Raw genomic sequence first — 134722 nt, 5'->3', positions numbered from 1 at the left:
ATCTTTTTGAAGATTTTATTTATTAATTTTTAGAGAGAGGGGAAGGGAGGGAGAGAAACATCAATGGATGTGCAAGAGAAACATGAATCACAAGCCCCCAACTGGGGAAATTTCCTGCAACCCAGGCACGTGCCCTGGATGGAAATCGAACCAGCAACCTTGTAGTTGGCAGGCCAGCACTCAAGCCACTGAGCCACATCAGCCAGGGGCAAGATGCTTTTCTATATATTTATACACGGGTTTTGCTCCCACCCCACTTGACAATATATCCTGGGGAATCTCTTCATGTCAATATGCATAGATTTACCTAATTAAATATATATACATTTAATATACTTATCCTATAATTTATTCAACCATTCCACTATTGGAGGACATTTTTCTAGGTTATTGGTACTCTTTAACAAAAAATGGTATGCTGTTCTCTTCATTTTCCCCCAGACCATCACCTCAATCCCAGCATCAATTCTGTCCCTTTCCAACAAGTCTGTATCCTGCCCTTGCCAACAGCTCAATTCTCTTGTCCCAGGATTACCTACCACAGAGACCCTCCTGACCCCCATTTTAAAGCATACCCCTGTCTGTCTGCTCTACTCATACTTCAAAGCTGCTGAGATGAATGGAGAAAATTGCACCACCAAAACACTGGGGCAACAAAAAACGAAGAGCCTGGAAACCTAACCGGACCTTACGTGCTGCTTAACCTTCCTTCTCTGTATCCTGGCAGATCCTTGCAGTATCCACGCATCCCCACGGCAACTGGTCTAAACCCTAACCCTCACTCAAGACCCCTTCACACCTTCCTCTCTTAGGCGACAACTTTGTCGGCTTTTTAAAGGAAAAATTAAGGCTATTGAACATGAAATTCTTCCCCCCCCCCGCCCCGCCCCCACACACACCTACACACTTACATGTCCGCATAGACCCTTTCCTTTCTCCCTTCTGACAAGTGATAAATCTCCCTTCTCTGGGTTAAAGCAAGTCCCTTCTAGATCCTTCATTCATCAGACACTCAGAACCTGGCATGTAAAATAACTGAAAGTGATGCAGACTCGGGCAGTATGCATCTTCTTTGTTAACTTCTGTCTCAGCGATTTCTTCCCTTCTCCTTGTAAGGTCTCCCTTGAAAGCCCCTCCCTTTACTGTGTGTTTCTCTTTAATATACTCCCCATCTGCCCTAGCTGGTGTGGCTCAGTGGATTGAGTGTCGGCCTGTGAATCAAAGGGTCGCCTGTTCCATTACCAGTTTAGGGCACATGCCTGGGTTGCAGGCCAGGTCCTCGGTATGGGGCCCGCGAAAGGCAACCACACATTGATGTTTCTCTCCCTCTCTTTCTCCCTCCCTTCCCCTCTCTGAAATAAATAAAATCTTAAAAAAAAAATACTCCCCATCTTGTTTTCTTAAGCAAATTCCCCCCAAAAGTCCCTAGCTTCCCATCCCTACTTCCTCACCTCCCACTCATTCCTCAGCCCACCTTGATCCGGCTCTTGTTCTGGGAAAACTGCTTTTCCAAAGGTCACTAGTTGCCAAGTACAATAGGCACTTCTCCGTCCTTGTCTTGCTTCACCTCTCTGTGACGTATGTCACTGCTCTTTACTCCTTGAAACTCCACTCTTGGCTTCTGTGCCCCTGCTCTCCTGGCTCCTTTACTTCTTTGGCCACCCTTTCTCAGCCCTCTCCCACCAGCCTTAAGCCCTTGGTTCTTTCCTTGCTCTCTCTGAGAGATGTCATCCACGCGCACAGATTCCACAACAATAATTAAATCTGTACCCCCAGGACAGCGCATTCTGCTGAGCTGTGGTCCCCTAAGTCCAATTGATCTCAGGTACCCCTACCATGTTCCAAACTGAACTCATCTTTTTTGCCAAAACTACTCCTTTTCAGGTCGCCACCACCTCTCTTCACCTTAGCTGGAAGCCTGGGATTCATTTTCAATGTCTCCCTTTCCCACAAACCCCACAAATCACTAAGAATTTTCCAAGTTGACATCAAACTATAACTTTAGATGCCATCTCTCCTTTCCATCCTAACAGCTACTGTTTTAGTTCTTCATCTGGTGCCTAGACTTTTGCAGTACTCCAGACATCCTCCGGAATGATGCAGAGTGGTCCCCCCTAAAAACAAGCACATAAATACATTAAAACCATTTAAGGGTTCTACTTTCTTAAAAAATGCTTTTGAATAGCCCCAGACAGGAGGTTACTCCTAGAAACTGGGCGGCGACGTAGCAGCAAAGAAGCCCCTAACTGAAGAGTGAAACAGGCCAGCCCAGGCCGCATCCCCGTGGCCTCGGTGACGCGGCCGGGCGCCGCCGACCGCGCGGGCTACGCGCGTCCCCCGGGGCCCAGGCGGCCGCGCACCGCCCGCTGCGCCAGGTGAGCCCGGGCACCTCCCCGGCCGCGGAGCCGGCGGCGGCGGCGGGCGGGGCCAAACTCGCCCGGCCCCACCCCTGCCGGCTCCGGCGCCTGCGGGCCGCCTCCGATCACGTGACGGCAGAGCAGGTGAGCGCCGCTTCCGGGGTTGGGAGCCCGGATCCCCGGACTTCCACTCGGTCGGGTACGCGGGAGACCATGGCGTCCTCCTCGGCCCCGCCGGCCACCGTACCGGCGAGTACAGCGGCCCCCGGCCAGGGGTTCGGCTTCGCCTCCAAAACCAAAAAGAAGCATTTTGTGCAGCAGAAGGTGAAGGTGTTCCGGGCGGCGGACCCACTGGTGGGCGTGTTCCTGTGGGGCGTAGCCCACTCGGTGAGACCCGGCCCTGGCGCCCCTCCCCCCCCGGTAGACCGACCCGCACCCCTCCAGCTCCTGAGCCTCCTGATCCCCGTGGCCTGTCTCCGGTGCCCCTCGCGCGGCCGCTTCCCCCCCCCGCCCCCGGGCCGCCCTGTTCCCGGCTCACCAGCCTCCCGGCGTTCTCCCAGTGGATCTTCTCTGTAGACTTTTTTCCTTAACCGTGGACTCGTCTCCCTCTCCGCCCTTTACTCTGCCACTCTAGTTCCGCCTTCCCCACCTGAAATCCAGCTCCCTGCCTCCTTCCTGCCAGGTCCAGCCTCAGCCCCGGGCTGCGGAGACCGGCCTGGACCCGGCTCCCGCTGAGAGGACATTAGGGGGAGTAGCTCTTCTGGGTTGGTGGTGGTGAGGTCTCCGGTGAGAGTGTGTGTGGAAGGGGAGCAGGGCGGGTAGCTGGATAAGGGGGATCGTTCACTTTCCTTTCCACCTTGCTTTCCAGCTGCCGCTCTTGACTTTGGAACCTTGGCTTTGAGGGGAGCTCCGGGCTTCCCAGACCTTCTAATCCTGCTTGTCCCTTCCTTTCCCCTCCAGAGGTACAGCATTTCAGAGAAGCTACCTCATCCTGAGCCTCGTGGTTGCGCTTACTCAGCCTTTGGTCTTAACTGCATCCCCACTGTGGGCTGGAGTGATGGTGTTTGGTGTAAGCGGGGGTCGTGGTGGACTGCAGAGATGTCTGAGAAGCGCCGGTCATGGGCACGCTGTGGTGGCGAACTTTAGAAGCAGAGAACTGCCGTAGAGGCTGTAGCCTGGGAATCAGGAGGGGGACAAAGAGGCCAGTGCATCTCCTTTCCTGAGGATAACTCAGATGAAGGAATTACAGCCATTGCCCCCTTGCATTAGATCTGGAGTGGGAGGGTTGCAATGACCTTGAATGTGACAGGCAGTATTTTACATCAGCTTCCACGAATTGTTATAATTATGGTGGGGTTGTAGAGGTGGAAGGGGGTGAGGAAGCATACGGTTTTTGTCACATTCTTAATTTGTGGTTTAAAATGTTGTTTGCGGTCTGTCAGCCCCCTTTGGCATTTGTAGCTCTGTGGAGTGCTCCCAGCATCATGGGTAGTAATGTCTTATCAGCGAGTGCCCAGTCTAAGGCCCTTGGGATGGGCAAGGCTGATGGAGGTAGGGCTGCCTCTCATGTGTACCTTACAGGTGACTCATCCATCCCTTTGGAAGCTTAACAAGGAGGGTTTTCCTTTAGTGAGAGTTAAGGGAATTGCACATAAGACCTGCCTCAGCTTCCCTAGACCTATGTACTCTAGCTTCAACACTGTACTCTCCAGCCAACACACATTTACTTCAGATATCTGGAATGGAGAAATTCCTTGAGCATATGTCTTAGTGATGATTCAGCCCGCTTTACAGCAGGTGGTGAAGAGGGGGTATGAAGAACTATAGCTGAATTTTAGACTGTAAATCTCAAGTGGCTTTTTTTTTTTTTTTTTCTGGAGGAGTACGTTCTGTCCTCCTTTTCTGCTGAGAATGAGAGGATCTGGGTTTCACTGCAGTGTGTGGGATTTAGGTTAGGCTCACTTCGCAGCCTCTGTCGAATGCTCAAGTAAGGGTAGACAAGACACCGATTTATTCAGTGAATAAACACTGCAGGACTACCATGTGCCAAACACTGTGCTAGCTAGGCAGCTGAGAGACACAGGAGCTGAGAGACGCAGGAGACTAGAGCAGTCCTTGCGGCTGGAAGAGCTCACGCTCTAGGTGGGGAACTTAGATAAACTCGTGATTAGTCAGATGAGGAGCACACTGTTAAAGGTGGGTGAAAGAACTGCGGCAGCACTGGGGAGAAAGCACATCTCCTCAGGATTCCTTAGTGCAGGAACTCCCTTTCCACCCTGAATTAGATGCTGATTCTGAAGGCTGAGAAGAGCATGTGATGTTTGCATCCTTTGGGCTGTGGGTTGTCTTGACTTCAGTGAACAGATGCCTAATGAGCTCACATCCTCTGCCCGCCTGCACTCCCTCTGAAATCCTGCTCTTCTACCTTACACCAGGGAAGGTGGGACCTACTGCAGAGAACTGGGTCAGAGTGGTCTGGAAGGACTGGTCCTGTCTGTAAGGCGATACCTCCCGCAGGACATGTCGTTTTTGTTGCTGTTGACCCCTCATAGTCCCATTAACTGTCTTGTGTACTTTTAAAAATGCGTTTTGCTTTGTTTTTAACGGAGCATGGAACTGTGTGTCTTGAGTCTGCGGAGGGTTTTTCTCTCTAAAATTTTTCACAGCTTTAAAAATAGTCCTGAGTTGCTTTCAGGGTTTGCCTGATATGAAATGACTACTGTGAACATGAAGTTGCTCGGGATGGGAGCGTGAGGGGCTCTGGGTGAGGGTTGCTTATTGTAATCCTTCCAGTCCTTGTTGGGCAGCAGAGGAAGTCAGACGCAATCTCTCGCCTCTGTCCAGTGAATGCATAGCGGTGTTTTTAAAGGAATGAGGTTTGAGTTGCTCTTTTCTGACTCCTGCCCAGTCATTGTGTATGAGTAGTTCTCTGCATTCCTACTCACTCCTTCCCTATTCTTGTTTGATTTGTCAGATCAATGAGCTAAGCCAGGTGCCTCCCCCTGTGATGCTGCTGCCAGATGACTTTAAGGCCAGCTCCAAGATCAAGGTCAACAATCACCTTTTCCACAGGTATGTGGGAATGCCCATCTTTCTATTGTCAACCTTTGTAGAAAAGAGTAAATAATTTTAAGAGTTGAGATTCAACGAGTTGAAAGTTTTAGATTTAGAAGGCAACTTACAAGTTGTATTGTCTAACCTCCTTCCCAATGCAGAAATTCAGTATTGTGCAAAAATAAAGAAATAAAGAAATAAATAACCCATTAAAATAATTTTCAGTGTTCCCTACAGCCTTATGTGTATGTACTAGTTTATCTCTCCTCTTGCCTAGCAGTTCCATACAGTCAGTACAGTTAGATGCCATTACCGTTCGCTTCTGACAGGGACGCCCTGAAAGAGAAAAAAGTAGAAAAAGTCTCTAAGCTCTCCTAGTATCAGAAGATGGCAGTCTAAAGAGTGGCACCTATTGCCGATGTTAGGATGTTTCTGACTTGCTTGAGATTTGGGAAATGCTGTGGTTTGGATGGGGAATAGAACCTGGTTCTACTTAAGCCATTTGCTAGTCATGTGACTTAAGCAGGTCACTCAGCTACCCTGAGCCACATTCTCCCCTTCTATAAAATGGAAATAATGCAACTTTAAAGGACCTCACAAGGGTTTTATGAGAATCAAATAAGGTAATAGATGTGAAGGTGCTTTGTAAACTGTCGAGCCCTATATAAATGTAAGGTAATATTGTTACTTTGTTTTCTTACCTTGAAAACCCCTATTTCAGGGAAAATCTGCCCAGTCATTTCAAGTTCAAGGAGTATTGTCCCCAGGTCTTCAGGAACCTTCGCGATCGATTTGGCATTGATGACCAGGATTACTTGGTGAGAATTTATTATGGACTGAGGGTAGTCGATTGTCCCTAACCACTGGGGAATCCTTGTGACAGCCATGTATGGAGAAATGTGAACCTTGGTAAGTATGGTTCTTTACCTTCTTGTCGTCACAGGCATCTTCAAAGTCTGGTGAAAGCTATACACCCTGTCCTTGGGGGGGAAATGTACATATATTAAAATTTTACACCACTTCCAGTCCATACATAGACACCAGATTAAGAACCCCTGCTCGTCCTGTTATGCCAGGGTTTTATCTACTTTCAGACACATTCAGTTGACTATTATACTATGACTTGCATTTTTCTTATACAGGGGGAGGAAAAGAACCTCTGGTCTATTCCATCTCCCTAACAGGTATCCCTTACCCGAAGTCCCCCGAGTGAAAGTGAAGGCAGTGATGGCCGCTTCCTTATCTCCTATGATCGGACTCTGGTCATCAAAGAAGTATCCAGTGAGGACATCGCTGACATGCATAGCAACCTCTCCAACTACCACCAGGTCAGGCCTCTCTCCAGCCTTCTTCTTTCCCTCCTCCCTCTACTTACAGCTTAGCTGCCAGAGCACACAGGGAGACTTAAATCCCTTTTCCTCCCTACAACCCATTTATTCCCCAAGAAAAACTCAAGATCACGTCTTTCAAAAACAGATTTCCGGAATAGAGTCTCTGCACCTCCTTGTGTTTGTTTAAATAGAATTTAGGCGTGTTCCTTCTCATTTGATACTTACCATGCAAAACCAGCGCGATTGATACATAAAGGGCACAGGTATAACAAAGTATAAACTATAGACTTAGAATTGGGTAAAGTGTTAACACCAAGTATACTCTCAGGAATAAATGCAGTTTGGGGAGAAAAACCAGGATAAGTGCATAATTGGGATGAATTGGAAGGTAGAAGCCGTGATCATATCCAGCCCTAAAATGGATTAGGGAGCTATTCTGTCTGATTAGATTAACCTGGCATGTTTGTTGAATATTTTGGTGATAAAAACAGTCTGAATGTCTTTCTACTGAAGAAAAATATTTCACTAAAATCAATAAGCAAGGAATAAATGAAAGATTCCAAAAGGAATCTTTGGTTTATCCAACAAATATTGAATGTCTTTTATTAACAGGCCCCGTGTTAGGCTGTGGAGAAAGAGGTGAATGAAGTGGCCCTTGAGGATCTCTTACGCTAATGGCAGAGGCCAGTAAGCTGGCATTAGCACCCAGCAAGGGGTGTACAGTAGTAGAGGTTCGTACAGAATGCTCTGGGGGTGCAGAGGAAGAGCATCCTGACTCACTCAAGGAAGGAAATACACTTGGGAGGCCCAAAGAGACTTTTCTAAAGACGGAGTGTCATAGGAATTGATTCTTGAAAGACTGAAAGGGACCAACCATTGGGCAGTGTGGAAGAGAGCATTCTAAGCAAAGGAAAACAGCACTTTATAAAGGCACAGAAGCATGAGAAAGTTTGGTGTTAGGGAATTTCAAGAAATTCAATGTGGCTGGAATATGGTATTGTGGAAAAATAGGCAGAAGTCAGATTGTGAAGGGTTTTGGGGTTTTTTTTTTAAGATTTTATTTATTTTTAGAGAAATGGGAAGGGAGGGAGAAAGAAAAGGAAAGAAACATCAGTGTGTGTGCCTCTTGCACACCCCCAACCAGAGACCTGGACTGCAACCCAGGCATGTGCCCTGACTGGGAATCGAACTGGAGACCTTTTGGTTCACAGGCCAGTGCTCAATCTACTGAGCCACACCAGCCAGCGCAGATTTTGAAGGTTTCACAAGCAACACAAAGAGTTTGGACTTTACCCTGAAGATGGTTTGCAAGGGAGTGGTGTGTATATTATTTAGAAATATCCAAGCAATAGAGAATGGATTAGAGGGAGGAATATTGGGAGTGGAAATACCAGATAGGGGGTAATTATCATTGTTTAGGTGAGAAATAACAAGGGCTTGGAGGAGCAATGGCGATGGAGATAGAAAGGATGACTTAGGGTACAGTTGTCGGATTAAGCAAAAACACCTCCAAATTCCCAGTCACGGGGAACTGGAGGCCCATTCACCAACAGCTGGGAAGCAGAAAAAGAATGGGTTTTTGTAGGAAGACCTGATTTAGACATGTTGAGTTTGGGATTTCTGCAGTTCGTCCAGATATTAGTGTCCATTAAGTGGCTGGGAAATGGAGTTCAAGAAAGAGGAGTACAGTAGAAGTCTAGGTTTGAGAGTCATAGGCAAAGAGGTGGTAATTGGAGACATGAGTTTAGATAAGATTATTGAAGGGAAGTGTGGAGTGAAATTAAAAGAAGGTTGAAGACAAAGCCTTAAGGAGCAACTAGAGAAAATATCCTTCAAAATAGACTAAGAGTCGATGGAAAGTTTTAATTATTTATTTCCTACTCCATTCCATACAGGATTTGAGGACACAGAAGGAGGGAAGTCAGAACTGAGGTCTAATGGGAACTGAGGGTGAAGAGGGTTTTGGGAGGGACTGGTCACTAGGAGCAGGTGCCGTTCAGTTTACATATGACAGCGACTAAATGCTCACTGTGTCTGGCAGCTGAGGGATTTGCGGGAGGAAGGAGTAGAAAGATTTCAGAGGAGGAAATGAGGGTCTAGATTTGATTTCACTGATTTGAGGTGTGAATGCAAGATAGGAAGCGGATCGATCGCTGACTACGGCTCTGAGTAGGTTGGCTATGAAGAGAAGCACGCAGCGATACTGGGGGGGTGGGGCGGGGAAGGGGAGGGAGGAGGAAGAAACATTGAAGGAGGAATAATTTTTTAAGAATCCAAATTATAGACCATCATGCAAACATTTTTACTAGAGGAATCTAGCCCACCAAGAAACAATGGTCTGGATAAAATCAATTTGTTGATAAACAGATGCCTATGACCATTTGCATATAAAGAGCATCTAAAATAAGGACAATAACACCTACATTCTCCATCTGAAAGAATGATAAATATGACACGAGGGAAGATACTTCAAAATTGAGATAGTACGCAAATGAATTAATCAGAGGAGATTAGGATTCAGAAACTTCACAGTTAACCAGGGGCACCTTTAGAAAGCTCCTGCCACTTTGACCTCCTCGTAGCCTCTCTACTTGAAGTTCTCTGCTCACTCTGGAAAGACGGTGTTTGAATGCCGGTCTCCGGGCTGTTTGTGTACCTGCCGCTCAGCCTCTCCCCATCCCTCCCTCCCTCCTGCCGCAGTACATTGTGAAGTGTCACGGGAACACACTGCTGCCCCAGTTCCTAGGGATGTACCGGGTCAGCGTGGACAATGAGGACAGCTACATGCTTGTGATGCGCAACATGTTTAGCCACCGTCTTCCTGTGCACAGGAAGTATGACCTCAAGGTACGGAGAGGACGACTATGGCAGAGGGGAAGGCCACCCATGGCCCAAGGGTGAGGAAGGGCCTTGGAGGGCACTGGGTGATTCATTTTAAAGGGATTAAAGCTTTGGGTTTGAGTAGTCGTCTCAGGAGCTGGATCTTCACTGTTCTTTTAGCCACTTCTACTGACTTGGTCTTTGGGTCTCTCTACAGGGCTCCCTAGTGTCCCGGGAAGCCAGCGATAAGGAAAAGGTGATACTCTTTTTAGGGTGAGGGGTGGGGGAGGGCCGGTGAAAGAGATCTTCTTTGGATAAAGAGGCAGGGATTACCAGCTATTTGTTCCTATCTTAAACCTTGACAGGAAGAGAGATGTAAACTTATTCCACTCCAGGGATTGTGTGGAAGGGGCAGTGGGAACAGCTGCTTTGTCAAGGGCTATTCCATGTGGAAGGTTTGGGGATGGATAAGGGTATCAGACCTGAAGAGCAAAATGCTCAACCTCCATCTCTCACTCTGGGCTCTCCTATTCAGTCAGCTAGTTTGCTTAATAAGAAGAAAGAAAAGTCAGCATGGAGGGCCTTAATGAAAACCATAAGCAGAAAGTAGTGGGATGTGACGTGGGGTACAGCTGCAGTGACTGAATCCGGGAAGACCACTGGAGGTGAGAACAGACTCTGGGGCAGCATCTCAGCGTGGAGTCAAGGGAGAGAGGGGCTGTAAGATCTCTCCCCCTGGAGACCACTGAGTTAGAGACAGAGCCCTAGATAGAGCAAGATTCTCTGGGACCTTCGGGGAAGGGGCAGATTCCTAAGATGTCTCTTTACTTATTCTCAGGTTAAGGAATTGCCCACCCTTAAGGATATGGATTTTCTCAACAAGAACCAAAAAGTTTATATTGGTGAAGAGGAGAAGAAAGTATTTCTAGAGAAGCTAAAGAGAGATGTGGAGGTGATGATTGGGGTGCTCTGGGAAGTGACTTTGTTTCTTTTTTTGTTCCCGTCAGGGTAGTTGTCACTCCACTCACGATATGAGGGAACTCCTCCCCTTCCCTTTATCCTTTGGGTTTTCTGCATGGTAGAGAGTTGGGTAGGAGACATGAAAACCACCTAGAGGTGACCCATGGAGGGGATTGCTGGAATGAGCTCAAAGGATGATCTTAGACACCAGGACATTTAGGTACTGAAGGGCAGTAGTACACTACCAACCCTCGATTTGTATACTTCCTTTCCCCAGGAGGGCCCCAGAAACTCAGGGGTAGAGGGAGGTATAAGGGTGGGACCTGGGAGTGGGAAGGGAGATCTGGGGTATCTGATTTGTCAGTGGGGTCTCAGTTCCTAGTGCAGCTGAAGATCATGGACTACAGCCTTCTGCTGGGCATACACGACATAGTTCGCGGCTCTGAACCAGAGGAGGAGGGGCCTGTGCGGGAGGAGGAGTCAGAGGGGGATGGGGACTGTGGCCTGACTGGACCTCCTACTCTGGTGGGCTCCTATGGCACTTCCCCTGAGGGTATTGGCGGCTACATCCATTCCCATCGGCCCCTGGGCCCTGGAGAGTTTGAATCCTTCATTGATGTCTACGCCATCCGGAGTGCAGAGGGTAAGAGAGATCCTGGAAACTTTATGGGTGGGGAGGGTTGTCCCTGTGGGACAGAGACCAGGGTGTCGGGTGGAGAGTCGGGTTAGCTTTTTGAAACAGATCTGACTGGTTCCTGAGGAGAGGGAATTAGGACTATACTCGCTCTTCATTGGTGGTTACTCTCTCCAGGGGCCCCCCAGAAGGAAGTGTATTTCATGGGCCTCATTGACATCCTGACGCAGTATGATGCCAAGAAGAAAGCAGCTCATGCAGCCAAAACTGTCAAGCATGGGGTGAGGGTTCCACAAGGCCTTTCCCACCCTGCCCTGACTATTCCCTGGAAAGAGAGCCTCTTGTGCCAGAGCAGTAGGGTGGCAAAAGGATGAAGTGTTGGGGACGGTGTTGTGGGGAGTGGAATGGAGGGTGGGGAATGGGGAGGAGTGGGGGTGGGCCTGACGCCGTGTTCCCTACCTCCTCTCACAGGCTGGGGCAGAGATCTCTACTGTCCATCCTGAGCAGTATGCTAAGCGATTCCTGGATTTTATTACCAACATTTTTGCCTAAGGGACGTCGTGGTGACTGCTGCTTTATGTTCAAGGTGGTGGGGTTCCCAGAGGCCTGGGGGAAATACGGATATTCTGGTCACTACATCTTCTCTTCCTCATTGCTAAATCGAGGCTACAGGCTCCTTCTACCCAAGTAACTCCATCTTATTGAGTAGACTCTTCCAAGCCCTCAGAAATACATCACCTTTTCTCCCCCTTGTCCAGTTTTCTTCCCTCTGCCTCCAAGTCAACTTGCTTCATTAGCATGTTACTGTTGATTCTTTCCCAAGTGCCTTGACTTTTTGTAAAATGTTCTGTAGTTTCTGTAACATAGGAGGAGCTGCGGGGGAGGGGGTTGTTTGCCGTCTTCAGGACCTGACTGGACAGATGGACCTGGCTCAAGCAACTACGCTGGATGCACTTTGCTCTGTGGGATGAACTAAGAGTGTCTGAACTTTGCTGATAACTTTATAGAACTCACTGTGGCACACTTCCTTCCCGGTAGGCTCTGGGATGGAAGACCTTCAAGATGCTGCAGATGGTGCGGGCATGCACACATATGATGGGATATGGCTAATCTACACACAGGTGGGGTGGAGAGTGCTCAGCAGGCACTCACCTCGTGGAGGTGGGAATGAAGAGAACTCGTGATTCTGCAGGGAACTGGAGAAATGTCTGTCTCAAAGGTTGACTACTGTCTCCAAGCTATCTTTCTTCACTCCACTTCTACCCCTACCTCGGTACTTCTGGGCACAGGAGCCCAGAGATGGTTGGCCAGAGTGTTCAAGCTTGGGGGAAGGTGTTTGTTGCTGCTCGTCCCCAGGACCTCACACCCCTTCTGGCACTGGAACACTTCACTGGGGTATGGCCAGTTCTGGAGGCTAGGATGGTAAGCCAGGGGTGTAAGATTCATTCCCCATATTAAATTTCCTTTCTTCATGTCTAGCCATCTTTGAGGTTTTATTCCCAGGAGAAGGGAGTAGCTCTACCTGGGTCAACCCTGGTCATTTCAAGAGGATGGAGGATGAGAACCTCCTCTGCCCCCTAGAGGTGTGTGCCTAGCATACATCCTTCCCCCAAACCCTTTTTCCAGTTGGATTTGTTATTCTTTTCTCTTCTGTCCCATCTTATTGCTACTGTGTCTCTCAGGGGACAGATGGCCTTCTTTGTCATCTTCACTCTCCACCCCCAGAGGAGTCAGAGTCATAACTCAGCCACCCGGCCTCCTCCAAAGACAGCTGAGCTGATGCATGACATTCTCAGCACGCAGAGGACCCGGATGAGCCCTGATAGCGCCCTCCGTGCCCTCCAAGAGGAGAGTTGCCTTTGGGGTAAAGGCAGCCATTCTTCCAGCTGTCCTCCATACCCCTTGAGGGTTCCACATTTAAACAAAATATGAAGACGGACACCAGCCACTGGCCTGTAGGGATGCGAAGATTCTTTGCTCTGTATCTGGCTGGACTGATCTTTCTCACAAGAAGTCATGAGGTCATAAACGAGAAGCCCTTTCTCCCCTCCATCTTCTCCAAAGGAAGTCAGTAGAGGGGTCCCAGTTAAGGATCAGAGCCCTTGTGACACCTTCCTGTTCAGAGCCTGATAGATCTCTTTCTTCCGCACCATCCACCTTTCCCCTGTTGAATGCAATAAAACTCTGAAACACCAGCAACTGTTCTTTAGAAATGGGTTTCTGACCAGGTGGCTGCTGATGTATCATGAACAGTATGGTCTTCATTTGTTGCTTCTGATTTTCGCCTTTTTTTTGTTGTTAACTAATATAAAAGATCTTGTGTATTTGCTCCCATTGCTGTCACTATATAGAAATTAAATTATTGAATCCAAATTCCTTCACAGAAATGCCTCTTTCCCCCCCACCCTTTTCTGAAGAAGCCTGTGCTTAGGGGTTCAGGTACCAGATGAAGAATTCTGATCTTTAAGGTGTTGGGCCTCTAATTAAGGATGTTGGTTTCTAGATAGGTGGCACTGAACTTAGACTCTGAGGATTGTGCATGGGAATGGAAACAGTCTCCAACTTTGTGGAAGTTAAGCTATACAGGGCTAGGGAGAACTGAGATGATGTGACCCTCCCTTGTCCTCCAGGGTTCTAGGCTTGGTCACATCATCTCTGTAAAGGGAAGAGTGAGTCTCAGCCCACTAGCTAAAAGAAGAAATTTAGTTTTCTCCTAGGCTTCCTGGGAAAGAAGTCTTCTGCCTGGAGGGCAGGAAGAGTACAGCAGGGTCCTGGGAAAGTGAAGAAGAAAGTGACCAACCCTCCAGCCCAGAAGGGGAGTGAGAAAGGGGTGGGTGGACAGGGGTTGTGGCCAGTCTGGGGGATCCAGTGCTGCTTAGCTGAGGTCTGGCTGGTGGAAAAACCTGGCTTGATGGGGCCCCAGGGAAGCAAGTTGCACGGGGGGTGGAGATGGCTCTGATGTGGAAAGCAAACTGAGCAGACCTTTATTATTTTTTTTCTTTGAGAATTTTTAACTCTATCTGAACCACAGACTTGACACCACCCCCACCCTAATGCATTTTTAAAAAACGTATTCTCCCCATTCTGCTCCAGCCTCAGTATCTCTGGAAAGAAAACAATCAGAGGCACTTACCAACTTACCCCTCTGGGAGCGGGCGGTGAGGGTCACAGAAGGTGATCTAGAAAACGGCAAGAGCTGAGGGAGGAGATTGGAATAGTTTACTCCTGTGGTTGGTTGGTTTCTTAGGTCCAGTGCTTTTCCCTATCCCATGTTATTCCTCGAAGGCCCTGCTAGCATAAGGATCAGCAATTCGCTCGTCTTCCCCATCTACCTAGACCGGCTCTCCTCGCCCGCCCATCCGCCACCAGCTACCAAAAGCTGCCACGCAGCTGGGTGGGAAAGAAAAGGGACAGGGCCCCCGAGTGGGTGGCGAGCAGGGTGGCGTCTCGAAGGGATTTAACCTCCTACCCCCAGTTCCACGACGCCACTCCCTCCAAAGCCTGGGACGGAGCCTCCATTTTTGTTTGGGGGTGCAGGCAGGGGCTCCGGGATAGGAGGGTGAAAGGAAACGGTGATTGGCACCTGCGGGGGGGAGGGGGGGCGGCGGTGCAGTCATCTCTTTCCCTCAGTTTGCACCCCCTTCACAGTCACCCCCGCCCCCGCCACCTTCTCGGGGTCTCCCCCCCTTGTTGCTAAGGCCCAGGCCGTCATCCCAGCAACAGCCTCAGTCATGTGATCGGCAATGGCGGCGCTGACGAGAGGTAGGTGAGCCCGGCGCCCCCCACACCCACCGCGCGCCCCCCGGACCCCGCTCGCACCCCTCACGTGCTCTCCTGCTGCCCCTGCGCCCCCTCCCCGCCTCCTTCCCCCGCGCGCGCGGCCCCGGGGGGGGGGGGGGCCCTTCACCCCGAGGAGCCTCTTTCTGTCATCCCCCAGCCTTGGCCTCCATTTAGAGGTTCTGGGGACAGTGATCGTGCGACATGCACCCTCACCCAGTGGTGGGGCTCTGGGGGCTTTGCGAGAGGGAGAAGTGGGGAGTTGGTTCCGGGTTGTGTCTTGCAGGAGGTCGTGGGGGGAGGGGTGAAGCAGCTTCGTTGGATGCCCCCGAGGACCCTTGTCCTTCCTGGCCGCCCCTGCTGACAGTCCCTGTCCGGAGGGAGGGACTGACCCCGTGTCCAGCCTGGGTTGCCCCAGAGGAATCAGAGACCCAGCATAAGCTGTGGCCCCGCCTCCCTTTTCTGTGCCAGGAGGACTTGGAGCTAAGAACACTTCAGTCCTGGGTTCCTTCCGATGGGGGGGGGGGGGTGTGTTTCACCTGGATAGACCGTGAGAGCTGAGGCTCAAAGGTTCCAGTTTCACTTTCTGAATCTTGAGATGCATCTGTCTTGAGGGGACTGTGATGAAGGCAAAAACAGAGCTGCTCCCCTTAGGATCAGTCAAGGAATTGAGGTCACGCTAATGGCCCCTCTTTCTATTTGAGCTGCCTTTGGAGGTGTTGAAGGGACACCTCTGTAGCTGAGCACGGCAAGACTTAGGGGAACATCAAACTCCTCCAGTAGAGCCCCACCCCCCTAAATACAGACTAGGTTGCTGACAGGCTTGCACTTGGTGTGCTGGCTTTAAAAGGTGACAGTGAGAACATTATTTTAGGGGCTGCTGCCACTTAGTTTGTGTCCCAAACAGACTTCAGCTGGAGCACCCGGCTGACTCTCTAGGAAGGCCCCCCAGCAATAGGGGCTGAATTCCGTGGGAATGTGGAGCAGAGTGAGGAGCTGGGGAACACAGGAACTATTCTCGTCCCTGTGATCTGAGGGAAGTGGCAAGGAAGGCCTCCCTGTGTGTGGGCTTCCCTTTCCTCACTTCTCCTATCTGTTCCCTGGACTTTCTTGAGAGCCTCAGAGCCGAGGGAGAAAAGAGAAAAGTTGGCATGTTGAAATTCCTTCTTTAACAACTTGGGGAGAGGCTAGGGGGGTGGGATTCGGCAGGAGGGGAGAGGAAATGGAAGAGGAGTTTTTCTTTTGTTTATGGGCTGATTGGGAAGGATGGTAACATTTGTCATCGTGACTTTCTACCCTTCCTCTTCCCCCCAGTCCTGGTCAGCTGAGTGTGGAAAGAGGGATTGCTGCTGCCGTCATCGTCCATGGGCTTTCAAGGTACCTGTATCCTGAGGGAACCGCACCTTTCCCCTTTAAATTGGTTTCCTCCATTCTGTGTTCCAAGTAGTCCCATTCCAAGTAGTTTACATCCAGTTCCCATCTCTGTTATGTGGGTTGCTGGGTTGGGGCATGTGGGGATGGAGCAAGGGGTTTCTCACTTTCCCTCCTCTCCCTGTCCACCCACCAGGTCACACCACCTACAAGTAGGGAGCAGGGACAGAAAGAGAGCCTGCATGCCATTTCTAAGCTCTTCAGGATCAAAGTGAGCAAAAAGGAGGGTCCAAAAGTCTCCCTCCCTTTTACAGAACCCAGTTTTCACCCATAGCGGGGAGGGGCAGGTTGTTTCTGTGATCCTGGGGGGCGTGGAAGGAGAACCAAGAATGATGCTTGGTTTAGATGAGAATGTTATAGAAACTTTCTTACTCTTCAGTTGGTGCTGGGGTTTGAAAGAGAAGAGGAGAGAAAAAATGAACTTGGGGAAGGAGTTAGTTGGGTGTAGGACTTTGAGAGAACAGAGGTAATATAAAGTTGGAAAGAAACCTGAAGTAGGAGGCACTGATGTTTATCAAACGGGGACCCCCCAACCCTGAGTGCCTTTCACCCTGGGGGCAGTGTCGTTCGTCCTGTCCAGAATGGCAGCCTGTGGAGGCACCTGCAAGACCAAAGTGACTGTCTCCAAGCCTGTGTGGGACTTCCTGAGCAAGGAGACCCCAGCCCGGCTGGCCCGGCTTCGGGAGGAGCATCGTGTGTCCATCCTCATAGATGGCGAAACTTCTGACATCTATGTTCTCCAGCTTTCCCCACAGGGCCCTCCCCCGGCCCCTCCCAATGGGCTCTACCTGGCCCGGAAGGCTCTTAAGGGGCTGCTAAAAGAGGCAGAGAAAGAGCTGAAGAAAGCTCAGAGGCAGGGGGAGCTTATGGGCTGCCTGGCTTTGGGGGGTGGGGGGGAACACCCTGAGTTACACCGCCCAGGCCCACCCCCTCTCAGAGCAGCCCCACTCCTGCCCCCAGGAGCACGGGGTCTTCCCCCTCCTCCTCCTCCCCTGCCCCCTCCTCTCCCTCCCCGCCTTCGGGAGGAGGCAGAAGAGCAAGAGAGCACCTGCCCCATCTGTCTGGGGGAGATCCAGAACGCCAAGACACTGGAGAAGTGCCGGCACTCGTTCTGTGAAGGCTGCATCACCCGGGCCCTGCAGGTGAAAAAGGCCTGCCCCATGTGTGGCCGCTTCTATGGGCAGCTGGTGGGCAACCAGCCCCAGAATGGGCGGATGCTGGTCTCTAAGGACTCCACACTCCTACTGCCCAGCTATGAGAAGTACGGCACCATCGTCATCCAGTATGTCTTCCCGCCCGGTGTCCAGGGGGTAAGGAGACTACTGCCTGCCCTTACCCTTTGTTTCCCCCCCTCCCCCAGCTCCTCCTCTGACCTATGAAAGCTGGAGGAGGATGAGTGTGTTTGTCAGATGTGATACAGTTTTTCTGTTTCCACTGCATGCCTTTTGCTGTATGCCTTCGCACTCAATGCTCCGAAGCTAGGAGGTCCCCTTAAGGCCTAGCTTTTCCATCCCTACAACCCTAAGGCACTCATGAAAATCAGGTATCAGAGAAATGAATTAAATGCAATTTCCAATTCTGTAGAGATGGTGGCTCAGGCGCAGGCAGGCACAGCAAGAAGGGGTCTAACCCTTCTAACAGAGTGAGGAGTGGAACTCCACCCCAGATTTATGAGAGAGGAGAACCTTGGTGACAGTGTAAGGTTACAGCAGGAGTGGTCAAGGGCCGATGGGTGTCTTCCTGCTTGACAAAGAATAATTTCCAGCTCTGCTTTGCAGAGGGAGGAGGAAGCTCCAAAGAAGAGCAATAGGAAAGTGGAACAGGTTAGGCAGTGGAAGCAGCACTGGGAGTGTTTTCAGGTAGAGAAGAGAGGGTGAAAGATAAATTAGTCTGTCTTCACATATCTGCTGAGGTATCTGGAGAGTAAGGACCAACCACCTTCCATCACTTCGGAGAATCTGTTTGTTGCTGAGTTGAGACTTAGGGATTGCGCCCAGGAGAGGGAACCTCTTAACAATAAGGACTTTGTCCAGAAACAGGCTCCTGCTGCCCAGACCCTTGAGTCTCTGCTGGCCTGAAAGGCTGTCAGCCTGTCGCTGCCCTGTCAGCATTAGCTGGGTGTGCGGACAGAAGGCTGGCCAGGGTGACCCTCCATTGGCATCATGACCTTAAGATGCCCAACCGCTCACTGTCCACTTTGCCTCCCCCTCCTCCCAGGCTGAACATCCAAACCCAGGAGTTCGGTACCCTGGCACCACACGGGTGGCCTACCTCCCAGACTGCCCCGAGGGCAACAAGGTGCTGACCCTGTTCCGAAAGGCGTTTGACCAGCGTCTCACCTTCACTATTGGCACATCCATGACCACAGGGAGACCGAATGTCATCACCTGGAACGACATCCACCACAAGACGAGCTGCACAGGGGGACCCCAGCTGTGGGACACTCCTTCATTTCCCTTTACTTGGCTCCTCCCCTTCTGTCCATTTCCACTGAGGGAATAACATCAGCCCCCTTGCTCTGGGAGCCTCCTAGCTGGAGAGGACCAGCCCAAACTATTCGACCACCTCTTCCATCCCAGTTTCTCCTACATTTAACCTGGTCCTGGTGTACCCAGCTTAACCTACTAAAAATAAGCAGAATTGGGAGTTCAAAGAGGGAGGGGGCAATCCCTTTCTCTGTGTTTGGGTTACACTAGGGGAGGAGGGACAGGGGCCACAAGGGGGGTCCCCAGATGAGTATGTGCGCGGGGGTAAATGAGGAAGGCCCAACAGCTAACCCTGACCCTCATTTCTCATTGCTCCCAGGTTTGGGTACCCGGACCCCACCTACCTGACCCGGGTGCAAGAGGAGCTGAGAGCCAAGGGTATCACAGATGATTGAAGGACATCCCCTTTGCCAAGGCCCCTGCCGTTCTCCTCCACTAGGACCCAACAGAAGCCTCTGTTCTCCTCCTTCTGCCCCCCATACCACACAGTCGGGGACCTGTCTGACTGGGGAAGGAGTTTAAAGAGGGAGGGGGCAATCCCTTTTTCTGTCCCCCACGGGCCAAGTGCGTCAGTGCAGTGTGAGCTGCTCCCTTCTGACAGAGGCTGTTCCTCAGGCTCTGCTTCCCTCCTCCCCTGTACATACTCCCAGTCTTCCTGCCCCCTCCATTGCCCTTGGCTTTTTCTGGTATGTGCTGTGCGCCAGTGACTAAGCTGAGAAAGGACCTAGGTGGTGAGGGGAAGGGGTCTTGAACCCCCGCCCCCTCCCCAGTACATCTGCACTGCTGAACTTCGGTGCAGGGGAGGGGGAATCTAGCTGGTGTGAGCCCGCACGGAGCCCGCGCTGTGTTATTCAGAACCAATTCCCCATCTATGTTACCCTTGCCCTTTCCTGTCTCTGTTTCTGTCTGTCTGTCTGTCTCCTGCTCTTCTCTGCCCCCTATAAGGAGCCTCCTTACCCTGTTCTGGAACCGCCGCCAAACTGTAGCTTTTAACTTAATAAAAATAAAGTAAAATATGCAACTCTATGCCACACCCATTCTGTTCTGTGAACCAGTGGGGGCTGGGTGGGGAGCGGGACCTGCTGAGAAGGGGAAGGGGGTAGTGACTAGAAGTGCCTGTGGGCCTCCCCAGTCTCTAAGCCTGCACAGGACCTGGGGAAACGGCATGTACTTAGTGGGATCCGCAATAACCCTGTGAAGCCCCGGGTCACACTTCACATCGGAATCGGGGTTAAGAGGGGTTTGTTGTTGAACTATGGTTGTAGGGAGGAACAACCCTACCCCTTTTGAAAAGTTTGGCTGGGGTGGGAGTAGGGGCGGAGCCGGGCAGGGGGCGGATTCGTCAGCAGCAACTCCCCGGACGCACGCAGGCCTCCGAGCCCCCCAGCTTCCGTGCCCCTCGGCCCTGAAACTTGGAGCTGAGTAGGGGTCCAGCATGAAGCCCCCGGACCGCCCCGCCCCTGGCCGCACTGACCGGATACTGGGGGTCATGGGGGGCATGCTGCGCGCATGCGCCCTACCCGGGCAGGAGGGGGTAAGAAAGGGAGAGTACGGTGGGGTGCGGCGGTGTTTCGGGGGCTTCAGGAGGGCTGCATTCCACAACTCAGTCACACGGAAAAAGAAATTTTGCGGGGCACTCCCAGGAATCCAGGAGTTCCATTAAGAGGGCCATAGCCACGCTCTGGGAGAACCGTTCCCTCCACTCCAGTCTTGGCGACCCTTTTATAATAATGTGGTTTTGACAGCAGGGGAAAGGGGAAGGTCAAGGCTGGGCGTGAGGGGCGGATTCCTTACAATCATTCTATCCCCGCAGCCCCCCGGGAGAAGCCCCCTAGGGCCGGAGGGGACCGAGCCAGAGACTGCCTGTACGGAGGGGGGTCAGAGAGGGGAGCGCGAACGTGAGGTCCCCGCTCGGGCTCTGCAGCCCGGTAAGAAGCTGGCGGTGGGGTGGGGCACAGTTTGCCATCCTGCGCGAAGTGGCGAATTATTTTTTTTTTAAATGCTCTTATGGGCATAAAGGTTCACATTTAATTTGCATGAGACCCATTTAATCGTTGAGACCTCCATGCTTCTTCTCGCCCTTTAGTCCCCCACTCAGCCGGCCCCCGAGCCCCCGCAGGCGGAGTGTCCCCGCGCCCCACCCCTGGCCCCTCGCCAGCCCAGGCTCCAGGACTTCGCCTTAATTGGTGATTAGCCTCGGCTGGAGTCCCGGGGCCTGGAGGAAAAAAGGGTCCAGTGAGAGGGCGGCACCTGGGCTGTGTTGCCCATCCACGCACCCCGCCTGAGGGGCCTCGTCCACCCCTGCCCCGGTAGGGATAGTCCCAACCCCAGGACATCTTCGCACAGGCCAAAGCCGCGTCCACTGGGCCCTCCTCCACCGCAGAGGCGGAGGGGCGACCCGGGCAGACCCCACCACTGGGCTCACCCCCCACCCCAGCCCTCCGCAGTCAGCGCCCGAGATGCTTTCGGGAGGGCGAAGCCGGGGCTGGGGAGCCCAGGATGCGGAGGAGGGGCGGAGACGTTGGGGACGTGGAGTACGAACGCTGTGGTGCCTGGGGGAGGGGGGACTGGGGCGGGAACCCGGCACTGGCGAAAGGGGGGAACCGGAGGGAGAGGGCGGAGCTGGGCCGCAGAAGCCCCTCCCCGCGGCGGCACCGCGGCCGAGCCTGTTATTCGGCTCGCCGCTCGGCCGGAACCCGCGCAGCGCCTGTGAACTCGGGGAGTCAGCCCCCACCTTCTCCCCTGCCCGGGCCTAGAACCACCCCCAACCCGAGAGGCCGGAGACAGAGCTGGAGCGGCTGCCGCATCCCGGCCCAGTCTCCCCCATCATCCCTCCCCTCCCCGCTGGACATCTGGACCCTGGGCCCCGCACCGACAGGGTTCCGGAAACCCTCCCCGCCCAGATCCGCGGCTGGGCCCCGCGCCGCCCTCTCTGCGGAGCCCCCAGCCCTCTCCAGACTAGACTTCCGCCTACCCCTGGACGCCCCCTCCTGGGTCCCTCCCTCCCCCCCTCCCCCAGCCTGGAGCGGGGGTAGGAGGGAGGGGGGGTGCGCGCCCTGCGCGGTCCCCACCCCGCCCCGCCCCCCGTGATTCCCCCTGCATGGCCGGCTCGGGTGGGGGGTTCGGGGGGGCCCGGGCGCCATGCGGGGGGGGCACAAGGGGGGTCGTTGTGCCTGTCCCCATGTGATCCGAAAAGTGCTGGCAAAATGCGGCTGCTGCATCGCCCGGGGGGGACGTGGTGAGTGTGAGGTCTCCAGGGCTCAGTGTTGAATGGGGGGCGGGCTGAGGGTTCAGGATTTCTGTCTGCCCTGGCCTTAGGGATTTAGAAGCTGGAGACTGTACCTGTGTTTTCCAGGAAATACTTAATAGATGATCTCTAAGATCCCTTCTGCCTGCCAGTTTCTAACTAGTTTAGGAAATTGGGGAAGGGGCAGGGCTTTCTTGTAGTTAACTGGGCATTTGGAAAACCCATCCACAATCCCCTTAGGCCTAGAACCGCGTCTTCCCTCAAACCCTTTTGCTGAGAATCTACTTCAGCTCTGAAGAGGGACAGGGGGATGGAGGAATGAGGAATGAAGGGGTCTACCAGCGGCTTTCTCAAAAATCGCTGCTCCTCTGTCCCTGAGCCCGGGCCAGAGATCACCCTGATGCGCTCCTCATTTGCCCCCTCTGTGGGGTTTGTGCATGTTGGGGAGGTGGGCTGCAGAAGTCTTTTCTTTTTATTATAGTGATTACTGCAATTTGTGGAGGAGGGGTCCGGGGGTTGGCAGATGGGCTCTTAGCTCTTCATACCCCCCTTCTCAGAAAATGGTCTGTACCCACGGGAAGGGGGAGGGTTGTAAGAGAACAGATGGCCAACCCGCACCCCCGCTTCCAGTGTCTGCCCAGATGGCTGCCCCCACCCCCATATCTATGCCTTGCTCAGGATAGGGGGGAACCTCCACGTGTAACTGGGGTCGAAGCCTGGGAAGCCAGATATTTACTCTCCTTCCTTCCAAGGGCGCCCTGGTGAAATTTTCTATCTGGGCCAACTCAAATGAGGATGGCAAGAGAGTAAGCCCTGGGGAAGAGGGGCTGAGCATCATAGAGGGGAGGCTCTGGGAGCTTCCAGGGGTCCTGAGTCTGGAGCTGGAGCAATATCTATCATCCCTTTTGTTCCTCCCCACCCCATTAGAATCCTATTCCATTGCTGGCAGTGAGGGGAGTATCTCAGCTTCAGCTGCCTCAGGCCTGGCTGCCCCCTCTGGCCCTGACTCTGGCCTCAGCTCTGGCCCCTGTTCCCCGGGCCCCCCAGGGCCCATCAGTGGCCTAAGAAGATGGTTGGATCACTCCAAACATTGTCTCAGTGTGGAAACTGAAGCAGACAGTAGCCAGGCTGGACCATATGAGGTAAGCAGGGAGCATCACAGGAAAATGTAGGGCATCCATGAAGGACACTGGGGAGAGAGGGTAGGTTGAGGGTCACTGGTCAATGGAGAGACACAGCTACTGTCCCTGACCTCTGGCACTTGACCTTGGCTCCTAGAACTGGATGCTGGAACCAGCTCTAGCCACAGGAGAGGAGCTGCCAGAATTGACCCTGCTGACCACACTGTTGGAGGGCCCTGGAGATAAGACGAAGGTTTGAAGAAATGGTCTGGAGTGGTTCCCCTCACCCACCAGGCATCCATTTGTTTACTATTGGATGTTCTTTTTTTTCAGCCACCTGAGGAAGAGACTTTGTCCCAAGCCCCTGAGAGTGAGGAGGAACAGAAAAAGAAGGCTCTGGAAAGGAGTATGTAAGTGTTCGTATGACCTCTCTCCCCTCCTGCCACTGTACAACTTCCAGAGGAAATGTCCCTCACATTTTAGATTTGAGAATTGGCATTTCCTCTGAGGTTGGCTGTGGTAATGAAGGGACTTCTAGTCCAGGAGGGAGGACACGGCTAAACCAAGGATGTGCACTCCTGCTTTCTTCCCAGGTATGTCCTCAGTGAACTGGTAGAGACAGAGAAAATGTATGTGGAGGACTTGGGGCAGATTGTGGAGGTAACTTCCTTTTCCCTTCCCAGCCCTGGCCTGACCCTTTTCATCTGCCCAGGGCTAATTTTAAGAGACATCCTTGATGCTCCTCTGTCCCACCTTCCCAGTCCCCTCTCCATCCTGGACTTGCTGGGGAGGGGGTGTTCCCACTAGGGCTGGCCCCACATACCCATGCTCCCACCCCAAACTTCCCACAGGGTTATATGGCCACCATGGCTGCTCAGGGGATCCCGGATAGTCTTCGAGGCCGTGACAGGATTGTGTTTGGAAACATCCAGCAAATATACGAGTGGCATCGAGAGTGAGTGGCGGAGCCCTGAGAGAAAGGGGGAGGGGCGTATGTCTGGTTGTCTTGATGTCCCACACATGGCCCAGGAGCTGTTGTTGCCTGAGGAATGTTTGGAGAGGCTTCATGGGGGTCAGTACGGGGCAGACAGCCCTAAGTTGCACGGGTGGGGATATTTGACCTACCTTTTTCCTGCGAATCTCTCTAGCTATTTCCTGGGGGAACTACAGCAGTGTTTGAAGGATCCTGATTGGCTGGCTCAGCTATTCATCAAACATGTGAGGCTTGACAGGGTGGAGCTGGGGGTGGGGCTTGGGGGAGATGGGACTGTGCAGTTGTGCTCTCCCTCCTCATCCTCCCTGCTCTTTCTCAAACTTTGTACCTGTTAGGAGCGCCGGCTGCATATGTATGTGGTATACTGTCAAAATAAGCCCAAATCAGAGCATGTGGTGTCAGAATTTGGGGACAGCTACTTTGAGGTCAGTGGCTGAGGTGCTTGGGGGAAAGAGGGGCAGAACCATCATGTGCAGGCTTTCCAGACTGCACAACCACCCCATGTCCCCGTCTCCAGGAGCTCCGGCAGCAGCTGGGGCACCGACTGCAGCTCAGTGACCTCCTCATCAAGCCAGTGCAGAGGATCATGAAATACCAGCTGCTGCTCAAGGTCAGAAATACCTGCCTGTTCCTGGGCTCACAGTCGGTTGGGACAGCGCTTTCCTCACTCATCTCCCTGGGGTTCCTAAGTCTTCCTCCAGACTTCCTAGGGGTCTTCACCTGTGTCTTTGGGGGATGCTGTGAAGACGGCCTCTGAAGCCTCTGAAGCCTCTGAAGACGTCCTCATTCCTTCCCTGAACATTTCTTTTTTACCTCTTAGGATTTTCTCAAGTATTATAGTAGAGTTGGGATGGATACTGAAGAGCTGGAGGTGAGGACTTCTAAGTCTTCCAGGGCACATCACACACACCTTATCTTTCTTAGTCTCCTGGATCCCCCAGCTCCTTGGGTGGTATAGTGCTGTTTGATTTTTAGGGGGAAGCTCATTGGGGATTAAAACCTGGTCTGAGGTCAAAATGTGGCTCCATCCCAATAATGACGATGCTTCTCTCTTCTCCTGTGTCCCAGCGAGCTGTGGAAGTCATGTGCATCGTGCCCAAGCGCTGCAACGACATGATGACCCTGGGGAGACTGCGGGGGTTTGAGGTATGGGGATGGAGCAGGAAACCTGAGGCCAGGCACGCTTCCGAGCCAGCCTGAGTAGTCAGGAGGTCCTTATGGGGAACTGTCCTCTCCTGGTGCTGACCCTATGGTTATCTGGCAGGGTCAGGGGAAGGAGCGGGGAGAAAGTTGCCCCTTTTCTCTTCTTGTTTTATGCTGGAAGACCACTACCCTTTGGTTCTAGGGCAAACTGACTGCTCAGGGGAAGCTCTTATGCCAGGACACATTCTGGGTCACGGAGCCCGAGGCTGGGGGGCTTCTCTCTTCCCGGGGTCGTGAGCGGCGTGTCTTCCTCTTTGAGCAAATTGTCATCTTCAGTGAGGCCCTGGGAGGAGGAGTGCGAGGTGGAACACAGCCTGGATATGCATACAAGAGCAGCATCAAGGTAGGGAGGGCTTTTGGCTGGGGTGCAGTGAGGCCTCTGAGAAGGTGTCCGGCTTTTGGATTTGTTGGAGAGGGCAGGAACCACAGATGGCCTGAAGAATGTGGGGGTGCTATCTCCTATTTGCCAATCCAGGTGAGCTGTCTTGGACTGGAGGGGAACCTCCAAGGTGACCCTTGCCGCTTTGCTCTGACCTCCAGAGGGCCAGAAGGTGGGATCCAGCGCTATGTCCTGCAGACTGCAGACCCTGCAGTTAGTCAGGCCTGGGTCAAGCAAGTGGCTCAGATCCTGGAAAGCCAGCGGGACTTTCTCAATGGTAAAGCTCTCACCTTCTCTCCTCCACCTGCTCTCTCAGCCCTTTGACCTCCTGAATCCCTCACTGCCCAATCTCCCAGCCCTGCCCTCTGACCCTGGCTTCTCCTTGTCCCTATTCCCACTTTTCCACTACTAGGTCAAGAATCAGTAACTCAGAATCCCTAAAGGCCAGTATACATGATTGACAGTGCTTTGGAGGGAGGGCAAGTGGGAGGATGGCCTGAGCAGAGCCCTGAGGGAAAGGACCTCTCCCTGTGGTAACCCTCCTTCTGCTTTTCTCTTTGACCCAGCACTGCAGTCTCCCATTGAGTACCAGAGACGAGAGAGCCAGACCAACAGCCTGGGGCGGCCAGGAGGGCCTGGGGTAGGAAGCCCTGGGAAAATTCGGCCTGGAGACCGGTCCCAGGTCAGCACACACACACCCGTCAATGGCTCTCTCCCCTCCCTGCTGCTGTTACCCAAAGGGGAGTTGGCCAGAGCCCCCCTGCCCCTGGAAACACAGGTATGAAGAATGGTGCTCCCTGGTTGTAAGGGTAGAATGGGGAGGGCCTCTCTTGTTCTGGGATCCCCAAATGTTTCTCCCCCATTTCCTTCCTTTTTCACCACCTTCCTTTTGTCTGCCTCTTCCTATTTCCCATCTCTTACCCGCCTCCCTGCACTTTAACTGATGGTCTCAGATCAGCTAAGATGCCTGCAGGAGGTGGCTTCAATAGGGGCTTACACTGAAAAGAGTAATGGGTGAGGGTGGATTCCTAAATTTTTTGATCCTCCAGCTTATGCCTTTCTTCAGGCCCTCAGTGACATCCCCCAGACTCCTCGTGACTCTCCTTCAGTTCCACCAGTTCCACCAATTCCAAACACCCCACTCTGCCAGGCCAGACTTGCCAAGTTGGATGAAGATGAGCTGTAACTGGCGAAGGCCATGGGGGTGGTGCTGAGTCAGCCACTCCCTTCCCCAAGGAACTTCAGGGCAACCTTTCTGGCACTGCCGCAAAACTCCTCCCTCTTGGTGTCGGAAGTGGGCAAGGCTGGCAGTGGTGTCAACTTGGAGAAGGGTACCTAGACTCAGAAGGACTCCCTTCTGTCCCAGTAACACAGGCTCTTTCAGTGCCCACCCCTATGCATGCATCACAGGTCCCCCAAAAGGAGGATATGTGGGTGGGTGGGAGGGCTGGGGCAAGGGCCAGATAGAAATGATTGGCTTTGGTTTTGGTTTTATTTTTTTCCTGTTTTCTGAGAATAAAGGTTTTGTTATATCACTGAGGCTGCTGTCTTGGCGCAGGGAAGAGGGGAAGCTGCAGTGGGGGAAGGGGACGAAGTGGTATGGAAGAGATCAGCCGGCCCTTCCAATCACTTTTAGCAGGGGTCTGGTGAAAGGAGCAGGGCACAGGCTGTCAGAGAAAAGGCACGTCTGTCTTTGTCTCTCGTCTGCAATCGCAGCATCTCTCAGTCCAGACGTGGGGCTTGCAGCCGCTGGAAAACCCTAGATCACAGGTGGCAAACACAAGGTCTGCAGGCCGAATCTGGCCCTCCACCTTGTTTTGTCCAGCCTGGCACCTTCTTTCTACCAGGTGGCAGCACCCAGCTCTCGCTTAACTGTTAAGGAGTAGTTACATTTACACAGTCCTAAAATTACATTTGGCCCTTTGAAGGCAACCACTAGGCTGATGTGGCTCTCGGTGAAAATGAGTTTGACACCCCTGCCCTAGATCCTTGATAAATCCTCCCCTTTACCAAGCCCTTCTTCCCCTCCCAACTGGCCTCTTTTCTAGACCCCACTGGAAAGCCCACAGTAGTCTGACTTCCCACCATTCCCCCAACGCCCAGATTCTAAAGCACCAAATGCCCAAAGTACCTTTCCTTCCAAGACCTCCATGGTCAGCTGAGGGAGAATGAGAAGGTAGAGAGGATGCTGGGTACTATAGCCCCTTCTGGCCCTGGATCTTCTTATTTGTGCTGTCTAGGAAGTCATAAGGCACATCCATACTGAGCAGGAATGAATTCCTCTTCAAGCCATAGACCCAAGAGTGTAGAGTCCAAAGGGGTCTCTACCCCTTCCAACTTCTGGGATAGTCCCTGGGACAGAAGGCCAAATGTGCAGAGATCCATGTCCAGATTCCCTGTCCTGGGTCCTTGGTCATCAGTGTGTCCACTTTGTCCATTTGTCCCCTGGGCCTAGTCACGTGTACTTGGGCTTCCTCAGCAGACAATAGACTGCTGGGGTGGAGGTGGGGGTGAGGAGGAGCTGGAGCCTCCCTGTGGGCCTGAGGTCCCTCTGTCTGACAATGGGGGGAGGCGCCTTTTGGGAGGGGGACAGGACGTACAGCCCAGATAAGCCTTCTGGGGAACAATAGAAGGAATTGAAGAGGGGAGACCCACCCTCACTGTACCCTACCCCCAGGACTTTGGGGTCAGGGACTGGGGACCAGAGGGTGATGGGGAGGGGTACTAAGATTCTTGTGAGTGGAGGAGGGGATGGGGCAAACAGTAGAATTCTGGAGCTGAGAACCTCTGTGTCTCCTTAGGGATCACAGGACTACATGAGGTGGGCGGGTGGGCAACAACTTGTACTTCATTTAACCACAGATGTGTTTTTGAGTGCCGAATTTGTGAATTGCACTGGAATGTAATACATGGTGTTTCAGGTTTTTTGGTTTCTAAGAAATAAAATAAAACTTTCCTATCAGTTCTGTATTTTTCCTGAGGCCCTGAACTGGGGATGCAGGCCCAGCTCTCCCTGCAGAGATGTGGGGTGGTGGGTCTCTGTCTTCCTAACACATGTAGCTGCTTCTCTTCTCAGTTGTTTGTGAAACTGAAGAAGCTAACGGACCTCCTTACACTCTCTTGGGGAACCTGTGCCCCGAGAGGATTTGGGTCTGGAAGACAGAGGGACTGGGTTTGGAATCCTCTGAATTTTTTTGCTTAGGCAGGGAATGCAGTGTCTCTAAAAATGACCTGTAACCGGAGAGGAGCCAGCTTCTCTCTTCACCCAAAGTGTAGATTCAAAGAGAACTCAGGGTGAGGAGGCAGAGAGTGAAAAGGCTTAGGAGTGGAAAATAGTGGGGGTTGGGTGTTGAGAAGGTGCTTGCCTTTTGGGTTCTCTCTCTGGCCCCTAAACCTTTCCATAGCTACCCCCATAGTAGGCTCCAGAGCGTGTGGTCCCGCCTAGGATGTCTGAGGAAACGCCTGAGACGCCCCCTCCTCAAGCAGCACTTTCCTGCTTGCAGAGGGTCCCCAACAGAGGGCGCCTTCCAGGGCCGGATTGGACCCTGCTTCAGGGAGGCGGGACCCGTGGCTAGCGGGTGGAGGAGTATTTAAGCCTGGGCGGAGTTGGAGGTGGTTAAGAGCAAAATGAGTGGGCTACTGGGCGCCAGGACCTGCTCAAGGCCAGGAGAGGCCTCCGACCTTAAGTCCCCTCTGGGTGCCAAGCTCAGGGAACCTCTCACCGAGGCCCGGTTCCAGCAGCTCTTCGGGGGCACAGAGCAGGAGAGGGAGCTACTGGCGGAGCCCCGCTGGTCCAGGCTGTGCAGACTGTGGAAGCGGCGGGCCCGCGCCTGTTCCGGACCGGGGGCGTGGCGCCTGTTGCTGGCGCGGCTGCCCCCGCTGCGTTGGCTGCCCCACTACCGTTGGAGGGCCTGGCTGCTTGGTGATGCAGTGGCTGGAGTGACTGTGGGCATCGTGCACGTGCCGCAGGGTGAGCGGCCCCCACACCAGCCTGTCAGGGCCTCAAGCTCTAGAGGGCTTCGGGGAAGCGTGGGCGGCTGGGACCCCGGGAGCGAGGGAGCGTGGTGGTTTGTGTGGTTGAAGGTTCGGAGGCGGTGACCCGAGGCCAAGTTCTGGGTAAGGACTATGGGGCTCTGTCAGATCCCCACCCCCAGCTCCCCTCATCTGCGCAATCCTGCGAGAAGTCTTGGACACTTTCCGGCTCAGGGGACTGGAGAGAGTCATAATCCCTGCCCCCCAGCACCCGGCCGGACACGGGTCTATGCCCTTGACCGCCCAGCGACCTCCCACCAGGCCCGTGAAGCCCTCGGTTCCCTCCTGAGAAGGTTTAGCGTCTCCTCGCCAGCCTCTGAGAGTGCGGGAAGGGGGCAGCGTCCTGAAGCGGGCACCCTCCATCTTTCCACCGCAACAGAATTTTCCTCCCACTTTTCCTCCAGGCATGGCTTTTGCCCTCTTGACATCCGTGCCTCCAGTGTTTGGCCTCTACACGTCTTTCTTTCCCGTCCTTATCTACACTTTATTGGGCACTGGAAGACACCTGTCCACGGGTGAGTGACCCAGTGACATCTATCCTTTTCTGTTGGGTGAAAATGGACAGGGAGTTGGGGCTTCTGTTCTTGTAATCCCCTAGCCCGTTCCCCTTGCTCTCCACCACTCCCCTGCCTGACCCTCTGACCCAGGCAATGCTTGTTGGGGGTGCAAAGAGGTGGCAATTTACTCGGGATTTTCCTCCGCGTGAAATTTGGTTAAAATTTCTGGAACTTGGAAGAGGGGAGAAGAGATGCTCAGTCACCCAAAAGGGCATGCAGTCCGCGGGGCGTCCTCAGGAAGAGGCAGTGATTCAGTCTGGGGCCTGTTTTTGCCGGTTGCAACCCCCTGCTAACCTCCGTCACCACCGGCTCCCGGCTTCTGCACCGGCTGAGCCCTGAGGTTTTCACCCGAGCAGCTAGCCGCCTTCTCGGGGAGCGAGGTCTGATGCCCACAGACCCGCAGCAAGCGCACAGCCTGGGCTATCGCTGTGCCCCAGACAGCACAACTGATAATTCCTACGTTTGTCCTCGGGTCCTAGGAACGTTCGCAGTACTCAGCCTCATGACGGGCTCGGCCGTGGAGCAGCTAGTGCCCGAACCCCTCGGGGGAAACTTGAGCGTAACCGAGAGGGAACAGCTGGACGCTCAGCGAGTCGAGGCAGCTGCGGCCTTGGCCTTCGGAAGCGGGGCGTTGATGGTGAGGGAGGATCCTGGAGGATCCTGGGGGATCCCCGCTGGACGCCCGGGGGAACTGGGCCAGAGGAAAGGGTGGGATGCGCCTGCCGCTCGCAGATCTTGGCCAGAGAAGAGCGCGAAGAAGCCGGCGCCCTGCTCTGCAACTGGTCTGCTCCTCCCGCGGTGACTGCGCATCTTCTTCCCGGCAGCTGGGGATGTTCGCGCTGCAGCTCGGCGTGCTGTCCACCTTTCTGTCAGAGCCAGTGGTGAAAGCGCTGACCAGCGGGGCCGCGCTGCACGTGCTCGTGTCCCAGCTGCCGAGCCTTTTGGGGTTGCCCCTCCCGCGCCAGATCGGCTGCTTCGCTCTCTTTAAGGTGGGAGTTGGAGAACAGCGGAAAAGAGGCTTCTAGCAGTCCCGGGAAGAAGGAAACCCGAAAAGGAAGGGAAGACAGGTGGATGGATAGTGTGTAACGGGGGGGGGGGGGGGGGGGGGGAAGGGCGGGGGGGGGAGGTGCAGAGGAAAGGAGGTTAGAGCCAGGAGGCTGACTGAGGGTCGCCGTGGAGGTGGGAGAGAAGACCTTGCTTAGATCTGGTAGGTCCGCGCTGGGGACAGTCGCCCCTGGCTCTGAGCCCTTTGCTCACCGCTCCTGCCCGCAGACGCTGGCCGCAGTGCTGACCGCGCTGCCCCGGAGCAATCCGGCCGAACTGACCATCTCTGCACTCAGCCTGGCGCTGCTCGTGCCAGTCAAGGAATTGAACGTGAGGTTCCGAGACAAGCTACCCACCCCGATTCCAGGGGAAATCGTCATGGTGAGGATGGCTCCAGCGAATCCGCTCCGTGCGCGGGGCAGACCTTGCCTATCCCGTAGGAACTGGCCGTTACCGCCCTCTAGTGGAATAAAGAGAGGTCACAGCCGAGAGGTCCTGCTTTTGCATGTACCACATATTTTGCCCTGTATAATGCGCACCCACATTATTATACCCATGGTATGCAATCATTATACCCATGTAGAACGCGCATCCTTATTTTTCCCTAAAAAATTTGGGCAAAAAGTGCGCGTTATAGATGGCAAAATTATTTTCTAGGCCTTTTCCAAGAATACTTTGACCCCTCCGGAATCCCTCACGCACACATTTCCACTTCTCTCCTGGAGTCTCCTCTGCACCTCTTAGAACGCCTTCTTCCTCCTCATAGCGTTCCCGTGCGGTGTCGCTCGGCACAGCACATCCACTTCCTTCTCTCTTTTTGGCTGCTCCTTCACTGTAATTCAGTTTATTTCCCTTTCTACTCCCACCTACATTTCTTTCTCCCCCCAAGTAAATAAATGTTCCACGACTCCACAGACACCCTATATATCTCCACACATAGCCAAGCTTCCCTACTTAGGATGGCTTTGTTTTGCCCCCTGATACCCACATCTTTCCCTCATAGGAGCCCCTCTTTCTCCTCGCATCCATCTCTCTCCATAGCCCCAGGGAGGGTGTCATTCCTCTTTTCATCCCCACTCTACTTCACTCTGAATCAGTTGTCAAGCACCCATCCCAAACACATCCCAGCTCCCCCAGTTGCTAGGCTCCTGCAACCACCTAATCCTGTATTTCGATCCTCTCTCACGTTGAGCCCTTCTAGCCTCTGCCAGGGGACCCACTTCCTCTCATGCTCTTTCCCAGGTGCTTCTGGCCTCCGTGCTCTGCTTCACCTCTTCCCTGGACGCAAGATATAACGTCCAGATAGTGGGGCTGCTGCCTGGAGGGTAAGAGAGGGTGAAAGGACACAAGCTCTCTCTCCTCACACCTCTCCCACCCGACACCTCCTATTGTCCTGCTCCACCCGTTTTTCTCCATCTTTCCTATAATCCTTGCGCATTCTTACCATGGATCCCTGTCTCTCCAGATTTCCCCAGCCTCTCTTCCCCAACCTGGCTGAGCTACCCAGGGTTCTGGATGATTCACTGCCCATCGCACTGGTTACTTTTGCTGTGTCTGCCTCCCTGGCCTCCATCTATGCAGACAAGTATAGCTACACTATTGACGCCAACCAGGTGTGACTCCAGCTGAGGACTCCAACCTCATTCAGGAGACAACCCTCTAATGTTATCCCCCATGGCTTTGTCTCTGTCTTCATCTCACTGTACCCCCAGGAGCTCTTGGCGCACGGTGCCTCCAACCTCATCTCCTCCCTCTTCTCTTGCTTTCCCAACTCGGCCACGTTGGCCACCACCAGCCTACTGGTGGATGCTGGCGGGAACACACAGGTAAGTGTACATGCTTGGGTGCATCCATGGAAGGAAAGGGGGGGGCGTCCAGGTGCCGGTGGTGGTGGTAGTGGTAGAAAAACAGGTGGGAGCTATACAGAGGAGGCCAGACTCTGAGGGGGTTGAGTGAGGGGGTGGGATTATCTAGATAGGAGAGAAAGAAGAGAACCAAGTTCCATTTAAGACCTTTGTAGACTGGAAGCACTGAGACAGTTCACGGTGCCCCATGTGTAATTCAAAGTAAAAACAACACTAAAATGTAAAATAAATTTAAGAGACAAAATTCCAATTTTTTTCATAAGGACCTTTTCTTTTAAAAAGTTATACCACATATCAAAGTCCCCCCTAGTATTTTTATGTTTTTGGTTTCCGTTACTTTGTTGGTGCACTAAGTATGTGGTTAGCCTGTTTTTAGGGTAATCCCACAGTGGCTTTTAAGATGGAGGTTCTTAAGTGGCTTTTAAGTGGCTTTAAAAATAGAGAAGTTGTCTACAGCTAGGGGAGACTAGTGAGTGAGGCATTTAATTGCGGGAAAGGGAAAGGAAGGTGTGAATGGCAGAATATCAAGAAGCCCACTGAAGAGAGAGGAATATTTGTGTGGAAGGGGATTTAGGAGGAGAGAGGTTTTCAAGGAAGATGAGGCCAAATGGAGAGGGAGACCACCTCTCACAAAAGGTGGGTGAGTTTCCCTTCCTTCTTCACTTCCACCCATCCTCCCCGCTAGCTGGCAGGCCTCTTCTCCTGCATAGTGGTCCTGTCAGTGCTGCTGTGGCTGGGACCCTTCTTCTACTATCTGCCCAAGGTAATGGGCAGAGACAGTGTGAGGGGGGCTGGGAAGGGTGGCTATATTCCAGGATATTGGGGTGGCTAGTTTGTGTCCTCTGTCCCAAGGCTGTCCTGGCCTGCATCAACATCTCCAGCATGCGCCAGATGTTCTTCCAGATGCAGGAACTTCCACAACTATGGAGCATCAGCCGCATGGATTTTGTGAGAAATGGCAGCATTACCCCAGATTGCCCCCTCCCATTTTTCCAGCACCCCAGCCTCTGTCCTGGATCAAAGCCTAAGTGTCACGGTCCTAAGTTCTCTAATCCACCCATCTCCAACACGCATGCCTCTTAACCCCTTTCCTCCAAGACAAGGTTGGGGGCAGGTGTCGAACCCTTTCAGACCTGAATGTTTGTAACTCCCCAGGAGATGCAAGGCCTGGGGTCATTACATCTGGTGTGTATCCACTGTTGGGCCAATCCTGTCCCTTCCTTATGTCTTTCTTTCTACTGTCTCCTGAGCCATCCCTCCTCATCACTTGCCTGGGCAGTCACTGCCCCTGGCTCCTTTTTCTTAGCAGTGACGGCCTGACATTTCTTCTGGGCATTTCATCCCCATCTATGTCCTGCAGGCTGTGTGGATGGTCACATGGCTGGCCGTAGTGACCCTGAGTGTGGACCTGGGCCTGGCCATAGGTGTGGTCTTCTCCATGATGACTGTGGTCTGCCGCACCCAGAGGTGGGAGTAGAGATGAGGAGAGCTGAGATGAGGGGAGGGGAGAGAAAGGAGTGCTTGGGGTGACTTTCCAGCTGGACCAGGCTGAGAATCTGACCCCAGCTTCCTGTCAAGGGTGCAGTGTGTGGCACTTGGACTGGCTGAGGGGACGGAGCTTTACCGGCCACTCAAAGAGAGCCACAAGGTAGGTGGGCTACAGCCAAAGAAGGAAGGCAAGGTTAGATATGGATGTTTCTCTGACCCTCTGACCCCTTAGCTCCTCCAGGTGCCGGGTCTCTGCGTCCTGAGCTATCCAACACCTCTCTACTTTGGGACCCGTGGGCGGTTTCGCCGTATCCTAGAGTGGCATCTGGGGCTTGGAAGAGGCAAGGTGAGGGTCAAAGGGGAGGGTGGCTTCTCTGGGAGTGGGAAGCAGGAAGGTTTCTGAGGGGAGTTATTGTGCTCGAGGTGCGCGTGGTCATGCTTGTACCTCACAAGTGGTGACTGCCCTTTCCTACCCACAGGAGACTCCAAAGACAGATGGCCCACCTGACGCAGGTGAGATGGGATGCCAAGGAGGGAGATTTGGGCATGACCCATGGAAGCATCTGGGTACTCTTGCCTTCTCCCGTCCTAGTTGCTGAGCCTGTCCGAGTGGTGGTCCTAGACTGTGGTGGTATCACCTTTGCAGATGCTGCTGGGGCCAGAGAAGTGGTACAGGTGAGCGAGGGGGTAGGTTGAGGAGAAACTCCCTTAATCAGCCCATGCACACTACCTGATGTAGGGTTTAACCCACTGCCCCACCTCCGCAGCTGGCCAGCAGATGCCGAGATGCTGGGATCCACCTTCTCCTGGCTCACTGTAATGGTGAGAGGTGGAATGTGGAGGGACCTGGAGACTGGGAAAATGACTGGACACTTGGGGGAGGGAAGAGGACAGTGTGGACTTAGAACCTGAGAGCCCAACCCCCTTTCCACACAGCCTCAGTGCTGGGGACACTGACCCAGGCAGGACTCCTGGAGAGAGTGACCCCAGAGCAGCTGTTTGTGAGTGTCCAGGATGCAGCTGCTTATGCCCTGGAGAGACTGGTGAGGGGGCAGCAGTGACGAGAATGGAAGCAAGGAGGTGCTGGGATGTAGCAAGTGAGGTGTGAGCCAGTGGCTGAGGATGCCGCAGAGGGATTTGGGAAGGGGCCTGAAGAGTAAGGTGGAGGAAGGGGTGGGGAAGAAATGATGAGTTAATTTATCAAGTCTAAGCCAGAGAGAATGGCGGCAGCTACGTGTGAAGAATGAGGAACTGAAGATTCCAAAGGGGGGTAGTGTGCCTCTCAGAGGACTGCCAAATCCTGGATAAAGAAGTGAGGGGTACTTAATCTATTCCTGAAATGTTCCCTCCCTTTTCCAGGAGCCCGCTGGTCCGAAGACTTGCACGGTATGGGTCTGACCCAGTTGGAGTGTGGAGGGCCCAACAACACGTGTGTGAGCAGGGCCTTGCCCCTGAGCCCCCTTGCTTAATGTAACTAATAAAATGAAGCTGAGAGCCTCCGGGACTCATGAAGTGAGTCTGCATCCAGGCCCCTGGTGCCCCTCCTCTATGCCCACAGCACTGCAGAGACACAACTGAAAGTGGTTTTCACCTGTGTGTTCACTAGCCCTCACCCCAGCTCCAGGCATTAGTTCTCTCCTTGAGGGTGGGGCTGCAGCCGGTGCACAGTCCTGGATCCAGAGATAAGGGAGGGGGCACAGCCCCGGGAATACACTTGGGGGGCTTCCCCCCCAACTCAATCCCCAGGAGATGAGCATTTCCACTTTAGGTTCTTAGAGTCCTTTGGGCTCTTTGGCACTTGGAAAGTGCCCCCCAGCCTCCCTGAGAAGGGCGGGGGAGGACTTGGCACTGGCTGTGGGGTGAGTTATGGCTCCATCGTGCCCCTGGGCACTCACAGAAAGGAGGGGTGTCACCAAGACAAGCTCCTGTTTGGGATCAGCTCCAGAAGGGAATTGGGGACAGTCAGTGGAGTGGTCACTGGGTGGTGGGGTTTGCTAGAAATTCCTGTCAGGGACAAGGAGGCAGGTTTAGCCGGACAGTTGGAAGGCCCTGAGTGGCCATCATTCCGTCGTCATGCACTGCAGCCGGTGTTTGAAGAAAAGCAGGCGGTGTTTGGCCACCTGACTTTCATCCAGTGATCCTGGGTAACGGTACCGGGCGTATGTCTCTGTCCCGGCATCCCTTGCTGTCCAGGGCAGCTTCAACTTGGACGCATGATCCACAATGACATCTGAGCAGGAGCCCACCCGGAGGGAGCCAAGTCCATCCAGGAAGAATTCTGGGGGTGGAGGGAAGGGGAGTACATGATGAAGGGCTTTGAGGGTGCAGGCCAATCCTTAGGGGAAACTGAGATTTGGAATATGGAGGGTGAGCAGGAAAAGACTCCATTTCTAAGTATCAGGGGAAGTAGTTTGGCATGGGGCAGAGGTGACGATGACTGTGGTAGGGAAGTTCAAGGTGGACCAAGCAGCTGTGCTGGGCGTGAAAGTGGGGGGTCGGACACATAGTCACACACACACAAAATCTCATAATGTTTTAAGTAAATCTACGACTTTGTGTTGGGCCACATTCGCAGCCATAGTGGGCTGCATGCGGCTGGCCGGCCATAGGTTGGACAACCCTGGCAGGTGTGCAGGCTGGGAGGTGGGAGGTCCATCTCTTGCCCCGGCGCAGGTCTTGGTAAATCGTAGAACTGCTCTGGGGGCCCCGGGTGGCAGGCGTGGGCTCCGCGGGCACGGGTGGGAAGGAGTAGCTGGTGCCCTTGGCACCTTGCATGGAACCTGGTCTAGCACCCACGGGGACCCTGCTGGAAGGGGGCGCCACTCACCCAGGTGCGCCACGCGGCTGAGGCGAGGGTCGAAGCCGACCTCGCGCACTTTGTCTGTGCGCGCGAGGAAGAAGTTGACCACGCCGTCAGTGACCACGCAGCCCGGGAAGCCTAGGAGCTTGTGGTGGAAGCCGCGCCTTTGCCGGAGGCAGTTCCCGCGGCCTGGCGCGCCGGGCTCCAAGGTTAGGAGCTGCCGGTAGGTGGTGGCGAAGCCGGAGATCTCGCGCACGGCGCCCCCCACCTGCCGGGAGTGGGAGGGTGGCTCCAGAAGGGGCGGAGACTGGAAGGGGGTGTGTCTGTGCTCCCTCTGCCCCGTCCTTTGCCGCTCTACCCCTCAGGACCCAGGTAGTCCCCTAGGCTCCTCTTCTTCTTCCTTCTCTTGTCCCAGGGCTGGTTGCTCTCGACTCCTCTCCTCAAACGTGGTCTTAACGTCCCGGAGGCCCTCCTCCTCCCACACCCCGACCCGCGGCCCTTCCCTTACCAGGTCCAGCGGCGTCCGCTCCAGCACGTCTACAAGCCTCTCCAGCCGCGTCCGCGCAGTGAATATGAAGTCGTCGTCCACCCACAGCACGTACTTGGTGGTTACTTGGGACACAGCCAGGTTCCGGCCTGCGAACCAGCCCTGGTTAAGGATATGTATGGTTGGTGACGCTGTAGGGGTAGGACGTACCCCCACTGCCACCTTTTCTTTTCACTTTTGACCGCTCTCAACAGCCTGTACCTTTCTCCAAACTTCGAATTCTTTTAAACGGGGAGCTAAGTAAAAAATGCAGTTTCCCATTGGCAGAGGTTCTGAATCAGTGTTTTGGGGGAGAGTCTTGGAATGCATTGAATTCCTGCGTGTATTCATTCAACTATTTATCACGCACCCGCTAGGTGCTAAGAACCATTTTAAGAATGCAGCGGGAATAAGCTAGACACGATTCCTGCTTTCACAGAGCTTACATTCCTGCCAGGAAGCCTCTTGGTTAACAGGCACCCCAGGGATTTCGAGGCGGATAATCTTGTTAACACCCCTCGGCAGACAGCAGACTGAGCGCGCGCGCCCCCTCCCGGTGCCCTTCGGGGTGTGGTTCAGCCTTGCTCGAGGCGCACCTTGCCAAAAGGCATGAGATAGTGCTCGATGTGGGGACCGTTAATGATCTCTGGCTTGTCGCTGTCGTCGGCGATGACCACAGTGACCGTCGGGTAGAAGCGGCGGATGCTGGCGATGAGTGCCCGCAGTCGATTGTAACGAAGGAAGGTCTTAGTGGCAATGGTGACCAGAGCGCTAATGTTGTACTGGGCTGGGAGTGAGGGGCAAGGTTGGGCGCAGACAAGGAGAGTGGAGAGTGAGGAGCAAAAAGGCACCTTTCCCATGCAGGCTTCTCCCAACTTGCTCCCCACCGGGGCTCCATCCACGTCCCTGCGTGCACCAGCCTCACCTCCCTGAGGTAGAGACCCAGGTGGGTACAGCCGAGGGTTGGGGGGGTGCCTTATACGGATGGTGAAGGCCGCTTCATGTCCCTCGGTGGAGAACCGTACTGGGAAGAAAGGGCACGAGATGTGGACCTTAAGGCTGGAACAATATTCTTTTTTCAGTGAATAAATATTTAAGTGCTTATTCTGTGTATCCCCTTTCTAGGCCCTGGAGGACAAGAACACAATGTTCTTACCCCCATGGAACTTACATTCTAATGGGTGGTGAAAAGGCAAGAAAACATTTAATTAAAGCTAACCTTTACTGAGCATTTACTATGGGCCGGGCGCCTTGTAAATTACCTTAAAAATATGGACTCATTTACCGTGTGTTTTGGACTATAAGACGCACTAGACCATAAGACACCTAGGTTTTAGAGGAGGAAAATAAGAGAAAAATTTTTGCTCTACCGCTGCTCCCCACCCCCACCCCCCAGAGAGCCAGGTAAGGTACTTTCAGATTATAAGACGCACCCCCATTTTCCTCCCAAATTTGGGGGGTGGGCAGTATGTCTTATAGTCTGAAAAATACGGTAACCCTCCCAATAGCCTTAGTAAGTAGATTCCTGCGACAGAAAAAGCAGGCACAGAGAAATTAAGTAGTTTGCCACATTTAGACAACTATTAAACAACAAAGCTGGACTACAAATCTAGTCAGTCTGGTTCCGGTTAAGTAAATAAAAGAAGTTCATATACTGTTAACTATTGAATAGAAAATAAGACAAGTAATGTGACAGTGAAGAGGAGACATTTTAGCTGAGATCCAAAAGACCAGAAGGAGCCAGCCATATGGAAATCTGGGGGAAGAGCATTCTAGGCAGAGGGAACAGCAAGTGCAAAGCCCCAAAGTGGGAATAGGTTTGGTGTAGCAAGCCTTGGGACAAGCAAGAGGGCTGTGTTAGGCCCCTTTTGTTAGAAGTGTGAGCTTTGGGAGATAAAGCCCTTTGCCCTGTAGTAAGTGGTGGGCTGGGAATAGAGCTTGAGTCTTCTGGCTCCTGGGTCATGTCACTTCCTGGGGCCCCCATGGTTGGCCTGAAGAGGGAACACATCCAAGGCTCAGATTTCCCTCTGGCCTGCTCTGGCCCCAGATGAACAAAGGCCTCTTCTCTCCCTCCCTGGCCCTGCTGGCCTAGCTGAAATGCCCATTGTGTGGCTGGGCAGCTCTGGCCATTGCCCAGTGTCTCCCACACCCTCTGCCATTTGCCTGCTCAAGCCTCTCTGAGTTCTTTCTGTTCACCTAGGCTGCCCCTACCTTCACCCAGCTCCTCGCACCTGTGTCTGCTGTGTTTGCCTGGTAGCTTTGGCTACTGTAAGTAACCAGTTGCAACTGCCGATTGAGTTGGTCCAGCCCTGAGCTGGAGAGGGTGAGATTTTGTTGCCCCTCTCCTGTGAGAGTCACTCCAGTCACTTCCCCTGCCACGTCCCACGTGCCCAAGGAGGCAGTCAGGTTCACCTGGAAGAGGGTATTGGACAATGCGGTGTTAGCCCCGGACCCACCTTTTGACTCCCTGAATCCTCCATCCCTCCTATGGCAGCCATTTTTCCCTCCCAGCATCCTGCCCACTTGGCTTCCCTGCCCTCCTGTTTCTTCTTACCTGGTATATCTCCTGACCAGAAGCAGCCTGCAGGCTCAGCCCTGGGAGGAAGGAGGAGGATGAGAATCACAGACAGTTTTGATGGCTTCTTCTTCCCTCTTCTTTTGCCACACACAACACAGAACCTCTCCCCCATCACTCTTGTTGGGCAGCTGGGCACAATGTGGGAAGTAGCCTAGAGTAACACATTTTTAACTCCTTCCCATTGAAGCAGTAGCTCTTATATGGTCTGCCTTACCGAATCCACGTAACCTCTGGTTAGTCTGCAAAGAATAGATTCTTGTCTCCAAACCTCTCCAGTTACAGTCTTCTGCAATTCCTGACAACCCAAGAGTCCCTTCTGCCCCCATCTCGCACCTCTTGAGCCCCCTTCAGACCTTAAGCCCCCTTTCATCAGATGTCCTGGTTCCCATTCCAAACTTCCCTCGTTCTTCCCCACCCCACCTTGGGCTCTGCCACTCCCACAGTGGCTTAGGTCATCCCCTAGGACCTTTCTTCCCCACCTGGCACCAAGATGCTCCTGAGGGGCTGTACCTCCACACCCTGCACGGGGTATTGTAGGGGGCAGTTGGCAGGAGCAATGAGCAGCTGGTCGGCAGCAGACCGGCTCCTGACAGTGGAGGAGAGGGAGAGCAGAGGCAGAGTCAGTGGGAGTGGGGCTCTCTCCCCTGTCGCACCCACCCCCAGGCCTTGCACTGCGCTGCCACTGCAGGGTCATGCTCTCCTTTCACGCTGGTACCTTGAAAGGAAGGCCTGGAACTCCTGCTCCCTCACGGCAGAGGCAGCCTTCAGCTCCTCAGGGTCAAAGGCCTTGGTGAAGTCAATGGCTTGGACCTGCCTCTGGAAGGGGAGGTGAAGGCTCCCCACACTGGACTCACAACTGCAGTTGTTTCCAGATAGCAGCCTGGAGCAGGGAGGAAGGGTCATCAGAGCCCAACTGCACAGCTCCCTCCATCCCACAAAACATTCACACAGCGCCCCACACCTTGCCCCTTCAGCCCTGCCCACCCAGTACCGTCCCCTTAAGCACTGCTCTTCAAATAGTCCCCAGGAGGAGGGAGCACGTAGAAGATGGCCTATTCCCTAAATCTGGATTTCACAGAGATGCAGAGCAGGGCCAGATCGCTGGGATGGCAGGGCTGTCCACCCACCCACCATTCAGGCCGCACCCGGGCTCTCCTTTCACGTGGACACCACCAAGACAGCAGAAAGTGTTTCAGTGCCGTCCTCCGACTGGACACCCTCTCTCCCCCATCGCCGCGACATTGTTCAGAGAGGGAATATGTCCCCCAACCCAAGACTCAGTAGCCCCTTCCACCTCCCACTGCACCCCCACGACTCGCGGAGAAAACCCAAGCATTAGAGCTCAGCTGTGAAGGAAACTGAAGTTCCCCCCCCACCCCCCAGGGAGTGACGCACTGCCGCCACCACTCCTGGCACTCACCCCACCACTTGCTCCTTGATCCTGACCCGGATGTGGGCATAGCGGGGCTCGGGGGCGAGGTCGGGGAACTCTGGCCTGGGGGGGCCCTGCACGGGCGCCCACAGATTAAGAGGTACCCGGAGGTGCGGCGCGTCCCTGGTCCTTGCGTAGAGGAGCCCCAGCGAGGCGCAGGCGAGCAGCAGAACCAGCACACAGAGGGCCCTGCGGCCCACCCGCATTCTGGGTGGGCGGTAGGGTGTGGCAGGGTGAGAAGCCAGCGGAGGAAAGGCGTGGGCAGACCCTTGATACCCCCGCGCGCGCTTCCCAGGGCGCTCTCCACATTCTGAGCGCTAGGATTGACACAGCCAGCGGTGGCCCCCCGCGCCACCCCGTACACTCCCCTCACTCCCTGGGCCTTGTGTCTCCCAGCCTCCTTTCTTCTCGCCCTCTCCCGCGTCCTGGTTTCCTCTCACACCAGAGGCCCGGCATCTTGATGCGAGGGACCTTTGGCTGCGGGGGTTTCGACGCGGCCGCGCATGAGTAGAAGAGCTTCTCTTTATTTGAGCAGCGGACGTCCCCAAGCCTGTCGCCACCCCCCCCACCCCACCCCGCCAGCTCGTGAGTCAGTTCCCCCTTCCCCCAATTCCTCGGTCGAACATCACCTGGCCCCGGGCGTGCTACAAAGGGTAGCTCCACACCTTGCCTGTCATGAAAAATGCAGAATCACTCCCGTGCTACGAGGTGCCCCCGGCGGAGGTGACCTGGTGAGTGGCCTCGGGCAGTTGCGCTGGGGAGCAATAGTCCGGCGAGCGAGCGCGACTCCTCCCACCTCCCGCTCAGCCCTCACCCGGCCCGGGCGCTGACCTGTCTAAGGCTCCGAGGCCGCCGCAGGGTTTCGATCCGGGCTGCTCACGGCTCTCAGCCCCGGCCTGGCGGTCCTCATGGGGCTGGAGGCGGCCTGATCCGGGAGCCGCGCGTCAGCCTTTGAGCGTGCGGGATCCTCCCGCCTCCCCAGAACGCTAGACCCTGCTCGCCTTCCGAATCTCTGGGCTTTGTAGATAAAGGCGCTGGGGTGGTTATGTGCGTTTTCTGCCAGGGTGGCGAACGGAGTTAAGAAGTCAGCCCCAGGAACAAAGCCAGGGCTCCCTTGCACCCTGTGTCACTTGCCCAGGAGGGCTCACGCCGCCGCCCGGCTCTTCTGATCACCGCGCTCAGCTTCTGCGCTCAGCTTCAGCTACGCGCGGGGAATGCGGGCGCCTTCTGGTGGGAGCTGAGGACATTGCGGGGGGTGGGGGACGCGAAGTGGATGCCTGGAGGTCCTTCTCCCTATACGCCCTCCTTCACCAGCCCCCAGCCCCCAGCTCTTCGCCTCTGAACCCTGGCATCTCAACCCTCTGCCCCCAACCCAATTCTCTGCCCTATGCGTTCTCAGCCTCCTTCTCATCAAGATTGTAGGCGTTGATTGGTGTTAATTTTCATCATGAGCTTTGATATCTGAGTTTGTCTTTTGTAAGAGTTTCGTGTGTGTGTGTGTGTGTCTGGGTTAGGGTTCATTGTAGATGACAGAAACCACTCTAGAGGTTTATTGCTGGGCTTTATGTGGCTTACAGTGTGGTGGGGGGGGGTGTTGGTTTTGCATGGGTGATAGTACCATACCTTCCATATGCTTTTGGAAGTACTTGGGGCATTTTTGATGGTAACAATGACTGGCAAAGCTACTGGCAATTGGTGGGCAGGTGTCAGCTAAGCTAAATGTCCTACAATGAATAGAACAAGGCTATGCAAGAAAGACTTGCCCTTCCGTTAGATACGACTGGGGCCTCAAGGGTCTGGGCCAGCGATTTTCAACCTTTTTCATCTCATGGCACACCTAAACTGGCACACACACAAAATATATTTTTTTGCCAATGTGACAAAAAAATAGGTATAGTTTTGCCCTGGCTGGTGTAGCTTAGTGGATTGAGTGCCAGCCTGTAGACTAAAGGGTCACTGGTTTGATTCCCAGTCAGGGCACGTGCCTGGGAATCACACATGGGAATCCCAGGGCAGGGCACATGAGAGGCAACCACACATTGACGTTTCTCTCCCTCTCTTTCTCCTTCCCTTCCCCTCTCTAAAAATAAATAAATCTTTTAAAAATAGGTATACTTTTAATTCATTCACTCCAGATGGCTATTGTTGTGTTTGCTGTTGTCATTTTTAAAAATTTGATAATCTAAGGGAAAAGAGGTCAGTGCCTTTGACTAAATACTCAGGTGTTGTAGGTTTTAAAAACTCTTGTGGCGCACCAGTGTGCCTCTTGGGGCACATGCTTGTTGAAAATCGTTGGTCTGGGCCATTCTTACTAAATGCCAACCTTGCTAAATGTTAAAATGTAGCACACTATTTCTCAGACCAGCTGTAAACAAGGTAAACATCACCGGGAACTCACCCTGGTAAGTGTAGCCAACTGCAAAGAAGATATCAATGTGTAATTGGCCACATAGTATACATAAGCAATGGCTAAGCCTCCCTTCAGAGAGGCAGAGCTTTGTACGTGCATCTGGTCTCCTTTACCCGCAAATAAACAAAACTACCTTGTGACAACGATGCAGCCCAACCAGCAAAACTCTAATTCTGTAACAAATTTGGTGACTCAGATGTGACTCTCTTTTTCTCCCCACTTTTCAGTTACAGTTGACATACAATATTATAGTAGTTTCAGGTGTACACCCCAGTGATTAAACATTACATAACTTACTAAGTGCTCATCCTGATAAATCTCATACCCATCTGATACCATGTATTAGAATATCACCAGTTATTAGAATATCACCGACAGTATTTCCTGTGCTGTACTTTACATTCCCATGACCATTCCATAACTACCAGAATTTGAACTTCTAAATCCTTCACTTTTTCACCCATGCCCCAAGCCCCCTCCCATCTGGCAACTGTCAAAATATTCCCTGTATTTATCAGTCTGTTTCTGTTCTGCTTGTTCATTTACTTTGATTTTTAGATTCAATTGTTGATAGATACGTATTTATTGCTATTATATTGTTCATATTTTTAAGTTTTTTCCTTCTTCTTAAAAAGACCCTTTAACATTTCATGTAATACTGGTTTGGCGGTGATGAACTCCTTTACTTTTTCCTTGTCTGGCAAGCTCTTTAGCTGTCCTTCAATTTTAAATGATAGCTTTGCTGGCTAGAGTAACCTTGGTTGTAGGTCCTTGCTTTTTATCACTTTGAATATTTCTTGCCACTTCCTTCTAGCCCGCAAAGTTTCTTTTGAGAAATCAACTGGCGGTCTTATGGGAGCTACCTTGTAGGTGACTAACTACTTTTCTCTTGCTGTATTTAAGATTCTCTCTTTGTTTTTAACCTTTTGTATTTTAATTATAGTGTGTCTTGGTAGGGGCCTCTTTGGGTCTATCTTTTTTGGGACTCTCTGCACTCCCTGGACTTTTATGTCTATTTCCTTCAGCAGGCTAGGAAAGTTTTCTGTCATTATTTTTTCAAATAGGTTTTCAATTTCTTGTTCTCTCTCTTCATCTGGCACCCCCATGAGGCAAATGTTGGTACGCTTGAAGTTATCCCAGAGGTCCTTACACTATCTTCTTTTTGGATTCTTTTTTCTATTTGTTGTTACAATTGGGTGTTTTTTGCTTCCTTATGTCCCAAATCACTGATTTGATTTTTGGCATCATCTACTCTACTGTTGATTCCCTATAAATTATTCTTCATTTCAGTTATTGTATTCATCATTTCTTTTCTTGTTCTTTGTTAAATTTTTAAAAATCGATTTGAGAGGGAGAAACATTGACTTGTTGTTCTACTTACCTATGCATTTATTCGTTGATTTTTGTATGTACCCTGACCAGGAATCGAACCCACAATTGGGTTGGCACATCGGGATGATGCTATACCCAACTGAGCAACCTGGCCAGGGCCAATGTATCCTTCATTTCCGACTGGTTATTTTTTATGGTTTCTATGTCCTTTTTCATGCTGTTGAAGTTCTCACTAAGTTCCTGAGCATGTTTTGTTTTTTTTTAAAAGATTTTATTTATTTATTTAGTTTTAGAAAGAGGGGAAGGGAGGGAGAGAAACATTGATGTGTGAGATATACACTGATCAGTTGCCTCTTGCATGCCCCCAGCTGGGGACCCAACCCTCAACCCAGGCATGTGCCCTGACTGTGAATCAAAGCAGCAACCCTTTTGTTCGCTGGCCAGCACTCAGCCTACTGAGCCACACCAGCTAGGGCACTTGAGCATCCTCATAACCATTGTTTTGAACTGTGTATCTGGTAGTTTGCTTGCCTCCATTTCATTTAGTCCTTTTCCTGGAGATTTCTTCTGTTCTTTCATTTTGGACCTGTTTCTTTGTCTCCACATTTTGGCTGCTTCCCTATATTTGTTTCTATGTGTTAGGGAGAGTTGCTACATCTCCCAGATCTGGGAGAGTGGTCTTATGTAGTAGGTGCCCTGCAGGGCCCAGTGGTGCAGCCTCCGCAGTTACCCAAGTTGTGCACTCCAGATGCGCCCCTGTGGGGACTGTGTGCACAGCTGTTGTAGTTGAGCCTCAATTGCTGTTGGCATTACTGGGAGGGATTGACCCCCCAGGTCAATCGTCTGCGAGGACCAACTACAACTACAGCAGAGGAGCAGCTGTGCAGGAGTCGACCCTACAGAGCAGGACTTGCTTCAGTGGGCTTTGGTGCTCACTGAGTCCCCCCCTTGAGTGTGCCGTTTGTGGAGGTGACAGGGTTGTAATCTGGTGTGGTCTGAAGCCGTCCATGGGGTGCACTGGCCCTGGGGTCTCCTGAGACGTGCAAAGTCAGCCACCACCTATGCCCTGCCTGGGGCCACCCAGCATGAGACACAGAGTAATTTGCAGATGGCTGCTACTTGTGTTGGGTTTGGAGGTGGCCAGAAGAGGCCAAGCTGTGAACCAGGGCAGGCTGCCACTAGTGCCAGGCCTGGGGCCACTTAACAAAAGGTAGGGGGTACTCAGAGGCCAGATACTGCTTGAGAGATTTTAAGAAAGTCTGAAGCATGAGGCAAGAGAGGCCAGATGTATGGAAAAGCCACTGGAAACAGCTTGGACGGGCTTGCGAGTTGGGTGGGTTGGGGTCTCAGGGAATCACCAGGATGGGGCAAAGAGTGTGAGCCAGGTTAATGGAGTCTCAGATACGGCACCGCCTGTTGTCTGTGTGTGTGTGTTGGGGGGGAGTCTCAGAAAAGCAACAATGGTCTCTGCCAGCACTTTTGTCTGGCAGAAAGCTGCTCCCCTTCTCTCGCCCCAATGCCAGACAATTCAGTGTGTGTCCCTGGTGCCTTTCAAGCTGCTGCCCCAGTGCTGGAGCTCGAAGGGAGTGAATCTGCATAAGTTCATGCCCAGGCCCTTTAGAGGAACACCTGGGTCTCACTCAGCCACAATCGCCCCTGGTTTTCACAGTCAGAAGTTACGGGAACTTGTTTTCTTGGCACTAGAACTCTGGGCTGTAAGATTTCTCTCTCATATTAGTGTTTCTCTCTCTCAAATCAATAAATATATCCTCACATGAGGATTAAAAACATTTAAAAATTATTTGAAATGAAAGAAGTCAATGCAGAGGACTATATATTTTATCATTCCATTTACATGAAATGCCAGGAAAAAAATTGATAAAGAAAGAAAGCAGAGCAGGGTGTACCTGGCTAGGGGCGCAAGTGGGGATCCACTGAAAATGAGCACAGGGAACTTGTGAGTGTAAAGGAAATGATTTAAAGTGGATTATTGTGATGGTTGCACAACTATAAATTAAATAAAGGTCATAAAATTTCACACATATCACGATGAATTTTATGGCATGTAAATTATATCTCAATGTAACTGTTTAAATTTTTTGTCTATTTAAAAGTGAAATAAAAGAAAAATGCTAAGACCGAGTCTCAGGGAAGTCTATAGTGCCCCAGGAGCCACAAACCATAGAGAGATGTAAGTGGTGAGTATAAAAGTCAAGATAATGGTTATTTCTAGGGGAGAACAAGAGTTGACTCTGGAACAGAGAACACGTGTAAACTTTTATGGAATGGCTGGTAAAGTTCTATTTCTTTACTTGAATGATGTTTACAAAGACTTTCACCTTAGAATAACTCATGAAACTATACATCTGTTTTATGCAGTTTTTTAAAAAGATTTTATGTATTTATTTTCAGAGAGAGGGGAAGGGAGGGAGAAATAGATGGAGAGAAACATCAATGTGAGAGAGATACATCAGTTGGCTGCCTCTTGCACACCCCCACCAGGAACCTGGCCTGCAACCCAGGCATGTGCCCTGGCTGGGAATCAAACTAGCGACCCTTTGCTTTACAGGCCCCTGCTCAATCCACTGAGCTACACCAGCCAGAGCATTTTATGGAGTTTTTTTAAAATGTATATTTTATTTCATATCAAATTAAAAGAAACTTTAAAGATGCTGCTAAACACAAAATTGGTATGCAAAAACCAATCAGATTTCTATATACCAGCAAAAGTTATAAACTGAGAAGTCTAAAAAGATGCTATTTACAAAGGCATAAAAATATAAAGAGCCCAGTAAATCTAACAAAACTGTGCAAGACCTCTGGACAGAAAATGATAAAACTTTATTTGCAGTCATTAACAAGACCTACATAAAAGAAAGGAGACAGTATTCTTCCTTCTTTAACTTTTCAGTTATTAAGAGTTATTTATTTATTTAATTTCCAAAGGTATGGTGGTTTATGAGGCTCTTGTTATTATTGATTTATAACAATTGTGTTGGTTAGAGAATTTGGCTTTCTATACTGCTAATCATTTGCCCATGTGCATGGATTGGAAGAGTAAATATGAAAATATATTTGTTCTCCTCAAATTGGTCTGAAGATTAAAATGAAATCCCAGTAAAATCCTACATTATTTTTGGTTGATTCTGAGAAACTGATTCCTGGGAGAACTTACCTACCAGGTATCAAGACTTAAAGCTATAGTGACTAAAACAGTGTAATGTGGCTGCTGGGAAAGGTAAGTGGTTTGACAGACGGTGCAAAGAGCCCGGATACAGGCCCGCACACTGCAAACACTCAGTATAACATGACTGAGGAGCACTGCAGACGGACTGCGCAGCGATCGGCACTGAGACAACGGAAAGTCTGTAGGGAGAAAATATTGGATTCCCTACCTCATTATTCACAAAAACCAAATCCAGGAGTATGATAAGCCTAAAAGTTCAAGGCAAAACTCTGAATCTTTGGGAAGATAGTAAGAGAAAATCTCTTTATAACCTCTAAATCAAAAGCATTACCTATAAAGAACAAGGTTTTTCTATATTAAATTAAGAACTTTGGTTCCTCAAAAACTATAATAAAGACAGTAAAAAGACAAGCCTTACATGTGAGAGAAGACGTTTGCAAGACACACCCTTCAAAGAACAAGTATCCATAATATATAATGACTATTAATCAAGTTGAAAACATAGACAATCCAATAGAAAATTAGACAAAAGATTTTAATATGCATTTCATGACATGAGGGAACACAAATAAACTATGAACTTTGAAAAGATGTTTAACCACAAGAGTAAGGAGGACACTGAAAAGTAAAATCAAAGTGAGATATCCTTACTCCGCACACAGATCAGCACAGTGAGATGGTCTTACCACACAAAGTACTAGCGAGAGCGAGACGTGGCTGGGACTCTGATGCGCTGCTGATGGGAGTATGAATTCGTGCACGGTCTGGCACTACATAATGAAGGTGAAAATGTCTTTACCTATGACCCAGCAATTCCGCTCATGTGTATATACCACAAGAGACTCTTGCAGAGATGTGTCCAATAATAATATTCACAGAAGCAGAGTTTAAAAGAGCCAGCCCTGGCTGGTGTGGCTCAGTGAATTGACTGCAAATCCACCGGTCACTGATTCAAATCCCAGTCAGGGCACATGCCTGGGTTGTGGGCCGGGCCCCAGGAGGGGGTGTGCAAGAGGCAACTATACATTGATGTTTCTCTCCCTCTCTTTCTCCCTCCCCTCCCATCTCTGTAAAAATAAATAAGTAAAATGTTAAAAAAATAAAATAAAAGAGCAAAAAACTTGCAACAACCCAATTCCTACCAGAAATAGAACGTGTGCAGGGGATATGATCAAGAACAATATACATGCCAACTTCTGGTCAAGATGGCGAAGTAGCCACACATGGCTCACCTCTTCACATAACCACATCAAAATTACAACTAAAATATAGAACAACCATCACTCAGGAACATCAGATATCAAGTTGAATGGAAGCCTGACAACTATGGAATTGAAGAAACCACATCCACCCAGACTGGTAGGAGGGGTGTAGACATGGAATGGGCTGGCCCCACACCTATGTGGATAAAAATTTGAGAGGGATATCTTAGGAGCAAGAAGTCCCAGATCCACACCAGGCCCTGCAGCCCAGGATTCTAGTGCTAGGAAGCTAAGTCCCCACAAGTTCTGGATGAGAAAACCAGAGGGGATTGAGTTGGTGGAGGAAGCTACAGGAGCCCTAAGCAGTTCCTCCTGGGGAACCCACACAGGCATTCACCTATTCAGACTCACTCCCTCTGAGCTCCAGCACCAGGGTGGCAGCTTGAAGGTCACCAGTGGTGTACAGGAAGAGACTGAAGTGTCTGGCATCGGGGTGAGCAGGGACCATTATCCCTTTGCTGAGACTTCCCCTCACAGAGCTGGTAGGCTGGTGCCATATCTGAGACTTCATCAACCTAGCTAACACTGTGTGACCTGCCTTGGAGATCCACAGAGACTCTACTCCACCCAACTTATGGGCCCACCCAATCAGCTTTTCCATAAGAATGGCCGGTCTTTCCCTGGCTGGTGTAGCTCAGTGGATTGAGTGCCAGCCTGCGAACCAAAAGGTCACCAGTTCTATTCGATTCCCAGTCAGGGCACATGCCTGGGTTGTGGGCCAGGTCCCCGGTTGGGGATCTGCAAGAGGCAACTGATTGATGATTCTCTCATACACTGATGTTTCTCTCCCTCTCTTTCTCCCTTTCTTCCCCTCTCTCTACAAGTAGATAAATAAAATCTTAAGAAAAAAAAAAAGACCCCTTTCCTTTTCTCACCAAACATCTGCCTCCGGAATTTGCCTATATGGGTGGCAGCTGGCAGCCAAACCCCACTTTCATTTGGTAACAGATTTGGCACCTAACACAGGGCCATGTGGACCTTGGTAAGTCCCAGAGGGTTTGGGCTCAGGTCCCAGCTGCCTGTGGCAGGCTGACCCCAAGAGTGGACTGTGGGGATTTTCCAGTCTCGGGGAATTCCATGCCTGCTCAAGTCAACAGCCACCTGAAAAGCCTGGCTGGTGGAAGGAAAAAGGTCTGAGAAGGAGACAGACTCTAAGAGTGAGTGAGGATCACCTGAGTTTTAGGGGGCCACTGTTTGGTGGCCACTATTTGTGGTACTGGTTGGCAGAAGCTAAAGACGCTAAAACTTGCTTGTGAGCACACATTTGGAATAATGAAGTCATGTATCCAAGTTTGTTTTTAAAGTGTATCATTTGCTTCATTTTTAGAGATGTCTTATTTTTAAAGCATTTTTATATTTATATATGTATATATCTATATTTTATTTATTTATTTTTAGAGAGTGGGAAAGGGAGGGAGAAAGAAGGGGAGAGAAACATCAATGTGTGGTTGCCTCTCGCACACCCCCTACTGGGGACCTAGCCTGCAACCCAGGCATGTGCCCTGACTGGGAATTGAACCAGCGACTCTCTGCTTCACAGGCCTGTGCTCAATCCACTGAGCTACACCAGCCAGGGCATCACATCCATTTTTGCCATTCATCACCTAAACTGGGCAGATGTACAGATTCTGCTTAACATCCTGCTAATGGTGGGCGAAAGGCAGCTAGTTATAAATAAGGCTAATGAAGGGCCTCAACACCTCCACCAATAGAATCCCAATGGGACCCCAACCCCAATTCTCTTCACGGTACCCAAACGGTTGGGACCTAGCCTTCCTAGACCATTACAAAAGGTACATATTGGAAGGGCTTAAGAAAGGGGTGCTTAAGCAAAAGCAACTGAATATGATACAGGACCTTCAAAAAAAACCCACAAAAACAAATGAAGATCCTTCTGCATTTTTAGAAAGGATCCATCAGACTTATCGAAAGCACACTGATGCTGACCCACAGGCACCAGAAAATGTCTGGATGGTAAACATTATTATTATTATTGGTAAACACTATTTTTATTGGGCAAAGTGTCCCAGATAACAGAAGGAGACACCAATGTTTAGATGGGGCATTAGCAATGAATCCCTCCCAATCGGTGGACAGGGCCTTTAAAGTTTACAATGCCTGGGAAGCAAGGAAGTTAAAACAGGCCACAGTGTTTGGTTTTTTTATAAAATACATTTTATTGATTTTGCTATTATGGTTGTCCCATTTCCCCCCCTTTATTCCCCTCCATCCTGCACACCCCCTCCCACTCATATTCCCCTCCTTTAGTTCATGTCCATGAGTCATACATATAAATTCTTTGGCTTCTACATTTCCTATACTATTCTTACCCTCCCCCTGTCTATTTTCTACCTACCATTTATGCTACTTATTCTCTGTACCTTTCCCCCCACTCTCCCCCTCCTACTCCCCTATTGATAACCCTCCACATGATCTCCATTTCTGTGGTTCTGTTCCTGTTCTAGTTGTTTGCTTAGTTTGCTTTTGTTTTTGTTTTAGGTGTGGTTGTTAATAACTGTGAGTTTGATGTCACTTTATTGTTCATATTTTTTATCTTCTTTTTCTTAGATAAATCCCTTTAACATTTCATATAATAAGGGCTTGGTGATGATGAACTATTTTAACTTGACCTTATCTGGGAAACACTTTATCTGCCCTTCACAGATAAATGATAGCTTTGCTGGATAGGATATTCTTGGATGTAGGTCATTTCATGACTTGGAATACTTCTTTCCAGCCCCTTCTTGCCTATAAGGTCTCTTTTGAGAGATCATCTGACAGACTTATGGGAAGTCCTTTGTAGGTAATTGTCTCCTTTTCTCTTGCTGCTTCTAAGATTATCTCCTTATTTTTAATCTTGGGTAATGTAATTATGATGTGCCTTGGTGTGTTCCTCCTTGGGTCCAGCTTCTTTGGGACTCTCTGAGCTTCCTGGACTTCCTGGAAGTCTATTTCCTTTGCCACATTGGGGAAGTTCTCCTTCATTATTTGTTCCAGTAAGTTTTCAATTTATTGCTCTTCCTCTTCTCTTTCTGGTAGCCCTATAATTCTGATGTTGGAACATTCAAAGATGTCCTGGAGGTTCCTAAGCCTCTCCTCATTTTTTTGAATTCTTTTTTCTTCATTCTGTTCTGGTCAAATGTTTCTTTCTTCCTTCTGGTCCATACCTTTTATTTGAGTCCCGGTTTCCTTCCCATCACTATTGGTTCTCTGTACATTTTCCTTTATTTCACTTAGCATAGCCTTCATTTTTTAATCTAATTTGCAACCAAATTCAACCAATTCTGTGAGCTTCCTGATTACCAGTGTTTTGAACTCTGCATCTCATAGGTTGGCTATCTCTTCGTCACTTAGTTGTATTTTTTCTGGAGCTTTGATCTATTCTTTCATTTGGCCCATTTTTTTTTTTTTGGTCTCGGTGGCCTGTTGCATAGTAAGTGGCAGAGCCTTAGGTGTTCAGCAGGGAGAGGCAACCCCCTAGGCTGTGTTATGGTGCTGTATGTGGGGGAGGGGTCCAAAAGGGAACAATGGCCCTTGCTCCACTCTGTGTCGGATTTCAGTCACTTCCCCCACTACCCACAAGCAAAGTGGGCCCTTCTGGTGCTGATTCCCGGGTGGATGGTTTGTGTACATTCTAGGATCCTGTGGATCTCTCCAGTGAACTCTCCTGTGAGGCTGGGAGTTTCTCCCGCTGCCACCTCAACCCCCATGGGTGTTTTCAATCAGTGGTTTGAGGCTTTATTTCCCCTTGCTGGAACCCTGGGTTGCACGGTCTGTCTTGCTCCCCAGTTGTTCCTCCCAGTTTATCTGCACTCAAATGTGGGACCACCTGCTCCACTAGCCACTGCCTCACCAGGTCTGCCAGCCACCGCCTTGCCGCAAGTCCTCTCTGCCCCTCCTACCGGTCTGGATGAATGTTTCTTCTTTAACTCCTTGCTTGTTGGACTTCCATACAGTTTGATTTTCTGTCAGTTCTGGTTGTTTTTGTTTTTAAATTGTTGTTGTCCTTCTTTTGGTTGTGCAAGGAGGCACAGTATGTCAACCTACACCTTCATCTTGGCCAGAAGTCCTTTTTTTTTTTTTTTTTTAACATTTTTTAAATTGATGTTCAAGTACAGTTTTCTGCCTTTTCTTCTCACCCATCTCCACCACCCCAGCCCTCCCCACCTTCTTCCCTCTCCCCTCTGGTCACTGTCAGCCTGTTCTCAATTTCAATGTCTTTGGTTATATTTTGCTTACTTGTTTGTTTTATTAATTAGGTTCCTGTTAAAGGTGAGATCATGTGGTATTTGTCTTTCACCACCTGGCTTATTTCACTGAGCATAATGTTCTTGAGTTCCATCCATGTTGTTGCAAAGGGTAGGAGTTCTTTCTTCCTTTCTGCTGCATAGAATTTAATTGTGTAAATGTACCATGATTTTTTGATCCATTCATTTACTGATGGGCACTTAGGTTGCTTCCAGCGCTTGGCTATTGTAAATTATTCTGCTATGAACATCGGGGTGCATAGGTTCTTTTGGATTGGTGTTTCAGGGTTCTTAGGATATAATCCTAGCAGTGGAATTGCCAGGTCAAAAGGCAGTTCCATTTTTAGTTTTCTGAGGAAATTCCATACTGTTTTTCATAGTGGTTGCACCAGTCTGAAATTCCACCACCAGTGCACTAGGGCTCCCTTTTCTACACATCCTCTCCAACATTTGTTGTTTGTTGCTTTGTTTATAATGACCATTCTCAATGATGTGAAGTGGTATCTCATTGTGGTTTTAATCTGCATCTCTCTGATGACTAGTGATACTGAGTATCTTTCCATATGTCTCTGGACCCTTTGTATGTCCTCTGTGGGGCAGTGTCTGTTCAAGCCCTTTGCCCATTTTTTAATTGGGTTGCTTGTCTTCTTAGAGTGGAGTTGTGTGAGTTCTTTATATATTTTGGAGAGCAATCCCTTGTCTGATGTATCATTGGCAAATCTGTTTTCCCATATGGTTGGTTCTCTTTTCATTTTAATGCTGTTTTCTTTAGCCATGAAGAAGCTTTTTATTTTGATGAGATCCCATTTGTTTATTTTTTTCCTTTATGTCCCTTGCTTTAGGAGACATATCAGTAAAAATATTGTTGCATGGAATATCTGAGATTTTCCTGCCTATATCCTCCTCTAGGACTTTAATGGTGTCATGACTTATATTTAAGTCTTTTATCCACCTTGAATTTATTTTCGTGTATGGTGTCAGTTGATGCTCGAGTTTCATTTTTTTGCATGTAGCTGTCCAGCTCTCCCAACAACATTTGTTGAAGAGGCTATATTTGCTCCATTTTATGTTGCTTCCCCCTTTGTCGAACATTAATTGACCATAGAGACTTGGGTTTATTTCTGGGCTCTCTATTCTGTTCCATTGGTCCATGTGTCTGTTCTTATGTCAGTACCAGGCTGTTTTGATTACAGTGGCCTTGTAATACAGTTTGATATCAGGTATTGTGATCCCTCCTACTTTGTTCTTTTTTCTCAAAATTGCTGCAGCTATTCAGGGTCATTTATGGTTCCATGTAAATTTTTGAAATGTTTGTTCTATATCTGTGAAGTATGCCATTGGTACTTCAATAGGTATTGCATTGAATCTATAAATTGCTTTGGGTAGTATGAACATTTGGATGATGTTAATTCTTCTAATCCATGAACACGGTATATGCTTCCATTTGTTTGTGTCTTCCTTAATTTCTTTCTTCAGTGTTGTGTAGTTTTCTTAGTACAGGTCTTTTACCTCCTTGGTTAGGTTTATCCCTAGGTATTTTATTTTTCTTGTTGCTATATCAAATGGGATTTTTTTCCTGATTTCTGTTTCTGATGTTTCATTGTTGGCATACAAAATGCCTTTGATTTCTGAATATTGACTTTGTATCTGGCTGTTTTGCCAAATTCATTTATTAGGTTGAGCAGTTTTTTGGTGGAGTCTATAGGATTTTCCATGTACACTATCATGTCATCTGCAAACAATAACATTTTTGTTTCCTCCTTTCCAGTTTGGGTGCCTTTTATTTCCTTTTCTTGTCTGATTGCTGTGGCTAGGACTTCCAATATTATGTTGAATAGAAGTGGTGAAAGTGGACAACCTTCTCTTGTTCCTGATCTTAGTGGGAAAGTTTTTTGTTTTTGCCCACTGAGTATGATGTTGGCTGTAGGTCTATCATATATGGCCTTTATTATGTTGAGGAATGCTACCTCTCAGGCCACAGTGTTCTTAGAAACAAGGTGGGGAAACCAGAAGGAGAGATGGAAACTGAAAGGAAAAGGGAAAGGCCCATGAGGCACCAATCAATGTGCCTGTTGCCAGAAAGAGGGCCACTGGAGAGGGTAGTGCCCAAAATTCAAAAGGAGAAATAAAGAGGATAAAAACCCTCACTGGGAAATGCTAAAAAAGGAAGAGGAGTCCGATGACAAATGAGGAGGCCCAGGAGCTCCCTCAGACATCCCTTGACCTATTTCTATTTGCCCACAGGAGCCCCAGGTACAATTGACAGTGGAGAAGAAGCTAATTGACTTCCTTGTAGATATGGGAGCTACAAACTCAGTGCTAAATACAAAATTAACCAAGAAAAGTTCAGACACAGTAATGGTTATTGGAGTGACTGGAGAATTTCAGGTGTTCCTTCAACCTCTGGAATGTCAGCTTGGGGATAAAAAGCTTATGTGCAGTTTTTGTACATGCCAGACTGACCCATTCCTTTGCTAGGCTAAGATTTACTTTGTAAATTGCAAGCACAAATTACTTTTTTTCCTGAAAAGCAGCAGTTATGTATAGAGGTCTCACGTGAACATGCTCTCCAGCTGCAGGCACTCCTGACTTTCCCGGAAGGTCTCCAACGCAAACTCGTCCTACTTGATATCTAGGAGCAGGTCAATCAAGTCATTTGGGCCAACAGAACCCCAGGGAAAGTGGTTAACAGCCAACCCATAAACATTAACCTAAAAGAAGGGACATGGATCCTGTGGGAGAAAAAATTACGCCCACAAAAAGGAAGATTTGGAGGCAATTCAGCCAATGCTACAGAAACTCTTAAAATTGGGACTAATTTGGTCATGCCAGTCTCCCTGGAAAACTCCCATTTTGCCAGTCAAAAAGTCTCACTCTGTCCTGGCTGGTGTAGCTCAGTGGATTGAGTGCTGGCCTGCGAACCAAAGGGTTGCTGGTTCTATTTGCATCTATGGCACATGCCTGGGTTGCAGGCCAGGTCCCCAGTTGGGGGAGTACAAGAGGCAAGCACACATTGATATTTCTCTCCTACTCTTTCTCCTTCCCTTTCCCTCTCCAAAAATAAATAAATAGGCCCTGGCTGGGATTAAGCATGGACCTGTGAACCAAAGGGTCGCCGGTTCGATCCCCAGTCAGGACACATGCCTGGGTTGTGGGCCGGGTCCCCCGGTTGAGGGTGCTTGAGGGGCAATCACACATTGATGTTTCTCTCCCTCTCTTTCTCCTTCCCTTCTCCTCTCTCTAAAGATAAACAAAATCTTTAAAAACAAAATAAAATCTTTTTAAAAGTCTCACTCTGATGAATATCGATATGTACAGGATCTTAGAGCCATAAATGATGTTGTCCACGACATTTATCCTACCATGCCCAACTCTTATACTTTGCCAACCATGGTGCCCAGTATAGCAAAGGGCTTTCAGTCCTAGACTTGAAGGATGCCTTTTTCCGCATCCCAGTAGATGAACAGGCTCAACTATTCACCTTTAAATGACAGGACCCAGGAACTAAAGCCATGCTCTAATACTGTTGGACTGTGTTGCCACAAGGATTTAAGGATTCCCCGACTATATTTGGGAAAGTATTAGCAAAAGACTGAAGAGATCTTCAATTGAAATCATGAGTTCTTTTACAATACATAGATGACTTACTTATAGCCACGAATACCTACAAGGACTGTTTGCTCAACACCATCACAGTCCTGAATCATTTAGCAAAAAGAGGATAAAAAGTATTGCCTCATAAGGCCCAGATTTACAAACAGGAGGTTGCATCCCTGGGGTTCCAACTGAAACAGGGTACTAGGAGCTTGATGGAAGATAGAAAATAAGCCATTAAAACAAAAATTCCAGAGACCCAGAGGCATCTTCGTGGGTTCTTAGGGATTAACAGGATTCTGCCAAATTTGGATTCCAAACTTTGGATATACAGCAAAGGCACTGTATAATTCCTTGAAAAGACTGGACTCTGAACCTTTAGAATGGACAAGAGATTGTCAGGTAGCATTTTAAAAAAGATTTTATTTAAGGATGTCCAGTCAAGATGGAGGTGTCCAGTCAAGACATGTGTTGCCTCCTTGCACAACCACAAGAAGAATCACAGCTAACCTCAAAACAAAAAAACATGCAGAACTGCCAGAAAATCGAACTGCATGGAAGTCCGACAACCAAGGATTTAAAGAAGCCACCTGTTCATCCAGACAGGTAGGAGGGGCAGAGCCAAGGTGGAGAGCATGCGGTGTGGCGGCGGTGAGGCAGCAGTGGTGAGATGGCGATTGCCAACAGAACAGGTGGTCCAACATTCACATGTTGTGGATAAAAATCTGGAGGCATACCTTGGGAGCAAGCTATCCCAACCCCAGTCCATACCGTTTAACCCAGGGTTCTAGAGCTGGGAAATAAAGCCTCATAACTTCTGGCTGTAAAAACCAGTGGGGGTTGGAGCAGCGGAAGAAGCTGTCAGGCTCTCAGGAGAGTCCATGTAAAGGGCCTGCATGGCCCTGGAACATACACAAAACCACTCACTCTGGGAACCACCACCAGTGTAACAGCTGGAAGAGTGTCAGTCATATATGGGAAGTGAGTGAAGTGACTGGAAAAGGGGTGAGTGCCGAGAAGCCTCCAACAGGCAGCAGCATTGTCCCTCTCCAACCCCTCCCCCACCAAACAGAGCCACAAAGTGGTGAAGTGGGTTGCCCTGCCCTGGTGAATACCTAAGGCTCTGCCCCTTACAACGTAACAGGTGCACTGACAGGGAGTCAAAGCAGCTCTACTTAATACACAGAAACAAACACAGGGAGGCTTCCAAATCAAGGAGACAAAGAAATATGGCCCAAATGAAAGAACAGAACAAAATCCCAGAAAAAGAACTAAATGAAGTGAAGATAGCCAACCTATCAGCTGCAGAGTTCAAAACACTGGTGATAAGGAGGTTCAGAGAACTCTTTGAGTATGGCAACAGCATAAGGGAAGAAATGAAGGCTACACTAAGTGAAATAAAGAAAAGTCCACAGGGAACCAACAGCAAAGGGAAGGAACCCAGGGTTCAAATCAACAGTTTTGAACATAAGGAAAAAATAAACACTCAACCAGAAGAGAATGAAGAAACAAGAATTCAAAAACAGTGAGGAGAGTATAAGAAAATTCTGCAACATTTCCAAAAGTGCCAACAGCCGAATCATAGGGATGTCAGAAGGAGAAGAGAACGAAAAAGAAATTGAGAACTTATTTGAAAAAATAATGACAGAAAAGTTCCCTAATTTGGTGAAGGAAATAGACATACAAGTCCATGAAGCACAGAGGGTCCCAAACAAGTTGGACCCAAAGAGGGCCACAACAAGACACATCATAATTAAAATTCCAAAGGTTAAAGATAAAGAGAGAATCTTAAACAACAAGAGAAAATCAGAGAGTTACCTACAAAGGAGTTCCCATAAGACTGTCAGCTGATTTCTCCAAAGAAACTTTTCAGGGAAGAAGAAACTGGCAAGAAGTATTCAAAGTGATGAAAAACAAAGACCTACATCCAAGATTACTCAATCCAGTAAAGCTATCATTTAGAATGGAAGGGCAGATAAAGTGCTTCCCAGGCAAGGTAAACTAAAGAAGTTTATCATCACCAAGCCCTTATTATATGAAATGTTAAAAGAACTTATTTAAGAAAAAGAAGATCAAACCTACGAACAGTAATATGCCAACAAACTCACAACTATCAACATCTGAATCTAAAAAATAAAACAAAAACAAACTAAGCAAACAACTAGAATAGGAACAGAATCATAGATATGGAGATCATTTGGAGGGTTATCAGCTGGGAGGGGGAAGGGAGAGAATGGGGGGAAGGTACAAAGATTAAGAAGCATAACTGGTAGGTACAAAATAGACAGGGGGATATTAAGAATAACACGGGAAAGGGAGAAGCCAAAGAACTTATATGCATGAGCCATGGACATGAACTAAGGGGGGAATTGCTGGAAGAAAGGGGGGGTACCAGGTGGAAGGGGACAAAAGGGGAAAAATTGGGGCAACTGTAATAGCATAATCAATAAAAATACCTAAAAATGACCTCAAAAAATAAATGAAAGATTTTATTTACTATTTAGGTGGGGGAGGGAGTAAGAGAGTGAGAGAAACATTGATGTGTGAGAGAAACATCAATCAGTTACCTCTCACATGCCCCCAGCTGGGGACCTGGCCCACAACCCAGGCCTGTGCCCTGACTGGGAATAGAACCAATGACAACATCAGCCAGAGTGTCAGGTAGCATTTGACTTTTGAAGGAAAATCTAGTTTTGGCTCCTGCACTAGGATTGCCCAATTTACAGAAACTTTTCAGATTATACACTCATGAAAGACAAGGGATTGGACTGAGTGTACTAATCCAGACTCTGGGAAATGTCCCTTGACCCATAGCCTGTCTCTCAGAGAAGCTGGATCACACAACAAAGAGACGCCCAGAATGCTTCCAGGAAATGGCAGCTACCTGTGATATCATACAGGGAGTGGAGAAGCTCACTCAGGGATAGCCTACTACGGTATTTGTACCACACCAGGTCCTGATGCTACTGGGAGAGAAAGGAGGGTATTGGCTCATGGCAGGGTGTGTGGGAAGATACCAGGCCATTCTGTTAGACAACCCAAGTGTTACCTTCCAGACTACCACAACCTGGAGCCTGGCCCCCTTGCTCCCAGACATGGAAGGAGACTTGGCCCTCCAGCATGACCTCTTGGAAATCATTGGAAATCAAGTTCATTCTAGTAGGCTGGATCTGCTGGACCAGCTGCTGGCAGCACCAGACTGGGAACTATATTCAGAGGGGAGCAGCTTCATGGAAATGGCCAACGATGAGCTGAGTATGCAGCAGTCACCACAGACAAGGTAAAAGAAGCCCAACCCCTTGTGGCAGGAGCCTCAGCACCAAAGGCTGAATTGATAGCTATCACTAGAGCCTTCGTACTGTCCCGGGGAAGAAGGTTAACATCTACAGAGACTCTAAATATGCTTTCATGGTAGTCCACACTCATGGGACGATATGGCTTTGCAACTGGACCTCTTCTTTCTTTTTAACATTATTTTTTATTGTTCAAGTATAGTTTTCTGCCTTTTCCCCCTACCCTGGACCTCTTCTCAAATGACTCTCTTGAGGACTCAGAGACTGGTTTATGATTTGTCATGTGAATTCATCTTTATGTTCTTCCTTCTGTTTTCACAGGGTGTATAACCTTCTAACCTTCTTGCTAAATTTGTCACCTCTAGAATACAACAAAATGCCAACTTGTCCAGAAATGCCATCCTTTGGACTTTGCATATGCTGCTTCCCAGGGACAGCCAGCTGACCTGGACTTTGCAAGATACTTCTTCCTCATGTAAAAGCTTCCCTTTATTCCAGATGCCCTCCCCGTTTTTGTTAAGAATCTCTGGCCCCGGCTGCTGTGGCTGAATGGATTGAGCACTGGCCTGCAAACTTAAAGGTCACCAGTTCAATTCCCAGTCAGGGCACATGCCTGGGTCGCAGGCCAGATCCCCAACTGGGGACGTGCGAGGACGTGCAAGAAGCAACCAATCGATGTTTCTCTCTTTCTCTCTCCCTTCCTCTCTCTAAAAATTAATTAAAAACATACCCTTGAGTGAGGATTTAAAAAAATAGAACTATCATATAACCCAACAATTCTATTTCTGGGTATATACAGTTCCCAAAAGAATTGAAATCAAGGTCTCAAAGATGTATTTGTGCACACATATTCATAGCAGCATTATCTACAATAGCTTAAATGTGGAAACAACCCAAGTATCCATTGGATAGTGAATGGATACACAAAATGTGGCACATACATACAGTGGGATATTATTCAGCTTTCAATATAAAAGGAAATCCTGAAATATGCTACAACATGAATAAACTTTGAGGCCATTATGTTAAGTGAAATGCAGTCACAAAAAGACAAATACTATAGTAGAGTGGACAGAATCATAAAGACAAAAATACAGTGATTGTTGCCAGGGGCTGGGGGGAGGGGACCATCGGGAGTTGCTGTTTAGTAGGGGTGGAGTTGCGGCTTTAGAAGAGGGAAAGCGTTTACAGGCTGCATGGTGGGGACGGCGGCACAACAGTGTGGAGTCACGTCACACACGGAGCTGTACACTTAAAATGGTTAGGATGGTAAATTTTATGTATGTGTACATAGAAAAGGGAAAAGTAAACTGTTTGCTTATATACCAGCAATGAACAAGTGGAATTTGAAATTAAAAATACAATAGCATTTACCTTACTACCCACCGAAATGAAATACATAGGTATAAATACAAAATGTGTATAATATTTTTTGAGAAAAACTATAAAACTGATGAAAAAAATCAATGAAAAATTAAATAAACAGAGAGATAGTCTGTGTTCACGGATTAGAAGATTTGATATTGTCAGGATGTTCGTTCTTCCCACGTACACTTAAAACCTATTCACGTATAACCGTATTAGCCACTGTCACACCAATACATTTAATAAAAAGAAAAAAAGAAGGTTAGTTCTTCCCAACTTGATCTATAGATTCAACACAACGCCAATCAAGTTACCATCAAGTTATTTTGTGGATATTGAACAACTTATCCTAAAGTTTCTGTGGAGAGACAAAAGGCAGAAGAGCCACGCAGTGTTAGAGAAGAACAGGCACAGGATTGACACTATTTGACTTTAAGACTTCTATAAAGCTACAGTAATTTTAAAAACTAGTGCTGCTGGTGAGATGACAGACACACAGATTAATGGAAAGAATATGAAGCCCAGACAGACCGACATAAATAGAGCCAACTGATCTTCGACCAAGGCGAAAAGGCAGTATAATGAAGAAAATATAGTCTTTTCAACAAATGGTGGGGAACAATTGGACGTCCACATGCAAAAAAAATCTAGACACAGTCATTATATCCTTCATCAACATTAGAAAGGATTGCAGACTTAAGTGTAAAATGCAAAACTATAAAACTCCTAAATATAGCATGGGAAAATATCTAGATAACTTTGGGTATGACAATAACTTTTTATTTATTTATTTTTTTATCCTCACCAGAGGACTTTTTTTTTTATTGCTTTTAGACAGAGGAAGGGAGAGAGAAAAGGAGAGAGAGAAACATCGATTCAAGAAAGAAGCATCAATCAGTGGCCTCCCATACACGCCTGGTCCCAGCATCACACGCACCCAGACCAGGGATTGTACATTCCTGGACCAGGGTCCCAAACTGCAACCTAGGCCCTGACCAGGAATCGAACCCGCAAAAATTGGTTTACAGGACAACACTCTAGGGTGACAATAACTTTTTAGATACAACACCAAGGACACCATAAAAGAAATAATTAATACTTTGGATTTCATTAAAATTTAGAACTTCTGTTATGTGCAACACACTGTCAAGAGAATGAGAATACAAGCTACAGACTGGAAGAAAAATTTGCAAAAGACATATCTGATAAAAGAATGTCACCCAAAATATACACAGAACTCTTGAATTCAACAATAAGAAGACAAACAACTCAATTAAAAATTTATAAAAAGACCTGAACACACACCTCACCAAAGAAAATATACAGATGGCAAATAAGCAAATGAAAAGATGCTTCACATCATATGTCATCAGGGAATTGCAAATTAAAACAATGAGACACCACTACACACCCATTAGAATGGCAACCATCCAGAACACTGACACCGCCAAATGCCAGTGTGGAGCCACAGGAATTCTTATTCATTGCTGGTGAGGATGCAAAACAGTGCAAACACTTTGGAAGACAGTTTGACAGATTCTTACAAAACTAAACATACTCTTACCATACAATCTAGCAATTGCACTTTTTGGTATTTACTCAAGTGAATTGACAATTTTGTACACAGCCCTGGCCGGGTATCTCAGTTGGTTGGAGCATGGTCCTGATATGCCAAGGCTGCGGGTTTGATCTCTGGTCAAGACACACGTGGGAATCAACCAATGAGTGCATGGATAAGTGGAATAACAAATCAATGTTTCTGTCTCTCTCTCCCTCTCTCTCTCAAAAATCAATCAATAAAAAAATCTGTGCATAGATAAACCTGCACATGAATGTTTATAGGAGCTTAACTCATAATTACCAAAATCTTTGAAGTAAACAAGATGTCCTTCTGTAGGAGCATGGATAAATAAACTGTGGTGCATTCAGACAATGTAATGTTTTTGAGCCATCAAAAGAAATGAACCATCAAGTCATGAAAAGACATGAGGAACTTTAAGTGTATATCACTAAGTGAAAGAAGCCAACCTGAAAAGGCTACATACTGTATGATTCCAACTATATGATATTGTAGAAAAGGCCAAACTATGAAAATGATTTTTAAAAATTAGTGTTTGCCTGGAGTTGGGGAGAGGAAGGGATGATGAGACAGATTACATAGAATATTTAGGGCAGTGAATCTGTTCTGTATGATACTACGAGTAGTAAATACATGTCATTATACATTTATGAGCATCTGCAGAATGTACACCAATGTACACTAGTGTAAACTGCAGGCTTTGGCCGATAGTGATGTGTCAGTGTAGGCTCATTGATTATAATTAATGTACCTCTCTGGTGTGGGGTGGGTAGAGGAGGTTGTGCAGGTGTGAGAACAGGGGTTGTGTGGGAACTCCTTGTACTTTATGCTCAATTTTTCTGTGAACCTAATACTGCTATAAAAAAAAAGTCTATTTGATAGAAAAATGCCATGTAGTTTTTAGAACACCAGCCCCAACGTCACAGCAGTGTATAGAAGAGTGGACTTGGAGCTGAAACACATAGTTGTAATCATGTAGAAACCTTATTTTCTTTAACCTGGCCTTTTATTTTTATTTTTTCCCTTTGATTCAAACTGGCCTCACCTAGCACCCTGACTCACTCCCCTCGCTCTCCCTTGCTTTAATATTAAGCCCTCAGGACAATAAGGTTCTGGTCAGCCCTTAGTAGTCTTAGAAACAAGGTTCTGGGTCTATTGATTATTGAAGCAGAGTGTTCTTTTTCTGTTTTAAAAAAAAATACTTTATTGACAAATTTTAAAGATTTTGTTTATTTTCAGAGAGGGCAGAAGGGAGGGAGAAATAGAAGGAGAGAAACATCGATGGGGTGCCTCTTGCACACCCCAACTGAGGACCTGGCCTACAACCCAGGCCTGTGCCCTGACCAGGAATCTAACAAACCAGTGACCTTTTGGCCTGCAGGCTGACACTCAATCCACTGAGTCACACCAGCCAGGGTGAAACAAAGTTTTCAATCAAGCTAAACATAATATCTTAGCCTCAGTTGTGTGTTAGCTCTAGACCCAGGAAAGTGAAACAATCCCACAGAACAAATCCTTGTGAAATTGTAACTGAAAAAACGGAGGTTTGGCTGCCTGCCACAACATAAGCCAAACTCGTGAGACAGGTGCTGGTGCAAAAAAAAAGAGGTTTTATTCAAGTGCCATGTAACTTGGGAGAATGGTTACATCCCATCTCAAAGACTATCTCTTACTCCTGCTCAAGCCCGCATTCTTATGGGGATAGGGAGGGGAGGGCGTTTTTGTTTTGTTTTTTTTTTGTATCCAATTACCTTGCTAGCTTTTGGTGCGCTCAGGGTCCTATCCTTTCATCTTTCTAGCTTTTGGCGTCCTCAGCATAGAAACCTCCCTCTGCAGCCATCTTGGCCAATGGGAAGAGCTCCCTGCACTCTGACCACCTACGGTAACAAAATCAGACAGAACTCCATGGCTGGCATCAGGACAAAATGCAGTGACCAATTACGCCCTACCCTAGCACCAACCAATCAGTAGAGACCACCACCCTAATTCGATTAGTCACCATGATTAATCATTTTTCCCCATTTCCTGGAAGCCACTGGGGAGCCAGGTCTTTGAGCATGAGCTCCTGTGACTCTGGGCTTGGCGCCGTTTCCTTAATAAATCCTACTTTCTTGGCTGCAGATTCCTGTTTGTGTCTCATGGGACTTTGATGCACGCAGGCATATGGACCCCTTCAGTCTGGTAACATAGTTTGATAATCAGCACAGTCTTCTTGCAAACAATACAAGGAACCTAGAAAAATTTAACTTTATTCATTAGCCTCCCAATGTATATGTTATTGTTTTGGTATGTTTTAATTCTATCTTTTTTTTTTAATCATTTCTGCTTTTCTTTATTTTCAACCAATAATTCTCAATGGGGTTGGGTTATCAATCACCTGGGAATCTTTTTTTAAGAACCCATGTTCACTCTAGTTCTGGAAGCTTGTTTTCTTTTTTCTTTTTTTTAATATATTTTACTGATTATGCTATTACAGTTGTCCCATTTCCCCCCTTCATTCCATTCCATCCTGCACATCCCCTCCCTCCCACATTCTCCCCCTATAGTTCATGTCCATGGGTCATACATAAAAGTTCTTTGTCTTCTACATTCCCTATACTATTCTTAACCCCCCCTGTCTATTTTCTACCTACCATTTATGCTACTTATTCTCTGTACCTTCCCCCCTCTTTCCCCCTTCTACTCCCGTTGATAACCCTCTATGTGATCTCCATTTCTGTGTTTCTGTTCCTGTTCTAGTTGTTTGCTTAGTTTGCTTTTGTTTTTGTTTTAGGTGTGGTTGTTAATAGTTGTGAGTTTGTTGGCATTTTACTGTTCATATTTTTTATCTTCTTTTTCTTAGTTAAGTCCTTTTAACGTTTCATATAATAAGGGCTTGGTTATGATGAACTCCTTTAACTTGACCTTATCTGGGAAGCACTTTATCTGCCCTTCCATTCTAAATGATAGCTTTGCTGGATAGAGTAATCTTGGACATAGGTCCTTGCCTTTCATGACTTTGAATACTTCTTTCCAGCCCCCTTTTGCCTGTAAGGTCTCTTTTGAGAAATCAGCTGACAGTCTTATAAGAACTCCTTTGTATGTTAACTGTCTCCTTTTCTCTTGCTGCTTTTAAGAGTCTCTCCTTATTTTTAATCTTGGGTAATGTAATTATGATGTGCCTTGGTGTGTGCTTCCTTGGGTCCAACTTCTTTGGGATTCTCTGAGCTTCCTGGACTTCCTGGAAGTCTATTTCCTTTGCCACATTGGAGAAGTTCTTCATTATTTGTTCAAATAAGTTTTCAATTTTTTGCTCTTCCTCTTCTCCTTCTGGCACCCCTATGATTCAGATGTTGGAATGTTTAAAATTGTCCCAGAGGTTCCTAAGCCTCTCCTCATTTTTTTGAATTCGTGTTTCTTTATTCTGTTCTGGTTGACTGTTTCTTTTTTCCTTCTGCTCCAAACCATTGATTTGAGTCCTGGTTTTCTTCCCTTCACTGTTGGTTCCCTGTACATTTTCCTTTATTTCACTTAGCATGGCCTTCATTTTTTCCTCTATTTTGTGACCAAATTCAACCAATTCTGTGAGCTTCCTGCTTACCAGTGTTTTAAACTGTGCATCTGATAGGTTGGCTATCTCTTCGTCACTCAGTTGTATTTTTTCTGGAGCTTTGATCTATTCTTTCATTTGGGCCATTTGTTTTTTGTTTTTTGGGTTTTTTTGGGTTTTGTTTTTTTTTTTTGTCTCAGAGCGCCTGTTACATAGTTAGGGGTGGAACCTTAGGTGTTCAGCAGGGAGGGGCAACCCACGAGGCTGTGTTGTGGTGCTATATGTGGAGGAGGGGTCCAAGAGGGAACAATGGCCCTTGCTCTGCTCTCTGCTGGTTTTCAGTCACTCCCTCTAGTACCCACAAACACAGTGGGCCCTTCTGGTGCTGATTCCCAGGTGGGTGGTTTGTGTACATTCTAGGACCCTGTGGGTCTCTCCAGCGAACTCTCCTGTGAGGCTGGGAGTTTCTCCTGCTGCTGCCTCACCCCCCACAGGTGTTTTCAATCAGAGGTTTGAGGCTTTATTTCCCCGAGCTGGAGCCCTGGGTTGTGTGGTCCGTCTTGCTCCCCAGTTGTTCCTCCCAGTTTATCCACACGAGAATGTGGGACAGCCTGCTCCACCAGCCACTGCTTTGCCTGGTCTGCCAGCTGCCTTGCATGAGTCCTCTCCTCCCATCTCCACCCCTCCTATTGGTCTGGATGAATGTTTCTTGTTTAATTCCTTGGTTGTCGGACTTCCATACAGTTCGATTTTCTGTCACTTCTGGTTGTTTTTTGTTTTTAAATTGTTGTTGTCCTTCTTTTGGTTGTACAAGGAGGCATAGCATGTCTCCCTATGCCTCCATCTTGGCTGGAAGTCCAGTTTTTATTTAAAACTTCATATTTTTATTATTAGAACCTCTATTTTAAATATGTTAGGTCATTTGTATAGTTTTCTGTTTTCTGATATGTTTTCAAATTTCTCTTATTTCTTTAAGTATAGTAAGCATAATTATAATGTATCAGATAATTACAGTATCTAAAGACTTTGAGGCTCGGTTTCTGCTGTTGTTTCTTCTGGTTCTCATTTATAGTATCTTTCCTTTTTTGTGTTTAGCCATTTTTATCATGAGCTACTAACTTTATTTGGAAAGTGATTTGTAGTTCTTTGGTGCCCAGGATGAAGGGACATGTTTCCACAGGGGATTTGTGTTTGCTTCTGCCAAGCATCTAGGGCATTATACTCTCCTCCTTGGAACCACTTAAATCTAAATTTACGCCTTGAGTTTTATTTAATCACCCAAATGTAAAATTGGACTGCAAATTTTGTTTAAGGCTTACTTGTGGCCACAAATTTCCCTGTTCCATTTGACGCCAAGGCATGCTTCCCTGCAGTTCCCTGGAGGTGGAGAGCTGGGGGCAGCTTCACTACAGGGAAGATCTTCTCTCAGACTCCCCACCTGAGTGGGCCTTCTGTCCCTTCCTTTAGGGAAAAAAAAAGCTCAATAACAAAGCTTCATTCTGTGATTTTGTAAATGCCCTCCAAGCAAAGGAGACTGCAGTGTTTCAAATCTCTGTAGGTTTCTGAGTTCATTTAGATTCAGGCCTGTTAATTCTTTACTATCTTGTTAGCTTTGCCATGCTCTTTTAAGCTTTTCCAGAACAACTATTACTTTCATTGGAATTTGTCTTTTCCCTTGCTCCTTAGCATTCTAGATATTTATCATTAATATAGCACCAAACTCTCCTTTGGCTGTACAAACCTTTTCTCACTCAATTCAAATGCATTAGGCATTCTATCAGTTTTATTTCTTGAAGAAATGACCCCCAAATCCTCTGAACTGCTCTAATCTTGATGAATTGATCTCTAGTCCTGCTCTATAAGTTGGAATCTCCCTTCACCATTGCCCGTGGGATACCTTTTATTTTTCTTTTGTGCTGGATCTTCTATTTCTTAGGTTCCATACCGTTCTCTTTATTAACTTGTCTTTAGTGATTTGTCCTGCTGTAATAAATCCTTTCCTATCTTTCTGAAAAACAGTGCCTGGAATACCAATATTTTGAGACCTTATATATCTAAAATTGTCTATATTTGGGCTTAAAATTAAACCAGTTTGGCAAAATATAGATTTTAGATTAGCAATAATTTTCTTCTAAATTTTGAAGGCATTTCTTCATCGTCTTCTACCTTACAGTGTTGATGAATTGATAAGCCTAATGCTGTTCTGATTTTTTTGACCCTTGTATGCAATTTGTTCTTTCTCTCTGGAAACTTTTGAAATTATTTCTTTGGCCATGGTTCTGATAGTCTATAAGGACACATCTTGATGTGGCCCTGATTTGTTCTGCCTGATACTATGCCCTTTTAATTTAGAGACTCAGTTCTTCATTTCAGGGGAATATTTTTAAATAATTTATTTGATTATTCTTCCCTCCGATTCTCTGTTCTCTTTCTGAAACTCTCATTATTCAGATATTTGACCTTCTGGACAGGTCCTCCAATTTGTATTAATTTTCTCCTAAAGTAGAGCAAATTTGATCTTCAACTTTATTCTACAATATTTCTACTGAATTTTTATTTCTGATATCATGGTTTTGAGTTCCAAGAGCTCTTTTTGCTTATCTGAATAATAGTTACTTTTTAAATAGCTTCCTGTTGTTATTTTATAGATACACTATATTATCTCTCTGAGGATATTAATGATGGATTTTTGTTTTACTTTTAAAGGTTTTTTTCTCCCTTACAATTTTTGTTCTTCTAGATTTCTTTCTCACTTCTTGCTTGTTTTGCTTTTTGTATACTGAAGGCTTTCCTCAAATGTCTAATGATCCTTGGCTGTCTTCTACTATTGAACAGTGAGGACATTAAAAAGCTTATTGGAAAGACTGTGATGGCTGGGAGTGTAGGCCAAGGGTTTACCGTAATTGTAGGATTCCTTCATCTGTTTCATCAAGAGAACTCTGATGACAGTATCTGTGGGATTTCTCTTTTGGGCTGTCAGATTCCCCAGAAAGGTTTTCCAAAGGTATAATCATGCTCATGTCTACTTTTGTTTGTGAATCAGTTTCTCAGATTTGCTAAACCAGTTACCATCATTTCACTTGTTTGTTGGCTTTTAAAATGTTGCTGCTCTTGTCGCCTTTCCCTCTCTTTGTTTTTATATGGCCTGGAGGATAATTTGTGCATTCGTCCCCCTCTCCCCAGTCTTTAATGGAAGTCCCGTTGTTTATTTATAATTTTATCGCAGGAGGACAACATATTATACACAGAATCGTGTAGAAAGTTTTTGACACAATTACCAGATGACTCTAAAATTGTATGTATATATGAAAAGAGAAATGCTTTTATGTAATTGTTTGGCAATAAGTAGTATTTTTCAGAGGTATTGGGTGCACCCACCAATTGGCGTCAATCTCCTGTTTGGCGGGGACCAGATACAATGCAAGAAACGACTAAAAAAGTCATAAGAAAAGATGTAGGTGCCAGCTGTTCGAGGACAGAATAAACCTGCTTAAAAAGGCCCAGCGCACAGACCGCGCCTCTCTGGAACTAGGAGAGGCTGGGAGATAGCCTGATCTCATTGACGATTGGTTGACGTTTAGGACTAATCACACTTATCGGGTGGTTTTTCTAATCGTCATGACCCACCTCCCGGTGGGCTTGGGAGCCACGTTTACAAATGAGACCAGGGTACGTGGGAGGGACAGAACATCTAACCAATGAAACTTGGGGGTTAACCGACGTGGTGAGGCTGCCGCCAGGTTTAGGGCGGAAGGAGTTCTGGATAAGAAGGGAAGCGAAAGATGGCGGCAGGACCGCTGCTGTCCAGGCTATTGGGGCTGCTGTTTTTGGGGCTCCTGTTACCCGCAGCTCTGACTGGCGGTGTCGGGAGCCTGAATCTGGAGGAGCTGAGTGAGATGCGTTATGGGATCGAGATCCTTCCGTTGCCTGTCATGGGAGGGCAGGTGAGGAGGCTAGTAGAGCGGGCGAGGGTCCTGGGCAAGGGGAAGGGGAAAAGTAGAAGGGCAGCCGTGGAATCTGTGGCAGGAGCCTAAGGAGAATAGGAAAGAATAGGTAGGGGGTTTACGATGTCCCCTGAGGGTCGCAGGCTGAGACCCATTCCCTTGGGGCCGGGGGAATGGGAGGGTGGGGCTTCCCGGGGCTTCCCGCTGTCAGCTTCGGTCCTAGTTCCTGATCGAAACACTCTCAGACTTCGTCCCCTTATAGAAGTGATAGTGCCCTCTCCCCTCGCGCGCCAAACACAGCTGGAGGACTTGTGGCTCATTCTGTCTTGACTGGGCTTTGCCCCAGGATCCAAAGAGGGATCTCATTGTTCTTCCTGACCCAGCCTCTCTTTGCCTCCCTGTCCCCTGACTCTCCCTCCCTTCTTTCCCAGAGCCAAGCTTCCGACGTGGTGATTGTCTCCTCTAAGTACAAGCAGCGCTATGAATGTCGCCTGCCAGCTGGAGCCATTCACTTTCAGCGTGAAAGGGTGGAGGAGACACCTGCTTACCAGGGACCTGGAATCCCTGAGCTGTTGAGCCCAATGAAAGATGCTCCTTGCCTGCTGAAGGTGAAGGGAACTGGGATGGGTGAGATGAGGGCTTGGTAACTAGCTGTCTGTCTGAGAACCAGGGTGTCAGTGAGTAAGGTGGGATGGGGAGGACCTGTCAGAGTTAAGAAGACCATTGGAGGAGGAGACACGTTGTAGAGGCAGGAAAGAAGTAAAGAATCTTGTAACCACTGGTGACACTTTGCTGAATGTAGAGGAGGGTTAGAATAGGTTTCAGAATTGGGTTAAGCCAAGATTGAGGTGACTAAAGAGGGTCAGTGGGGGGGAAGAGGGGGACTCCCCTAGAGAAGTCTTTCTAGTAAAGTTACCTGCTGTCCCTATCACTCCACCCCAGTATCCTGCTTTGTTTTCATCATCTGAAGTCATCTCATTAATGAATCATCAGTTTATTTATTTTTGGTCTGAGTCCCAGCACTAGAGTGTAAGTCCACGAAGTCAGAGAGTTTCTCTTGTTCATAGCTGTGTCCCCAGTGACTAGAATACCATAAGAAATGATGTAGGAGTTCAATTTATATTTTATGTCTCCCTGGTCTGAATGCTTCAAGAATACCATGATTTCTTACCTTTATGGGGAGCAGAAAAGAATTAAAAAATCTTTTAAAAAGGAGGCATAGAAAGCACACTGGTGGAATACAGACTTTAGAGGTATCTCTCTGAGTCCCAGAGGAAAACAGCCCTCTCTTCTCTCTGAGAATCTGGCAGATTGAGGGTGGAAGCAGAGGGAGATGAGAAGTAGAGGAGAGGTTATGTGTCCTGGAGGCCGGAGAGATTCTGTTTCTAACAAGAGACATCTGCATTTCCATCCTCATGATTTTCTTTCAATTGTCAGACCAAGGACTGGTGGACATATGAATTCTGTTACGGACGCCACATCCAGCAGTACCACATGGAAGGTGACTCATGCTTACATTTTTCCTAAGCCTTCAGCAACCTGCCATAGAAGGTGACCTGCCTCCCCTGACCCCTTCCCTCCTAGTCCTCTTAAAAGGAAATAACTTTGATTCACTATGGTTTCTCTTACAGATTCAGAGATCAAAGGTGAAGTCCTCTATCTCGGCTACTACCAATCGGCCTTCGACTGGGATGACGAAACAGCCAAGGTGGCAGGAGTGTGGGGCTGGGAGAAAAAGGGTTGCTGACTGCAGACTAAGAGTCCTGACAAGAAGGGGAGGGTCGGGATTAGCTACATGTTTCTTGGGGCCTGGTGGCCATTCCTCCTCCTTGCTGTCTTTCTCATGCCCCGTCTCTCCTGCCCAATGTCCCCCACCTCAGGCCTCCAAACAGCATCGCCTGAAACGCTACCATAGCCAGACCTATGGCAATGGATCCAAGTGCGACCTCAATGGGAGGCCCCGGGAGGCTGAAGTTCGGGTGAGTCTTGAAAGAGGGAAGTTGTTACTTCCTCAGTGACAATTCGGATTCGAATGGAGGAGGGCAAGGTTGCATTTTACAATCAAGACGGTCTCTCCCAAACCTTAAATGCGGAGTTTAAGACATATTTCCAGCTACCAGCTCTGTGTAATTGCCTGGAGATTCAGAAACACTTCTAATCAACTTTTCCCAAATCCCCTCCAAACGCTGAGTGTCATCTTTGTCGGTTCTTTTTCCCGTCTGTCCTCCTTCATGTAACAACTCTTCAGTGAGGTTGTGCTGGCGTAGCTATTGGGCTCCGGTCTAGGGGTACAGCGGTGGGCAGACATGCAGCCCTTGCCCTCATGGAATGCGTAGTCTAGAGAGGCAGTCAGGTGTTAGCAAAAGAATCACAGAAATGAGCCTCTGATTACAAATGGAGGAATGATATGAAGGAAAGGAGTGGAGTTCTCTCAGAGTAAATTCCGAAGCCCATTCATTCTATTCTAGATTTCTCTCACAACTCCCCTCTTCTTCCCTATGCTTTGTACCTTCATCTCTCACTTACATTACTGCCAACAGCCTCCAAACAAGTGTTCCAGGTCTAGTGGTTCTTAGTGAGTTCAGGCAGGCAGGCAGATGTATGGTGAGAAAAGTCCCCTAGGTGATCCTAATGTGTTTCATTAACACACCTGTAGAGACCCACACAGTACAAGAATTATCTTTCTGTAATACAGATTTGCACGGGCAATTGTGTGCTGGTAAATATTGAACAGCTACATTACCAGGGCATAGGGTAAAGGGGGTGAAGAGGGGAACCCTGATTTACAATGCTTGCCATACCCATTGTATAAATATTCCTACCGTGGCTAAATTCATGGTATCACTGTAATGCCAACTGTCTTGCAACATTCCTGAAAATTTCCCAGTTGGGTCTTGTGAGCTGCTGTGAGCTGGACTGAACACACCACTATAAGCATGTGTCACTTCTCTGCCCAGACTGGAAAACCTTTGATGATTCTTCCTTATTTAAAGGGTAAATTCCAAATATTTCCACCCAGACCAATGTGGTAGCAGTGAAGGTGGTGGAAAGCAATCGGATTCTGAATGTATATCGAAGGTAGAGCCAATAAGATTTGTTGATAGATTGGATGTGGGGTGGATTCAAGTATGACTCCAGGGTTTTTAGCTTCAGCAACTGGAAGAATGGAATTGTTACTGAGCAACGTGGGGAGGAGCAGGTTTGGAGGAGAAAACACTAGGTTGGTGCTGTGCACACAAAGGCCAAGATGCCTGTTGAACATCCCAGTTGTGATATCCAGTTGGTAGCTGGCTCTGATATTCTGGAGTCCAGGGATGAGGCCTGGCCTGGAGATAAAAATACTCATTGTGTTTCTGTCCCACTGGCCTTTTTTCTGTCCTTGAACCAATGGATCTCATTATCCTCTCCACCTAGAGCTATCTCCCCACAGGTATTCAAATACCTGCCTTCATCCTCTCATTCAGATTATATACCCTGTGATACTTCCACAGGGAGGCCTAATGTGGACACACAGACGCCCCTGCACACACATGCTCACCCTTCTCTCCCCATCCGGGTAAAATCCTTCAGTGTCTTATACTCTTCAAAGCACGTATCATTTCCTGAAATCATCTTCTTTGTTTGAATTTAATCTCTCTCTCTGTCTACCAGCCCCACCAGAATAAGCTCCAGGGAGGCAGGGACAATGTCCATCTTATATTCTGATGTGTCTTTGTGTGTGAAACAGTGCCTAGCACCAAGTAGGTGCCCAGAAATTACTCACTGAATGAAAGGAATGAATGATAAGCCAACTCGAATGTCACCTATTTTATGTGACCTTTCTTGGCTAACCCTGAAAGTTAGTTGTGTTCCTTCAGCACTTCATATACATACATTCACATCACATATATCCGTGTCTTCATCTGTTTGGGCTGCTGTAACAAAATACCATAGGTTGGGTAGCTTATAAACAACAGAAATTTACTTCTCACAGTTCTGGAAGCTGGGAGTCAGAGGTCCGAGTGCTAGCGTGGTCAGGTGAGGGTCCTCTTCCAGGTCACAGACTTCTTGTATCCTCACACGGTAGAAGGGGTTAGTGGGTTCTGTGGGGACTCCTGTAAGAACACTAATCCCATTCATGAGGGCTCTGTTCTCATGACCTAATCACCCCTCCAAGGCCCCACCTCCTAATATCACATTGGGCATTAGGATTTCAACATAGGAATTTTGGGGGGGACACAAACATTCAGACCAGAGCAGCTCACAAACATCCACATATATAATCCATTGTAGCACTTCATTGTATTCTCATTGTTTCCTTATTTCTTTGTAGCTTCAGTATGGCAAGAACTGAGGGCAAAGATTGCACTTCCCTCATATCTGTTGAACATAATGCCCTGTGCGAGCACTGTGATAGGAACTGGGCATAAAATGCTGACTGAGAGACCAAGTCCTGCCCTCAGGAGGTAGACATTAAATAAACAGCCACAGCAAGCAGGATAAGTACTCCAGCAGGTTAAGTACACATCACAGGGGAGCACAAAATGAACGAACTAACTGAGTCTAGGTAAAGGAGCGGCCTCTGGAAGAAAGTGACCTTTGGATTGATGATTGAAGGATGGGGAGGCAAGAGGATGGCCTATCCCGGAACTTGAGAGCTATTCACGGCAACTGGAGAGGATTGTGGGAATGGGGTTTGGGAGGTTGCGTGAGGGGAGCTGGGCAGTTGTTTAGTGGGGGTGAGTCACAGGTCATGAAACTCTAGGTATGTGGAAGAGTTTGGACAGTCTGAGGGAAGCCGATGAAGTATGTTAAGCAGAATAATGCCGTACTCAGTTTTGTTTTGAAGGCTCACTCTGGCTGGAGTATAGAAAATGATTGGGAAACCGGTTAGGAGGCAGTTGCCACAATGCAGGTGAGAACACTAGGTGGCTGGGGATGAAGAGCAATTGGATAGACGGTGATTCTGTTACTGAGACAGGTATAGTGGGAAGAGGAGTAGTTGGTGAAGGAAATGATTTTGATTTTGAACAGGATGATTTGAATGCCCGCAGGCGTCCAAGTAGAGAGACCTGAGGAGGCTATTGGATCTGTGGGTCTGGAACTCAGGAGAGCGGTCTGAATTGAACCTGGAGGGCTGGGCGTCATCAACATCTTGGTTATATGATTGGAGTCATGATACGGATGAAATACCCCCTACCAAAGAAACAGTGTGTAGGAGAAAAGTGGGGCATGACTTTGAGTGAGCTGTCACTGAAGGCAGGGGCAGAAGGGGGCTAGGCCAAGAAGAATGGGTCGGAGAGGAGACTGGTGACATGGAACCCAGAAAGGACAGGTCTCAAGGAGAGACTGGTCCATGATGTTGGCTACATCTGAACCTTCAAAGAAAAGGAGAATTAAAAACTGCATGATCATCAGAGTTAATTATTTTAATAAAAGCAAAGCATGCGCATAGAAACAAAACAATTCAGATGGTAGGCATGAAAACCAGATGGAAATTCCTAAGTCCTCTACTCCCCATCACCCCTGACCAGTCGTTCAGTTGGACTTAGTAACAGAGGCCACTGGCGATCTTGCTGGAGCAGCCTCAGTGGGGCGGCAGAGACCAGGCGTTGAGGAGCGTGGGGAAGTCTGGACGCGAAGGAGAGGGAAGGCGAGCGCTAGTGGGGGCAGCTGTGGGGAGGGTGCTTGCTTTGTTGTTTTGTTTTTTAAGATGGGGGCATGTTTTTTTTCTTTTTAATTTTTAGTTTTTACAGCGTAATGGTTAGACATTTTATAACTTATAAAGTGATCCCCCTGTTAAGTCTAGTACCCACCTGACACTATGCATAATTATGACAATATTACTGATTGTATTCCCTATGCTGTACTTTACATCCCCGTGACTATTTTGTAACTGCCAATTTGTACTTTTTTTTTCTTGGCAGAATTTTATGGTTTTATTAACACAAATACAATGTGCACACAATCTGTCTATTCATTTTCTTCACTGCACAGCCTGGCACTGGGATTAGTGACTCTGACGGCCACCTGGGCCGTTCTGTCCACAGTGGCTTTGCAGTTCTTTGAGGAGATGCTGTGAGCAATCTCAGCACAGTGGGATTCCTTGCACACCAGTAGCACTTCAAGCTCCTTGATGTTGTGGACCAGGAACTTCCAAAAGCCACTGGGCAGCATGTGCTTTGTTTTCTTGTTGTCCCCATACCCAGTGTTAGGTGTCAGAATCGGCCCTTCACTCTCCTGCACACCCATGCCTCTGGGTTTCCCTCAGGTGCACTTATTTTGACGTATCAGTCTGACTGGCGCCAGATGAACTTCTTGGTCCTCTTTCTGACAGTCTGGGTTTCATGAGGTGTCTAGGGCAGCTGTGGTGCTGAGGAGGAGATGACTGCCACCTGCCAATTTGTACTTCTTAACCCCTTCACCTTTTCACCTGTCCCTCCAAACCTCCCTCCATCTGGCCACCGTCAGGTTTGCTCCTCTGTATCTCTGAATCTGTTTCTGTTTTGTTTGTTTTAGATTCCACATGTAAGTGGTATTTGCCTTTGACTAGTTCACTTAGCACAGCACCCTCTAGGTCCATCCATGTCGCATATCGTAAGGTTGCGTTCTTTTTTATGGCTGAGTAATAGTCCCTGGTATATATGTACTACATCTTCATGCATTCATCTATCCATGAACACTTAGGTTTCTCTTGTGTCTTGGCTATTGTAACTAATGCTGCAATGAACATAGGGGTGCATATGTCTTTTTGCACCTGGGTGATTTAATGTTTCACCAAAAAACTCTGCACGAGATGTGATGAATTAGTGTTTTGGATTTATTTGGATATATACCCAGAAATGGAACTGCTGGGTCATCAGAACATTCTGTTTTCAATTTTTTTGAGGAATCTCCATGCAGTTTTCCATAGTGGCTGTTCCAATTTGCAGTCAAGAGAGGAGCATGTTTAAATGCTGCTGGGTGGACCTAGTAGAAAGGAGGAAAAGAGAATGTGGGCCGGGCTGGGATGCAGAACACAGGAGAGCAGTTACTCTGAGGAGGGGGGCTCTTGGGTTGTAACGAGAATGAAGTGGTGGTATATTTGCTGGGGAGTCTGGAGGTTTTAGTGATACAGAATCGGGGGCATTCCTGCCTGGTTGTTTCTTCTTTTTAGTTCTCATATCCTGACTCAAGTTCCTTGCTTGCATGATTGAGTAAATCCCTCCCTCCAGGGCAGGCTGGTGAAGTGCCAGCTCCCTGATGCCTCAGTAGGAACAGTGTGCATAGTGTTTGGGGAAAGTACAGTTTTCCTGGGGTTTGGGAACAATTGGCTAGTCATCTGGAATTAAACAAATTTGGATCCCTATCTCAGTTCTTACGTTATATAAAATCTCAGAGAGATCTAGGATTTTTTTCCTTTTTAATTTTTAATTATGAAACATTTCAAACATACAGAACATGTCATAGAGACCCATAAATCTACTGCCAAGTTAAACAGATGTTAACATTTCACCACATTTGCTTCAGATCTCTAGTTTTTTTAATAAAGGGATAAAACACTAATGGTGTAGTTAAAGCCCAGCCTCTCATTTCTTCCCTCTCCCTCCCCTGCGCAAAAAACCACAACCATCTCCCTCCTTGCTTTTCACTTGTATTACTGATACACGTATCATGAACAATATGTATTGTTTTGTGTTTTAAAATTACACATCAGTGTTAGGAACTTGCTTTTTCACTAACCAGTGTTTTTGCCATCCGGTGCCAGAACACAGAGATAACTAATTCAACTACTGTAATGACTGCGTCGTCTCCTTGGCTATTTAACCATTGCTCTATTGAGACGCAGTCGGGTTTCAGTCCGGTGCTCTCACACAGTCTTGCAGTGTAGGTCACACTGCGAATGTGCGAGAGCTCCTCTGGGGACGTACTTAGCAGCAGAACCAATGGGCTGTAGGGAGCGTGTGTCTTACTGGTGCGTCTGGTGCACTGCCTGTTTTTTCAATGTCTGTTTTTTTCCATGTAGGCATTCTTCATTTGTTTTTAATATTATTATTTTTTAAAGTTATGGTAAAATATACATAACATAAAAGTTTTTTAACAATTTTTACGTGTACAATTCAGTGGTATTAAGTGCATTAACAATGTTGTATAATCGTGACCACTATTTCCAGAACTTTTCATCATCCCAAACAGAAACTCCATCTTTATTAATGAGTAACTTCCCATTTCCCTCTCCTCTCAAGGTCTGTTTTACTTTCTGTCTCTATGAGTTTGCCTGTTCTAGGTACCTCACGTAAGGGGAAATCATACAATGTTAGTCTGTTAGTTTTGTGTCTGGCTTATTTCACTTAGCATAATGTTTTCAAAGTTTGTCCGTGTTGTAGCATATACCAGAATTTTATTCCTTTTTATATCATAGTTTATGGCATATTCCTTTCATGGAATATTTAATAATATTCCATTGTATATAGACAAGGCCCATCCAGAAAGTATCCAGCCATGTGCTATGAAAAATAGAGACATTTATTGAAGAAGATACAAGAAACGTTGTACACAGGACAATGACACCTCAGTCCCCTTCAAAGTAGTCACCTTGGGACCTCACACAGTTCTCCCAATCGCCATCAGCTGCCTTGTCATATTTTCCTGAACCTCATTGATGGCCTGAAATCTCTTCCCTTTCAAAGTTAATTTTAGTTTTGGGAACAGCCAGAAGTCTCGGGGTACCATATTTGGGCTGTGCGGGAGCTGAGTCACCTGGGTGATTTGAGGTTTCACCAAAAAACTGCACAAGATGTGATGAATGAGCTGGTGTGTTGTCGTGATGAAGCTGCCAATCACCAGTTACCCATAGCTGAAGCCTTCTGAATCATGCGAATATTTTATGTGGAGGAATGTTCAAGCTTAATGCAAAATCTGATGCAGATTCATTGCTCTACTCACTCAGTCATTTTGAATGCGATGGCCACACAGTACACATGCTCACTCAATGGCGTCTACCGCCCCCACTGACTAGTACAGTGAAGTCATCATTGTTCACACATGAGCCCACTCCCCTTGGCAGCCAGGTTACATCCATGTCATGCAAACTGTTCTTGTTCTATTAACAATAGTTGAACTTTTTCTGGACAGACTTCATATACCAAATTTTATTTACCTTTTAATCTACTGATGATTAAATAGATACTCTGTTGTTTCCACCTTTTGGCAATTGTGAATAATGCTGCAATGAACAGTCGTGTACAAGTATCCGTTCGAGTCCTTGTTTCTATGCTTTTGGGTCTGTACCTAAGAGTGGAGTATACCTCGTGGCAATTCTATGTTTAGCTTTTTGAGGAATTGCCAAACTGTTTCCCACAGTACCTGCACTATTTTACATTTCCAGTAACAGTGCACAAGGGTTCCAACTTCTGCACACCCCTCCAACACTTGTTATTTTCCTTTCATTTTTAAAATAATGACCATCCTAATGGGCACGAAGTGGTATCTTATTGTAGTTTTGATTTGCATTTCCCTAATGGCTAATGATGCTGAGCATCTTCTCATGTCTGTATTGGTCATTCGTATTTCTCCTGTGGAGAAATATCTACTCAAATCCTTTGCTTATTTTTGGACGGGGATATTTGTTTTTCATTGTTACTGAGTTGTAGGAGTTCTTTATACATTCTGGATATTAGTCTGTTATCAGATACATGATTTGCAAATATTTCCTCCCATTCTGTGGGTTGCTTTTTCATTCTCTTGATTGTGTCCTTAATGCACAAAAGTTCTCAGTTATCACAAAGTCTAATTTATGTTTTTTTTTTTCTTTTATTGTTTGTTTTTGGTGTCATGCTTAAAATGATTGTAAGATGTTTTTTAGGTTTACTATGTATGAAACATTAATAAATTATAATTTCATAGGCTATCATTTCGTTGTCTACATTTTCAAATGTACTAGCCATAAAATTATAGTTTTTCTTACTTTTTCATAATCTGTGTTTGAAGATAGAGCCTCTTAGTAGTCCCTAATATTGACTGCCGTTCTCTTTGTCTTTGGTGTGGCTCGCGAGCGATTGGTCTGGAACTCAAAGAGCCGTCTTCTGACTGTTCGCCCTCTCTGCCGTCTGTGTACCGTTTCATTCGTGTCTTCATTAGTTTGTGTTGTTATTTCCTTCCTCCTCCTTTCTTTTTGTTTATGGTTTTCCTTCCAGTTTCTTGAGTTTTTTCACATTTAAAAGTTCTATACTTAATTTTTGAATAGTTACTACATTTTCATAGCTGAAATATAGAAATGCTTTTAAAAAGTATTCAGAAAAAAATCTTGACACACCTTTCCCTTCATCAACCCGTTCCCATCCCCATAAGAAAGGTAATCATTGTTAGCTTCTTTTTATACACTCATATGTTTTTAAAGATTTTATTTATTTATTATTAGAGGGGAAGGAAGGGAGAAAGAGAGGGGGAGAAATGTCAATGTGTGGTTCCTCTTGTGCGCCCCCCCTCACTGGGGACCTGGCCTGCAACACAGGCATGTGCCCTGAATGGGAATTGAACCTGCAACCCCTTGGTTCACAGGCCAGTGCTCAATCTACTGACTGAGCCACACCAGCCAGGGCTATGCACTCATGTTTTTTAATGCGTATTTATATCAAGCATATATCTTTGAGTACTTTCCAAATCAGTATATTAAAAGCCTCCTCATCCTTTTTTTTCTTTCTGAGAGAGAGAGAGGAAGGGAGAGACAGAAAAACATCATTTTGTTGTTTTTCCTATTTATGCATTCATTGGTTGCTTCTTGTATGTGCTCTGACCAGGGTTTGAACCCACAGCCTTGGCAGATGGGGACAATGCTCTAACCAGTTGAGGTACCCGGTTAGGGCACCACCGCATTTTTCTTTTTTTATATTTGCTATTATTCTCTTACAAACCTTTTCCATCATTTGTCTAAATAGTTCCCCGTTGATGGACATTTAGGTTGTTGGAGCTTTTTTATTAACACAAAAGTGCTGCAGTGCATAGCCTTATACCTGTAGAGGATACCTATGGAGATTAAATTCCTGGGAGGAGACTAGTGCCATTTTTATATGCACCGTTAGGTTACACAGCAATGTATGAGAATGCCAGGTTCCCTACAGCTATGCCAACCCAGTGTATTTTTACACTTTGGGATTTGGGGCAATCGTCAAATAAACATCAGATAGAGAATGATTTCCTAGTGTGATTTTAACCTGCATTTCTCTTACGAAGAGCTAAGTAATCTTATTCTTATTTAAGAGCTGTTTATCTTTTTTCTCTTTTCTTTCAACCATCTAAATTCTTTGCTCATATTTGTAATGGGTTGTTGATCTTTTTTCTTCTCAGTGTATAAAAGCTCTTTGTATAATAGCCAGATCATCCCTTTGTGTCAACAGGAGTTACACCTATTCTTCTAACTTCTTGTGTGGGATGCTCCCTCACAGTCTCCTTTCCTGGTCGTCCACTTCATCCTGAGGACCGTGTTGGCCGCGTCACTCAGGTTTTGATATGTGGTGTTTCTGTTTTCATTGTAATTTGTACTTTGCTTCAGAACTTATTTAGAATTATGCTTATCATGTTTCTAAACAAGTGTATTGTATTTCTATTGTTTTTATATGATTGCTGTTGATTTCTAATTTAATGTCATTGTTTCAATGATTCTTTTGGTGATTATTGAAACATTTTTTTAAAGATTTTAAATTTATTTTTAGGGGAAGGGACAGAAAAAGAGGGAGAGAAACATCAGTGTGAGAGAAGCACCCACCCCTTGCCTCTTGCATACCCCCCAACAGGGAACCTGGCCCACAATGCAAGGATGTGCCCTGACCAGGGATCGAACTGGAGACCTTTTGGTTTCTTGGGACAGTGCCCAACCCACTGAGCCATACCAGTCAGGGCTTGTTGAAACTTCCTTTGTGGTGAACTTTGAAAAAGGGCCTGGGTGTGCTTGAAAGCATGTGTTTTCTCTAATTACTTGGTTCAAGTTTCTTTCAAACTTTTTACTAGTTTTTGTTTAGTTGCCCAATCAATTTTGAAAGGGGTATATTAAAATTTCACTATGATGGTGGATTTGACAGTTCTGTTAATTTTTTTCTTTATATATTTTGAGACAGTTAGGTGCATGTAAATCCAGAATTGTGATATCTTCATGGTAAATTGGTCCTCTTATACCTTCATGTTGTGACCATTTTTTTCTAATCACATTTACAAAAATTATTGTGAAATATATTGCAATACATAAAACTGTATAAATCATAACTGCATGGTGTAAGGAATAATAAAGGAAATACCTATCTAATCACTTCAGGTTATGGGAGAACATTGACAGCACCGTAAAGTCAACTCTGCCTGGCTGGTGTGTCTCAGTAGATTGAGTGCTGGCCTGCAAACCAAAGGGTCGCCAGTTTGATTCCCAGTCAGGGCACATGCCTGGCTTGTAGGCCAGGTCCCCAGTTGGGGGGGCATGCGAGAGGCAACCACACATTGATGTTTCTCTCCTTCTCTTTCTCCCTCCCTCCCCTTGTCTCTAAAAATAAATAAATAAATACTTTTTAAAAAGCAGCTCTGTGCCCCTGTGCGCCACGTCCCCTCTCACCCTTTCCCACAGAGAGAACTGCTATCTTGACTTTATGAGGATAATTCCTTTGCTTTTCTTTAGAGTTTCACCATTTGTGTATGCATCCCATTTGATTTAGCCTTTTTCTGAAGTGCGTACAAATGGCATCACTGTGTGAAGACATCCAGAGTACACGTACAGAAGTCTTCTGGGACTTGTTTCTTTTGCTCAGTACTCGTTTCATCCATGCTGAGATCATCCATGTTGATGGCTACAACTGCAGTGCATTCACGGGGGCTGAGAACGACGTTCTTTTAAGTGCCCTCTAACGTAATGTGCAGGAATTTCACTAGAGAGAACTCATGTGGGGGCACAAGTGCTGGGTAAAGGGGGTATGAAGGTGAACCCGTGTTCCACTTTATTTGGCAATACAGAATATTTTCCCCTTTTTGTTCTCATTTAATACATTCTTATCGCAGTGTATAAGGTTCCATCACTCCGTATCATGGTCAATATTTGATAGTTTCAGATGTTTGAATGTTTACTAATTTATCGAGTATGTAACGGTATCCCACTGTTGATTTGCATTTCACTTATTCCTAATGATTGATCATCTTTTCTAGTATTTATTGATTAATATGAAACTGATTTAAACTAATGTACTTAGTTGAGATCCTAGTATTAAGCCAAACTTTTACTTGAAATTAAGTGATTTATGTTAAGCCAATTTTGTGTTCCTAAGATACACCTAGTTTGATCCTATATATTATTCTTGACCATCTCTTTTAAATGTATCTTACTGGATTCGGCTTGCGCTTTTTCAAAAGACTCTTGTATTCAGACATACCTCAGAGATAATGCAGGTTCAGTTCCAGAACACCACAGTCAAGCGAGTATCACAATAAAGCGAGTCGCACGAATTGTTGGCTTCCCAATGCTCATAGAAGTTATGTTTACACTCCACTGTAGTCCCGCAATTTTTACCCAGTGTGCTGCAAAAGGCACACTGGTGTGATGCAAGAGTTTCTAAAACTTGCAATACCTGACTGTTTAGTCAGGGGCACTGACCTCTTTTCTCTTAGCTTGTCAAATAAAAAAATGACACCAGCCAACACATAACAATAGCCGTTCATTGTGAATGAATCAAAATAATACCTATTTGTTTTATCAGATCGGCAAAAATATATATTTTTGGTGCGCCGCAGAATTTTAGTAATTAGTTTAAGTGTGCCACGAGCTGAAAAAGGTTGACAATCGCTGTTGTAGTCTAAGTACGCAACATAATTACGTCTAAGAAAACAATACACATACCTTAATTAAAAATACTGTATTGCTAAAATAATCTAACCATCATCTGAGCCTTCAGCTAGTCATGATATTTTTGCCTGTGGAGGGTCTTGCCGTCCATTCGTAAAAAACACAGTATCTGTGGCACGTGATACAGCGAAGTGCCGTGCGCGAGGTGTGCCTGCACGTCTGAGAGATGCTGAGCTGTAGTTTTTCCTACTAGTACTGGCAGCGAGGTTTTGCTGGCTTCAAAAAAGAAGCTAAAAAATATTCTCACTTTTTCTATACTCTGAAAAGAGTGTAAATTGCAATTTGTTATTCCTTGAATATTTGCCAGAATTCATCTTTAACGTCATCTTGGCCAATGTTTTCTTTGTGTTAAGATTTTAAACTACTGATTCATTTCTTTAGTCGTTTTAGGAATATTCAAGATTTTCTATTTCTAATTGGGTGAGTTTAAGTAAGTTATATTTTTTTAGGAATTTGTCTAGTTCATCTGAGTTTGCAAATTTACTGTTATGAATTCATTCACGATATCCTTCTATTACCTTTTAAATTTCTGTAGCATCTATAATTAGGTCCCTCTTTTCATTCCACATTGGCTGTTTTTGCCTCACTCTTTTGTCACTGGTCAGTCTCACCAGAAGTTAGTTTCCCTCCCTCCCTCCGTCCCTGCCTCCCTTCCTTCCTTCCTTCCTTCCTTCCTTCCTTCCTTCCTTCCTTCCTTCCTTCCTTTCTTCCATTCTTTTTTAAAGATTTTATTCATTAATTTTTAGAGAGAGGGGAGAGAGGAAGAAAGAGAGGGAGAGAAACATCCATGCAAGAGAAAAACATCTCTCTATTGGTTGCCTCTTGCGTGTACCCCCCTGGGGACCAGGAACCAGGCCGCAGCCCAGGCATATGCCCTGACCAGGAATTGAATCAATGACCTTTCACTTTGCAGGACAATACTCACCCAACTGAGCCACAATGGTCAGGGCCCTTCCTTCCTTCCTTCCTTCCTCCCTTTCTTTCTTTCTTTCATGAGGTAAGTCAGTATTTTTATTTATTTTTATTTATTTATTTTTTAGAGAGGGAAAGGGAAGGAAAAGAGAGGGAGAGAAACATCAATGTGTGGTTGCCTCTTATGCACCCCCTACGGGGGACCTGGCCCACAATCCAGGCATGTGCCCTGACTGGGAATTGAACCGGCAGCCCTGCAGGCCAGCACTCAACCAGTGAGCCACACTTGCCAGGGCATAAGTCAGTTTTGTTAGCCTTTCAAAGAACCAGTTTTTGGCTCTGTCAGGCTTCTCTATTGTATTTGCTTTCTATGTAATTCATTTCCACTCAGTCTTTATTATCCTTCCTTCTACTTTTTGGGGGGTTTATGTTGCTCTTCTTTTTTCAACTTCTGGAAATAAATGCTTAGCTCATTCATTTCTAGCTTTTCCTCTCTTTGTTTGGATTTTTAAACAATTGTTCTAGTACAGTTGTCTTCATTGTCCTGCCACCACTTCCCCCCGCCCCACCCACCCCCACCTCCCCCCCTCAATCCATCCCCCCTTTGGCTTTGTCCGTGGGTCCTTTATACATGTTCCTTGACGGCCCTTCCCTTTCTTTCCCCCATTATCCCCCTCTTTGCCACTCTGTTTGCTGTCAGTTTGTTCTTTATTTCAATGTCTCTGATTATATTTAATACATCTCTTATAAATTTCTCTCCAAGTACTATTTTATATATTTCTCACAATTTTTATGGTTATTATAAACTTCTTTATCTAATTTGTAAATGTATAATACCTTCCCATGATTCAAAACCCAAAGAGTATAAAAAGGTGTACAGTGGGGTTCCCCCTCCCTTATCTTCTTTCTGCTTAGTTCCCATGGACCCCAGCCCCCCAGGTGACCCTGCTGTTAGTTCATCCCGTGTCATTCCAGCCTTTCTTTGTGCGTTTACAGGCAGCTGTGACTAGAGGTCCTTATTTCCTTTTCCCTTTCTTTTACACACAACATACAGTGTATTAAACACGCATGCTCACCTTGCTTTTATATGTCTTCACAAAAATTCTTAGACATCTTTCAATGGCAGTATGTCTAGAGCTTTGTTCTTTGTTTTTACATCTGCACAATATTCCATTTTGTGAACTTTCCATCATTTTATCACCATTTCTGTACTGATTAAAATTTCCTCCCCAATTTTTTGTTATCACAAAAGATTATTACATTATACATATGTACATATATAAATACATACATCTTAAAAGTATAATTTTGTGGTGCAGGTTGTTTATATTTAAAGAATATCTTAACATTTTTTTATGATAGAAAATTAAAAATATACAAAATCTGAGATAATTGTAGTATAACCCCCCACATATCATCTAGCTGCAACAAATGTGGCCAGCCTCAAATACACCCTTGCCCGCCTCCCTCCACGACCTCCTGCACTCCACATTATCTGGAAGCAAAGTACAGACATTATATCATTTCATCCATAAATATTTCTATATTTACCTCTAAAAGATTAGAGTTGTTTTAAAAATGTAACTATACTAAAAAATTAACAGTAATTCCTTGTCATCAAATATTCAATATTTTCAAACTGCCTGATTATCTAATATAACTTATAGAATTTTTATGTTTGTATCATTTATTTTGAGTCCTTTTAAACTTGTTGAGATTTGTATGTGTGAAAAAAATGGGAAAAATTCCTGTTCTACCTGGGAAATACCAACAATGAGGAAGTTAAAGAGTTACTTGCCATTTAAATTATCTTCCTCATAAATTTAACTTTTGCACATTATGCACTGACCTTCTTTATCTGAGTCATTTATTTACTTGAAGACTCCTGTATGATAATAATATAGTTATAACAGCTTTCACTGAGTTATTTGTTTACTATATTTTTTCATACTTTTACTTGTATCCTTTCTACATTCCTATGTTTTAAATGTGTTCTCTAAACAGCATATAGTTGTATTTTTTTTAATTTAACCATTTGTTATATTTATATTTGGGTTTATGTCTAATTATGATTTCTTTTTAAAAAATATTTTATGTACTTATTTTTAGAGAGGAGGAGGGAGAAAGAGTGGGAGAGAAACATCAATGTGTGGTTGCCTCTCACGCACCCCCTACTGGGGACCTGGCCCACAACCCAGGCATGTGCCCTGATGGGGAATCAAACTGGTGATCCTTTCGTTCTCAGGCCAGCACTGAATCCACTGAGCTGCACCAGCCAGGGCTTTTTAATTTATTTTTTAAATAACAGTTTTATCAAGATATAAGTTATATACCATACACTTCTGCATACAATTCAGTGATTTTTTAGTATATTCACTGAGTTACACAACCATCACCAGTCAATGTGAGAACATTGTCATCACCCTAAAAGAAATCCTCTACGCTATAGCAGTACCCTACACCCTACTCTATAGTGGAGAGTAATAGGGTAATAGGGTACCTATTACCCTATTACTCTCCACTACCCTATACAATCCTCTACCCTATAGTTAAAGAATTACATGCCATTTAACCCTCACCCTCTGGACCCTCACACTCCACTCTAGACTACCTCTAATCTTTCTGTCGCTATAGATTTGCTTGTTCTAACCATTTCACAAAAACGGAGTCATTCAATGTGTGACCTTTTATGTCTGGCTTCTTTCACTTACCATGTTTTCAAAGATCATCCATGTGTAGCATGTGCCAGTACTTCATTACATTTTTTTTTGCCAAATACATAGTATTCCATGTTCTATTTACCCATTCCTCAGTTGGTGAACATTTGGGTTGTAGGCACTTTTTGGCTATTATTAACAATACTTCCTTTAACATTTGTGAACAAGTTTTTGTATAGACATATGTTTGCATTTCTCTTAGTATATGCCAGGGAATTAAATTGCTCGATCATATGGTAATTCTATGTTTAACTTTTTGAGGAACTGCCATACTTTTCCCAAAGCAGTAGCACCATCTTACAATTGTACCAGTAGTGTGAGGGTTTTAATTTCCCCATATCCTCATTAACACTTGTTTTTACTTTTTGACTGTGGCCTTCCTAGTGAATATGAAGTGGTATCTCATTGTGGTTTTGATTTGTGTTTCCCTGATGCTTAATGGTGTGGAGCATCTTTTCATGTGCTTATTAGTAATTTATCTTCTTTGGAGAAGTGTCTGTTCAGATCCGTAGCCCATTTTAAAATTTCATTATTTGTCTTCTTATTATTGAGTTGTAAAATTTCTTTATATTCTGGGTACAAGTCCCTTATCAGATATGTGATTTGCAAATATTTCCTCCCATACTCTGGGTTGTCATTTTACATTCTTGGTGATGTTCTTTGCAGCACAAAAGCTTTTAATTTTGATGAATTCCAATCTATCTATTTGTCTTTTGTTATTTGTACTTTTGATGTCATCTCCAATTAAACCATTGACTCATCTAGGGCCTTGAAAACTTACACCTATGTTTCTCTCTTATGAGTTTTGTAGTTTTACATTTAGGTCTTTGATCCATTTGGAGTTAATTTTTGTATATGGTATCAGGTAAGAGTCCAACCTCATGCTTTTGAATGTAGATATCCAGTTGGCCCAGCATCATTTGTTGAAAAAAGACTATTCTCATTGAATTATCTTGGTAACCTTGTTGCAAATCAAATGACAATAAAAGTGAAGGTTAATTTCTAGACTCTGAATTCTATTTTATTGGTCTGTATGTCTATATTTATGTCAGTACCATACTGTCTTGATTATTGTAGCTTTGTGGCAAGTTTTGAAATCTGAAAGTGTGAATTTCCAGTTTTACCTTTTCTTTTTTTTAAAGATTTTATTTATTTATTTTTAGAGATGGGGAGGGAGGGAGAAAGAGAGGGAGAGAAGTATCAGTGTGTGGTTGCCTCTTGTGTGCCTAGACTGGGAATTGAACCGGCGACCCTTTGGTTCACAGTCCAGCACTCAATCCACTGAGCCACAGCAGCCAGGGCTGTACTTCTTTGAGATTGTTTTGGCTATTTGGAGTCCCTTGAATTTTCATATGAATTTTATGATCAGTTTGTTAACTTCTGCAAACAAGGCAACTGGAATTTTGATGGAGAGTGCACTGAATCTGAAGATCATTTTGGGGAGTATTGCCATCTTAACAATATTAAGTCTTGTGGTTTATGAACTTGGATGTCTTTCCACCTGTTTAAGTCTTTCATTTCTTTCAGCAGTGTTTTGTAGTTTCAGAGCATAAGTTTCATTCTGATTTTGCTACATTTATTCCCAATTATCGTATTCTTTTTGATGCTATTGCAAGTAGAATTATTTTCTTAATTTTATTTTTGGATTGTTCATTGCAGGTATATGAAATACAATTGATTCCTGTATCCTGCAACCTTAAGGAACTCATTTATTATTAGTTCTAATAGATTTTTCATAGTGGATTCCTTAGGATTTTCTATACACAATGTCAGGTCATCTGGAAATAAAGATAGTTTTACTTTTCCCAGTCTAGTTGCCTTGCACTTCATTTTATTGTCTAATTGCCCTGGTCATAACGTCCACTACAGAGTTGAATACAAGGGGCAGGAGCAGACATCCTTGTCCGTCCTGATGTGAGGGGGTAGCTGTGCAGTTGTTCGCCGTGAAGTATGGTGTTAGCTGTGGATTTTTTATAGATGGCTTTTACCAGGTTAATGAAGTTCCCCTTTTTTCTAGTTTGTCGTTTTGATCATGAAGAGGTATTGAATTTTGTCAAATGCTTTTTCTGTGTCCATTGAAATGATCATGTGGTTTTTGTCCTTTATTCTATCGATAGGGTGTTTTAATCACATTAATTGATTTTTTAATGTTATCCTAACCTTGTACTTCTGGAATAAATCTTACTTGGTCATGGTATGTAACCCTTTTTACATGTTGCTGAATTCAGTTACCTGGTGTTATTTGAGGATTTGGAGGGTCTGTATTTATGAGATTTTAGCCCGTGGCTTCCTTTTCTTGTGATATCTTTGTCTGGATTTGGTTATCAGCATTACTAGCCTTATAGATTGAATTCAGAAGTATTCCCTTCTCTTTGGTTTGGAAGATTTTTGAGAAGCATTGCTGTTTATTACTTTTTAAATATTTGGTAGACTTTACCAGTAGACCTGTCTGGCCCAGGCTTTTCTATGTAGATGGTTTTTTGATTACTAATTCAATATCTTTACTTGTTATAGGTCTATTCAGATTGTTTATTTCTTCTTGAGTCAGTTTTGATACTTTGTGTCTTCCTAGAAATTTGTCCATTTTGTGTAAGTTATCTGATTTTTTTGTATATAGGCATTCATAGCATTCCTTTACAATTCTTTTTATTTCTGTAAGATTGGGAGTAATTTCCCCTCTTTCATTCCCAATTGTACTAATTTGAGTCTTCTCTTTTTTCTCTTGGTAAGTCTAGCTAAAGTTTTGTCACTTTTATTGATCTTTTAAAATACCAACTTTTAGCCTTGGCTGGTGTAGCTCAGTGGATTGAGCACTGGCCTGCGAACCAGGGAGTTGCTGGTTCGATTCCCAGTCAGGGCACACGCCTGGGTTGTAGGCCAGGTCCCCAGTGTGGGGTGTGTGAGAGGCAACCACATATCAATGTTTCTCTCCCTCTCTCCCTTCCTTCTCCCCTTTCTAAAAATAAATAAAATCTTTAAAAAAATAAAATAAATATCAACTTTTAGTTTTATTGATTTTTTCTATTGCTTTTCTGTTTTTCTACTTCATTTATTTCTGTTCTAATCTATTATTTTCTCCCCTCTGTTTGCTTTGGGTTTAGTTCACTTATGTTTTTTAGTTTCTTTTCTTTTTTTAAATTAGATACCTTTTTTAAAAAGATTATTTTTAGAGGGGGGAGAAGGGAGGAAGAAAGAGAGGGGGAGAAACATCCATTGGTTGCCTCTCATGCGCACCCTGTCAGGGGACCGAACCCGCAGCCCAGTAGTGTGCCCTGACCCAAAATCAAACCGATGACCTTTAGCCTTGCAGGACGATGCGCAACCCACTGGGCCATGCTGATGAGGGCTATATCACTGATTCCTAATATCATTTCACTGTGGTCAGAGAACATTCATTGTATGATTTAAATTCTTAGTTTTTTAACATTTTCTACAAGGATTACCTTAAAGTGTTCTTCTGTGAGATCCGACACCTGTGCCCTTTCACGGGCACTTCCCGTTGCCTGCTTATTTCCTGTGTAAGGGTCCCACTTAACTGTTTCTTTGTGCCTCTCATAACTTTTTGTTGAAAACTGGACATTTGAGGAAATATATTGTAGCAACTCTGGATGCTAATCCCTAAGAACTAAAGGTAATTATTGGTGGTAACTACTATTCATTTGCCCTCTCCGCCCGGGCAGTTCCTCTGTGACGAGGGTGCTGGCATTTCTGGGGACTACATTGACCGTGTGGATGAGCCCTTGTCCTGCTCCTATGTGCTGACCGTTCGGACTCCTCGGCTCTGCCCCCACCCTCTCCTCCGGCCCCCACCCAGCGCTGCTCCGCAAGCCATTCTCTGTCACCCTGCCCTGCAGCCTGAGGAGTACCTGGCCTACCTTCAGAGGCAAGCTGGTGAGTGATTAAAAGAGCAAGAGAGGAAGGGGAGGCATGGGGAGGGGACAAGTAGGAGATAGACAAAGTATTGAAGAACCCAGAGGAATGTGTCCCTGTCCTGCTTGCGTGCTGTTTTTCAGTAGACTCAAAGCAGTATGAAGATAAAATGATAGAGGAGCTGCAAGACCTGGACCCTCAAGTGTGGAGTGAGACCAAACCTGGGGTGGTGCCCACAAAGAGAGCGGGTAGGGCCTTGCTTCACCTGTTCCATGAAACTTGTCTCCATTTCTTCCTTTCTCCAGTCTTATTGTCCTGGGCTGACTTTTGGGGTGTGGAGTAAAAAAGTACTGTAGACCCACCCTGACAGACGAGGCTCAGTTGGTTGGCTGTCATTCTGCAAACAAAAGGTCGCTGGTTCGATTCCCAGTCAGGGCACATACCTGGGTGTGGGTTCAGTCCATGGTCAGGGTACATGTAAGAGGTGACTGATTGATGTGTCTCTTCCCCTCTTTCTCCCTCCATTCCCTCTTTATAGAAATGAATACATAAAATCTTTAAAAACCTGGCTGGTGTGGCTCAGTGGATTGAGTGCCTGCCTATGAACCAAAGGGTCACCGGTGTGATTCCAAGTCAGGGCCAGGTGCCCTGGGTTGCGGGCCAGGTGCCCACTTGGGGGTGTGTGAAAGGCAGCCACACATTGATATTTCTCTCCCTCTCTTTCTTCATCCCTTACCCTCTCTCTAATAATAAGTAGATAAAATCTTAAAAAAAAAATCATAACCCCCCCCCCAAAAAAGTACTATGGGCCCTTTGCCTTGGTAATAGAGGAGGGGAATATCCTCATTCTATTTGTTCCTTTTGATTGCTCCCCTCCTTTCTGATTCCTCCCTGTTCTCTGTATTCCAGCTTCAAGCCCAACCAAGGATGACAGTAAGGAATCAGATTTCTGGAAGATGGTTCATGAGCCAGAGGACCAGGTCCAAGGAAGGGAAGAGGCACAGGCTGAGGTGAGAGCAGCCTCCTAGCTACTTCTCTGATGAGGCTGACCCCAGCTGGACCTTGGGATGGAGGGCCACTCAAACTGAGGTCTTGGCGAGATGGCCCGCATCTGTCTTAGGATCCGAGGACGTTCCCAGAACTAGCGCCTTACGAACATGGTCGGCATAAACAAGTTTGCATGCTTAACTCTGCCTTCTTCTCTTCAGGAGCAGGAACCAAACACTGAGCCAGCAGATCCAGCTCCAGGCTCTCCTGATGGTGAGTGAACCCTCCCTGTCTCCTTTCCTGCTTGAAGGTATTTTTGGACAGGCAGGGGTGAGGGTGAGGGTAGAGATAAGCACGGGGAGGGAAGTTGGGTGGTAGGCCAGCAGGGAATTCGTTTTTATAGGAGTTAATACTCTTTGTAGACAATTCCTTGCAATGGAGGTAGCAGACACAGTGGCTCCTCTACTTGTAGACTTCGTAGTCTTGGATGATTTCACTTAACAAACTCAGTGTCCTCACCCATAACATGTGGGTGCCCACCCTGCATTAGAGGGCTGATGTCAGATTAAAGGAGAATGAATCTGTAGTTCACAGTGGAATGCCTGCAACTGATTAGACAATAAGTGGAGAACAGGATCCAGGGGAGAGGAGCACTTGACCCCAGCATCTCTTCCGGAGCCCTAAAACCTGGGGTGATTGCCAGAAGGGCCTCAGCAGTGCGTGACAGAGCAGGGGCCTTAGCAGCCTGTAAGCACCCTTCTCTCTCTCACCTGAGCCCACCTCAGCCCAGTGCTTTCTGGAGGTCTCTGGTGGCCCCGCTTCTCTGACCAGAAGATAGCTCCTGGGGACAAGGACTGTGTCCTTCCTTGGTCTCCTCAACTCCTCTCCTCAGAGAGGCAAAGTAGAATTTAGGACACAATGGGCTCATTCCTGTTTTTCCATCTCAGATTTTCAGAGCAATGTGCAGGTCAAAGTCATTCGGAGTCCTGCAGACTTGATTCGATTGATAGAAGAGCTGAAAGGTGGAACGAAAAAGGTATGGGCCCTGCTCAGTGGAAGGGTAGAACCTACCTGCCCGCTGCAAGCCTTTGGAGAATCACCCTGACCTGGGCCTGAGCTGGGCCCCATGGAGCTGCCTGCCTGCCTTTACTCCTCTTCAGTTCCCCCTTCCACACCCCAGCCACTCTGCCTTTGTCTGCCCCCCACCATGTGCCTCTACTGAAACCCCAACCATCTCCCTTTTTCTTTGGATCCCCATCCACCCAGGGGAAGCCAAATGCAGGCCAAGAGCAGCCTGCAGATGGTGCTGCAGAAGCCCCTCAAAGCGAACCAGAGGTGAAGGCAAAGGGTGACACAGAACATCAGCAGGAGGTGGAAGAAGAAGAGGATGATGAGGATGAAGATGAAGATGAGGATGAAAGGCAGTTACTGGGAGAATTTGAGAAGGAACTGGAAGGGATACTGCTCCCGTCAGACCGAGAGCGGCTCCGTTCAGAAGTGAAGGCTGGCATGGAGCGAGAGCTGGAGAACATTATCCAGGAGGTGAGCACAGCTCTTCCCTCTGGTTGCTTCTGCAGGTGTCTGCTCCCGTGGGCAAGACAGGCCAAGGGGCTGAAAGAGAACAAAGGTCAGCACCTAGCATAGCCCTGGGACAGGGCTCTCTGAAATGATAGGTGTTTATTTAATTAAAAGGGGGGATGGTGGGGAAAGGGGAATCAGAGAAGAACGAGCCTTGGACATGACTCTCCTGTAGAGCGTGGACCACTGACCTTCACTGCTCCTTGACTTTCCACTCCCACCTCGGGCATTCCAGACAGAGAAGGAGCTGGACCCAGATGGGCTGAAGAAGGAGTCGGAGCGTGATCGAGCGATGCTGGCCCTGACATCCACTCTCAACAAACTCATCAAAAGGCTGGAGGAAAAGCAGAGTCCAGAGCTGGTGAAGAAGCACAGGAGAAGGAGGGTTGTCCCCAGAAAGCCGCCTCCCTCCCTCCGACCAGCAGGTGAGAGCTGTCATCTGGGAAGCGAGGTCCTGTGTCTTTACCCCTCAGCTCATGTGTGCACAGGAGGGTGACATGTTCTTTCCCTTCTGAGGGTGCTCACCCGCTTCCCTCTCTCTGGAACACTGTTCTCACTCTTGCCTTCTTACCACCTCCATCCCTTTGCCTGGTTACCTCCTATTCATCCTTTGGGAAGCAGCTTGTAGAGCATGTCTGTCTTGTTTTCTGACTGGCTCCCATGTGCCTAGTGCTTATTACTTTGACCGGCCCATAGTGGGTCATCAGTGGATCTTAACTGAGTGGCTGCGAGCCTGCGTGCTTCAGACCGCACACCTGTGGGGACATAGCCTTTCAACAGTTAGGGCTTTGCACCAGGAGCAGCCCCAGCTGGCAAAGTGTGAATAGGCAGCCAACTGCTCAGAAGTCAGTTGCCTGGACAGACTTGAAGTTATACCTTCTAACGACTCCCCCTTGTGTCCCTCCCATGGCGTTCTGTGCGTGTGGAGGTCAGAGGTCAGAGAGCCCCCAGTGGGATGTTCACACATGTGGCCCTCCGTCCTGCTTTCTCTGTAAACATGGGAGAGTGTCTTTTGAGCACCAACACGGGGAGTGCCAAACCACAGCTTTCCTACCTGCTTCTTACTTTTTTTCAAATTATAAGAATAAGTTTACTTAGAAAGCTACAGAGGTAGTAAAAGGGAGCCAGCTGGGCTGCACAGGCTCAGGAAACAAGTTGCAGAAGCAAAAAAGGGCCCTTGGAGCTTAGGAGAGAGAAAGACAAAGTAACCTCCTGGGGGGAGGAGACGGGGAGGGAAAGGTTTGGGCGTGCTGGGAGAGGGAAAGCGTGCTCCTGCTTCTTATTACAAAACTTCTTCGTAGGCCCAGGTGGCCTGGTTTTTGTTTCAGGAAACAGTGGTTTTCCTGCAGGTGCTAGGCAGAATTATTGGGTCCAGAGGGGAGAAGGGAGGCTGCAGTGGTGGAGGGAGCTTTATAGGCTGGAATGGGATAGGGGAACTAACTTATTTGGGGCCCTGGCTCGTGTGCGCGTTTGAGGTGGAATAACCACCAAAGCCAATTGATGGCTTAGGGAGAAATGAGCACCACAGCCCCTAACCCTGGAGTCACGGCTCTGCTTTGTGTCTCCCTGTGTGTCCCCCCCTCTAAGAGGAGGATCCTGAGCACAGAGTCCGGGTCCGGGTCACCAAGCTCCGTCACGGAGGCCCCAATCAGGATCTGACAGTCCTCGAGATGAAACGGGAAAACCCGCAGCTGAAACAAATCGAGGGGCTGGTGAAAGAGCTGCTGGAGAGGGAGGGACTCACAGCCGAAGGTGGGACCTGGAGAGCGGGGCTGGATTCAGAGCTGTTGGAAGGGCTTGCTGCTGGAAGCAGAGGGGCTGGGTCAAGGAGGACTGGAAACCTCGGCTGGGGACCTGGGGGGTAGAGGACCTGCACTGAAGCTCCCCACCCCTCCTCTCACTGCCCATCCTGCTTCTTTCCAGGGAAAATCGAGATCAAAATTGTCCGACCAGGGGCTGAGGGCACCGAGGAGGATGCACGGTGGCTGACTGATGAGGACACAAAAAACCTTAAGGAGATTTTCTTCAATATCTTGGTGAGAGTCTCCCACCCCCAAGTCTGGGACCTTCAGCCTGCCCCCATCCAGTGCGCTGTGTTGTTGAGCATGGTCCAGTGACACCAGCGTACCCCAGCCTTGCTAGGTTCTGGGCTTCAGTTTCCTCATCTGTAAGAGCCTGGTGGTCCTGGCTGCTGAGCGTGTGGACCCTCGGCAAGATCCCTGAATGAAGTGTGCATGCCCCACCCCTTCCTTCCCCATGAGGCTAGCTCCTGGATCCTCCAGCGCTCAGTGCTTCCCTGGGCTCACCAGCCAGCACTCTAGCTCACCCCATGCACCCCTCACCAGGTACAGGGAGCTGAAGAGGCACAGAAGGAGCGGCAGCGACAAAAAGAGCTGGAGAGCAACTACCGCCGGGTGTGGGGCTCTGGAGGTGGGGAGGGCACAGGAGACCTGGACGAGTTTGACTTCTGAGCCCGCTACTACCATCAGCTTGCAAGGAGTCCAGAGTCCTCCTAGACTGGCCTCATTGCCTCCCCATCCATCTCCCACCCCCTGGGACCCTGAAGGCAAAACTTGGGAGTAGGGTGAGCTATGGACTTTTGGGACCCCAGCCAGGGGTGTGGAGGGGCTGTGGGGTAGTGCTGCTGCTACTGCTGGGAGCTGCCCGGAAGACCACCCAAGGCCTGTGAGTTTTGTCCTCCCAGGCTTAACTCCCCACACCCCCTCCCTGTTATGTCCCCTAACTTGTTGGTCCCTGTTCCCTCTGTACCTAGAGATCTTCAGAGTGGAGTAGAGCAGGGAAGCAAGAAGGGTGAGCTGCGAAGCAGGCCATAGGAGACAGGCCCCTGCCCCTGCTACTGTTGGGAGTCACCTACCCCTGCCCTTGGAATAGCTCGGGATTTCCTGCTCCTGTCCCTTTCCATACTGTTCCCCACAGTCTGCTTCTGAGTTGAGGTACCTTCCTCAGTTGCTGAGGAAATGGGAGGAAGTTGCCTACCACCTCTGAAACAATCTGGTGAAAAGGGTGGGGTACAGACCCGCCATTCATGTTCTTGAACAATCAGGTTTCTAAATAAAGAACTGGACCATCACTCCATCAATCTTTTTTTTCTTTTGAGGGGGATTAGGGTGTGGGTAGGTGGGGGGGGGGGGCCCAGGTAGGAAGGAGGTTCGGTGCTCTCTTCAGGGTGGAGCACCCGGCCTATCCTGTGCTGCGCTCCACCCCTCCCAGGTGGCATCAGTGGGAGCCTGGGTCACAGGAAGAGACCAGGGCAGATGAGCAAGCCAGCCCCCCGGCCTGGCAAGGACTGGAACACCTACAGTCCTGTCATCCCTCCTTTTCCTCCTCTGTCCATTTCTGTTCCTTCTCTTCTCCCTTTTATATCCTGAAAGCCAAAATGCACAGCACAACGTTAGCTCACCACGGCCCCCCCTCCACTGAGCTCTCTCCCTGCAGCATGCTACAGGTCCCCACCTGGCCACACCACTCAACATCTCCCAGAAAAGGCCTCTACCTTTGGCCGTGCCCACAGAGAGGGCTGCTGCCCCCCATACACGCTAGCTTCCTAGTATGCCAAGGGCAAGTGGGCCTGGGGGGGGGGGTGTCTCCATCTCTTCCTCATTGCCAAATGCAGATGTGGATTCCCCCAGCCCCTCCTTTCTGATCTTTCTCCCTATCTCTGAGTGATAGCCTTCCTGCTGGAGACTCTCTGCTAACTCAAGGTAAGAAAACAGCTCGAGGGCATGGCACCCCCAGGCCTGCAGTGGTGGACAGCCAGCTTCATTGTTGAAGGGGGTTGTGTGGCACTGACCCTCTTCTTGCTGACTATGTACTTTTTGTGCATGTTACGCTTAAGTTGTTTTATTTAGAAATGTAATGGGTAGATGTATAAAACCCTGTGTACCCAGATCTGCTTATATATCTTGAAGAGAGGGATGCTTCACCTGTGCAAGATCTGAGGCATGGTGTCACGGGCAGCTGTAGTCAGAATTTTGGGTTCAAATCCTCAGCCCTCTTACAAGCAGTGGAGCCTTAAACAAGATATTTAATTTTTCAAGTGCTGTTTCCTCCTGGGTAAATTATGGGTAATTACGCTGACCTCATAGGCTGGTTGGAGAATCGAGTGAGATTGTATGTGTCCTGCTGTTAGCCCAGTCCCTGGCCCGCAGGAAGTGCAGAGGCGTTCTGAGGAGACTTAGGTGGTACTTGGAAGCAAGAAGCTCAGACAGAATCCCAAAAGTAGATCAGAAGTCACAACAGAATCTTATAGAATGGGAGGGTAGGGAGAAGCTGGAACAGGAGGGATATCTTCAATTCGGATGGAGTCCTAACAGAAAACAGAGTTCTGGAATCCTCACCATATTTAATCATGTGTGCAGTACTTCTAATAAAAAGTTCATTTTCACTTTCCTTTGGCTTTTGGTGAAAATCCCATGGAGGAGGGTGGTCTGCCCCAGATGTGCTGGGGCAAACAAAAGGAGGGGAGCAGGGTGTGTGGCAGATGGCAGCCAGGTGGAATGGGGAGGGGGAGGGTAGATAATAGTGGGAATCTAGGTAAGGACACCCAAGGCAAGCTGGGAAGGCAACAGTTCTCCTTCAGCCCCTCGGGGTGACCACTTCTAGAGCCCTATCCTGCCACCACCTGGAGGGCTTGATGTTTTGTTACCCGTCCACTACTGTGCTTTACATCTCCAACCAGGCCAAAGATGCAGCCCATGAAAAGAGAATCCTGTGGATTACTCATTGTTGGGATTTGCTATGGGGGTTGCTGATACCCTGCCTTTCACTGGCCTGTGGTTCCCTGTGCTAATTCCATTCTCTCCAGGATCACTGTCTCCTCCCCATACTCTCTCAGTCTTTTTGGGAAGAGAATAAGCTTTGGCTATCAAGAAGGAAAGGAGGTGAAGTGGGGGAATCCAGGGTCTCCGAGCTGCAAGGGGGAATGGCCAGGTCTTCTAGTTAAGTCTTCTTTGCCACTGCCCCTCTTCTTCTCCCTTTGCCTTCCCAGACCACACACCTACATCTGCATCTGTTGCTGCACTGCACCCCTGAATCCACCTTTTCTTCTATCAGGCTGCTCTGCTGGTTTGTGCCTCAGCCTGGGATCCTGCAGAAACAGGGCCTCCATGTGAATGAGAGCTGGGCCCATTGCTGCAACCATATCCAGTTTGGTGACTCACCTGCAGCTGAATGTCCATTGGGGGGCTGAGGGCTGGCACCCACTCTACTAAAGACAATGGACCATTGACTGGTGGACAACAACATGTGGGCAGCTGTGCTCATCATGCCCTGGCCACTACCCAGCACCACCCCACCCAGTCCTCTCCCAGGGCAAATGCTTTTGGCTGCACCTGAGGAATGAACAGCAGGACTGGCTACGGCTGAAGCAGGAGGTGCTGCAGCTGTTGGAGGCAGCACTGGCCCCAGGATGCTGTTGCCTCAGTGGCCCTGTGGATGACATGGAAGTGGGCCAATATCTGCATTGGCTGGGCATGGAGTTCTTGGCCATCAAGGACCTCTGAGGCCAGGAGATCTTACACCTCTTCCCTCTTGGCCAAGAAAAGCACCCCTACTGTAATAAGCTCTACCACTGGTGCCAAATCAGGGGCTCAAGGTGAGCAGGGCTAACCTGGGGCAGTCTTCCAGGGGCTGGCCCTGGAGCCCTTTACCAGGTGCCCAGCAGATACCACCCAGGTAACCTGCCCAAGGCAACTTGGCTGAAGTGGAGGGCCTGTTTCAAAATCAGATCTGACTCCAAAGTTCCTGCTCTTAAACCAAACTATCCCATCTTCTCACTTCTCCAAGCAGCCCCTCTCCCTGTCCTCTCTAAACTTCACACCCTAACTCCTCCCCAGAAATGGGGTCATCTTGGGAGTCAGTGATTCTCTGCTCCCTGGAGCCCTGCTGTTACTCTCTGACGTGCCTGTCTCCTCCTACCACGTGCACCCAAAACTGCTGTACACGGTGGCATATCTGACCTACCATCTCAGTGCTCTTGGACACCCTGAATACCCTGCCAGCAGCCACAGCAGGACACACACTCTGGGGGTGGCCCTTTCCCACTTCCAGTTCCCCACCTTGACCGAGGCCATTCCCTGACCTACCTCTTCAAGAACAGATCAGCAACGCACCCCCTAGACAAAATCACTTCCTCTTTAATTGCTGTTAAAGAAGATTCACACCACCTGTCTTGGAGGAGATGGGGACATTCCCCCCTGCCCCCTCCCCTCTCCAATTACCTGGTCCTTTACAAAATATTTTAGCCAGAAAAAAAAAAAGACCGGAAACCACTGACACAGACGACCCAAAGGCTGGGTTGATTGAGGGAGGCAGGGCTGGGCCAGGTGAGCCCACTCCACCACCCCCTTTCTGGGGGTAGGGCAGGGGGCCTGGAAACCCTCCCAGCCACCTCCCGTCTTCTTACCCTGGCTGGAAGGGATCATGGGGTTGAGGGATTGGTCTGGAGCTTCTCCAGTGGGAGGGAGGGGCTGGATAGGAAAACTAGTAGGGGAGGGGTCCCATTGTAGGGGTGCCCCCTACCCCAGATCACCACGGGCGCTGCACAGTCACAGTTACGCAGTCACAGTCACAGACACAACCCAAGAGCACCCCCACCCCTCCCCACCCTCTTCCCACCCTTGGCTTCCCCTACCCTGAAACACCCTCCCCAAGCCCCTGCCCGCCCCTGCCCCATTGTTGGGGAACAAAGCAATAAATTACAAGGCCCCTCCCCAGTCCCCTTAGTTGGCTCCTACTCCATCCCTTCTCCCTCCTAAGATAGTAGTGAGGAGGGACCCAGGCTCTTGGCTCCCCCAGCCCTTTAGCTTCCATCCATGGGTGGGTTTAGGGGGACATCTTGATATCCACTCCTCATGGTCCCTTTCACAGAAAGGGTTGGGGACCCCCCTACCCCTCTTGGGCAGCAGGGGTCCTGCCCCTCGCTGCCCTTCCCCCTTCATTGGGCAGTGAGATTAGCATGGAAGGGTGGGGTCCCCTTATTGGCCCCAAGTCCCGGGGCTAGCCAGCCCACGTATTAAGCCCTCCCTCTGGCTTGGCGTCGCCCCCAGGAGCCAGCCTGGGTAGGTGCTCCTGCCGAACGATTGTCAAGGACAGGCAGGAGTGAATATCCCCCCTCCCCCGCCCCGCCCTTAGGGGGCGCGAGTGGGCATAGTTGACCCAGGAACAGATAAGCGCGGGGTCCCCTTCTTCAAACACCATGTGGCTAGACCCAGAGCAATCCCAGTGTGAAAACAGTGGCGAGGGGGCGTAGTGAGCTGGGGTCTCCATGCCTTGTTGGGGAGAGGGTGGTGAGTTTGTGTCTCCTGGGAGGCGTGGGGGCTGTGCCCTCGTGGGGGGAAGAAGTGCTCTCAGGGGGTGGAGTGCGGATTGGAGGTGAGTGGGTGCATCTGTCCAGCGGTCCACCTGGTGCGGTCGTGCCCGGCCCGTGAAGGAGTGGGGGCGTGTCTCCCGGTGGGCAACTATACCAGCGCGACTGGGGCGTCGGCGCGGCCCATGCTGGCAGCGCTGCTCCGGCGGCGGGGGCTGGGCGTGGCGGTAATGCTGGGAGTGGTGGCCGCGCTGGGGGTGGTGGCTGTGCTGCCGCCCTCTCCCGGGCAGCCGTGCTGGAGAAGGATGTCGGCGCACAGCTGGCTTCCAGCCTGGCGGGCGTAGAACAGCGCAGTGCGGCCCTGCGAGTCCCGCGCGGCCACGTCGGCTCCGTACTGTAGGGTGGAAGCGACCGCGTTACTGCGCAGCCCCCGGGAGGCCACGTGCATGCCACTCCCCAGGATTTCCAGGCTCACTTCCAGGGTCCCTTTGAGAATGCCAGGCTCCCCCTGCCTGGTCGTTTCCCAGATAGAGCCCTCAAAAGCCCCTTTACCCACTCCCCTCTCACGTACCCACAGCAGCAGCTGCGTGATGACAACATGGGCGAGCTCGGCTGCCAGGTGAAGTGGAGAACGAAGCTGCGGGTCCTCTACGCTGGTATCGAGCGGGCCGTGTCGCGCATGGGCCAGAAGCAGGAGAACGGCGGCCACGTCCTGGGCCTGCACCGCAGCCCACAGTTGGCGGCCCAGCGGCTCCTCCGGAGTGCCCAGCGGCGCCAAGAACAGCAGCTGCTCGTACTTGGCTCGAATCCATGACTCACGCTCCTCCCTGCAAGACCAGGGATCAATGGGAAGGGCTCTCGGGACCCCTACTAAGGATATCAACTCTGGAGACCCTCTCGGGAGCCCTTCCCCCACACCAAACTGTTCCCTCACACATACCTCGAAGAGTCCCGCGTGGGTTTGGCTCGGCCCCGCGTGTCGCTCTCCCACACACGGTTGGCCATGTCGTTGCCAATGGCCGTCAGCACCAGGGTCAGCTCCCGGGGCCAGTCGTCCAAGTCCAGGGAGCGAACTCGGGACAGGTGCGTTCCCAGGTTCCGGTGAATGCCAGAACACTCGATGCAAATGAGCGCGCCCAGGTTCAAGCTGGCCCACGTGGGGTCTGGGGAAGGAGTGAGAGGTCAGCTCCTCGCAGAGCAAGGATGGGCGCCCCGGAATTCGCCAACCCCAGAGAACCACACTCCCTCCCGGGCCCCTCTACTGCCCCCTTGCGCTCACTGGGGGCCCCGCAGTCCACGCAGATAGAGTTCCCCTTGGCGTTCCGGATCGCCTGGATAGCCACCGCCTCGCTTTGGCTGTCTGTGCGTAGCTGCAGAAAGAGCTGGGGTTATTATTGACTCTCCCTGGGAGCCCTTCTCCGACCCCTCAGACACACCTCTGCTTCCCACCACCCCTGAACCCCTGTCACCCTCATTACCTTGACCTTGCTGCTCTCACAGCATTGCAGACTGGCTAGGATCTGACTTTCGATTGCCTGGACCCAGGCATCCCGCTCCTCAAAACTGGCTGCCTCAAAGTGCCACGTCTGACCAGTGCTGGACACGATCAAGAACTCGAAGTTTTCCTCTGGGTGGGGGGATGGGATGGGGTCTTGAGGGACAGAGTTCAAACAGGGAGTGCCTTCCCCAAACCTTCCTCCCTGATGTCCATCCCAAGCCCCTGGGAGTGGGGCAGAGGGGCTGGGGAAGCAGAGGGTGGGGGAGAGCAGGAAGCCCGAGCACATGCAGGGGAAGGCAGGGGCACCCCCATCCCTCTGCACCCCAGCTGAGCGCCCCTCCCAGCTCCCCGCTTGTTACCTGCTTTATAAATATTTCTTAAACTACCAAAGGATTTTAGTTTCCACATTTTGCGCTTGGCTGGTTTCCCGAAGCGAAGGAGATAGAGATAGAGTAGAGAGCAGAACGGAGAAAGAGACCAAGAAAGAAGGAGAAAAAGAGGCAGAGAGAGAGATGGAAAGAGAGTGACAGGGTGCCAGAGACAAAGCAGGACAGACAGATGGGGAGAGAAAGCAGAACTAAAGTCAGTGGCCCCGGAGCAGAGTAGAGCGGAAGCCAAGAGCCATGAGAGCAGGCAGATCTGGAACCTGGGTCTGAGCACCCGGCAGAGAGCAGGGGCAGTGGGGGCCGGTTATCATGGCCAGTGAGGAGCTGGGCCTCTAGGGAGGGAAGGGATGGTCAGGGTCTGAGTAATCATGGGGAAAGGGTCCAGAGGGTGGGTCACAGGCCTGGGATGAGGGGCCTGCAGTTCAGAAGTCTTGAGGGCCTGGGGGCTTCACTGGGTTCAGGAATGGGTATCACTGTGGTCAAGAGCTGCCAGGGGAGCTTGGCGATCATAGGAAGTTACTGGGAACAGGGGCTGGGTGGCCACAGGGTCCAGGAGCTGAGGAGTCAATGGGGGGACACTGTGGTCAGGGACTGAGTTCCTAGGGGACCATGGGAGCTTCTGGGTGCTGGAGCTGGGGTGGCAGGCAGAGCTGAGGGCAGGAACAGACACTAGAGGGTCATTAGGAGAGTGAGCAGGAGCTATAGACTTACGGAGGTCATTGAACACGGGGGGTGGGGGGGAATGCTGGGACGAAAGGCATTGACCGGGCAATGGGAGGAAGGCCAAGGGCTGAGGGTATCTGTCCATTTTTTCACTAAATTATGTGCAAAGTGGTACTGATAGTCAAGCACTCAGCTCAGGCACCTTTCCTTCTCCTGCAGGACCTAGGCCAGGGATCTGGAGTCGGGGGTGAGGGTCCAGAGTGGGGGTGCAACTGCCCACCAGGGCCTCACCTTCAGCCTGCCCAGCCGAGCCTTCAGTCTTAGATGGTGTTGTCAGTTTTTTCCTCCTCTGCTTCTTCACCATGGGGGAAGGGGGGGGCTCCCGACTCAGGGGGCTCAGGTCTCCAGATGGCGTGCAGTCTTAGGAAGAGGGACACAGCTGCCTCAGCTGCTTTCATAGATTTCCTGATTTCACGTAGCCTGTCTCCTCCCCTGAACTAGCTTTGGCATTTTAGTGCCCCCCTTCTCAGTTGGCCCTCTCCAGGAGGTCCCCCTGGATTACTCCTGAGGAGGTGGGCGGATGAGTGGCTAAGAGTCAGACCTGTACTCAGATCCTGGCTTTGCCACTTACTAGCCTTGAGACCTTAAGCAAGTCACTTAATCTTCTGAGCCTCAGTTTCTTCATCCCCAAAATGGGGATAATAATCTTGACCAGACAAGGTTGTTGTGAGGATTACTTGTTACAATGTTACTTGCTATTTTAAATAAATAAAGGAATATATATATATATATCTCCAAACTCTCCAAACAACGAATGCTGACTGTGAGCTGGACAAGATTCTCAGTTTGTTTAAGCCTTAAAGCAGCCCTCTCAGGTATCTCCATTTATATAAACTGTTATCTCCATTTTATAAACGAGGAAACCGAGGCATGGAGATGTCGAGTAACTTGCCCGAGGGGCAAGCCAGGATTCAAGTTCAGGCAGTTGAGTTCTGGAACTGACTTGTTTTAAACATTATGGTAAACACGGCAACGCTGGCTTGGCACCTGGCACCCAGTAGATGTCCGACGTGCCCACTCAGGCACGGGCTTCCAGCCTCCCTGCTTCCACTCCAGTGTCACTTCCCACCCGCATCCCCCTTGGCTTTGAAAGACAATGGATGGAGGATGGGTCCTCACTGACCGGTGCTGAGGGCTCTGGCCAAATTCCGGTCTGGCTTCAGCAGGTGCTTGGATGTCTGGTCTGGCGGGGGCTGCAAGGAACTGGGGCTGGGGCTGGGGCTGGGGGTGGGAGTAGTAGCTTCTGTTGGAAGAAGAGAAAGATACAAACCTCAGTGAGCCACTCAGTCTCTGGGTCCATGCCTTGGTGGTACTTCTTCATCACCCACTTTCTCACTTACCCAGTTCCCGCCTCTACTTCCCTACTACACCTCCTCTCCCCCTGGCCCCAGCCCAGCCCCTCTCCTGCCCCTTTGTCAGGAGCCCCACTCACCAGGGCCTTCACCCATCTGGACGGTGCTCATGTCCTTGACCAGCCCGTTGATGCTGGCTGAGGGGCCAAAAGCAGAGATGGCCCGTGGGGGCCGCTTGCCGGGGACTTTGACCGTTGTTCGTAGCAAGTCCATCTCCTTGCCGTGGGTGCTGTGAATATAGTCCTGGAGGAGCACAGGGGTTGAGGGTGTAGGGAAGGTTGGGGTCCTTGATGGTGCTGGGAAGCAACCCATAGTAGGGAATAGAGAGGGACTGAAGAGGGAGTTCCGGGAACTGACTGTGTGGGGATGAGCTTCTAGGGGATTCCCTGAACGGCAGGTGGAAGTCCTTTCTCCACGCTCTCCCACTAAACTGCAAGTTCCTGGGGAGATGTGGTTACCTTTTCATCCCCAGCGTGGTCACATCAGAGGTGCCTAACCTTTAACATGCTTGCTAAACTTAAGAGAAGGGAACGAGCTTCCCAGAAATGATGTTAGTGTTTGTCAGAGGCACAGACTGGCAGAGCTGGAAGGGTGTCTAAGACCAGCCAGTGCAGCCCCACCTGTCTCTGCCACTCACGTTAATGCTGGGGTGGTAAAGTAGGAAACCGTTACTGGACAGGGTCACATATTTCTTCTTCCATTCTTTGTTCAAGGAGTTGCCACTTCGCTTTAGTAGGAAGCTCTGTAGTATGGAAAAAAGACATGGATGAAAAGCCGCTTAAGACCAGCTAGCTACCCCGGCCTGCCCTCAGCTCCTGGACCCCCGACCTGTTTAATGGGGATGGCTCGCCCACTCCCTGTTGTCTCTCCCCGACTGTCCAAGCTCCGCTTCTCAGAGTCACTGCCCCGACGATTCTGGAATGGTTATTGGCATCAGTTAGAGGATGGATGGAGGGGCACACTGATGGAGGTACAGGGAAGACAGATGAAAAAGGGCCCAACAGAGGGGTCTAGGGACCATAGAAGACAGGCAGGTAACGGGACAGGGGACAGGGGTCAGCATAGCCAATACCGCAAAAAGGCTGGTCCTGCGCTTGGCTGCCCGGTGCAGAGACCCTGGGGTGCTTAACCCAGCCACTGCCACTGCCTCGGCTCGGAGCTCGCGGTGACCGACATTGGGTGACGATGGGAGGGAGGAAGAGTAGTCGCTAGTGTGGCCCCCGTTACTAGCCTGGAGAGGTCAAAACAGCTGAGATGCTCCCACCCCACCAAGCTGCAGTTACATCCATTTATGAGGAATCTGAGAAATACTTTTTATGTCATCACCATTTATTTGTATCAGCATTAATAAGAAAACCCCCCACTAGCATTGTCTCAGTGCTACAGATTTTACAAAGTCGACTTCCTAAGTTTTTATGCCATGTAATTTTCCTGACAGCCTTGGGAGGTTTAGGTGACTTGCTCAAGGACATTGCAAACAGTGTTTGAAACCTTTGTCACTTTCCAGTCCAAAGCACTTTCTACAAATGGTGTCACTACCATTTCCACCTCTGCTCCCCCCCCACAACCTCTTTGGGTACTCCGTGCTTGTCCTTGGATGCGCAGTCACTCTCTGACTCTTACTAGTCCCCCTGTGGACCCCGAAACACCAACTCACCTGTCCAGCTACGGGGGTGGAAGCAGCTGAGTGGCTTGGGGAGCTGGGCAGGGACTTGCAGGCAGCCAAAAGCTGTTGCTGTTTGCGCAAGGTCACAACCTTCTGGGCCACTGAAGAGGGGAGGGGAGAGGGGACTGAGCAGGGCAGATACCCAAGAACACCCTTCAGTGCCCAGCTGTGGGAAATCCCCAAGAGATAACACAGGCCCCTACTTTCTTGTCATTGGCCTTCATGCCACATGTAACCTTGCCACCTCCTCCAGCCCAGAAAAACCGTGTGGCTATTAAGCAAAACTTCTGTGACCTCCTTGATCCCTCCTCCCTCCCACACAGGCAGATGACCTATCACTCAGAGAGAGGCCTGGATGCGCAACTTCTAGAAATATCCTAGGCCTCTAACTCTGTTTCCCCCGTGTGCTGGGATCACCACACTCACCCTCCTGGAAGACCCGGTCCACGTTGAGCCCATAGGTGGCACAGGTCTCGTAGTAGCTGCAGCGTTTCATATCTGCACATAGAGCTCTGGCACGAGCATCACCCACGACCCGAGGGGAGGAAGCACTGATCCTGTCTGAGGGGACAGGAAAGAAGCAGGACTAGAACCTCTTCCCCATTTTCCCTGCTTTCCTTTCCCTTGGGCTCCAGTCCCAGGCTGGGCCCACTAGGGACAGGATCTGAGGGAGTGTCTCTCCTGAGACCAGGTGGAATGGAGTATGTAAGGCTTTTCTGAGTGCTGGGCCCAGCTCACATGCCCTACTGCATTACGAGTAGGCTCGGTGCACTCAGTGTGTCTTCAAAAAAATACTCCAGAGTTGAGTGGAGCTCCCTGGCGAGGTCTAAAATGGCTGAGACTCACAAGTGACAATCTCCCTGTCCTGCAAACCCAATGACCCCGGAACGGAGTGGGGGAACACCTGGCACATGAACTAGGAAAAGGATGACTGTCCGTGGGTAACGGGTGGACCTGCTCACTGTGCGGCGGGAAACCTGGAGGCAAGCGACAGGTGGAAGCAGACACCTGCTGGATAGGCACCCAGACAGAAAGCCCTACCAGCTCAACACAGGAGGGTGGTGGAAGAAGCGTTCCCTGGCCCTGGTGGAGAGTCTGGGCACCTCTGATTCACTTCTTTCAGAACCGAAATATTTTCTGCCCTCTGTGTTTCCTCCGTCATTTCATTTGTTTTCTCTTTGTTTTAAATAAGTTCCTTTAAGAGGTGTCAGCCCAACCCAGCAAGAGACCTATGGGAAAGGCTTTCTACACACACGAGGGCCTGAGACTTTGTTTTCCATGGTGGTGGCATCAGGAAATGGCAGTGTAAGAACACAAGGTAGGTGACATCTCAGAGAGGGCAGACTGCTGCTCTAGCTGTCCCTTCCTCCCTGGAGAGTCTCCTTTTCTCCCCTCAGGTCTTGGGAAGTTTGTGTTGGTTTAATGGCTCTCTTATCTGGAGATCAGGCTTCCTCTAGAAGATAACTGGAACCCATGTGGCCATTTCCACACCTTGCCAAGTTCTCCTGTATGTTGGGCAACACCCCAGTAGCTATCAGTAATGCCTTCCCAGCCTCTCCTTACCTTGCGTCCCCACCAGTGCCAGTGCCAGGCCTCCTCGTCCCTCCCCCCGAAGGGAGCTCAGCTGCCCGTGGAGACGGCTCACGGCCTGGAAACTATTCTCATCCTCCAGGCTGAAGACCAAGATCACAGCATCTGCCCAGCCTGAGAACTTGCGGGGGGTGAGGGAGCAAACAGAGAGTCAAACAAGTGGACGACATTCCCAGTTAGACCTGGGGAACCAGGGTCCTCTCCCCTGGCCAGTGCTGACCCCAGCCAGCCTGCCTACCCCACCCCTCACCCCTCACCTTGGCATCAGGTGCCCCAGCTTCCTCTCGGATCAACACTAGATGAGTCTGTCCATCTACCAACATCTCTTTCTTGTGCTGCTCACCTGTCCAGAAGGGTTGGAAGTGGTAGGTCAGAGGTCACAGGTCACCAGACCACCCCATGATTCCTCTACTTTAGCTGTCATGGCCTCATCCCTCCCTCTGGTTTCCATACCTGCCTAGTCATTGGTCACACTGCCCAGTCATTGACCTGGATCCCTGACCCCAATCTTTAGTTTACTATGGCTTCCGAGAACTCACTCTCTGTCTTCTCCAGCACCTGGTATGAACCGGTCAGGAATCGATGGATGAGCGATGACTTCCCACTCCTGGCGTCGCCCAGTACACCCTGAGGACAGGTTGTAGAGCAGAGATTGTGGGACTAAGGGGGGCAGGATGCTTGAGCCTGGAGAACTTAAAGAGCCTGGCAGGGAAATCATCCAAGGAGGGCCTATGGGGCCTGGCCGACAGTCAGCAGAGAGCATTTGGGAGGAGCAGGCCCGGAGTGTGGCAAGAAATAGTCCCAAGCTCAAAGTGATCCATGAGCCGAAGAATGTCAGCAACTCAGTACAATTCGTGTGTGTGCTGTGCTGTTTAGGAAGCATACTAGAAGTGTGTATGGGGGTAGGGAGGCATGTCACAGCCCTAGGCACTGGTTGAAAAGTTTAACCCAATTTTAGGCAGAAGAACATGAAAGGCTATTAAGAGAGATGTTGGAAATGAGGCGAAGCCTGGAAGACAGCCATGGATAAACAGCGAAAAGGAGACTCAAGAAAAAGTTGTGAGGATGTACCAAGCCTCAGGAAGGTGCTATGAAGGTAGAATCTCAGGAGAACTAAAATCTATTCCCAGTTCTCACAGAGAGGGAAAGGAGATAGAGGCAAGAGAGTTGAGAACGCAGAGAATGCAGGAGGCCAGCCTTTCTGCAGACAAGGGGACTGGGTTACCTACCAGGCGCAGTTCAGGAATGGAGCGGCTCAAAGTCCATTCCTGGCTATTAGCCACAGCCTCTGTAACGGGAAAGGAGCCATAAGAGGGGATACTCCAGGCCCAGGACTCCCAACCCTCAGCCATTCCTCCCCCTTCTGCAGCCTTCCTTAGCCCTCAGGACCCTGCCTGGGCTGGGGAGTTGTGTGGAAAGACCAGGTTTGAGAGTGGTCCCCAGTCCTCCCATCCAAGCCAGCTCTCCCCACAGCTGTTGCCGCCGCTCAGTGGTTGCTTAGCAACGGAGTCAGCAGACGAAAATACTTCAGTTGGCATCTCCCTTAAAACACGTCCCCAAACGTAAATCCCTGCCCCAGACCTGGGGACCAGGGCTCTAACAGTGGTGGGTTCTTCTTTCTGGAAGGAGAATATAAGAGGGTCTCCTACCCAAAGGCCTGTCTGATCACCAGGAGAGACTCTGGGAGGAGGGGCTGGGACATAGAAGGGAGTGAGTTCCTCAATGCTTATGTCACAGGAGAGAAACTGAGGTGAGGGACATGCTTTCCCTTTTTCAAGGTCGGTGGCCTGAAGGCCTGACTCCTCTCCACAGCCCAAGGCATGGTGCTTGGATTTTCTATGCCTCCTTCTCCCATAACCCTCTCCACAAACATCCCCCAAAAGAACTGTGGGGAAGGGCTGCAGTCTCTGGCGAAGAGAAGCCACAGGCCTGGGGGAGTGGGAGGAGGATGGATGCTCCTTCCGCCCGCCGCCGCCGGTCCAGCCCCCGCGCCTGACACCGGCCGGACGTTCCCGGGGTGCTGCAGCTGCGGCGGGAACTCTGGGATCCGGAGCCATCTGCTCCCACCCGCTCCAGAGCCAAACCCCGGGGCCGCCCCCGCTCCCGGACCTGCCTCCCCTCCGGGAGTGTGAGCCGAACCATGAGTCCTTCGCCTCTCTTCCAAGGGAAAAAAGAGAAATCAAGACACCCCCCCTGCCTGAAAGAAACGGGCGTACCCCCCTACGGGCACCTTTTCCGTACCCCCTCCCAAGTCTCCAGGGGTAAGAATTGCCTTTGCAGCAGCTCCGCCCCCTCGAGCCACTCCCGGTCAGCCCCCTGGGGGAGTTCAGTTAGGCTCTGGGGGCTGGGTGGGCAGTGGGGAGAGTGAGGCTTCCTATCCACCACCTCTCACTTCACAGTCAAGTGTTCAGCTCGATCCAGTCCCCACGCACTCCCTCACTGCCCAATCCGCCTTTGCTGCATGGAAAGAAAAAGAGACCCGTCTCGCTGCCTACTGGCCGCCTCTCAGCCCAGGGGAAGAAGACCTGTCCCTGGTGAGGAGCTACCTGCAAGGTCACTGTCATGCCACCTGCCCCAAGTGCTCAGGAGAAACTGAAGCTTCCTAATCCCCTTCCCCTTCAGTGTCCCTCTGGGCAAGGCATGGTCCTGTTTCTATGCTCCCAGGTTCCATCTGAGGCTGAAAGTGGGATCTGGGGCTTCTGTGGGAGCAATTTCCAACAGTCACTCTGACCAAGGGCATGATTTTCCCAGAAAGCTCTGAGGCTTTCTGAGTCCCTCTGAAATCAAGTCATTTCTCATGTCGCACAATGTAGCTACCCACCCGTCAGAACCTCTTATTCTTTACCCCAGGCTTTGGCAGAGAAGTCAGTCTGGTTCCTCTGCCCACCCAAGGGAGAAGCTTCCCTAGTTCAGTGCTGCATGTGGCTCCCCCAGCCCAAGCTGAGCATTCCAGACGCCCTCCCCTCCCGGTTCTCAGACCCTGGTCCTACTCACTAGGGGAGGTGCGGAGCTCTGTGCCCAGCAGCTCCCTGGACCCGCTGCCAGAAGACAGGCCTGGGGGTCCAGGAGGGGGCCCGGAACCAGGAGGCCCCCCTGTGCTCTTGGTGAAGATGCCGCTGATAAACTTGAGCATCTTGCGATCCCGAGTGGATGCTCGGCCCCCCTCCCGGCCCCGTTTCAGCCCCGGAGCTGGGGGCTCCAGAGTGATTGGAGGCACAGGCCCAGTTGGCTGCGCGGAGGCGGCGGTGACAAGAGTGGCTGGAGCCGGGGTTGCTGGGATGGTTAGTGGAGGAGGAGAGCCGGCAGGTGGTCCCGGGTGCAAGTCACTGTTGTCCAAGGTCTTACTCTTGCCTTTCCGAGGGGACAGCTTCCCTCGGGCTCCAGGCCCAGCCCCGACCCCACCAGAGGTCGTGGCTGCAGCTCCCCCTGCCCCGGCAGCGGCAGCAGCTCCAGTCCCAGCGCTGCTCTTTGACCCCTTGACCTTAGGCTTGCCCTCGCTTTCGGGCCAAGACAGGCGGCTACCGGCGCCCTTGCCCCCGCCGGCTTTGGCGCCACTCGTGGTCACCGTCTTGCAAGGCTTGGGAGCCGGTGGAGGAGGCGCCACCTTAAGCCTCCGGGTGCCAGTGCCCGGGTGCGGCGAGGACGAGCCGGGGACGCCGCCTCCCGCCCGGCCTTCGGGTTCTGGGCCCCCCCAGCTCGGGCTGCTGAGCAGGGGGCGCCGGGAGGAGGTGGGGGCGGCTCCGGGCTTGGGGTCGGGACTCAGCCCTCCGGAAAGCGGGGGCCCTGGAGGGGCGGCCCAGAGGGAAAGGCGGCGGCCGGGAGCTGGGGAGACGGGGCGGGCCGGACTGGCGGGAGCCGGGGACAGGGCGGGGGTCTCGGCGCCCTCGGCGCCCCCGGCGCCCGCGCTGCTTGTGCTGATCCACAGCGCATCCTGCCGGTGGAAGAGACGCTCGTGCCGCTTCTTGCCCGGCTCCTCCGCGCCTCGGGGGCTGCCAGGATCCCCGGTCTCCGCACCTCTGGTCCCGGGGGCGCCTGCTGCGGCCGCAGACGGGGAAGGCGGCGGCGGAGGCACCGACTCGAGCTTGACCAGGGTCAGCGAGATGAGGTAGGTCGTTGTCCGGCGCTGAAGCGCGCCCGCGCCCCGGCTCATGGGGCCCCGAGACCCCCGAGCTGGGGAGGGGAGAGGAGTCCCCGGGACTGCCTCAGGGGGGCCCGGCCATGGGGCCGCCCTGCTCGCTGCCCCCAGACCCCGGACCCCGCTGAGCCCCCGGCCCGGCTCCGCTGTCGCCGCCGCCTCCGCCGCCTCCGCTTGCGCCCCCCGCCCATCACACGGGGCGCCCCCTCCCCATGCTCCCCGCCCTGCGCCCCCACCCCGTCGGAGCCCCGGGACCTTGGTGCTGCTCCAGGGAGGCGCGCCGGACCGTGCACCCCGGCCTGGTTGGGGGCGCTGGGCTGAGCGGGGGAGGGCGGGGAAGACGGCAGTGGGGGCAAGCAGGGGACAGGGAGGGAAAGGGGGCAGAGCAGGGGGACCTGAGGCTGCGGGAGAAGGGGAGCCGGTGCGGGGGCGGCAGAGGCGGGGAATGGGGACTAAAGGGACGGAGGCCGCGGGTGCGGGCTGGAGAGGGGGTCTTGAGGAGGGTGGGAAGCCAATGGGGCTGGTCGTGCAGGGGATTCGCAGGGGCAAGGGGAGGATGCTGGGGATGGAGATCCAGGCGCCGGCGGGGGAGGAAGGAGGGAAGCCGGAGGGGGTGGGAACCCACGGGTATAGGGTCTGGGAGGGGAGGGGCGTGAGATCCGGGCGAAGGGTCCGGGGGGGCTCGCCGGGGCTCGGCTGGGTCCGGATGCGCGCTGTGTCCGGGCGCTCCCCTCACATTGGGGAGGAGGCAGCCCCCCCCATCATCCCCCCCACCTTCTCTCCACCAGCTCTGCTGTCTGCGAAGGCGGCGCAAAATCCAGGACTGGATTTCCCACCCAAACCCTGGGCTGGATTTCCGGGAACTTGGACTCACCCACTCCGACAATCTAGCCCCCTCCCCTAGCACAGCAGTTAGGGAGCGCGACTGTTGGGTGTGGCATTTAAGGACTTGGGTAGAAATCAGTCTACGGGTGAACAGTCCGCCGCGCAAACGGAGCGAATTCGGGGGCACTGCCGATTCTGCAGAAACTGAAGTTGGAAAGTGGAGAACCCTGAAATCCCTTTCCCAGGACCTTGCTTGTCTCCCCCAGGTTCTTGCATGTGTTCCTTTCCCCACAAGCCGGCCCCCTCGCCCACCTCCACCCCCTCTCACGCAATACATCGATGGGGACACGCTTTGAACTGAACTGTCCCAAAGTGAACTTGAATAGTGTTCCCTGGAGATGAAGACAAACATGGAACTTCACAGAGTAGGAAGGAGGGGGCTGCCTCATGCAGAGACACATGTGGGGGCTCGGAGGGGCCCAGGCTGGAAAGTAAATCAAAGGCTCCGGCTCGAAGTGGAAGGAGAAGGAATATATCTACAGATTGACACCCCCCATACCAAAAAGCACGGTCTCCATAGCAACCGTAGCTCCAAGAGTGCCTCAGGAACAGCGGGGATAAGCAGAGAGGAGGGATCGATGTTTATGGTGGTGTGTGTGTGGGGGGGGGTCTGCCATGGAACCTGGGGGTCATGGAAGCCCCACCCTCACATCTGGTTATCCACAGGTGGGGTATTTGGCGCCCCCGAATATAAGGAGCCCTTCAGCTGAGACAGCGGGAGCCAGCTTCTTTTGGGTTCCTATTCAGTCTCCTGAGGTTTTCGGGGTGGGGCTCTTTTAGAAGGTTAAAGAGGAAAACGTCTGCTCTGTATCTTCCACCCCTCTAGGGACCCTGGAGTTCAAGGCTCACTGTCCTCAAGCCCGGAAATAAGGATTAAGGGTTTAGGCCACTGGGGAACAGAGACCAAGACCCAGCAGGGGTGGGACGGGAGTCTGGAGAGGTCTCCCCGCACCCCTGGACTCGGGGAGTCTCAGCGTTCCCCTAATTTGGCGTCCCATCCTCCTGACGCAGCCGAGACTATAATAGTGCAGCCGTGGGCGGCTCTTGAAGGCAGGAGCCGGCGGCGCACTTGCTCGGGCCTGGTAGGGATTGTGGGTGGGGGGCGTACCAAGACGCTGGATGCCCTTTGTTTTCCCCAAGACCTGTACCCAGTCCCTCCGCGGGCCTGTCCCAAGGTCAGCGGCTTCTTGCCCGGTGCCCCACCCCATTGTGCCCCTGCAGCGCCAGGATGACAACCCTCCCCAAGATAGAAGTCTCTTTAGCAGTCTTTTCTAAAAGAGTGATGGAAATTTTGATTCTGGCTTAATTTTTCTTCCTTCCCACTGGTAGCCTCAGTTTTCCTTTACATTCAAAGGGAACAGCACCCTGACTCTCAGAGAAGAGTGAAACAAATCACTCATGAAGAGTGGAGTCTTCTCAGAGATTTCTGCCTACATCCCTCTTCACCCCCTGCTTCTCCAGAGCTAAGCAGAGCTCCTCTACCTGGCCTAAACATCTACTCCCCCATCTTTTTTTTTCCTACAGGGGTGGGGCTTGGAGTTCCTCCCTTGACAATTAATACTGTGGGGAAGGTGTCAGCTGTCGATCTTGTCAAAAGGTGAAGGACAGGCACCACTAACCACAGAAGGGCAATGGGAAGGGTATCATCACACTGTTCCCTTAGGAACCAGGACCAAACTGTTCCTTCTGCAAGTTTTGCTCTGGTAGCCTTTACCATCAGGGAGACCTGGCAGAAGGTACCCTTGATGGAAAGAATGGCTTCTTGACTGCCTCCATCTGCCACCCCCAAGTAGGCCACTAAGAATGGAGAGGCAGAAAGACACCAGGATATGATGGAGGATGTGTTTCTCCCAGACACCCTTCATGAGCGAAAGAGCCCAATTTTGTTAGTTCTTTGCCACCACAGAGGTAATGAAGGGAGAACAGTCCAGAGAGACCTACAGTTCCATCAGCTCCTAGGTGCTGGCGCCCGGTGGATGGATGAGCTGTTCCTGCCAGGGCCCCACCACAGGACTGAAGGCTAGGGTGGGCAGGAGGATGTGGTGGATGGTGTTGCCATGGCAGCACTTCCTTCCTGTATTGTCATCACTTGCTCTAAAGGCACTAAGGAGGTAGAGCGGAAGGTGCGCTGGGGGAAGACAGGAACAGGAGCACGGGGAACAGAGGGAACTGATGAGTGTCCTGGAGACCTCTCCGTGCTTCAGTTGTGCAGAGCATGCTGTGTGAGTGTTAGTGTGTGCCTGGAAGCCTGAGATTCTCTGTATGGTGATTTTAATGTGTGTACGTATTTATGTGTGTGTTTCTCTCTACAGCTGGAGAACAAGAGGTCACTGATCCCTCATGGGTCCTGGGAATGAACACATTATCCAATCCCAGAACCTTCTGCCCTAGACTGCTTCCTGCCCCGGACTCCCCAGGCAGGGTCCAAATCTACCATGGGTCTGTCACAGCCTGTCTTCCCCGTGCTCACCCACTTCTCCATTTCCAAGAAGGTCAGCTCAGCAGTGACCTGTATTTTGATCCCCGGGGAGAAGAATCAGAGTTGGGGAAAGAGAAAGAATGACACCTCCCGTATCTTTTCCCAACCTTTCCTAAATGTATTCTTCCCCTGAATCCCAGCTCCACCTTGGAAGCTACTAGGCAGTGGCTGATTGAGAAATGATGTATGACCCAGCAAACCCTTCTATGCCCCTGCTGGTCCCCGATACACCCAAGTTGGGAGCTAACCCTGTCTTACCTCGTACGCTGTTCAGTGAGGCTTGGATGCTGTCCCGAAGTTCCGAATCGCCCACCTTTTCTGCCAGTTTCCTGAGGCGGTTTAGAGCCTGCCTGGCTACCTCATGTCGTCTGACTTCTGCTCTCACTGCGGCTACAGCCAGCTGCCTTTGGGCGTGCATGTTACCCAGTCCTGTCTTGCCAGGCTAACAGCAACCTCTGGCAACAAAGCCCATGGCCCTGCAGCCCCCGAACCCCAGGAGGCCCCTTCTGCTGTGCCCCAGAACTCCCCGCCCCTGCCCGCCCTTCCGTCTGTCGGCCTCACTTCCTGACTGGTGAGTTTCAAACCCACAGCCTGGGACAGCACTACCTCCTGCACCAGACACCCCCTCTAGCGTTGGCCCATCAGCTCTGCCAGCCAGCCTCTGCTAAGATTCCCCAGCCAGGTGGAGGTAGAGACCTTAACAAGCATCAAGCCTCCTGGGGCCTCCTGTGGGAGGTGGCTAATTAAAATGGGTGTTGGTGCTGGGACAATGTGGCAAACCAGGTCGCAGTTGCAACTGCAGACCTTGGTGACCTACAGACTTGTGTCCAGTTTCAAACTCTCACAGGAATCCATACACACTTGGCCTGCCACTCTCATGGCCCTGCATTCCAGTTTATAGTTGTAATCACCACCCACTCTACACACATCCAAAGAGCCTGCATACATATATTTTGCAATGTAACCCTTCCTGGGTCACCTATCCCACTGCAACCACCTCCTGATTAAAAGGGCCAAGCAGTTTTGGGGAGGACAGGTAATGGGAGAGGACAGTAATCTATAAGCAGCCCAAACCACCATGCTCCATGTTCAAGTGCTTTCATGATAATTAACTTCTCTATAACACAATAGTTTACAACACACCTTCATATGCATCATCTTTATGACAGACCCAAGGGGTAGGGTTATTTCCCTAGTCTGCAGCAAAGAAAACTGAAGCTCAGAGAGGCCTGTAAAAGGTGCAACAAAGATATGACTCTAGGTCTCCTGATTATAATTCTGATACCCTTTCACTACACCATGTCCCCCTATTCTTAATGCTATTGTTCTGCCCTTGATTTAGGACCTGAAAGAGAAGAGGGTGGATGAGGAATTGAAGGACAGAATGAAAGTTCAGGGAGGATAGGAGGGTGGAAATGGTAGATATTTTGATCTAATTACTTTGTTTCAAGACTCAAACCTTTCTGGCCCTTCCAAATGTCTCTGCTCTCGCTTATCTTTTTGATACTAATTTATGAAAGATAGGGGATTATAACTGTGAATATTTCTGTAGTTGGAGATAAGGGGATTAAGGTTGCGATTACCCACTGGAACCTATAAAACAGTCTGAACAATAACTAACACTGAGTGTTTACTAAGTGTCAGGTACTGTCCCAAGCATTCTACGTATATTAACTCATTCAATCCTCACAACAACCCAAGAGATAGGTGTATTGCTATTTACCCCCATTTTACAGATGAGGAAGCAGGTACAAAAAGCATAATTAACTGGCAAAGGTCACACAGTGAGTGGCAAAGTTGGAACCCAGGCAGTCTGACTAGCAATGGACCGTGTGCTGCGGATGCAGTCACAGAATCCAGGTACACACACACTTAAATTGTTCTGTGGGTTGAAGGGAGAGTTTTCATTTATGTTCATACTAAGATTGCTTCTTTCTCTTTTCGTATTCCCATAAAAAGTGTCAGCCCTGGCTGGTGTGGCTCAGTGGACTGATCGCTGCCCTGCCAACTGAAAGGTTGCCTGTTAGATTCCCAGTCAGGGCACATGCCTGGGTGGCGGGCCAGGTCTCCGGTAGGGGGCGTGCAAGAGGCAACCGCACAGTGAGGTTTCTCTCCCTCTCTCCCTCCCTTTCCCTATCTCTAAAAATAAATAAATAAAACCTTTAAAAAATGGCAGTGTGTCAAAGCACGAATTCAATAATAAACATGTTGATCAACCAACCACTGTACCTACCCCAGAGTGAAAATGTGGAGACTTCTCCTTACTCAGATCGATTCATATTCCAGACCCCTTCGTCTTTTTTCTTTTTTTTTGCAAGCCCTGAACCAGGCATGTGCTGTGAAGACACAGGGCCCACCCACGTCTGTACCGGTGGCTTTCTTACGTACAGCAATACCCCGGCCAAGGCTGCTGTTTTTCACATTTAATTTCTAGCATATTCACACCCATTATGGGAGTGGGGAATGTGGAACAGGACTTGTGTACTAGTGGCCATGCTTGCGACCATATAAGGGTTGGCTGGCTGTTGCTGTGCCCAACACGGGGCCTCTGCGGCTGGACTCAATATTTTGCTCCTCTGGGTGTTTCCGAGTGTGATGAAATAATAACAAACAATGGCGTCATCATGAGGTCACTGCAGGACAAGGGGAAATGGCGAAGTCGCACCTCCTCTTTCTTCACGGTAGTTTTCCCCAAAGAATCCTCTCTCGGATTAGGGACCGCGCAACTGCGACCACAGAAAGCTTCGCTTTCAATCCGGGGTTTCGAAGTTTACGCTCCGATCCCTACGAGAATCTTTGCAAGCCCTGCCCCCAGTTTTAAGTTTCATCCTATAAGGAACCTAAAGGAGGAGCTGGGAGGCGGGTCAGCAACGCAATGCTGATTTATTGGCATTCAGTCCTTCAACGTCCTACATTATCCCGGAGTTTCGCCAATCCAGAGGCAGGGGTGGGACGGTGCAGGCGCAGAGAATTGGGTTTGGCTGAACTAGATTTAAAGAGACAGAAGCTGTCGCGGTCTAAGAAGACGATCTCTAAAACCGTCTCCCTAAGTCCTTGGGACCACTTCGGTCCCCAAAGCTGGGGAGATGGTTTGTGGCGGCTTTGCCTGCTCCAAGAATGCGCTGTGCGCGCTCAACGTGGTCTACATGGTGAGGTTTTGAAGGTGGGGGAAGCTTCAGGGCGGAAAGGCGAGTGGGGATATTCTCCAGGGGACTTCCGGTGGGGAAAAGGGTGTACTGGGTGTTCCGGGAAGATTCCTAGGAACTTCCGGCGAAGAGGGAATTCCTGGGGACTTCCGTGGGAAGAGGGGAGGCTTCCGGTGATCCAATGGTCTTTTGTGGGGTGGAGGGAATGAACTGTGAACTCTGGGCACCAAGGCCCATCCCTCCTTTCTGTGCAATTCAGTTTCTCCCAAAATTGAAAAGTGATGGGTGAAGCTAAAGGTTCGGTTATTGTATTCTTAGATTACCATTCCTGCCACGCTCCCCACTCCTATCCCAGCCATTCTGATCTCCGATGGGAGGAGTTCCCAGGGATATTCCAGGTCACCTAACACCTCCTTTGCTTTTTGTCCCCAGTGCCCTGTATATGGCCATTGGCCGTGCTGGAGGCTAGAATTCTGAGATGTATCCTGCTTTCTGTTTCCCATAGCTAGTAGGCTTCTTGCTCATAGGAGTGGCTGCTTGGGGTAAAGGCCTGGGTCTGGTGTCCAGCATCCACATCATCGGAGGAGTCATTGCTGTGGGGGTCTTCCTTCTTCTCATCGCGGTGGCTGGACTGGTGGGTGCCGTTAACCACCACCAAGTACTGCTGTTCTTTGTATCCTGACCTGAAGTGACCGGGCACTAGGGCTCTTGGGAGGGCTGAGTAGGCTATGAAGAAATTAGACCCCAGGGACCTTGGGGACATGTCTCTTTGCCCTGCTCTATGAAAACAGCTGATGATTTTGTTTTCAACTTACATGTGTAAGTTGTATAAACAGATGAGATCAGACAGTTGTTAAAGGTAAAACATAAAGGAATCTTGGACTTTGATTTTCCCCATAACTCTTCCCCTCAGTACATGATCATCCTTGGCTTGGTCTTCGTTTTCCAGTTTGTAATCTCTTGCTCATGCCTGGCTATTAACCGAAGCAAACAGGTAAGCGAATGCCCTTTCAAGTATCTGCATTTTTTCTCTGACCTCTAACCTCCTCCTTTCAGTCTGGCCCCCAAAATCATTCTTAAGATATATTACTTACTCCTGAGCCATTTGCCTCCTCTGGCTCATTTTCCATGAGGATGATGAAGGAGAACCTAAGGTGGATATTTATCAGTCTGTATAATTGATACTGGCCCCATACCCCTAGAGGGAGGTTGACTCCCTTTGCTGGAATAGGGAAATTGAGGCACCTGAACTGAGATCAAAATGTAGGGAGATTCTTAAGGTTAGCAGCATCAAATAATTTCCCTCTGCCCATATATCCTCCAGACAGATGTCATCAATGCTTCTTGGTGGGTCATGAGCAACAAGACCCGGGATGAACTGGAAAGAAGTTTTGATTGTTGTGGCTTATTCAACCTCACAACCCTGTATCAACAAGATTATGCTTTTTGCACTGCAGTGAGTTGGTGGGGATGGGGGGTTGGGTAGGAAAACTGGGTAATTTAAGGACAGTGCCTAGATTTGAGTTTGACTGTGATTGCCACTCTCTAGCGGCTGTCTTGTATTACGGCTGTATGCTCTTGTGTCGGGAGGGGGCATGGATACAGAGGCTAGAGAATTAGCCAAGTGGGATTGCAATCTACAGGATACTTATCAAAACTAGTCATTTTTAGAGCCATTCACCACGGGTATCAGGATAGGGCAGCTTAGCAATACTGCATTCCCTCCGCCCCTGCCCCTCTCCCACACGTTTTATTCTAGATCTGCAAGATCCGGAGGCCCACGTGCCAGATGTGTGGAGAAAAGTTCCTTAAGCATTCAGATGAAGCCCTGAAAATCCTGGGAGGTGTTGGACTCTTCTTTAGCTTTACAGAGGTAACATCCTGCAGTTCCCTCATACACACCTTTTCCCTGTATCTGTTAGCCTCAGAGACTCAGAATTGATGCTTATCCCTTTCCCTTTTCTTCTAGATTCTTGGTGTCTGGCTTGCAATGAGATTTCGGAATCAAAAGGATCCTCGAGCCAACCCCAGTGCCTTTCTATAAGACTTTGGATCCTTCTGACTTTGCTCCTGCTCTCACTAAGCTGTTTCTTACTCCCTTAGGGAAAACCCAGGGTCAACAGCCTTTTTTGTTTGAGAAAAAGGAAAGGCCCTTTGCCATTCCCTAGTGATTCAATAGCCAGGCTCTCCACCTTGATGTCTTTTATCTGGGAATGAGATTATAAGGAATGAAGAAAAACTTCCTCTCCCCTTTGAGTGGATATGGAAAGCTCCTGGGAGTGCTTGAGATGCTATGAGGGTTGGAGTCCTTCTGTTTGTCTCCCCTCTTCTCCCTTCCACATGCTGGACACCACCACAACACATGCTGTCCTGGCTCCAAGGGAAAATCAGAGACAAAGCCAGAGAGAAAACCACCAAGAACTTTCTTCTAATAAGCAGGATCCAGTTTGGGGGAAGTTCAGTGAGTATAAAAATAAAAGCCATTTAAACTCCATAGTCAAAAGAAGCAAATTAGCCCTGGCTGGTGTGGCTCAATGGATTGAGTGCCAGCCTGAGAACCAGAGGGTCGCCGGTTCATTTTTCCAGTCACAGCACATACCTGGGTTGCAGGCCAGGTCCCCAGCAGGGGGTGTGTGAGAAACCCCTACATTCTCACCATGTGTGAGAAACACATTGATATTTCTCTCCCTCTTTTTCTCCTTCCATTCCCCTCTCCCTAAAAATAAATAAAAAAATATTTAAAAAAGAAAAAAAAAAGCAAATTAAATGCCTTGTCTTCTCTTACCAGTTGAAGGGCTCCACTGACTATGCAGGCCCTGTGACCTAAGGAGAATCTTTAAGATTCTGCAGGGAAGTCCATCTTCCGAATGGATTTTCCAAATCCCCAAATGACAAAGCCAATCAAAGGAAGAAACATTAAAAAAAGACCATATTTCTTTGTTTTGTTTTTTCCTGTAAAAAATGTATCTCAGTATCAAGATAAGGAAAGGGAGAACAAGAGACATACTCCGATGGGGGAGGGGAGGAGAGGAATGTCATTAGACTTGCCAGTCAGGTATTCTCTGTAAAAAGTTGGAGGCCTCCACGGCCTCAGAGATAAAAAGGCACAGAGCTCCTCAGTGGGGAGGGCTCTCAAGTGTTCAAAGGAAGGTAAATGACAGTTTCTCTTCTCTTGGTCAGGCTGCAGCCACGCCACTGCTCACTCTGGGCTACCTTCTGCCTTTTGTAGATAAGAGTGCTGCAGGGCTCGGAAGGCAGAGATTCGCTTATGTGGGTTAAAAGTCAGCATCTCCTAAGGGGAGGCAAAGGTCAGAAAACCATGGAAAAAAACCAAGAAGGACTTTTGCTCACCCCCAACAATACCTAGGACGGGTTATTTTCTACATTCATTTGTTTAGATGGCCAATCACAGTGGCAACAGACTAGCCCATCCACCAACCAAGTCTCAGGAACCGTGATGGTTTGGGTCCCTTTTCTACTTCATTTTCCACCCCTATCTCACCCCATGCCCACGCCTATGCCCAAACCCAGTACCAGCAGCAGCTGTGCTCCAGACTCCTCCATCTCAGGTATCATGGACTGCACTGGGCGGGGCCCTCTGGGGGAAAAGGCTCCTCGGGGTAGAGACACGTCTCGGGGCCAGTCATCCTCTGGGGGCAGCCCGATCAGACTATGGGGAACAGGAGAACTCTGGTCGGGGGGGTGGCGTCCTGCTCCAGCCTCCATAGTAGTAGCTCAGTAGTAGCAAGACTCAGAATGAACTTTTTTTCCCCCTTGCCGCTCACTTACTCAAATATTTTGCTTAATTGGTCAGCTTCAGAGTTTCCGCAGAAGAGAGGCCTAAGGTGAGAAGAGACACAGCAGTCATTTTCAAAGATATGGTAGTAGAATGGTTACTGCTTAGTGGCTCAAAACAGAGAGTATGGAAACTAAAGGGATAATAAGTTCCTAATTCGGGGACATTTCAGAGCTTCTGGGTATGGACAAGGTGGTCGGTCGGTAGTACTCAAGTGGAAGAATGGGCAGGGTTCTGCCCTGGCTGGGCAGCTCAGTTGGCTGGAGCACTGCCCGCATCTGGCAAGGCTGTGGGTTTGACCCTGGTCAGGGCACATACAAGAATCAACCAATGAATGCATCAATAAGTGGAACACCAAATTGATGTTTCTTTCTCTCTCCCCACCACCTTCCCCTCTCTAAAATCAATAAATTAAAAAATGTTAAAAAGGGGCAGGGTATGGACGTGGTTTTAAGAGATTTGGGAAATTCAAAATTGTTCAGGGTACTTGGGTCCCATACTTTCGGCGAAACATCTCTGCAAAGATACAGCCAACACTCCACAAGTCCACCGGTGTTGCATACGCAGACTGCAAAAGAACTTCTGGAGCACGGTACCAGAGTGTAACAACCTGCCAGGAACAGGAAAAGTGGATAAGGGCCCGATGGGTTACCATAAAGCACAACTGCTCAACTGATATCAGGAAACACACGACTTCTCAACCGTTGGGCAATCACTCTCCTACCCCCAACCAGAACCCATTCTGGCTACCATCTTTCTACTGACCACAGGTGTGAGTGCCATCTGATAGCTGTAGATTCTGGCCAGGCCAAAGTCGGCCAGCTTGACTGTCCCACCACTTGTCACCAGAATGTTCTCTGGCTTCAGGTCCCGGTGAACAATGCAGTTGGCATGAAGGAAATCCAGGCCTCTTAGAAACTGGCGCATCAGATCCTGGTTTGGAAGGGGAAGGTACAGCGGAACTAGAAATTAGATTCCATACCTGAAATGGCAGCAGCTTCCACTGCAGAGGAGCCATGTACCTCTTAATGACTGCTCATCCCACTCACCTTAATGGTCTCCACTGGCAAGCCTGGTGGGGGTACCTTGTCCAGATACGTCCTCAGGTCTTGGTCCACATGCTCAAACACCAGGGTCACTCTGGTCTCTCTGTCAGTCCGGGAGGTGGCACAGACGTCCACCAGCCTGGCCAGAACAAATGTTCACTCACTCCATCATCAATCCCTTCTGGCCCCAACCCAGCCCTCCCTATTTCCTTAGGGTCCCCACTTCTCTCCTGACCACCGCTCCCCATCTATAGGTGTCTCTTCCCCTTTACTAGCCACTCCCAACCCTCCACCTTCTCACCGGACAACATTGGGATGCTCAAAAGCTTCCAGCCGCCTCAGTAAGGCCACCTCACGAACTGTGCTGACGGGAAGGCCCCCTCCAGCACCTCCTCCATTGGGGACTCTCACGCTCTTGAGGGCCACAAAGTGGCCACTGTGGGGATCACGGGCCTTGTACACCGTCCCATAGGCACCAACACCAATCTCAGCCACTGGCTCGTATCGAAGGGTAGCCATTCTCAGATCAGAAGAGACCCTACAATCACAGAGACTCCTACCACCGAAACTCCCTTCCAGAGTTCGGATGGTATGAGTCTACAGAAACAAAATAACTCCCCCAAAAGGCATCACAAAGACACCGCACCAGCATCCTTTCCCCAATCTTCCACGAGGCCAGCCCCGCAAGTAACACAATGACTCTAGCCCCAAACCCTTCAGCCACGTGAGGCCCTAGAATAAAAAATGCCTTTTCCTTGGGACCGTCGCGCCGGCACAAGCAAGATCCCACACGACACACCCCAGCCCCTAAAACTACACCTCCCTACAACCCCAAAGCACCAGATTATACCCTGTCCCACTTCCCGTCCTCGAGTGACCCTTCGGTAACTAGCCCGCGCAGGAAGCCACGGTCTGCGAGAACGGTCTCCATTCCTGGGAAGACGGGGCACTTACTTCACCCCGTGCCGGGAGATGCGGGTCTGCCCGTTACCGGGGCCCGGGAAGCTGTTCCTTAGGCCCCATACACAGGTCTGCTCGAGGCAGCTGGACGCTGTGGGCCGAACACAGGCACAGGCCGCAAGCTAGAGCGGCCCCCTTACCCCCACCCTCACCATGTGACCAGCTGCCAAAGAGGCGCGCGGAAAATCTGGGCGGGGGCTAGGTGGGGGAGGAGGTGAACGCCGGACGTTCGGTGCACGTGACCAGTCACTCATGCGCAGAGGGGCCGGGAGTAGCTTTGCCTGGTGAAGGGTTAGTGAAGGGAAAGGGGAGGAGGGGCGATGAGAGACACGTGATCTGTTGCTATCCCACGTGACCGTTTGAACTCTCTTCTTGGAGCAGAGGTGTGGTTACGCGGAGGAGCACGTGACTAGCTGCCACTACCCAGGCCCGGCGGGGAGGCGGGGTGGGGGGGGGGCACAAAAAAAGAGAGAGGGTGGAGTCCAAGGCGGTGCCATGGCAACCTGGGCCACCCAGATGCGAACTCCCGCTGCAGTCCTTCTTCATCCTAGTCTTTTCTATGTTGGGGCCTGGGAGCGTGTCTGGGAACAAGAGGTGGGGCTGTCGTCTTTCTGCTTTACCACCATCGGAGAACTTATTTGTGCCTTTGTTTCATTCATTCATTCAACAAATTTTTACTGAGCTCTTGCTTCCCCTGTGTATGCGGGGTTGTTTGTGGGTCTGTTTTTTACGTCTCAGTCACTAGCCCTTTGAAGTAGTGATAAGACTATCTGTAACGATGCAGCCAACAGTGTGGTCGTATGAAATAAGGGGTAGACAATGCCCATCTGAGGGCAAAACTAGGATTAAAGGATTGATGGAAGGCAGATTAACACAGTAATCCAAGAGGAAGAGGGGCAAGGTAATGGCCTCCCCTCTTCCCAATCTCCACCCCTCCCTGAGAGTGTTAAAGCAGAGGCCACCACTTGCGTTCTGGCAGAAAAGTTTTCAATGATTGGGAGACAGGAATTCTTGACTTTTAAGGTTCTTTTCAGCACTATGATGTTATATGTGTGATATATGCATCATGTATAAACAGATGGATACACACACACACATATACACCACAACCACTACTCCAGACCAGCACATTACATGAGAATGACTTGTACCCTTCCGCAAACCTTGTGACTCATTATTGGAGGTTATTGTGCTTCTTTTCCTCCACTGCAAGTTTTCATAGCCCTTGCCCCTGCCAGGAACACAAACCTTTCCCAAATGGCCTTTGCTCACAGACACCTTATAAAGGTATACAATAGGCAGGTTTCTCACTGGCTTCCCTTATCTTACTGGCCCCAACTTCTTCATCTCCTAACCCTTTGGGGGAATGGGACTAAGGGAAGGAAGGGATCAGTGTCTCATTTGTGTCAACTTGTCTAAAATCTGAAACCATATTATTACCCTATTTGTCACTTCTTTCACCCTAACTTCTATTTTCCTTAACCATATGGTCGAGGATATAAGAGTTCAGGTTTCAGATGAATATAAAGCATTCTCCAGGGCAAAACAAAAGACACGTCAGTAGAAGCTCTCCCTCGCTGTATTCTGATATTTATAACGCTGGGTCTTTGCTGATAAGGGCAGCTGGGACTAGTAAGAAAAACCTCAATCCCTGGCTAGTGTGGCCCTTTTGGGAACCGAAAGGTTGCAGGTTCGATTCCAGGTCAAGGCATGTGCCTGGGTTGTGGGCCAGGTCACTAGTTGGCGGGGTGTGAGAGGCAACCCATCCATGTTTCTCTTCCTCTTTCTCCCTCCATTCTCCTTTCTCTAAAAAAAATAAGATCTTTAAGAAAGAAAGAAAGAAAGAAAGAAAAAAGTCCGGGTAGCTCAGTTGGTTAGAGCATCATTCCTATATACCAAGGTTGCGGATTCCATTCCAGGTCAGAGTACGTACAAAAATCAATCAATGAATGCATAAATAAGTGGGACAACAAATCAATGTTTTTTTCTCTCTCTCTCCCTTTTTCTCTCTCTAAAGTCAATAAATAAAAAATTTAAAAATAAAATAAAATCAATAACCTCAAGACCCGAGCCTAAGGGGCATGTAAGATGAATGTTTCATTGGCTATCTTGTTAGAACTGGTTGGTGTGTAAGTCTTCTGGAAGGCTAAGTGTCTGTGCCAAACTTTCTGCACCAGCAGAGTCCACCTCAGCCTCACCTTCCACATCAGCCCATCATAGCCCACTGTCTTCAGAAGTCATCCTTGAAAGAAGGTGAAGGAATTAAGCAAAAACAAAACAAAACATGTACATGTATATACACACACACATATATAACATACACACAGTCAGCAGTGTGGTGATAGCCCTATGGATGAGGGGTGGGGGTATGTGGAGGCGGGCCAAGTCAGGATAAATGGGGACAGAAAGAGACTTTACTTTGGGCCATGGGCGCATTACGCAGTGTGCAGATGATGAGTTGTACATTTGAAACCTGTATGGTTTTGTGAACCGAGGTCACCCCAATAAATTCAATAAAATTGAAGTCATCCTCTGTGTTGGCTTGGGTTCCAGCCCGCTTTTCTGGTTCATTCATTCATTCATCCATCTAATGCGTTTGAAGGCTTCATAAGAGCATTGCTCTCCTTAATCATTTTCTATTGAGGAGCCTTAGTTTGGCAGGCTGTCCCTGGTTCCATACCCTCCCTTCTGTTAATTACTCTTTTACTAATTAATTTGTTCCCAGTGTATTTGACCCAATGGGCTCCCTGGAATTCCTTTTCCTTCAGCATTGGAAAAGGGAGGAGAGGGAGGTTGTATGTGTACATCAGAAATAGTAAGGGGGTACAACTGGTTCTCAGGCCCCCATAAAAGCAAAGAGCTGTGTGTGGGAGAGGGGGTATGCACTTCAGCGTAGCGGCGGCGAGGGCCCGGGAATGCCAGAAAAGACACTCTCATCCCTTCAGCACTCCTGTCTCCCTTGCTCATTCACCTACCTCACACATTACAACCACACACTGTTTCTCATGCAATCCGTCTGCATCCCTTACACTCTCATCCCTTCCACAGTCCCGCACCATGCACACTTTTCAGTCCTTTGTGTAAAAGTGTTTACTGCGTGAGGCCACCTCTTGCTCGCTTGCCTCCTGCATCCCCGTAGACCCTTACACAGGGTCTCTGCACACTCCCATTTTGCACACGCCTCTCCCTCTCTGGTGCACCTGCTTGGGCACTCACTCACCTTCCATCCTCACCCGTTCACACACCTATTCTCCTGCCGGTCTGCACACTCCCCTTCCTTGGACACTCCCCTCCCTCCTTCCTCCCCCGGGCTCGCACCGTCGCCCCCGCCTCTAGGGACACCTGCTCGTGCGGGGCAGGGCGGGGATGCGCAGCCGCGGCCTCTTCTTCTCCTCTCCCCACTCTCCGCCCCGCCCCTCCCTTCATCCCTCACCGGCTCCGGGCTCCCGCCCCGCCCGCCCCGCCCGCCCGCCGCTCCGGGGGGGTCTCCGCCGCCGCCGCCGCCGCCGGAAGGAGCCGCCATTTGCCACCGCCGAGCGCACGGGCCGAGCCGAGCAGGAGCCGGGAGCCGGAGCGGGACTGGGGCCAGGAGGACGGCGATGGGGGGCGGCCCCGCCGCAGGAGGACACGGGCGCGTAATCCCGGGAGCCCGGCCCGCTCCGGACCCAGACCCGCGGGGCGCGATACCCTGAGCCCCCTCCCCGCCCACTGCCCCGGCCATGGCTGCCCGCCCTGCCGCCCCCGGGCCGCCAGCCCTCCCGGCCCCGCAGGCTCCAAAGCCCCGGCGGCGGCAGCAGTGAACGGCGCTCGCAGGCCCCGAAGACCCCGGCCGGGCTCGGCTCTCCAGCGCGCGCCCCCTTTCCGGCCTTGTCCCCTCCCTTCCCCCCGCCGCCCGACAGCCCCTTTGCGCGCCGCCCCCCGTCCCCCGGCTCCCGGACGATGCTCAAGTCTCGGCTCCGCATGTTCCTGAACGAGCTGAAGCTGCTGGTGCTGACCGGCGGGGGGCGGCCCCGGGCCGAGCCGCAGCCCCGGGGGGGCGGGGGGGGCGGCTGCGGCTGGGCGCCCTTCGCCGGCTGCTCGACCCGGGACGGGGACGGCGACGACGAGGAGTACTACGGGTCGGAGCCGCGGGCCCGGGGCCTGGCCGGAGACAAGGAGCCGCGGGCCGGACCCCCGCCGCCGCCCGCGCCGCCGCCGCCGCCTCCCCCGGGCGCGCTGGACGCCCTGTCGCTTAGCAGCAGCCTGGACAGCGGGCTCCGAACCCCCCAGTGCCGAATCTGTTTCCAGGGCCCTGAGCAGGTCAGGCTGGGGCGCACGCGGGGCGGGGCGGGGCGGGGTGGGGGTGCGCACCTGGGGCGCCCAGGGAGACCGCGAGCGGGGGGCGGGACCTGAGGAGGCTGGGCGGGACCCAGGGTCCGAGTGGGAACGGGGTGAAGTTGGGGGGCTGGCTGGAGACTCCCCGACCGTTTGTGTGGGGTGGAGGGGGATCAGGGCTCCCCAGGAAGGGGTGGGGCTTTCTTCTGGTAGGGCTCCAGATCCCTCTCACCCGTCAACGGGACAGCCTTTTTTCCCTACTTCCCTCTCCCAGGGTCTTTGTAGGCCGAGGAGGTGGGCAGAGGAGGGTGCCTCTGTTCCCATCTCGAAGGGAGGGGCCCAGCCGGCGCCCTCGCCTCGTTCATAATTTCTCTTCGTGGGGCACTTTTCTTCACTTCCCATTCTGCAACTTTCCGTCACATTTCAAAGAGTACTCTTTGTTTAAATGTTACGGACAAAGCTGTCTCAGGATAATTTCTCTGGGTCGTGAGAAATTATTCCTGATTAAAAGAAAACACCCTCTACTGCAACCCCCAGGATTTCTTCTCCCTTTTGGAACTTGGAAACTGAGGATGTAACTCATCCCAGTCTGCACCACATCTGTGAAATACTTTACAGTGATGGGGTGGGAGAGGAAGGCATGGCTCTGAAGTTCTAACCCTAACTCTCCATATCCTACGGAGTAGCCTTCATTTGGGAAGCCTTAAAGACCACCCTCTCCAAATTCTAGGAAAAGAGAAGACCCAGTTTCCCATCCCCAACCCAATCCCTTTTCATCCCTCATCTATTTGGTCGGGGAAGTTTACATTGAGCTCTAACTTTTGTCTTTTGTGCTGCAGCCTTAGCCTCTCGCCCTGTTTTGGGTGAAAGGACTGAGCTTTTTTAAGGTGGGAGAATGAATGACCTGGAGAGGAGGTTTTCCTCTCCCAGGGCGAAGAGGAGTGGGGTCCGAGTGGTGTTGGCTGACAGGGACTCTCGTCACTCTTCCTCCAGGGGGAGCTCCTGAGCCCCTGCCGCTGTGACGGCTCTGTGCGCTGCACGCACCAGCCCTGCCTCATCCGCTGGATCAGTGAGAGGGGCTCCTGGAGCTGTGAGCTCTGCTACTTCAAGTATCAGGTCCTGGCGATCAGCACCAAGAATCCACTGCAGGTAAGGTGCGAGGAGAGGACTCTCAGCCTGGGGCAAGGGCCTTTCAGCAATCAGACTCAGGAACCCTCCCAGGAGCCTACTTCATCCATTTATTTCCCCCTCCCCACCATGAGCACAATTTCCTGTCTGTATGTAAATCCTCCCTTTCTCCACAAAGACATTATTGGGTGCCAACTAAAATTCCAGGCACTGTTCTAGGCACTGGGACAACAGCAAAGGAAACGATGATAATATCAATTATGATGGTAGCAAATGTAGTATTTTCTGTCAAGCTTTTGGTGTGTATTAACTTTTAATCTTCACAATAATCCTACTAGTTACACACCACTATTATTCCTGTTTTAAAGATTGATGCACAGAGAGATCTGAAACTTGCCCAGGGCTATCGGCCAGGAAGTGGTAGAGTTAGAATTTGGAATTGAAACCTAGATGGTGTAGCTTCAGAGCACTGGCCTGATCTTGCATTTCTAAACTACGACAGGTGAATGGTCTCAAACAACGGGAGCAGTGGCATGCTCCAGGTTTGGTCAGGGCACAGAGGGGACAGATGTTAATCCTGCTGGAAGAGTTTCAGAAAAGCTCCTGGAGCATCCTCCTTCAGGGCTACCCATCACCTGGCTTTCCGTTTCTTTCTGTGACTTTTTGGAGCCCTTTCTCCCATACAGTGGCAGGCCATCTCCCTGACGGTCATTGAGAAGGTGCAGATTGCAGCCATAGTTCTGGGCTCTCTCTTCCTCGTCGCCAGCATCTCCTGGCTCATCTGGTCCTCACTCAGCCCTTCAGCCAAGTGGCAGCGCCAGGATCTGCTCTTTCAGATCTGCTACGGCATGTATGGCTTCATGGATGTCGTCTGCATAGGTGAGGGCACCTCTCTCCCCTTTACCTGAGGAGTAGCTTCCTCCAACTCAAACACTTTACTTTCCCTACCCATTCCCTCAGCTTTATGGCCACATTTTCTACCTCGGAGAGCCTTTAGAGCTATCTCAGTGCCCCTTTCTTCCCAGCTTCTCCAGGCCCTTTGCAGCCCTATCTCTTCACTCTAGAAAATGCGTGCTTGGCCCTGGCCAGGTAGCTCAGCTGGTTAGAATGTAGTCCTGATACACCAAAGTTGTGTATCTCCAGTCAGGGCACAGACAAGAATAAATCAATGAATGTATCAATAAGTGGAACAACAAATCGGTTTCTTTCTCTCTTTCTCCCCCTCCCTCTCTCCCTCTCCCCCCACCTCATCCCCTCCCTTCCTCTCTTTCTCTCTAAAAAAAAGAAAAGAAAAGAAAAAAAACCTTGCTTAAGCACCTCTGGCCTAGGTCTGGGCAGCAGTTGACCCTGGATATCTTATCCCTCTTGCTCAGGCCTCATCGTCCATGAAGGCTCCTCTGTCTACCGCATCTTCAAGCGCTGGCAGGCAGTGAACCAGCAGTGGAAGGTCCTGAATTATGACAAGACCAAGGACATAGGAGGAGATGCAGGGGGAGGGACAGCAGGGAAGCCAGGCCCCAGGACCTCACGGACAGGCCCGCCCTCTGGGGCCACCAGCCGCCCCCCGGCTGCCCAGCGCATGCGGACGCTCTTGCCTCAGCGCTGTGGTTACACAATCCTGCACCTCCTTGGACAGCTGCGGCCACCTGATGCGCGTTCCAGTTCCCATTCTGGCCGAGAGGTTGTCATGAGGGTTACCACAGTCTGAACTGGACTCCAGGAGCAGGGATCTTAAGTCAGTACCTTGGCTACAGATGAGCTGTTATGGCTGCTGGAGCTACTACCTGGACCAGATGTTTGGTGCACACTGCCTCCACTACTGAGGATCTCTGTGGGCGGCCTCAAGCTGGAGACATTGTCTGGCTTCTACTGCCCACTGGGTAGAGACGCTTGGATGACATTCCAGCCCCCACTGACAGTTCCTCACACTCATCCTGGGGCAGCCAGAGGGCAAATGGGGAGAGCAGCTTTTCTTCCCCAGAGAACCGTCTTTACCTCAGCTCCTAGGGCCTCCAGCCCCTCAGCTCTACCACAGTGACTTGGTGAGGGGAGAATCAATGCCAGAAGAAAGGGGCTGTAGACCCCTCACCCACCCCCCACTTCATGGCCACAGGGCAGCTGGCAATAAGACTAATCTACATTAACCTCCCGTTCCCTGCATGAGGGCGGGGGAGACTTCCCCGGCTCTGCCCCCCATTGCATGGGGGAAGGGCATAAAGAATCATTTATATGCACAAGGAGACTCCTTTCTCATCTAGGGCTTTTTCTGGAGGGTTGGGAGGTGTGGTGAGGTTTCTTTGCAGAGGCTCCAAATCCCAAATGCAGCAGTGGGTTCTGAGTTGGAGGTTTAACTCCCACTTGCTGGTGAGTAATTCGTATAGGCTGCTAGATGGCAGTGCTTAGAGGTATGTAAAAGGGTGGACCTACCACCTCCAAGTTGTGTGTGATTTAGAAAACCTCTCTACTGTGGTTTTCCTGTCTACCTCACTGGGTTGGAATAAGGATAAAGAAGGGACAGGTTGAGTGCCATTGCAAAGA

At 49.5% G+C, this 134722-nt stretch overlaps 10 protein-coding genes across 30 annotated transcripts; 7 read left to right on the top strand and 3 right to left on the bottom strand.

The window, feature by feature from the left end:
* The first annotated feature begins 2491 nt into the window (after positions 1 to 2491).
* Positions 2492 to 13351, top strand: PIP4K2C (phosphatidylinositol-5-phosphate 4-kinase type 2 gamma). Of its 4 annotated transcripts, XR_006653443.3 has the most exons (12): positions 2492 to 2744; positions 5332 to 5429; positions 6133 to 6229; positions 6596 to 6739; positions 9443 to 9589; positions 9780 to 9818; positions 10401 to 10514; positions 10898 to 11165; positions 11334 to 11437; positions 11628 to 12551; positions 12636 to 12739; positions 12839 to 13351. XR_006653443.3 is itself a non-coding variant. In XM_024576333.4 (10 exons), exons 1-10 carry the CDS (start codon positions 2571 to 2573, stop codon positions 11706 to 11708), a joined length of 1266 nt encoding a protein of 421 aa, XP_024432101.1. In that variant the 5' UTR covers positions 2492 to 2570; the 3' UTR covers positions 11709 to 13351. The 4 variants fall into 4 exon arrangements, 1 of the variants encoding a protein (XP_024432101.1); XR_008426476.2 differs by having other exon boundaries at positions 12636 to 13351; XR_002976283.4 differs by having other exon boundaries at positions 11628 to 12739.
* A 1099-nt stretch (positions 13352 to 14450) lies between these two features.
* On the top strand, positions 14451 to 19876 carry DTX3 (deltex E3 ubiquitin ligase 3). 2 transcript variants are annotated; one of them, XM_024576435.4, is made up of 6 exons: positions 14451 to 14918; positions 16248 to 16310; positions 16501 to 16575; positions 16945 to 17674; positions 18582 to 18799; positions 19170 to 19876. In XM_024576435.4, exons 3-6 carry the CDS (start codon positions 16547 to 16549, stop codon positions 19243 to 19245), a joined length of 1053 nt encoding a protein of 350 aa, XP_024432203.1. In that variant the 5' UTR covers positions 14451 to 14918; positions 16248 to 16310; positions 16501 to 16546; the 3' UTR covers positions 19246 to 19876. The 2 variants fall into 2 exon arrangements, with proteins under 2 accessions (XP_024432203.1, XP_024432204.1); XM_024576436.4 differs by having other exon boundaries at positions 14453 to 14918; positions 16926 to 17674.
* A 309-nt stretch (positions 19877 to 20185) lies between these two features.
* ARHGEF25 (Rho guanine nucleotide exchange factor 25) lies at positions 20186 to 27326 on the top strand. Of its 4 annotated transcripts, none has more exons than XM_024576291.3 (16): positions 20186 to 20384; positions 20664 to 20778; positions 23025 to 23239; positions 23376 to 23471; positions 23552 to 23628; positions 23812 to 23878; positions 24070 to 24173; positions 24367 to 24436; positions 24548 to 24637; positions 24730 to 24822; positions 25033 to 25083; positions 25281 to 25358; positions 25558 to 25758; positions 25891 to 26071; positions 26361 to 26572; positions 26861 to 27326. In XM_024576291.3, exons 1-16 carry the CDS (start codon positions 20286 to 20288, stop codon positions 26978 to 26980), a joined length of 1869 nt encoding a protein of 622 aa, XP_024432059.2. In that variant the 5' UTR covers positions 20186 to 20285; the 3' UTR covers positions 26981 to 27326. The 4 variants fall into 4 exon arrangements, with proteins under 4 accessions (XP_024432059.2, XP_045040672.1, XP_045040673.1 ...); XM_045184737.3 differs by having other exon boundaries at positions 20193 to 20384; positions 26361 to 26476; XM_045184738.3 differs by lacking the exon at positions 20664 to 20778 and having other exon boundaries at positions 20220 to 20384.
* Positions 27327 to 29421: 2095 nt separating this feature from the next.
* Positions 29422 to 36277, top strand: LOC112319124 (solute carrier family 26 member 10). 3 transcript variants are annotated; one of them, XM_045184734.2, is made up of 18 exons: positions 29422 to 29764; positions 30231 to 30341; positions 30863 to 31020; positions 31208 to 31372; positions 31656 to 31808; positions 32670 to 32752; positions 32893 to 33040; positions 33140 to 33253; positions 33978 to 34055; positions 34145 to 34240; positions 34653 to 34759; positions 34871 to 34940; positions 35013 to 35126; positions 35260 to 35293; positions 35373 to 35455; positions 35548 to 35602; positions 35717 to 35823; positions 36140 to 36277. In XM_045184734.2, exons 1-18 carry the CDS (start codon positions 29422 to 29424, stop codon positions 36176 to 36178), a joined length of 2058 nt encoding a protein of 685 aa, XP_045040669.1. In that variant the 3' UTR covers positions 36179 to 36277. The 3 variants fall into 3 exon arrangements, with proteins under 3 accessions (XP_045040669.1, XP_045040670.1, XP_045040671.1); XM_045184735.2 differs by having other exon boundaries at positions 35717 to 35882; positions 36140 to 36273; XM_045184736.2 differs by having other exon boundaries at positions 35717 to 35781; positions 36140 to 36264.
* An 84-nt stretch (positions 36278 to 36361) lies between these two features.
* B4GALNT1 (beta-1,4-N-acetyl-galactosaminyltransferase 1) lies at positions 36362 to 43327 on the bottom strand. 4 transcript variants are annotated; one of them, XM_024576405.4, is made up of 11 exons: positions 42948 to 43327; positions 42105 to 42323; positions 41400 to 41564; positions 41164 to 41270; positions 40661 to 40701; positions 40338 to 40518; positions 39032 to 39130; positions 38703 to 38893; positions 38089 to 38229; positions 37608 to 37848; positions 36362 to 37058 (listed from the first exon to the last, which is right to left on the bottom strand). In XM_024576405.4, exons 2-11 carry the CDS (start codon positions 42320 to 42322, stop codon positions 36841 to 36843), a joined length of 1602 nt encoding a protein of 533 aa, XP_024432173.2. In that variant the 5' UTR covers position 42323; positions 42948 to 43327; the 3' UTR covers positions 36362 to 36840. The 4 variants fall into 4 exon arrangements, 3 of the variants coding, with proteins under 3 accessions (XP_024432173.2, XP_024432172.2, XP_053777226.1); XM_024576404.3 differs by lacking the exon at positions 42948 to 43327 and adding an exon at positions 42782 to 42937; XR_008426475.1 differs by lacking the exons at positions 36362 to 37058; positions 42948 to 43327 and adding an exon at positions 42782 to 42937 and having other exon boundaries at positions 37710 to 37848; positions 38089 to 38216.
* A 28310-nt stretch (positions 43328 to 71637) lies between these two features.
* Positions 71638 to 98844, top strand: OS9 (OS9 endoplasmic reticulum lectin). 4 transcript variants are annotated; one of them, XM_024576277.4, is made up of 15 exons: positions 71660 to 71858; positions 72290 to 72466; positions 73296 to 73359; positions 73490 to 73566; positions 73739 to 73837; positions 92999 to 93209; positions 93335 to 93436; positions 94098 to 94198; positions 94397 to 94448; positions 95123 to 95211; positions 95442 to 95717; positions 95989 to 96178; positions 97341 to 97505; positions 97677 to 97789; positions 98099 to 98844. In XM_024576277.4, exons 1-15 carry the CDS (start codon positions 71697 to 71699, stop codon positions 98222 to 98224), a joined length of 2004 nt encoding a protein of 667 aa, XP_024432045.1. In that variant the 5' UTR covers positions 71660 to 71696; the 3' UTR covers positions 98225 to 98844. The 4 variants fall into 4 exon arrangements, with proteins under 4 accessions (XP_024432047.1, XP_024432045.1, XP_024432044.1 ...); XM_024576276.4 differs by having other exon boundaries at positions 71661 to 71858; positions 93332 to 93436; XM_024576279.3 differs by lacking the exon at positions 97341 to 97505 and having other exon boundaries at positions 71638 to 71858.
* A 3044-nt stretch (positions 98845 to 101888) lies between these two features.
* AGAP2 (ArfGAP with GTPase domain, ankyrin repeat and PH domain 2) lies at positions 101889 to 118316 on the bottom strand. 3 transcript variants are annotated; one of them, XM_053921246.2, is made up of 19 exons: positions 113290 to 115120; positions 111525 to 111583; positions 110835 to 110922; positions 110553 to 110638; positions 110269 to 110416; positions 109132 to 109266; positions 108697 to 108806; positions 108112 to 108270; positions 107868 to 107954; positions 107677 to 107781; positions 107120 to 107282; positions 106811 to 106930; positions 105919 to 106047; positions 104938 to 104997; positions 104559 to 104707; positions 104360 to 104450; positions 104021 to 104243; positions 103652 to 103907; positions 101889 to 103474 (listed from the first exon to the last, which is right to left on the bottom strand). In XM_053921246.2, the coding sequence occupies exons 1-19, from the start codon at positions 114443 to 114445 to the stop codon at positions 103232 to 103234; spliced, it is 3567 nt and encodes a 1188-aa protein (XP_053777221.1). In that variant the 5' UTR covers positions 114446 to 115120; the 3' UTR covers positions 101889 to 103231. The 3 variants fall into 3 exon arrangements, with proteins under 3 accessions (XP_053777221.1, XP_053777223.1, XP_053777222.1); XM_053921248.2 differs by lacking the exons at positions 104938 to 104997; positions 113290 to 115120 and adding an exon at positions 118053 to 118316; XM_053921247.2 differs by lacking the exon at positions 104938 to 104997 and having other exon boundaries at positions 102997 to 103474; positions 113290 to 115119.
* A 2296-nt stretch (positions 118317 to 120612) lies between these two features.
* On the top strand, positions 120613 to 123192 carry TSPAN31 (tetraspanin 31). 4 transcript variants are annotated; one of them, XM_024576389.4, is made up of 7 exons: positions 120736 to 120943; positions 121259 to 121338; positions 121446 to 121613; positions 121854 to 121934; positions 122265 to 122396; positions 122700 to 122813; positions 122910 to 123192. In XM_024576389.4, exons 4-7 carry the CDS (start codon positions 121857 to 121859, stop codon positions 122982 to 122984), a joined length of 399 nt encoding a protein of 132 aa, XP_024432157.1. In that variant the 5' UTR covers positions 120736 to 120943; positions 121259 to 121338; positions 121446 to 121613; positions 121854 to 121856; the 3' UTR covers positions 122985 to 123192. The 4 variants fall into 4 exon arrangements, with proteins under 4 accessions (XP_024432160.1, XP_024432157.1, XP_024432159.1 ...); XM_024576392.4 differs by lacking the exon at positions 121259 to 121338 and having other exon boundaries at positions 120613 to 120943; XM_024576391.4 differs by lacking the exon at positions 121259 to 121338 and having other exon boundaries at positions 120736 to 120957.
* A 664-nt stretch (positions 123193 to 123856) lies between these two features.
* Positions 123857 to 126971, bottom strand: CDK4 (cyclin dependent kinase 4). Its single transcript, XM_024576394.4, has 8 exons — positions 126737 to 126971; positions 126084 to 126320; positions 125786 to 125921; positions 125502 to 125669; positions 125237 to 125346; positions 124730 to 124780; positions 124475 to 124610; positions 123857 to 124232 (listed from the first exon to the last, which is right to left on the bottom strand). The coding sequence occupies exons 2-8, from the start codon at positions 126299 to 126301 to the stop codon at positions 124140 to 124142; spliced, it is 912 nt and encodes a 303-aa protein (XP_024432162.1). The 5' UTR covers positions 126302 to 126320; positions 126737 to 126971; the 3' UTR covers positions 123857 to 124139.
* Positions 126972 to 130204: 3233 nt separating this feature from the next.
* On the top strand, positions 130205 to 134415 carry MARCHF9 (membrane associated ring-CH-type finger 9). The gene is made up of 4 exons (XM_053921573.1): positions 130205 to 131041; positions 132050 to 132205; positions 132871 to 133063; positions 133558 to 134415. The coding sequence occupies exons 1-4, from the start codon at positions 130682 to 130684 to the stop codon at positions 133890 to 133892; spliced, it is 1044 nt and encodes a 347-aa protein (XP_053777548.1). The 5' UTR covers positions 130205 to 130681; the 3' UTR covers positions 133893 to 134415.
* The last annotated feature ends 307 nt before the right edge of the window (positions 134416 to 134722 follow it).

Source organism: Desmodus rotundus, chromosome 3 (genome assembly GCF_022682495.2).
Source record: "Desmodus rotundus isolate HL8 chromosome 3, HLdesRot8A.1, whole genome shotgun sequence".
In the NCBI taxonomy this organism is placed as follows: Eukaryota; Metazoa; Chordata; class Mammalia; order Chiroptera; family Phyllostomidae; genus Desmodus; species Desmodus rotundus.
Note: the sequence above shows the minus strand (reverse complement) of the source record. Positions and strands in the feature narration are given on the sequence as shown.

Bases quoted from the DNA above. Each gene is read 5' to 3' on its own strand.
- CDK4 (XM_024576394.4), bottom strand. From the start codon at position 126,301: ATGGCTACCCTTCGATACGAGCCAGTGGCTGAGATTGGTGTTGGTGCC. The intron at 124,611-124,729 runs GTAAGTGAGCGG...TGTTCCCCATAG, and splicing joins CAATTAAGCAAAATATTTGA to TCTGATCGGGCTGCCCCCAG. The intron at 124,233-124,474 runs GTACTGGGTTTG...GCCTCCCCTTAG, and splicing joins CTGGAGCACAGCTGCTGCTG to GAGATGCTGACTTTTAACCC.
- ARHGEF25 (XM_024576291.3), top strand. From the start codon at position 20,286: ATGAAGCCCCCGGACCGCCCCGCCCCTGGCCGCACTGACCGGATACTG. The intron at 23,879-24,069 runs GTAACTTCCTTT...AACTTCCCACAG, and splicing joins ACTTGGGGCAGATTGTGGAG to GGTTATATGGCCACCATGGC. The intron at 24,823-25,032 runs GTCAGAAATACC...TTTACCTCTTAG, and splicing joins AATACCAGCTGCTGCTCAAG to GATTTTCTCAAGTATTATAG.
- B4GALNT1 (XM_024576405.4), bottom strand. From the start codon at position 42,322: ATGCGGGTGGGCCGCAGGGCCCTCTGTGTGCTGGTTCTGCTGCTCGCC. The intron at 40,519-40,660 runs GTAAGAAGAAAC...ACCCTCTTCCAG, and splicing joins CTGGTCAGGAGATATACCAG to GTGAACCTGACTGCCTCCTT. The intron at 37,849-38,088 runs GTAAGGGAAGGG...CACTCCCGGCAG, and splicing joins AGCGGACGCCGCTGGACCTG to GTGGGGGGCGCCGTGCGCGA.
- TSPAN31 (XM_024576392.4), top strand. From the start codon at position 120,881: ATGGTTTGTGGCGGCTTTGCCTGCTCCAAGAATGCGCTGTGCGCGCTC. The intron at 122,397-122,699 runs GTGAGTTGGTGG...GTTTTATTCTAG, and splicing joins ATTATGCTTTTTGCACTGCA to ATCTGCAAGATCCGGAGGCC. The intron at 122,814-122,909 runs GTAACATCCTGC...CTTTTCTTCTAG, and splicing joins TCTTCTTTAGCTTTACAGAG to ATTCTTGGTGTCTGGCTTGC.
- MARCHF9 (XM_053921573.1), top strand. From the start codon at position 130,682: ATGCTCAAGTCTCGGCTCCGCATGTTCCTGAACGAGCTGAAGCTGCTG. The intron at 131,042-132,049 runs GTCAGGCTGGGG...CTCTTCCTCCAG, and splicing joins GTTTCCAGGGCCCTGAGCAG to GGGGAGCTCCTGAGCCCCTG. The intron at 132,206-132,870 runs GTAAGGTGCGAG...TCTCCCATACAG, and splicing joins GCACCAAGAATCCACTGCAG to TGGCAGGCCATCTCCCTGAC.
- OS9 (XM_024576276.4), top strand. From the start codon at position 71,697: ATGGCGGCAGGACCGCTGCTGTCCAGGCTATTGGGGCTGCTGTTTTTG. The intron at 72,467-73,295 runs GTGAAGGGAACT...TTCAATTGTCAG, and splicing joins ATGCTCCTTGCCTGCTGAAG to ACCAAGGACTGGTGGACATA. The intron at 93,210-93,331 runs GTGAGTGATTAA...GCTGTTTTTCAG, and splicing joins CTACCTTCAGAGGCAAGCTG to TAGACTCAAAGCAGTATGAA.
- PIP4K2C (XM_024576333.4), top strand. From the start codon at position 2,571: ATGGCGTCCTCCTCGGCCCCGCCGGCCACCGTACCGGCGAGTACAGCG. The intron at 6,230-6,595 runs GTGAGAATTTAT...TCTCCCTAACAG, and splicing joins TTGATGACCAGGATTACTTG to GTATCCCTTACCCGAAGTCC. The intron at 11,166-11,333 runs GTAAGAGAGATC...TACTCTCTCCAG, and splicing joins CGCCATCCGGAGTGCAGAGG to GGGCCCCCCAGAAGGAAGTG.
- LOC112319124 (XM_045184734.2), top strand. From the start codon at position 29,422: ATGAGTGGGCTACTGGGCGCCAGGACCTGCTCAAGGCCAGGAGAGGCC. The intron at 33,041-33,139 runs GTGTGACTCCAG...CTGTACCCCCAG, and splicing joins ACACTATTGACGCCAACCAG to GAGCTCTTGGCGCACGGTGC. The intron at 34,760-34,870 runs GTGGGAGTAGAG...CTTCCTGTCAAG, and splicing joins GTGGTCTGCCGCACCCAGAG to GGTGCAGTGTGTGGCACTTG.
- AGAP2 (XM_053921246.2), bottom strand. From the start codon at position 114,445: ATGAGCCGGGGCGCGGGCGCGCTTCAGCGCCGGACAACGACCTACCTC. The intron at 104,998-105,918 runs GTGAGGCCCTGG...TCGGGAAACCAG, and splicing joins CTCGGCTGGGCAGGCTGAAG to CCAAGCGCAAAATGTGGAAA. The intron at 104,708-104,937 runs GTAACAAGCGGG...CCCCCCACCCAG, and splicing joins AAGAAATATTTATAAAGCAG to AGGAAAACTTCGAGTTCTTG.
- DTX3 (XM_024576435.4), top strand. From the start codon at position 16,547: ATGCCATTTCTAAGCTCTTCAGGATCAAA. The intron at 16,576-16,944 runs GTGAGCAAAAAG...CGTCCTGTCCAG, and splicing joins CTAAGCTCTTCAGGATCAAA to AATGGCAGCCTGTGGAGGCA. The intron at 17,675-18,581 runs GTAAGGAGACTA...CCCTCCTCCCAG, and splicing joins TCCCGCCCGGTGTCCAGGGG to GCTGAACATCCAAACCCAGG.